At 42.9% G+C, this 121,896-nt stretch overlaps 1 protein-coding gene across 1 annotated transcript; it reads left to right on the top strand.

Moving 5' to 3' along the window:
• Positions 1-12,498: 12,498 nt before the first annotated feature.
• On the top strand, positions 12,499-77,219 carry LOC115129570 (BTB/POZ domain-containing protein KCTD8-like). The gene is made up of 2 exons (XM_029660089.2): positions 12,499-13,608; positions 74,456-77,219. The coding sequence occupies exons 1-2, from the start codon at positions 12,786-12,788 to the stop codon at positions 74,953-74,955; spliced, it is 1,323 nt and encodes a 440-aa protein (XP_029515949.1). The 5' UTR covers positions 12,499-12,785; the 3' UTR covers positions 74,956-77,219.
• The last annotated feature ends 44,677 nt before the right edge of the window (positions 77,220-121,896 follow it).

The following is a 121,896-nucleotide window of genomic DNA, read 5'->3' as shown; positions in this document are numbered from 1 at the left end:
ACCACGAAATAGTATTTATAGAGCTGTTATCTTCCGAATAAACTCTTAAAGACCTATCAATATTTTACATCAATAGCAGTCAATATTAATCGTCACCTTAATTCAGTCTCATCTGAAAGTTGTAAATTCTTGGTTATCTTCACAAACCCTGGCTAACAAGTTGAATCAGCAATACAAAATTGGGTTTAATTATTTATTTACTAAATACCTAACTAATCACAGAATTACATATACAAAGAATGAATCATACCTTGATTACAAATTACGTCATAAAGAAAACGTCCCTAGGGGAGGGAACAGATATTACAGCTGGTTACACAAAAGAAAAGGGGCTGGGTTTGAGTGAAATAGTGGGAAGACTGAGGGACAAAGGGAGAAGCTGTGCTATCGTAAATACAGTATCTTATGCATTCTAAATTACCGCCCATTTGGAAAAGGAAAACGCAATAAATATTTACTCTGAGCTGCGCTTCGGTAGGTTGGTGGTAGATGGAAGGCCGTGTTGCCAAATCGAGCTGCTGTTGCTAACTCAACGGCTAGGAGGTATCACTTCTGTAGTGAATAAGAGTTCAAAGTTCATACCATTCGCAACCAAAGCTCACGCTGAGGTTTGGCTTAGTTCTGTAGTTGACATGTTAGCCCTTTTAACGCAGAGGCTGCAGACCTCACTTACTTGGAACAGGAGGATATATTGTCGTCAAGGCTTTATATAGGAGGGCGTGTTTGAAAAGTTTTATAACCCATGTCCCTTCACAGGGGCGGGCCACTGATTGAGCAGAGCCCTAACCTTATGAAAACCCAAATCTCTCATTTGGAAGCTACAATTACATTTAATCTCTTCAACAGTAATTTTATATTCAAACATTTAAATTGAACAATTCGATGTGAATCCGATAACTACAATGTGCAGACTTTCCACTGTAGAGTTTATGTCATCTTATCATTGATGAGAATGTCTCAGATGACAACCGAACTGACATCATATTCATTAAGTACCACCGCATATGTTCAATTGGTCGGAAGACCAGAATATAGTTAATTTTCCCCCACCTTCTGATGTTCCCAGAATCTCTATGTTAAACGAAGGGGTTTTCAAATTTCACATCAGTAGGGTAGAGAGAGGAAAAAGGGGGTAAGAGGTATTTATGACTGTCATAAACTTATTCCCAGGCCAACGTCATGACACACTTCAAATTGACCACAACTAATCCTAAAAAGAGATTGTATTTGACAATAATAATAATTTCATACCTTGATTACATTGAGACATGACATCATATCTCTTTTTTTTATTTTTGGGAGTAATTGGGAAAATAGTTCCTAAATTAAACACATTTTTTAGCTGAATTTTACTGGTTTTACTGTCTTTACTTGAAAACACTATCTTAAAAGCACTGTGTGTGAGAGTATCCATTACCTTGCTAACAGACAAAGAGATATGCATGGATCAGTGGTTTACCAAACAGGGCCTTGATTGGCTCGGCAATAGTAAAAGAGGTGATCTATAATTATACAAATGTTTTTGCAAAGTTCCCATGAAACATGTCTAGAAACATGTCTGAGAACAATGCAACCATGTTCTGTGTATGTTTGCAGAATAGACAGGGTTTCTCCTTCCACTGATAACATTCAATTTAATAATACAAAAATACAATAGTATTAGTCGTATTTATTAGGATCCTCAATTAGCTGCTGCCCAGGCAGCAGGCTACTCTTCCAGGGGACCAAACAGAATGATATACATAATAGAGGTTGACCGATTAATCAGAATGGTCGATTTCAAGTTTTCATAACAATCGGTGATAGGAATATTTGGACACCGATTATGGCCGATTACATTGCACTCCATGAGGAGACTGCATGGCAGGCTGACTACCTGTTATGAGAGTGCAGCAAGGAGCCAAGGTAAGGTGCTAGCTAGCATTAAACTTATCTTGAATAAAACAATCAATCTTAGTATAATCATTAGTTAACTACACATGGTTGATGATATTACTAGTTTATCTAGCTTGTAAACGATGTGGTGCCTGTTAATTTATCATTGAATCACAGCCTACTTCACAAAACGGATGATTTAACAAGCCTATTCGCGAAAAAAGCACTGTCGTTGCACCAATGTGTACCTAACCATAAACACCTTTCTGAAAATCAATACACAATAATATATTTTTAAACCTGCATATTTAGTTAATATTGCCTGCTAACATGAATTTCTTTTAAATATAAAAAAAAAAATCCTACATTGTTGTATTCACGAGTAAGAAAAAAAAGTCACATCTACTAAATTCCTCTGAGATATAATTGATGAAAAGGTATCCTGGAAAGATCATATTCAATTTGACTGCAGCAAAGTGGTGAAATCTGTTGGTATCATCAGAAAGATTAGTGGTTTGGTTCCTCAGGCTTGATTCCTAACTCTATACTATAGCTTCATTTACCCATATCTCATTTACTGTAATATTGTCTGTGCAAGTATATATACCTCATACCTACAAGGCCACCTCCTCTAACTACCTGGCTCCATCTGCACCTTTGTTTAATTTGGGATCGGTGTCCCTTCCACGGGACGGTTGAGCTAACGTAGGCTAATGCGATTAGCATGAGGTTGTAAGTAACAATAACATTTCCCAGGACATAGACATACCTGATATTGGCAGAAAACGTAAATTCTTGTTAATCTAACTGCACTGTCCAATTTACAGTAGCTATTACAGTGAAAGAACAGCATGCTATTGTTTGAGGAGAGTGCACAGTTTTTAACATGAAAAGTTATTAATAAACAAATTAGGCGTATTTGGGAAGTCTTGACACAACATTTTGAACAGAAATGCAATGATTCATTGGATCAGTCTTAAACTTTGCACATACACTGCTGCCATATAGTGGCCAAAATCTAAATTGCAGCTGGACTGGAATAATACATGATGTCCTTTCTCTTGCATTACAAAGATGATGGTACAAAAAAATACAAAGAACGGAAGAATGTATTATCTTTTACCAGATATATTGTGTTATATTCTTGTACATTAATTTCACATTTCAACAAATGATGAATAGAAGGGGAGGGGTTATAAGACCACTACTTACACGTATAGGGTCCTGAATACAGATGAACAATATATATATATTCATTTTAAAGGTTTAATATTGTTCCACAGCCTTTTCTAATCTCTGCCTCTTATAAAGAAACTGTGTGACTGAGACAGAACCCTGCAGGGGAGTGTAAGAGATAAGAGACTAGTCAGACATTCCACTATAAATCAACTTGGGGAGTGGACATTTACTGCTATTTTAGATAACACTAAAACTCTTGTTTACATAGCTGTGTAGGCATTGTTTTGGTCTCAGGAGTAGGAGGTAATAACGGAGACAGTGACATCACTAAGATATATGACTGTAGGAATAATAAAACAACTCGGACCCTTTTCTATTTTGCAGAACTTACTCGGAAACATGCGTGCCATGTTCCCGTTGTGTCTGCCATGTTCCTGTTGTGTCTGCCATGTCCCTGTTGTGTCTGCCATGTTCCTGTTGTGAACTTCTGTCTGCAATTGCATGAATAAAGGTTTTTGAATGATTTAATGAAAGATATTGTCAGAATGCTAATTTCACCAATGAGCCAATGATTTACCAGGAACAAGGAATGAACCCCAACAATAAACCCTTCAATGGATTTTTCCAGGTTAATTCTGAAATCCATCTATATAGCACCAGACACTGTGATAACCTTCACCCTCCCCACTGCCGCACCTCACATAGTCAATTCTCTATCAGATACAGAGGTACCATACTCTGGAATTGTTATCTTCACATCGCCAAAACATCATCATCCCTCAATAACTTCAAGCAAAGACTGGGTGTCGGCCTGATGAACCAAACTGCTCAGTAATCTCCTCCATATAGCCTAACTCTCACACACACACTCACATGCACACACACGTTTATATACATAATACATCCAACTTAAACTAAATAATAATTACAGTATAAATAAACATGCAGAATGTAATCATCTCTGTCAAGTATGTACATTGAAAACACTATGTTGAAAGTACTGTGTGAGTATCCCTAAGACAAAAAGAGCTAAGACTGCATCAATGGAGTTTGGAATGTGACTGTTTGAGGTTGTGGACAGGTGTCTTTTATACTGATATCAAGTACAAACAGGTGCCATTAATATAGGTAACGAGTGGAGGACAGAGGAGCCTCTTAAAGAAGAAGTTACAGGTCTGTGAGAGCCAGAAATCTTGCTTGTTTGTAGGTGACCAAATACTTATTTTCCACCATAATTTGCAAATAAATTCATTAAAATCCTACAATGTGATTTTCTGGATTTTTTTTCTAATTTTGTCTGTCATAGTTGAAGTGCACCTATGATGAAAATTACAGGCCTCTCTCATCTTTTTAAGTGGGAGAACTTGCACAATTGGTGGCTGACTAAATACTTTTTTGCCCCACTGTATGTTTGGTGCAACATTGATGGAATAATCTCCAAACCTTCAGAAAATTGGACACGTGAATGTGCTTGCAACGTCCCTATCAAGACTCAGCAGAAGACCCAGATGCAGACAGTTTCGAAGTAACAAAGCTGTATTACAGAAAGAGGGGGGCAGGCGAACGACAGGTCAAGGGCAGGCAGAGGTCAGTAGTCCAGAACAGAGTCCGAAAGGTACAGAACGGCAGGCAGGCTCAGGGTCAGGCAGAGGTCAGTAGTCCAGAGCAGAGTCCGAAAAGTACAGAACGACAGGCAGGGTCAGGGCAGGCAGAGATCAGTAATCAAGGGTGGTGTGACAGTGTACAGAATGGCAGGCAGGCTCAGGGTCAGGGCATGCAGAATGGTCAAAAAATGGGAGAAATAGAAAACAGGAACTAGAGAAAGACAGGAGCATAGGAAAAGCGCTTTTAGGCTTGACGAAACAAAACAAACTGGCAACAGACAAACAGAGAACACAGGTATAAGTACACTGGGGATAATGGGGAAGATGGGTGACACCTAGAGGGGGTGGAGACAAGCACAAAGACAGGTGAAACAGATCAGGGTGTGACAGTCCCATGAAACGCGTTTAGAACATTAATGTTGTATATTCTGAGAACATTAAAACCATGTTCTAGATCAGTTCTGTTTGATATTAAGGGAACTTTATCCTATCTTTATCACAAAAACATGCTAAACAGGTTTTCAGAAAGGTTTTTGCTAACTTAGATATGGGAACATTCTAACTAACAGAAAACGTGACGCTCAAAAATTAGGGGAACATTGCGCGTAATATTACAAAAATGTTCTCTCACCCTAGAATTGTTAGCTGGGAACATAAGTATTTTGCTGCATCTGCTATAACATCTGCTAAACTGTGTATGTGACCAATAAACTGTGATTTGATTTGACATACAGTACCAGTCAAAAGTTTGGACACACCTACTCATTCATGGGTTTTTCTTTATTTTGACTATTTTCTACACTAATTTGCAAATAAATTCATAAAAATTCCTACAATGTGATTTTCTGGATTTTTCCCCCTCATTTTGTCTGTCATAGTTGAAGTGTCCCTATGATGAAAATTACAGGCCTCTCTCACCTTTTTAAGTGGGAGAACTTGCACAATTGGTGGCTGCCTAAATACTTTTTTGCCCCAATGTATAAGAAATCCCGCTATGCCTTCCGATGAACCATCAAACAGACAAAGCGTCAATACAGGACATGGATTGAATCGTACTACACCGACTCTGATGCTCATTGGATGTGGCAGGGCTTGCAAACTATTACGGACTACAAAGGGAAGCAGAGCCACGGGCTTCCCAGTGACACGAGTCTACCAGACGAGCTAAATGCCTTCTATGCTCGCGTTGAGGCAAGCAACACTGAAGCATGCATTAGAGCATCAGCTGTTCTGAATGACTGTGTGATCACACTCTCCGCAGGTCAACATTCATAAGGCAGCAGGGACAGACGGATTACCAGGAAGTGTACTCTCAGGATGCGCTGACTAACTGGCAAGTGTCTTCACCGACATTTTCAATCTGTGCCTGACCGAATCTGTAATACCAACATGTTTCAAGCAGACCACCATAGTCCCTGTGCCCAAGAATACCAAGGTAATCTGCCTACCTTGACTACCGACCCATAGCACTTACGTCTGTAGCCATGAAGTGCTTTGAAAGGCTGATCATGGCTCACAACACCATTATCCCAGAAACTCTAGACCCATTCCAATTTGCATTCCGCCCCAACAGATCATGCAATCCCTATTGCACTCCACATTGCCCTTTCCCACTTGGACAAAAGGAACACCTACGTGAGAATGTTATTCATTGACGACAGCTCCGCATTCAACACCATAGTGCCCTTAAAGCTCATCACTAAGCTAAGGACCCTGGGACTAAACACCTCCCTCTGCAACTGGATCCTGGACTTCCTGACAGGCCACCCACAGGTGGTAAGGGTAGGTAATGACATCTGCTACGCTGATCCTCAACACGGGGGCCCCTCATGGGTGCGTGCTTAGTCCCCTCCTGTACTCCCTGTTCACCCATGACTGCAGGCCAAGCACGATTCCAACACCATGAAGTTTTCCAACAACATCATGAAGTTTTCCAACACCATCATGAAGTTTGCCAACGTCACAACAGTGGTAGGCCTGATCACCAACAACAACTCCTATAGGGAGGAGGTCAGAAACCTGGCAGTGTGGTGCCAGGTTAACAAGTGTCTTCACTGACATTTACTATTATCATGACACAAGACGAGACCCACATGCAGACACAGAAGGCAGATGGTTGGTGTCTGACAATGCTTATTAATCCAAAAGGAGTAGGCAAGGGAATGGTCGTGGACAAGCAAAAGGTCAAAACTAGATCAGAGTCCAGGAGGTACAGGGTGGCAGACAGGCTCGTGGTCAAGGCAGGCAGAAAGGTCAGGCAGGCGGGTACAGAGTACAGAAACTGGCCAGGGTCAAAACCAGGAGGACGAGAAAAAGGAGAAAAGCAGGAGAACAGGAAAACCACTGGGTGACTTGGAAAAAAATACAAGACAAACTGGCACAGAGAGACAGGAAACACAAGGATAAATACACTGGGGAAAATAAGTGACATCTAGAAGGGGTGGAGACAATCACAGGGACAGGTGAAACAGATCAGGGCGTGACAACTATAGCAGTTTTGCACAGATCAATAGCTGTGTGTGCCTCAAGTTGATGAACTACACCTCCTCCCCAGTTACGCTTACACACAGGTGTGCGGCGCACGCCAGATATATAATTAACACAGGTGGCCACCTATGACTTCCGTAAACAAGCTCTGTAAAATGGAGATATGGCCGTGTGGGAACACTAACCCTAACCCTATCAAGGTGTGTAGTAATTTAACCTTTAGATTTGATTTGTCGTTGATATGAAAGATACGTACCTTATTTCCAGAACCGTACCGCAAGCAATGTGTTTTAACGTTCAGAACAAGCGTCGGGGCTCTTAACAAAACTACCCCAGCCAGAAGATCTGGGTAGCTACAGATGTAGGATCTCAATTTGAGCCAGTTTGCTACAGCAGGAAAAGAATCCTGCAGCAATAGCAAATGGGAATAATTATGTTTTATATACTGAACAAAAAATATAAATGCAACATGCAACATTTTCAAAGATTTCACTGAGTTACAGTTCAAATAAGGAAATAAGTCAATTGAAGTACATTAATTAGGCTCTAATCTGTGGATGTCACATGACTAGTATTACAGATATGCACCTGTTGGTCACAGATACCTTTTTAAAAAATTGGGGGAGTGGATCACAAAACCAGTCAGAATCTGGTGTGACCACCATTTGCCTCATGCAGCGAGATAGTATCTCCTTCACATAGAGTTGACCAGGCTATTGAATGGGACATTTTCAGCTTCCAGTATTTGTGTACAGATCCTTTCGGCATGGGGCCGTGCATTATCATGCTGAAACATGAGGTGATGGCGGCGGATGAATGGCATGACAATGGGCCTCAGGAGCTCGTCAGAGTATCTCTGGGCATTCAAATTGCCATTTTATGCAATTGTGTTCGTTGTCCGTAGCTTATGCCTGCGTATACCATAACCCCACCGCCACCATGGGGCACTCTGTTCACAATGTTGACAGTAGAAAACCGCTCGCCCACATGACGCCATACATGTGGTCTGCTGTTGTGAGGCTGGTTGGGAGGCCAAATTCTCTAACATTATGTTGGAGGTGGCTTGTGGTAGAGAAATGAACATTTAATTCTCTGGCAACAGCTATGGTGGACATTCCTGCAGTCAGTTTTCCAATTGCACACTCCCTCTAAACTTGAGACATCTGTGGCATTGTGTTGTGTGACAAAACTGCCCATTTTAAAGTGGCCTTTTATTGTCCTCAGCACAAGATTCGCCTGTGTAATGATCATGCTATTTGATCATCTTCTTGATATGCCGCCTAGATGGATTATCTTGGCAAATGAGAAATGCTCACTAAGAGGGATGTAAACAAATTTGTGCACAACATCAGAGAGAGATGCATTTTTTTTGCATATGGAAAATGTCTGGGAAATGTGACCAACACTTTACATGGTGCATTTATATTTTTGTTCAGTGTAATGAATGGGTTGTTTGATCAATAGGACTGTCCCAAAAGTAAGACTCCTGTTATATATTTGCAGAAAACCATTCAGGTTTATTTTGTGACTTTTGCTACTGCTTTCTAAAAACTGATCTAAACAAAGTTTCACTGTGCTGCTGCCTTTAACACAGTCCAGTGCAAGTAACATCAAAGTGTATGGCACATGGCCACACACAAAATTTCCTTTCGTAGGATAGCTGGAGACAAACTCATTTTTATTAGTTGGGTGATTGGTGTAGCCTTATTGGGGGCGTGACCTCCAAGCCCTCAACACAGAACCATGGTGGACAATTTCAGTAGTCACCACCAACTTCAATGACAGCCATCTTAGAATTAATAGACACATCTAATATTCCCGGATAACAATAACTTTGTTGCCGAGGAGGGATTGTTATCTAGCTACAGGGTTTGAGTCACCTCAGCCGTTTTCTTATAATAAAAAAAAGCTCAGCTAGCAATGATAGCTAGCTAATGTTATCTAGACTGCGACTAGACTCGGCAGCTCACGGGCCCATAAACATGTCACATAGGCTTCAGGAGCCAGCTGGTTAGATATGATTCCACCATGGGCAACAATAACAAGTTATGTTCAACCCATAGCTAGTTTATCCAGTGACCACAGCGTTTAGAATGATAGCTACTGACCATAGCCGCGGGAAGTAGGTTGCTGAAACACCACCTGAAAAATCAGAGTAAAAAATGTAATGATTTATAAAAACACGAATAATAATAGAAAATGCAAAAATTCACAAAAGTAGATCACTGGGCCTTTACTAGTTCTGTATTAGTGGACCGATATAGCCTTCTGTAGCACGGGTCATTTTTTGTATTCCTGGAGCTGCAGCTCTCGCTGTCCGACAGGTGATATTATTCCACACATTGCCTACTAGGCCCTGTAGCACATGTGATAAAGTAATAAAAATACACATGCATCAATTTAATTAGACAAAATGATGCCAATGAACTTATAGACCAATAAGCATGACTGATCCAATGTATTTTCGGCTGCTAACCAATTAACCGTTAGCATTAACATCCCTAATACAAACCTTTTAAAACCACAACAAATTAAAGACACATCACGTAGAAATCGCTCTGCCATTTTCTGGTAGCTAAAATTTGAATATTTCGCCTAATTTTAGTTTATGAGAGAAAACAAACAAACAAAAAGTATTTTGTAGAGAATCATTGTACCATCTAAACCACTGTGAAATATATTTTCCATAACAAAATATATTGTATTTTCAGGTGTTTAAAGATGGTGTACAAAACTGAAAAAAAAATATGCAAAAACCAAACGTATGAACTGGAAGCATAGAAATAGCTCACATAGAACATATCTACCACTTCTTAGACTTGCTTTCAATGAGAATGACATATCTATAACACACAGTTTTTGGGTTGGGTCGCCCAAAAAGTTACATATTGCAGCTTTAAGAGACATAAATACTGTATGTAGCATGTGGTGTCTCCCATAGACACCAATGCAATAGCAGCTGGGTCTGGTCTACTTAGCCCATTGTCTTTCATAACTGCATTTGGAGACCTATGTTGACCCCATGTTAAACAACCAAAGAGAGGGGATATAGCTCAGTGGTAGAGCATTTGACTGTAGCTCAAGATGTCATGTATTGTCATGTTATGTCTTGTTCCTGTTCTTTCTCTTCACTTCGTTTCCCCCTGCTGGTCGTATTAGGTTACCTTCTCTCCCTTTCCTTCCCCCAGCTGTTCCTCATCTCCTCTAACTACCTCGTTTACTCTCTCCCACCTGTTCCTTTTTTTCCCTCTGATTAGGTATCTATTTCTCTCTCTGTTTCTGCTTCTGTCTTTGTCAGATTCTCGTTTGCTTCACCCTTGTCCCGTCCTGTCGTAATCTGCCTCTTCATCAGATGCTACGTGTGATCAGGTACCTCTGTCCTCTACAACCCGCGCCTACCTGGAGAGACCAGCAGTCTGTTGCCGCTAACCCTGCTATTCTCCTCTGCTGCTAGAAGGGGACTCTCCTGTAAAGATCAGAGGACTTTATGATTTATTTGTCGCCCTCTCTGCGGGTTGTCTATTTTGTCAACCGATACATCTGAAGAGGATTTATGTCTTCCCTGTGTTTGGACATTAAAAGACTCTGTTTCTGTTAAACCGCTTTTGGGTCCTCACTCACCTGCATAACACAAGAGGTCTGACGTTTGAATCCTGGTGCCCCCTTTAAATCAATAGTTCTTAACTATAGTTTGAGATAGGGAGTGTCCTTAATGGGTGCTTTTTTTCTCAAACTAAAATGTTCTTTATTAGACCATATGTCTCTCCTTTCAATGTGTTACTAAGAGGGGGAATAGCTCAGTGGTAGAGTATTTGGCTCTGGATCTTGAGAGCTCATGTTCAAGTCCCTGTGCCCCCTTTAAAACAAACAGTTTAAACTCATCATTTCTGGAATGGGGTGAGATCTCATGTTTCTCTATATAATATCAGCTCTCTGATATTCTTGCCTTTGTGTATGGTTTAGAGAAACACTTAAATACGATTTTTGTCCACATATTTGAAATGTATGTAGAGTTTCTTATAAAAACAAATGACTAGTAGTGAGAGGTTAAAGTTCACAGAACTTGTCATAGGGAACGTTCCTTTGCCCAGGCGTTGCTAACTCATGCCAGATCTTTCAACACCTGGAAAGGTATTTTAAGTATCAGCTAACCACATCATATGTTATTGCAATCGATCAGTCGATGACACAGTCCATGACGTGGCACGCAATCATTGGTTGATGCATGCAACGTCTGAGCATTGGAAAGCAACTATAGTTTCTGCTGAGTCAGCATGTTGGCTGTGACCCAGAGCTGTGGGTGCAAAGCATCGTGGGTTATAAGAGGAGATTAATTAAGACATTTTCAAGTAGTAAGCATATTCGATGATGCTCTCTGTTCAATTAGATGGAGGAAAGTCTGACTTTGATTAATGGCCTTGTAACGTTTCATTGTGGTCAATGACCTGTGAGCCTCTGTGCTGTACTGTGGTATCGTTTTGTTACATTGGTGTCAGATGTAATCATATAGAAAAGGTATTGGAGAATTTTCGGTTGAGCTAATGAGTTGGGTCAGTATATGCTTGGGGAATAATTGGATCATCTTTGAACAGACATGTACATAACTACAGAATATCTTTACAGAGAGGCAGAAATATTTCCTAGTGATTTAGGTGTTTTACATAGGTTTGCATCTCATCATTTATTTTGGGCGTCGCTGTTGTCTAATAGTTCATATTGAGATCGTCTCCTCATCAATATAAATTATAATTGACCCATTTTGTTCAACATTTCAACATGTTATTTGTTAGGCAAAAAACAAGACCTCAACCATGTTTGAGTTTATTGGACATGTTAAGATCATGTTTAAATGTTTTGCAGCATTCCAACAGATGGCACTGTGGGCTTCTGATTTGAACCCAAATGTTGAACCATAGAAATGTGTTGGATATTTGCCACTGCTACAGTATTGTTGCATTTCCAATCAACCAAAAATACATATTGTGTGGGAAATATGGTTGTGTAATATATTATAGCATTTGTTAAAAAGACATGTGAAGCATATAAACAGACTGACATATGTCACATTTTTACTGTCGACATTACGGAAGCAACATAAAAAAATGCTGGGATTGGTTAATGTCTGAAAATATGTGTCTGTTTATAATGTTGTTTATGTCATTTTCATTACCAGGTCATCTTCAGACTTTAAAAGGAGATGAAGTTGGGTAATATTGTAGCAGTACTTCCTCTTTAAAAGGCTGTAACTGCAGCACCTCCCCTTTTATTCAGAGGATGATGTCATCCGGGAGTCACTCAGTGTTTTTTTTCTTCTCCTGCTCTATCGCTCTCTCTTCGCATTTGCACTCTCCATTAGTGAGGTGACAGGACACTTCTCTGTCTCTCCATATTTTCTCTCTTTCTCGCTCTCCCTCGCTCTCTTCCTCCTTAGCTTCCTTTAACAGTAGGGATGTAGTCCTCTGCCTCTTTCAAACTTCAGCACCTGCTATGCTGTGAACTCCTTGGTGACCTCTATTGATTCTATTGAGACTGCTCCTTACTGAGATATTTTGCTCCACTTGTTTGAGAGGATCTAAGAGGACCTTATTGGGTTTGGAAGTTGTTTGATTTCTCTCTATACCCTGGTAGAACTACAGGACCATGGCCATGAAGGAGACCATTCTGCCCATCAGTGAGGTGTCTGGCCCGGCCCCGTTGCCCTACCCGGAGGTAGTGGAGCTCAACGTGGGTGGCCAGGTGTATGTCACGAAGCGCTCTACCCTGGTCAGCGTGCCCGACACCACCCTGCACGCCATGTTCACCCGGTGCCCGCCACGGGAGCTGCCAAGGGACAGCCGCGGGCGCTTCTTTATCGACCGCGATGGCTTCCTGTTCCGCTACGTGCTGGACTTCCTGCGAGACCGCCAGCTGGTGCTGCCCGACCACTTCCCTGAGCGTGAGCGCCTGCAGAGGGAAGCCGAGCACTTCCAGCTGGGCGAACTGCTGCGCCTCCTGGGGCCCCGGGTGGGTTCCAAGCAGGGCTCCATGAATGATGAAGGCTGCCACAGCGATATTGAGGAGAGCTCACAAAGCAGTGAGTACCCCACAGGTCGTACCTTGACTTCCTCGGACAAGAGGTCAGGGTTCATCACCATCGGCTACAGGGGATCCTACACCACGGTGCGGGACAATCAAGCCGACGCCAAGTTCCGACGCGTGGCCAGGATCATGGTGTGTGGACGCATCGCCCTGGCCAAAGAGGTGTTTGGGGAAACACTGAATGAGAGCCGGGACCCAGACCGGCCACCGGAGAAGTACACGTCAAGGTTTTACCTCAAGTTCACCTACTTGGAGCAGGCATTTGACCGGCTTTCTGAGGCGGGCTTTACAATGGTGGCTTGTAATTCCACGGGAACAGCCGCTTTTGTCAACCAGTACAGGGACGACAAACTCTGGAGCAGCTACACAGAGTACATCTTCTTCAGTAAGTGCAAAATGACTTCTCACGCATTCACTAGCATACATTTTGGAAAAGTGGGTCCAACATGTTTTGTCAGGTTTTGGTATTGTGTCAAGTTTCGCTTCACAAGTGAAATGATTGAATGGATTATTTGCCTATCTATTTGAACTTGGATTGTACAGGCTTTTAAAGGTAAAGCATACATTTTCCTCTACGTGGTTCAAAGTAATCATTACCAGCTTCTTCACTTTCCTTTAGAACATCCTCCCTGTTCCTCTAATCTGTTTTTGACATGTGTTCCAAAATCACAGTAGATCTAGTAAATATGAGAATAGATTAGAGAGAAAGCTGTGTATGACAGTTACATATAGGGCTCTATTTTAACAAAGTCTTAGCGCTGGCGGTAGGCTATACGTTCGGGCGAGTGTCAGAAATATTTTTGCTATTTTGACAACCAGAATTATGGGTGCAATAGCTGACGGTGGCGTGAGAGGCCTGGGTTTTGATTAATAAACAAGTTGTAGGTGTTTAAGCCTTGACACCTCACTGGCCAATCAGAACATGCACCATGGCTAAAAATGTGGTTGCTTCAAGTTGTGTATTTACGGTCTTTTATGTATTGCATTGTCATAAACTCCAATACGAATGTTAGTCTGTTGAAGCCTAGTTCGTTGAATTGCCTGCCCCACATTTGCTAAATATGTTGAGCATATTTGCAGTCACATTATTGTCATTGCATTGCTCAATATGGAAATACATTAATAAACATAGGCAATAGCATTCACACTGATATAGAGGCTAGGCCAGAGGAGGCTGGTGGGAGGAGCTATAGGAGGACAGGCTCATTGTAAAGGCTGGAATGGAATAAATGAAACCGTACGAAACAAATCAAACATATGTAAGCCATGTTTACATTAAACATTAATTCCATTCCAGCCATTACAATCAGCCTGTCCTCCTAATGCTCCTTCCACCAGCCTCATCTGGGCTAGGTCCACTGTAAATTGCAGTTTGGACATGCTGAACATAATCAATAAGCAATATTAAATTCACTAGGGAGGAGGTGAGAGGAGTGTCCCTGGGAGTATGGTGCCAGGAAAATAACCTCAACTTCAACAAAACTAGGGAGCTGATCGTGGACTTAAGGAAACAGCAGAGGGAGCACCCCCCTATCCACATCAACGGGACAGCAGTGGAGAAGGTGGAAAGCTTCGAGCTCCTTGGCGTACACATCACTGACAAACTGAAATGGTCCAACCACACAGACAGTGTGGTGAAGAAGGCGCAACAGTGCCTCTTCAAACTCAGGAGGCTGAAGAAATTTAGTTTGGCACCTAAAACCCTCACATAGATCATCAAGGACAACAACCACCACTGCCTGTTCACCCCGCTATCATCCAGAAGGCGAGGTCAGTACAGGTGCATCAAAGCTGGGACAGAGAGACTAAAAAACAGCAATCACTAGCACATTAGAGGCTGCTGCCTATATACATACACTTGAAATCACTGGCAACTTTAATAATGAAACACTAGTTACTTTAATAATGTTTACTTATTTTGCATTACTCTTCTCATATGTATATACTGTATTCTATCCTATTCTACTGTATCTATGTCACTCTGACATTGCTCATCCAAATATTTTTTATTCTTAATTCCATTACTTTACTTTAGATTGTGTGTATTACTTGTTAGATATTACTACACTGTTGGAGCTAGAAACACATGCATTTTGCTACACCCGCAATATCAAATCAAATTTATTCATACAGCCCTTCGTACATCAGCTGATATCTCAAAGTGCTGTACAGAAATCCAGCCTAAAACCCCAAACAGCAAGCAGTGCAGGTGTAGAAGCACGGTGGTTAGGAAAAACTCCCTAGAAAGGCCAAAACCTAGGAAGAAACCTAGAGAGGAACCAGTCTATGAGGGGTGGCCAGTCCTCTTCTGGCTGTGCCGGGTGGAGATTATAACAGAACATGGCCAAGATGTTCAAATGTTCATAAATTACCAGCATGGTCAAATAATAATAATCACAGTAGTTGTCGAGGGGGCAGCAAGTCAGCACCTCAGGAGTAGATGTCAGTTGGCTTTTCATAGCCGATCATTAAAAGTATCTCTACTACTCCTGCTGTCTCTAGAGAGTTGAAAACAGCAGGTCTGGAACAGGTAGCACGTCCGGTGAACAGGTCAGGATTCCATAGCCGCAGGCAGAACGGTTGAAACTGGAGCAGCAGCACGGCCAGATGGACCAGGGACAGCAAGGAGTCATCATGCCAGGTAGTCCTGAGGCATGGTCCCTGGGCTCAGGTCCTCCGAGAGAGAGAGAAAGAAAGAGAGAAAGAGGGAATTAGAGAGAGCATACTTAAATTCACACAGGACACCGGATAAGACAGGAGAAGTACCCCAGATATAACAAACTGACCCTAGCCACCCGACACAAACTACTGCAGCATAAATACTGGAGGCTGAGACAGGAGGAGTCAGGAGACACTGTGGCCCCATCCGATGATACCCCCGGACAGGGCCAAACAGGAAGGATATAACCCAACCCACTTTGCCGAAGCACAGCCCCCACACCACTAGAGGGATATCTATAACATCTGCTGTGTATGTGACAAATAAAATTTGATTTGATTTTGAATGTCAAGGCCTAAAAAGACTGTGTATGTTTATAATCAAATTCAGAGAAAAAACTAAGCAACTTGTTTTAAATAGGTTGTTTGAATACTGTTACAGATATCTTAATTGCTCCCCGTGCTCCCCCGCACATAATACAGACAAGGAAACTTAGACTATGGAGGGTTTTACGCACATCCAAACATTTCACAGGAGCTGGACAAAGATGCAATATAAAGAGAAAGGGGGATTGTCCACTCACTGTTACAATGCTCACAAATGTAATGTTTTATAAACATCATGGAGCCATCCTATAGGTCATATTTGCACTTCTCCAGAAATAGCAGATTAAATTGCATTGCATTCAAGCCATGTATGTTCTCAACATAAACCCACTGACTGGCGAATCTTTCTAATATGTTTTAAGTCAAATTAAATGAAACACATTTTTTAAAACAATATCAGGTCAGAAGCATGATATCATAAATCGCATCTCTCGTTCCATGAGCGTAAGGCAATGTATGCACACGTAGGCCTAAGGGCTCATTGGCATGAATGTTTACCCTATACGTTGACGATCAAAGTGTATTAAATAGTATACAGTAACCATAGAATAGGCCTAGTCATAACAAACTTGTAGCCTATCTAGTGTTTTGCATTGGCTTCAACATGGAAACATTAGTCTACACACGTTGCATTCGTATTTCAAAAATGTACTGCGTGTTCAAGCCATGGACAATTGGACATTACCCAAATGTTATAAGAAGATTAGCCTTCCATTAGCCTGCCATCCCATTATTTGACAGGTCTAATAGGCTAGTGGAAGATGCAATTTTGTTTACCAAATGAAAAAGGAAAAGCAATAAGAAGTCTATTGTAATAACTTGATGACGGGCTCCTATCCAACTGTGCTATTTTGTTTTTTGTTTTATCACATTGTTTGTAACTCATGTTGTACATAATGTTGCTGCCACTGTCTCTTATGACCAAAAAGAGCTTTTGGACATCAGAACAGCGATTACTCACCTCGAACTGGACAAAGATTTTTTCTTTAATGAGTTTGATGCAAAGGACATACTGCTTTGTCAAGACAAGGCCCAAATCCCTGTCATCAGCGCGAAGAAAAGACAGAGAAAAGGGGGAGAAGTGCCTTGTAAGAATCTGCCAATGAGGAGGAAAACCACCACTACCCTCCATATTATTGGCCAACGTGCAATCATTGGAAAACAAACTGGATGATTAAGACTATACGACCAACGGGGCATTAAAGACGGTATTATCTTGTGTTTCACCGAGACGTGGCTGAACGACGACACGGATATAGAGCTGGGTGGCTTCTTCGTGCATCGGCAGGACAGAGCAGCCACGTCTGGTAAGGCGAGGGACGGGTGTGTGTGTGACTATTTGTAAAATACTGCTGGCGCCCAATATCTAATATTAAAGAAGTCTCGAGGTATTGCTCACCTGAGAATACATCATAATAAGCTGTAGACCACACTATCTACCAAGAGAGTTCTCATTTATATTATTTACCACCACAAACCGATGCTGGCACTAAGACTGCACTCAACGAGCTTGTTTGCCATAAGCAAACAAGAAAATGCTCATCCAGAAGAGGCGCTCCTAGTGGCCCGCGACTTTAATGCAGGCAAACTAAATCCATTATACCGAATTTCTACCAGCATGTCACATGTGCAACCAGAGGGAAAAAAACTCTAGACCACCTTCACTCCACACCCAGGGATGCACACAAAACTCTCCCTGAACCTCCATTTGGCAAATCTGACCATAATTATATCCTCCTGATTCCTGCTTACAAGCAAAAACTAAAGCAGGAAGTACCAGTGACCCACTCAATACGGAAGTGGTCAGATGATGCGGATGCTACGCTACAGGACTGTTTTGCTAGCACAGACTGGAAAATGTTCTGGGATTCATCCAATGGCATTGAGGAGTATACCACCTCAGTCACCGGCTTCATCGGCGACGTCGTCCCCGCAGTGACCATACGTACATTTCCTAACGAGAATCAATGGATTACATGGAACATCCGCATTGAGCTAAAGGCTAGAGCTGCCAATTTCAAGGAGCGGGACACTAATCTGGACACTAGTAGGAAATCCTGTTATGCCCTCAGACGAACCATCAAACAAGTAAAGCATCAATACAGGACTAAGATGGAATCCTCTGCTCTGATGTTCGTTGGATGTGGCAGGGCTTGAAAAATATTGCAGACTCCAAAGGGAGACCCAGCCACGGGCTGCCCAGTGAGGCGAGCCTACTAGACAAGCTAAATGCCTTTTATGCTCGCTTCGAGGCAAGCAACACTGAAGCATGCATGAGAGCACCAGCTGTTCCAGACGACTTTGTGATTTCGCTCTCCGTAGCAGATGTAAGCAAGACCTTCAAAAACAGGTCATGCGCAAACCTGCAGGGCCAGACAGATTACCAGGACGTTTTACGCAAAGCTTGTCTACTGTACACTGTCTATATTTTCAACCTCTGCCTGACCGAGTCTGTAATATCTACTGTACATGTTTCAAACAGACCACCATAATCCCTGTGCCAAGAAAGCGAAGGTAACCTGCCTAAATGATTATCACTCCGTAGCTAGCCATGAAGTGCTTTGACAGGATGGTCATGGCTCACATCAACACTGTCATTCGAGAATCCCTAGACCCACTCCAATTTGCATACCGCCCCAACAGATCCACAGATGACGCAATCGCACACCACACTGCCCTTTCCCACCTGGACAAAAGGAACACCTATGTGAGAATGCTGTTTATTGACTACAGCTCAGCATCCAACACCATAGTGCCTACAAGGCTCATCACTCATCAGGACCCTGGTACTAAACCTCTCTCTGCAACTGGATCCTGGACTTCCTGATGGGCCGCCCCAGGTGGTATGGGTAAGCAACAGCACATCTGCCTCAACACTGGGGCCCCTCAGGGGTGCGTGCTTAGTCCCCTCCTGTACTCCCTGTTCACCCATGCGTGGCCAAGCATGATTCCAACACCATTATTAAGTGACAACGACAACAATGAGACAGCCTATAGGGAGGAGGTCAGAGACCTGGCAGTGTGGTGCCAGGACAACAACCTCTCCCTCATTGTGAGCAAGACAACGGCGCTGATCGGGGACTATAGGAAAAGGAGGGCCCAGCAGGCCTCCATTAACATCAACGGGGCTGAAGTGGAGCGGTCGAGAGTTTCAAGATCCTTGGTGTCCACATCACCAACAAACTATCATGGTCCAAACACACCAAGGCAGTTGTGAAGAGGGCACGACAACACATTTCCCCCCTCAGGAGACTGAAAAGATAAACTGCACCATGGAGAGCATCCTGACCGGTTGCATCACCGCTTGGTATGGCAACTGCTCGGCATCATTTTCTAAACTCTATTTCTTGAACTGCGTTGTTGGTTAATTAAGGGCTTAAGCATTTCACGGTTCTATTCGGTGCACGTGACAAGTACAATTTGTGTCGATGTGACAAATGAGGCAAATTATCTTTTAAAATCAAAAATAGACTTTTAAAGTTATTTTTTTATTTCACCTTTATTTAACCAGGTGGGCCAGGTGGGCCAGTTGAGAACAAGTTCTCATTTACAACTGCGACTTGGCCAAGATAAAGCAAAGCAGTGAGACACAAAACAACACACATGGGATAAACAAAGTTACAGTCAATAACCCAATAGAACAGTCTATATACAGTGTGTGAAAATGTAGTAAGATCAGGGAGGTAAGGCAATAAATAAGCCATAGTTACTCCAGGTGTCCACTCCCATTTATGAGTGTTTACATTTGATTTCTCTTGGAATCGACTTTTGGAGATCGACTTTTGGGGAATCGACTCTTGGAATCGACTATTCTTTTTGATGGAGGAGATTAGTTGCCGTTCTTCTGAGAACAAAAACACTTGCATCCTTCATATAGAGCACGGCATGGAGAGAGAATGGGGCAGGTGGGCAGGTCGGCATCAGGCAGACAGTCAGAACAGTGCACTGCAGTGGTTCTTCCTTTAAAAGTTGTGGCACTCTGCAAGATTTCTATGGCACGTTATTTAAGAGTCAGCTATTGTTGCCAGAATGACGCAATTTACCACAATCTGACACCATCTACCGCAAACGGCCACGTCATAAACTCAAAACCTAGAAAGGAAGAATCACTGTAGGCCTATCAAAAGCTGTAACTCGCAATGGAATGCTGCATCTTGCCATTTCTTGGCTTGCAATGTCTCGCGAATTCAGTAAAGCAGGGCCTATCATCAATGAATTGGCTAGGATATTCTGCACGCAACAGACCAAAGGCTGAACACACACTAGCATCATTAGAAAAGCGGAGGCGAGCCAGATCGAGGGAGAGAGAGGAGGGGGCAGGCAGGCAGGCAGAAAACATTTCTTGGTAATCTGTATCTCGTAATTTCTTGACTTGCATGCCTCACAAATGCATGCCTCTCTGGTTTTATCACATTTTACAACATTTCCCAGGCCGTTAGCCTAATATCTAGTTGGGCTATAGGCTTAACACGGAAACTAATGTTTTGTGATAACTGCACTGTGATTTTAATTTTGTGGGGGAATAACAAAGAAAACAGTTTTCGGGTAGGGATTTTTCTTAGTGTTATGGATCCCAACTTCACACCCCTAATCAAATCCCCAATTCAAATCATTTCAAATGTTATTTGTCACATACACATGTTTAGCAGATGTTATTGCGGGTGTAGCGAAATTCTTGTGTTTCTAGCTGTGCTGTAAGATCTAATATAAGAAGTAATATCTAATAATTGCATAACATATACCTAACACACACACAAATGTAAGTAAACGAATGGAATTAACAATATATAAATATATGGACGAGCAATGTCAGAGCAGCATAGACTAGAATAGTATAGAATACAGTATAAACATATGAGATGAGAAATGCAAGATATGTAAACATTACTAAAGTGACTAGTGTTCCATTTATTAAAGTGGGCAGTGATTTCAAGACAATGTATATAGAAAGCAGCCTCTAATGTGCTAGTTATATAACAGTCTTATTTCCTTGAAATAGAAGCTATATTTCAGTCTCTCTGTCCTAGCTTTGATGCACCTGTACTGACCTCGCGTTCTGGATGATAGCGTGGTGAACAGGCAGTGGCTCGGGTGATTGTTGTCCTTGATGATCTTTTTGGCCTTCCTGTGACATTTCCAACAATGAATGGCGCCGATATCTGAATGCTTATTGTAGGCCACATCACGTTTATCAGTGCTCACATTCTAGGGCAATGGACAACATTCAATGTCCTTGAGGTAGCAGAGCTTGATTTTTCAATTTTGGTCTTATGTTTGATGATTTATAAAAAATCTATAATAATTATACACTTACTTTTTTCAAAAAGCAATGGCTGATAATCACACCTCACAACAACAAAAAAACGTTTCTTCTTTTTGACAAGCAAAAATATATAATCGTGCTCCTTCCCAGGCCCCTTGGACGTGTTCTTCAACCTGACAAAAGATAACTAGGCAGCCAGCTCCCACGGGGCAGCAACACATCACACTAAAGCCGGCCGACAGGCCCTGTCGACCTCGCTGCCCCCTGCCCCTGTGTGCCTGCTCTCCCCCCGTCAAGCCTCCCCAATCCGTCAAAGCCTTCACATCCAATGGGACCAAGCCAAGAGTTCTTCATTAGCAGCAGGGAAATGTGACTGGGGGAGGTGAGACAGGGGTCTGGCAACAAGTCAGGGAGCAAAATGTCTGGAACTGTAGACAGTCATAACATAGACTGGGCATTTTCTTCATGAACACCTTTCAGTCCCCTGAAGTCTTTGCAGGTATACAAACACACAATCAGACACACATACACATTGATACACAAGCACACATAGCCTACATCCACACAAGCACACCATGTACGCACAAACACGTACACACACTCCCCTCTTTCTCAGTATTTATTTCTATTGATTAGAATGCTCCAATCTGTTTAAATTGGAGCAGTCCCCCCCTCCACAAATCATTCCCTATTCCCCAGACACACCTCACCCCTAGATACACCCCACCAAAACCCCATCTATCTGCCCTCAGGCAGTTTTCGATCAATCATTCCTCTTCCAATGAAACTAGGGGCTCTATTTTCTGCTGCCGTTAAGGCGGCACTAATGTCAAATGCTCGCTCTTTGGCAAAGCCAGCTCTCTGCTATTTGGGTTGGATATCAGCTCGCTTGAACTAAGGTGGGAGTGGTGTAAATATTTGAGATGTGTCCTTAAAAATGCCAATTTGCTCACCAAAAGCTGGTCTTAGCAGTAATGTAATTAGTTATGGTCGATTTTGCCAGCAGAGACCCACAGTAGCCTATAAACAATGTTTTATTAAAATATCAGAAGCAGCAAAACAGTCAGACAGTCTTTACATTGGACATTATTATTGTCCATGAAGCTTCTGTGAAAATGTCACATTCTTCTAAATGAGCAGACCAAGGTGCAGCGTGAGTATAGTTCCACATCTTTTAATGAATAAGTGAAACTGAAAACAAAATAACAAAACTTACAAAGACCCGTGACTACGTAGTGCTCAAACACACTAAACATAAACAATATCCCATAACCCACAGGTGGAAAAAAATGCTACTTAAGTATGATCCCCAATTAGAGACAACGATAACCAGCAGCCTCTAATTGGAATCATACATATCATCAACATAGAAAATCAAACCTAGAACCCCACATAGAAAATACAAACTAGAACAAAAAACCCTAGTCACGCCCTGACCTACTCTACCATAGAAAATACAGGTTTTCTATGGTCAGGACGTGACAGAACTCTGGACACATTAGGTCTATGTGCAATGCCAGGGGACTGAAAGGGGGCAGCAGGTAGCCCAGTGGTTAGAGCGTTGGGTCGTAACCGGAAGGTTGCTGGATTGAATCCCTGAGCTGACAAGGTAAATATATGTCGTTCTGCCCCTGAAGAAGCCAGTTAACCCACTGTTCCCCGGGCACTGTAGATGTTGATTAAGGCAGCCCCCCATGGGTTAAATGCGGAAGATGCATTCAGTTGGACAACTGACTAGGTTCCCTCCTTTCCCCTAACGAATGAAAGGTGTCTGAAGTCTTTTTAGGACATCAAATCACATTTTATTTGTCACACGCTCCGAATTCAATGCTCTGAATACCGTGAAATTCTTACTTACAAGCCCTTAACCAACAATGCAGTTCAAGAAAATATTTACTAAATATTTAATAAATAAAATGTAAAAAAATTAACAAGACAAATACATAACAATAACAAGGCTATATATAGGGGGTACCGGTACTGAGTCAATGTGTAGGGGTACAGGTTAGTCGAGGTAATTTGTAAAATGACTATGCATAGATAATAAACAGCGAGTAGCAGCAGTGTAAAAACAAAGGGGGGGAGGGGGTCAATGTAAATAGTCCGGGTGGCCATTTAATTAATTGTAGAGCAGTCTTATAGCTTGGGGTTAGAAGCTGTTAAGGTGCCTTTTGGTCCTAAATTTGGCTCTCCGGTACCGCTTGCTGTGAGGTAGCTGAGTGAACAGCTATGACTTGAGTGACTGGAGTCTTTCACAATGTTTGGGGCGTTTCTCTGACACCGCCTACTATATAGGTCCTGGATGTCAGAAAGGCTTGGCTCAAGTGATATACTGGGCCGTAGGCAATACCATCTGTAGCGCCTTACGGTCGGATGCCAAGCAGTTGCCATACCAGGCAGTGATGCAACCGGTCAGGATGCTCTTGATGGTGCAGCTGTATAACTTTTTGAAGATCTGGGGACCCATGCCAAATCTTTTCAGTCTCCTGAGGGGGAATTGGTGTTGTCGTGTCCTCTTCACAACTGTCTTGGTGTGTTTGGACCATGATAGTTTGTTGGGGATGTGGACACCAAGGAACTTGAAACTCTCGACTGCTCCACTACAGCCCCGTCAATGTTAATGGGGGCCTGTTTGGCCCTCCTTTTCCTATAGTCCATGATCAGCTCCTTTGTCTTGATCACATTAAGGGAGAGGTTGTTGTCCTGGCACCACACTGCCAGATCTCTGACCTCCCTATAGGCTGTCTAATCGTTGTCGGTGATCAGGCCTACCACTGCTGTGTCGCCAGCAAACTTAATGATGGTGTTGGAGTCGTGCTTGGCCACGCAGTAGTGGGTCAACAGGGAGTACAGGAGGGGACTGTGCATGCAACCCTGAGGGGCCCCAGTGTTGAGGATCAGCGTGGCAGAAGTGTTGTTGCCTACACTTACGACCTGGGGTGGCGCGTCAGGAAGTCCAGGATCCAGTTGCAGAGGGAGGTGTTTAGTCCTAGAGCAGTCTTATCACTTATCACAAATTTATTTTCATCACTCTGTGATGAGCTTTGTGGGCAGTATGGTGTTAAACGCTGAGTTGTAGACAATGAACAGCATTCTCACAAAGGCGTTCCTTTTGTCCAGGTGGGAAAGTGTGGAGTGCGATTGCGTCATCTGTGGATCTGTTGGGGCAGTATCCAAATTGGAGTGGGTCTAGGGTTTCCAGGATGTTTGTGTTTATGTGAGCTATGACCAACCTTTCAAAGCACTTCATTGCTACCGACATGAGTGCTACGGGGCTGTAATTATTTAGGCAGGTTACCTAAGCTTTCTTGGTTACAGGGACTATGTTGGTCTGTTTGAAACATATACAGTTGAAGTCGGGAGTTTACATACACTTAGGTTGCAGTCATTAAAACTTGTTTTTCAACCACTCCACAAATGTCTTGTTAACAAACTAGTTTCAGCAAGTCATTTAGAACATCTACTTTGTGCATGACCAAGTCATTTTTCCAACAATTGTTTACACACAGATTATTTCACTTATAATTCACTGTATCACAATTCCCGTGGGTCAGAAGTTTACATACACTAAGTTGACTGTGCCTTTAAACAGCTTGGAAAATTCCAGAAAATTATGGCATGGCTTTAGAAGCTTCTGTTAGGCTAATTGAGATCATTTGAGTCAATTGGAGGTGTACATGTGGATGTATTTCAAGGCCTACCTTCAAACTCTGTGAAAATGGGAACATAAAAAGAAATCAGCCAAGACCTCAGAAAAAGATGGTGGACCACCACAAGCCTGGTTCATCCTTGGGAGCAATTTCCAAACACCTGAAGGTACCACGTTCATCTGTACAAACAATAGTGTGCAAGTATAAACACCATGGGACCACACAGCCGTCATACCGCTCAGGAAGGAGATGTGTTCTTTCTCTTTGAGATGAACGTACTTTAGTGCGAAAAGTGCCAAACAATCCCAGAACAACAACAAAGGACCTTGTGAAGATGCTGAAAGAAACAGGTACAAAAGTATCTATATCCACAGTAAAATGAGTCCTATATAGACATAACCTGAAAGGCAAGTAAGAATACACTGCTCCAAAACCTCCAAAGCCAGACTATGGTTTGCAACTGCACATGGGGACAAAAATCGTACTTTTTAGAGAAATGTCCTCTGGTTTGATGAAACAAAAATAGAACTGTTTGGCCATAATGACCATTGTTATGTTTGGAGGAAAAAGGGGGATGCTTGCAAGCCGAAGAACACCATCCCAACCGTGAAGCACGGAGGTGGCAGCATCATGTTGTGGGGGTGCTTTGCTGCAGGAGGGACTGGTGAACTTCACAAAATAGATGGCAGGAGGAAGGAAAATTACGTGGATATATTGAATCAACGTCTCAAGACATCAGTCAGGAAGTTGGTCGCAAATGGGTCTTCCAAATGGACAAATGACCCCAAGCATACTTCCAAAGTTATGGCAAATTGGCTTAAGACAACAAAATCAAAGTATTAGAGTGGCCATCACAAAGCCCTGACCTCAAGCCTATAAAAAATTTGTGGGCAGAACTGAAAAGGCGTGTGCGAGCAAGGAGGCCTACAAACCTGACTCAGTTCACCAGCTTGGTCAGGAGGAATGGGCAAAAATACACACAACTTATTGTGGGAAGCTTGTTGAAGGCTACCCGAAATGTTTGACCCAAGTTAAACAATTTAAAAAGGCAATGCAATCAAATAGTAATTGAGTGTATGCAAACATCTGACACACTGGGAATGTGATGAAAGAAATCAAAGCTGAAATAAATAATTCTCTACTGTTATTCTGACATTTCACATTCTTAAAATAAAGTGGTGATGCTAACTGACCTAAAACAGGGATTTTTTACTAGGATTAAATGTCAGGAATTGTGAAAAACTGAGATTAAATGTATTTTGCTAAAGCGTATGTAACCTTCCGACTTCAACTGTATGTATTACAGACTTGGTCAGGGAGAGTAATAGTTTTCAAACCTTGTCACATCCGATGAGCGTAGAGCCGGTGTAGTAGGATTCAATCTTAGTCCTGTATTGATGCTTTGCCTGTTTGATGGTTTGTCTGAGGGCATAGCGGGATTTCTTTTAAGCATCCAGTTTAGTGAGCCTCTCCTTGAAAGTGCCAGCCCTGGTCTTTAGCTCGTTGCGGATGTTGCCTGTAATCCATGGCATCTGGTTGGGATATGTATGTACGGTCACTATGGGGACGACATTGTCGATGCACTTATTGATGAAGCTGGTGAATGAGGAGGTATACTCCTCAAGGCCACTGGATGAATCGCATAACATATTCCCGTCTGTGCTTGCAAAACAGTCCTGTAGCGTAGCATCTGCGTCATCTGACCACTTCCGTATTGAGTGAGTCACTGGTGCTTCTTGCTTTAGTTCTTGCTTGTAAGCAGGAATAAGGAGGATAGAATTATGGTCAGATTTGCCAAATGGAGGACGAGGGAGAGTGGAGGACGAGGGTGGACTAGAGGTTTTTTTCCTCTGGTTGCACATGTGACATGCTGGTAGAAATTAGGTAAAACAGATTTCAGTTTGCCTGCATTAAAGTCCCCGGCCACTAGGAGCGCCTCTTCTGGATGAGCATTTTCTTGTTTGCTTATGGCTTTATACAGCTCGTTGAGTACCGTCTTAGTGCCAGCATCAGTTTGTGGTGGTAAATAGATGGCTACAAGTAATATAGATGAGAAACGTAAGATATTATCATTTTTAATGTCCTGTTGGTAGGATAGTCTTAATCGTATAGTTTGTTTTCCAATGATTGCACATTGGACAATAATACAGGGTAATGGTGTTATTTTTAATGATTATTTTACCAGGCAAGTCAGTTAGGAACACATTCCTATTTACAATGACAGCCTACAGGGGAACAGTGTTCAGGGGCAGAACAACATATTTTTACCTTATCAGCTCAGGCATTCCATCCAGCAACCTTTTGGTTACTGGCCCAACAGTCTAACCACGAGGCTACATGCTTACCTTCTTGTCAGCAAGTTCTTACAAGGCACCCCGCCCTCCTCCCCCTTTTCCTCCATCATTTCTTCATGCTGATGATGGGGATTTGGGCCTTGTATTGACAAAGCAGTATATAATTCTTGTCAGACTCATTGTGCTATCTTTCATGCCATCCAGTGTTGTGTGTATATATTGTGAAAGTGTTTATTTCTAAGGATTTGTTGTTTACTTTTCATTATCGCCCTGAAATGTAAATAATTTTTGCTCTAATTCAAATATATTTATATGTTATTGGTCAGTGTAATAATTAGATATAGTAATGATTATTTAATGGAAACAACACAAGCAGTTGCTGTTTTAAATATAGTGACAATCTCTTTTGAAATAATCAAACTTGAGTGTTGGTGTTTTTCTTTCATGCCTCTCAATGGAATTCAAATGAAACCGAATAGAATCATGGAATGCTTGTTTTCTCTCTTTTTACTTTTTGACTAAAGTAAAAGCTCATAACTTGGGGGTTCTGATAAAGATATCAGTTTGTAGTTTTCAGTACTATAAAAAGTTTTAAAAAATGATCCAGCATGTGAGTGATTTTTCTAGGCAGACACACAAATGGTTCAATGTTTGTCTTCTTTCTGTAGTTCTTGTCTAAAGGATGATCTATAGCCTCAGCTATTACCACTATAACATTCTCTATCACTGTACTGAACTGTTGTCTGTTCTTTGTGACAAGGATTGAATAAGCACTGTAAATCTTTCCATTATATCAATACACTACCAAGATATTGGTTGGTTTCCCTTTCATCAATATAGTACAAGATCAATGACATCCACAACATAAACCACAGTTAGATAATTTTTTAGATGGAGTAAAATACTTTCAATAGAACCTTGACCAATCAGTCTCGGCTACAAGTTAAAGACAGGGCTACATTCACAATCCTGTATCATGCCAAGGTGTGGCAGAGAGAGCTCTGAGGTGTCATTTAAAATGCTTCCATGGGAGGTGTATTTTGAAGGAAAAACAAGATGCCAACATAAGATGTATGTGAGAACACTCCGTGGGAGAGGGGGGGTCATCATATCTGACATCTATATACTGTATCTTACCCCCCCCCCCACCTGCCATTCAATGCACCATGATAGTATAACACTTTTGAAAGTGAATTGTGCTGGAGGGCATAAATATAAAGAAGGGGGGTAATGGATAGGGTGATGAAGCAAAAGTGTTGAGTGACACCTGAGGAGTTTGAGGCTACGGCTGCTGCTGACAAACGCTTGACTGGTTTAAGAAGTTGAGGAGGCTGTTGGGTTACCTGAACTTTTCTTCCTGTCGGTGGAAAAGTTGGCATTGCTGTACACACACCTCTTCTCTGAAGCTGAAACCGAAACTGATCCACCTGTGTGGTCCCGCTAGGGCCTTGCGTAATTCATTGACCACTCTGCAACAGGGCTTTGCATTGATATTTATGAGGGAATCAAGCCTTCATTCCGGAGCAATGATAGAGCATCACTGCGATAACAAAGTGGATTTGTCTCCTGTTGAATGCAGTAAAGCATAGAGCTGCTATTCTATTGTTCAAAATATGAGTTGATACACTTTTCTTATGTCATTACAAGGAAATGTCACAGGCACGTAGGCAACATAATGGTATATTACAGTATATTAAAATATAACAAATGTTTTACAAGTGCTGGCACATTGTTTGCATGTTATGAATATTCAAAAAAATACAAGAGACTATCATGTCTAAGACATCAACTGCAAATAAACTTAAACTTCTCAGCTCACTGGCCACGATAACAACACCCCACCCGTAGCACGCGCTCCAACAGATATATCTCACTGGTCATCCCCAAAGCCAACACCTACTTTGGCCGCCTTTCCTTCCAGTTCTCTGCTGCCAATAACTGGAACGAATTGCAAAAATCTCTGAAACTGGAGACGTATATATTTCTCTCACTAACTTTAAACATCAGCTATCCGAGCAGCTAACCCATCTGTAAATAGCCCATCCAATCTACCTACCTCATCCCCATATTGTTTTTATTTACTTTTCTGCTCTTATGCACACCAGTATTTCTACTGGCACATCATCATCTGCACATCTATCACTCCAGTTTTAATCTGCTAAATTGTAATTACTTCTCTACTATGGCCTATTTATTGCCTTACCTCCTCACACCATTTGCACACACTGTATACAGACTTTGTTTTTTTCTATTGTGTTATTGACTGTCGCACTGCTTTGCTTTATCTTGGCCAGGTCGCAGTTGTAAATGAGAACTTGTTCTCAACTGGCCTACCTTGTTAAATAAAGGTGAAATAAATGGAAAAAACGATAAAAAATAGGAAGCATTGACCATGTTGTCGAAGAGGTCGCATTCAACCATGTTAAAAGGATTGTGATGGTTCCACCTGTCACCAGTTGGCGGCAGAGACCATCCACACTCGGGTGTGTCCAATGTACTCATGATTATCCTGTTAAAACAGGTGTGTTTTCTGTTGTGCTTTGCAGAAGTTGGAATTGTGTGCCATGTGTGTTTGTCGCCTGAGTGAGTTTGAGACTTAGTGGTTTATTGTTTTCCCTGTGTTCCGTTCGTTACCATTTCTCAGTAAAGTATTATATATTTTTTTTACCCCCTTTTTGTCCCCAATTTCGTGGTATCCAATTGTTAGTAGTTACTATCTTGTCTCATCTCTACAACTCCCGTATGGGCTCGGGAGAGACTAAGGTTGAGAGTCATGCGTCCTCTGAAACACAACCCAACCAAGTCGCACTGCTTCTTAACACAGCGCGCATCCAACCCGGAAGCCAGCCGCACCAATGTGTTGGAGGAAACACCATACACCTAGCGACCTGGTCAGCGTGCACTGCGCCCGGCCCGCCACAGGATTCGCTAGTGCGTGATGAGACAAGGATATCCCTACCAGCCATTGTGCGTCGCCCCATGGACCTCCCGGTCGCGGCCGGCTGCGACAGAGCCTGGGCACGAACCCAGAGTCTCTGGTGGCACAGCCTTAGACCACTGCGCCACCCGGGAGGCAATAAATAAAGTTGTTTATCCTTATCCGTTGATTCCTCGTCTGGTCTCTTCTCTGCACCTGGGTCCAACCTCACCATGTTACAAGGATACTGGCTATTAAGCTGCTAGCTTACGCTACTGTACCTGTAGACTTCCAGTCATTGTGCTAACGCTAGTTGACATTGGCTTGTGACACTACCTCCAACTTCCCTCCGGTGGAGCTCGGTAGGAGGACGGGCCATTGCAAAGTCTGGAAAGGAATTAATCCGTCAAACATGTGGTTTCCATATGTTTCATACCTTTCCATTAGTTCCATTCCAACCATAAATGAGCCCATCCTCCTAATTCGCCTCCCACCAGCCTATTCTGCTTACTTTACACTGCATGCAGACACATAAAAATCCATGAGTTAATCTGACTCTGGGTAAGTAGAAAAACAGCCAGAATCTTAAACCATAAAGTTCTGCATTGGCCACATTTAAAAGCATTCAAGAAAGCTTTTTCCAAAATTGAGTTATCCATCCCTCATCTGCATTATACACTTTTAACCTTTATCCCTAAACCAAACTGCAGCACCTTACCATGCATTATACATGCTGTTATGGTTCAACAGGTTCACACTGTTTCTCAGACCAAATACATTGATTGCCAATGTCTTTGGTCTGAAGGTCAGTAGACAGAAAAGTTGGCAATAAGCTAGAATACATATGTGAAACTTTGCAAACAAGGAGTGTGCAATATATAAAAATGTTCCATATTCTAGCATAATGCAGACTTATTCTTGACATGTTGTACTCTTAGATAAAACCCAAAGGCTCTTGCTGGCTGAGTGTGTTTAACATTTTTTTCTCATACAGTAGATGGTATTCCACAGAGACCGAACACGCATGCTCGCTCGACACACACACACACACACACACACACACACACACACACACACACACACACACACACACACACACACACACACACACACTCAATTACTTCTATGGAGTTAATCCTCTTTGCCAGGGACACATAGGGAGTCAAAACCCCTAGTCGGTCCCTATTACAGCCCATTCTTATCTAAAGCCCCACATATACCGCACACTGCGAACAGTTCTCAAATCTGTACTGTGCATTAGGCCTTACCTTAAGCTATATTAACGTCTGACATTTGGTCATTGATATGTCTTCTACTGTTTGGGTGGTTAGAATTCTTGTTACTTCATTTTTTTGAAGCTATTCATAGTCCTGGAGCTACTGCTAACCAAAGTTCCAACAAGAAGAACAACACAATTCCCTGATGCATTGTCAGTCAAAGGGACATTACGCTCCAAAACCAGAGGTATTCAGACCTCAAATGTGGTCTTATGTTGAGGAGTCCACGTCCCAGGCCATCTGTCGTGTAGATTCAGCTATATGCCACATCCCCGGAACGGATGGAAAATATATGGAAATGATATTGTGCTTATCGTATTCAGCGCTTATCCCTTTCCAATCATTTTGGGCACATAGCTGCGTCTACACAACTGATGGCGTGGGATGTGGATTCCTCATGAGAACAGACTACTTTGTGGGTCTAAAAGTGTCTGACATGATTTTGATTTTGGACTTTAAGACCATGGTAAAAACAGAAATGTCAATATATGGCCTCATCGTCTTAAACATGCCCTGAGTTGGTTATAAATGACCAGAGAGCAACCGAGGACTGTCCTGGCATAATACGATTTGCATGCAGATTTCATTTAGAAAGTTCTCTTTTCTGTCAAGCGAAGTGCCAACAAAAACAAGAAACGAAAGGCATGACAGAGCAAAGTTGATTTATGCGGCGACATTCTTCAATGCTGAAATACTGCATATCCATCACTGGGACAAGTGACAAACGTGGTGGGACTCCCAGCACATCTGGCCAAATGATAGATTTCATCTGATGTCAAGCGGAGGCCGGTTTTTGACTTTCTTGCCGTTCGCTCACTCCGTAAACTTCACTCCATTGGGTTTGTCTATTTAAGAAGGCTTGCAATTATTTAATTTAGATAAGCATTTGGGGTAGGCTCAGAGATAGGTAGTTGACTCTACACTTGAAACAAATAATCCCCATTCGCAATTTGTCATTTGATTTGCCATTGTTGTCCTTTAGAAATGTCAAACACTCAAATTTCAGTGCGTAATAGATAGTGAGCACAATAGCAGGAGCATAATTAGTCTTCAGCAAAAAATTCACTGTCAAATTCCCTTAAATATTAGGATATGCTTTCATTCAACTGTGTCTCTATGCACTCTCACACACTCATGCACACTGACACGCCATCACACAAACACTCACTGCATAATTGGCTCACACAAACATATGCACATACATTTATACTGACTCTACACACATCCACTCACATATAATCATCATATACGCTGCTGCTACTCTGATTATCATGTACCCTGATGCCTATGGCAATTTAACCATTTACATACAGTTGAAGTCTGAGGTTTAGATACACCTTAGCCAAATACATTTAAACTCTGTTTTTCACAATTCCTCACATTTAATCCTAGTAAAAATGCCCTGTTTTAGGTCAGTTAGGATCTCGACTTTATTTTAAGAATGTGAAATGTCAGAATAATAGTAGTATTTCAGCTTTTATTTCTTTCATCACATTCCCAGTGGGTCAGAAGTTTACTTACACTCAATTAGTATTTGGTAGCATTTCCTTGAAATTGTTTAACTTGGGTCAAACGTTTCAGGTAGCCTTCCATAAGCTTCCCACAATAAATTGGGTGAATTTTAGCCCATTCCTCCTGACAGAGCTGGAGTCAGGTTTGTAGGCCTCCTTGCTCGCACATGCTTTTTCAGTTCTGCCCACACATTTTCTATAGGATTGAGGTCAGGGCTTTGTTATGGCCACTCCAATACCTTGACTTTGTTGTCCTTAAGCCATTTTCCCACAACTTTGGAAGTATGCTTGGGGTCATTGTCCATTTGGAAGACCCATTTGTGACCAAGCTTTAACTGATATCTTGGGATGTTGCTTCAATATATCCACATAATTTCCCTTCCTCCTGATGCCATTTATTTTCTGAAGTGCACCAGTTCCTCCTGCAGCAAAGCACCCACACAACATGATGCTGCCACCCTCGTGCTTCACGGTTGGGATGGTGTTCTTTGGCCTGCAAGCCTCCCCCGTTTTCCTCCAAACATTACGGTGGTCATTATGGCAAAATGGTTATATATTTGTTCCATCAGACAAGAAGACATTTCTCCAAAAAGTATCTTTTTTGATCTTTGTCCCCGTGTGCAGTTGCAAACCGTAGTCTGGCTTTATATGGCGGTTTTGGAGCAGTGGTTTCTTCCTTGCTGAGCGGCCTTTCAGGTTATGTCGATATAGGACTCGTTTTATTGTGGACATAGATACTTTTGTACCTGTTTCCTCCAGCATCACAAGGTCCTTTTCTGTCATGAGATTGATTTGCACTTTTCGCACCAAAGTACTTTCATCTCTAGGAGACAGAATGCATCTCCTTCCTGAGCGGTATGATGGCTGCGTGGTCTCCCGCGGTGTTTATACTTGCGTACTATTGTTTGTACAGATGAACGCGGTACCTTCAGGGATTTGGAAATTGCTTCCATGGATGAACCAGACTTGTGGAGTTCTACAATTTTTTTTCTGAGGTCTTGGCTGATTTCTTTTGATTTTCCCATGATGTCAAGCAAAGAGGCACTGAGTTTGAAGGTAGGCTTTGAAATACATCCACAGGTACACCTCCAATTGACTCAAATTATGTCAATTAGCCTATCAGAAGCTTCTAAAGCCATGACATCGTTTCTTGGAATTTTCCAAGCTGTTTTTAAAGGCACAGTCAAGTTAGTGTATGTAAACTTCTGACCCACTGGAATTGTGATACAGTGAATTATAAGTGAAATAATCTGTCAGTTAACAATTGTTGGAAAAAGTACGTGTGTCATGCACAAAGTAGATGTCCTAACCGACTTGCCAAAACTCTAGTTTGTGAACAAGACATTTGTGGAGTGGTTTTAAATCAAGTTTTAATGACTCCAACCTAAGCGTATGTAAACTTCCGACTTCAACTGTATCTACTTCTCACTCCAGTATCACTGCAGATTGTAAATATGGCAATGGAACATACCGGGATATGGTATTTGAAAGAAACAGGATTGTGTGTTTACTTTCTCTTATTTACTTGTATTTTTATTTATTGTGTGTTTTTGCTCTAGCTTGTGTTTTATTGTATTAAATTGTAATTGTTTAATTAATTGTTGGTTTTAGAGCTTGCGAGAAAGTCATTTCACTGTACTTTTGCACGTAATGTTGACTTAATTTGAAAGAGGGAGTGATAAAGTGTGGAAGGAAGTCTAGACAGAATTGTATATATGTTTATTTGCTGGGCTGCTACATACAGTGCATTCGGAAAGTATTCAGACCCCTTCACTTTTTCCACATCTTGTTACGTTACAGCCTTATTCTAAAATGGATTGAATAAAAAGGTTTCCTCAATAAATTTACACACAATACTCCATAATGACAAAGCAAAAAATGGTTTTTACATAATTATTCAGACCCTTTGCTATGAGACTCTAATTTTATTTATTTATTTTTTATTTTATTTTACCAGGCAAGTCAGTTAAGACGGCCTAGGAACAGAGGGTTAACTGCCTGTTCAGGGGCAGAATGACAGATTTGTACCTTGTCAGCTCGGGGATTCAAACTTGCAACCTTTCGGTTACTAGTCCAACGCTCTAACCACTAGGCTACCCTGCCGCCCCCCTAAATTGAGCTGAGGTTCATCATATTTCCGTTGGTCATCCTTGAGATGTTTCTGCAACTTGATTGGAGCCCACCTGTGATTGGACATGATTTGGAAAAGCACACACCCATCTATATCAGGTCTCACAGTTGACAGTGCATGTCAGAGCAAAAACCAAGCCATGAGGTTGAAGGAATTATCCGTAGAGCTACGAAACAGGATTGTATTGAAGCACACATTTGGGGAAGGGTACCAAAAAATGTCTGCAGCATTGAAGGTCCCCAAGAACACAGTCGCACCAAGACTTTTCCTAGAGCTGGCCGCCCGGCCAAACTGATTAATTGTGGGAGAAGGGCCTTGGTCAGGGAGGTGACCAAGAACCCAATGGTCACTTTGACAGAGTTCCAGAGTTGAGAAAGATGAACGGAGCAAAGTACAGAGAGATCCTTGAAGAAAACCTGCTCCAGAGCACTCAGGACCTCAGTCTGGCGCAAAGGTTCACCTTCCAACAGGACAACGACCCTAGGCACACAGCCAACACAATGCAGGAGTGGTTTCAGGATGTTCTTGAGTGGCCCAGCCAGAGCCCGGGCTTGAACCCCATCGAACATCTCTGGAGACACCTGAAAATAGCTGTGCAGCAAAGCTCCCCATCCAATCTGACATAGCTTGAGAGGATCTGCAGAGAAGAATGGGAGAAACTCCCCAAATACAGGTGTGCCAAACTTGTAGCATCATACCCAAGAAGACTCAAGACTGTAGTCGCTGCCAAAGGTGCTTCAACAAAGTACTGAGTAAAGGGTCTGAATACTAACGTAAACGTGATATATTTTTTTATAAAATGTTCCAAAATATCTAAACCTGTTTTTGCTTTGTCATTTTGTGGTATTGTGTGTAGTTTGATGGGGGGGGGGACTATTTAATACATTTTAGAATATGCCTGTAATGTAACAAATTTGGAAAAAGTCGTGTCTGAATACTTCCCGAATGCACTGTATTTTACAATAATGTGTTGATCTATGCATAAACGTATACATATTTTCCCAACATATTCAAACGTTCTACGGGTTACGGTTAGAATGATTTCCATCAGTACCGTTACTTTTCAAAACAATCTCTACTATAGCCATACAACAATCCCTTCCTGTTTACAACTTAAGGCCATAAATGGTGCAGTCTGGTAGGCTACATAGTAATCTACTCAATAGCCCAATCCCTCAGCTGCATAGCAAAACAAGTGTCAGGGCTGCCATTTTGCTGGAAAATATGTAACTTTTTATTAGGAAGTACAATTGCGCTGGGGATTCTTATCAAGCAAATGCCAGCTGACTATGGTGGTCTTTATCTGCCTAAGTCTAATTAATTAGGCAGAAAGCTGTCTGATAACATGCCTGAAAGATAGTGGCGGTAGCCACTTTGCCTGTCTATTAAAATCCAGATAGACACCCGGAATGTAAGTAGTCATGACCAAGCAGTCATTGTGGACTCTACCGGACCATGAAAATGGACACAGATGGGAATGTTCCATGCACCCGATTAGCAGATGAAAGCATGAGTGAACACAATATGTTTCCACCGTTTCCATGTGCATTATTTCTAGGACATCGTTTTGTCAGGCCATCTGCTCTCCCAGACTCCCACCACTACACAGGTTGTGAGCCTGAGTGCTTTCATTGTAATTGGATGTTCACTAGCAGGATGTTTTTAACTTGTTTCGATAGCCATTTCTACTAGAGTAAATGTGCACATTGATTTACAGATTACAGGTGGCAAGAGCCACAAACCTGTCTGAAAACACCCAGCGGAGAATGTACTGGAAGTTAAATTCAAATTCTCACATAGTAGGAGAACGAATGATAATCGCCCTCTTCCTCAATACAACAGTCTCCACTGATGTACAGTACATGTATTCAATAGAATGTCTATGGTGCTGAAGCATAGAAACAACCTGCATTTTTGTGGTTTACGGCTTGATCATGCTGCTGCTCTCCCTCTGTATATACTAAAGCCAATTCCCCATGGGCATCATCGGCACATATTTGTATTTTTTATTCCACTCACTCCTTTTCTTTCCCCAACTCAGCTGCTGCGAGATAGGGAGACTTGCATTTCAATTATAGATTGGTATCACATTCAACTATTTTCTCTAATCCCTTTTCCCTTGACAAAAGGTCAAAGCCCGCGCCATCTTTTTCAGTCTGACCATCTTTATAAATCGTACTTTATGAGGCCTCTGCTTTTCATTCTGATCCTTCACCTCTATTATATTCATTAGTAACCTGGACTGAATGTACACACATATGGCCATTCTGACAGTTTGTAACAGCATTACATCTCTATATTTGTGTTCTTTATTCCTGCTATGAGTCTTTCTATTTCTCGTCTTTTTTTTTCAACGATTGCCCTTATCAAATATTACCCTGATACCTTATCCGTCATATTGCTTTCAAACCATGCACTTCATCCCCAATGGATGTCGAATAGGGAATTGCATTACAGTTATCTGCTTTTCATTTTTGAGATCAGTGTGCTTGACATGTTTTTGTATTTTTATTAACATCTCAGGTCAGGTGTACATGTTTTGTTCCGCGAGCATTCGGCGGAGCTTTCCAACCTCATTAAGATTCACTGTGTCTTTTCAACATAATTGCACCTTTCATCCTTAGCGCACAGCTAGATGTACTGTAATTTGCCTTCATTTCTTGGATGTGCACCCAGTGAAGCGTTATCGGGAGCACTTATATAATATTTTTGTTCAACACTTGATTAGATAATAGATGTCTTCCTTAGCCGTTGGTGTGCTTTCTCGCATATCTCACTTTTTTTATGTGTTGTCCCTTCAATGTGGTCTCGGGCAATACATATTATTCTGTATGTAAATCTGTTAAAACCCCATTTAGTATGATGTGTTATGTTAGGTTACATTATGAATGGAATAGCGGTTTTACAATAGGATACGAATTAGAGGACGTATCATACCATATGTCTTACCTGGTCATACAATAGCATACAAATGGAATGATGTAATTATCATACATCCTGGAGGACTTATAGTGTTGCACATCTTTATCTGAGACCAGGTTGCTTGTTGCACATAACAACAAAGGAGAAATATGGGAAAAATATGGGAAAAATGTGCGTTCCTCGTAGAGGAACTAAAGATAAAGGTTAGGAGAAGTAAAATGACAAATGAAAGGTGTATTTATGTAGCAGGTTAGGTGAATTGGGTTAAGTTTAGAATAAGAGTTAGAGGAAGGGTTAGCTACTCGAAAATGCAACCTTTGATTGCTTGACTGTCACGGATTACTCCTCATCATCCCTACTTTAATTTCTGTACCAAGTAACTAGACCATTCGTAGGTATCATACTTCTTGGCAGTACTCAGGAATACGTAAAGTCTAATTCGTGTATGGGTCGTTCCATGTAATTTCATCAAGCCATGATACCCAAAACAGATAAGATAAGCATTCCGGAAAAACAATTTTGTTGAAATATCTGGTCCTCCCAAGTGGCGCAGTGGTCTTAGGCACTGCATCACAGTGCTAGCTGTGCCACTAGAGATTCTGGGTTCGAGTCCAGGCTCTGTTGCAGCCAGGAGACCCATGGGGCGGCGCACAATTGGCCCAGCGTCATCCAGGTTAGGGGAGGTTTTGGCCAGCAGGGATGTCCTTGTCCCATCGTGCACTAGCGCCTCCTGTGGCGGGCCGGGCGCAGTGCACGCTGACACGGTCGCCAGGTGCACAGTGTTTCCTCCGACACAATGGTGCGGCTGGCTTCCGGGTAAAGTGGGCATTGTGTCAAGAAGCAGTGCGGCTTGGTTGGGTTGTTTCGAAGGACGCAAGGCTCTCGACCGACGCCTCTCACGAGTCCGTACGTTGCAGCGATGAGACAAGACAGTAACTACCAAATGGATATCACCAAATTGGGGAGAAAAATGGGTAGAAGTACAAATATATATATATATATATATAAATGGTTCGCTCCTACAGACAGCGAGTCAGGTGGCTCTGGCATGCTATATAAAGCATGCAGACATGCAAAGAGGCATTCAGTTATTGTTCGACTGACTGTTAGAATGGGCAAAATACAGCTGAAGTCAGAAGTTTACATACGCCTTAGTCAAATACATTTAAACTCAGTTTTTCACAATTCCTGACATGTACTCCAAGTAAGAATTCCCTGTCTTAGGTCAGTTAGGATCACCACTTTATTTTAAGAATGTGAAATGTCAGAATAATAGTAGAGATAATGATTTATTTCAGCTTTTATCTCTTTCAAACACACTCCCAGAGGGTCAGAAGTTTACATAAACTGAATTAGTATTTGGTACTTTGTTGTCCTTAAGCCATTTTGCCACAACTTTGAAAGTATGCTTGGAGTCATTGTCTATTTGGAAGACCCATTTGCGACCAAGCTTTAACTTCCTGATTGAGGTCTTGAGATGTTGCTTAAATATATCCACATAATTTTCCTCCTGATGATGCCATTTGTTTTGTGAAGTGCACCAGTCCCTCCTGCAGCAAAGCACCCCCACAACACCCCCACAAGATGCTGCCATCTCCATGCTTCACGGTTGGGATGGTGTTCTTCCCCTTTTTTTCTTCAAACATAACGATGGTCATTATGGCAAAACAATTCAATTTTTCAGACCAGAAGACATTTCTCCAAAAAGTACGGGCTTTGTACTCATGTGCAGTTGCAAACTGTAGTCTGGCTTTTTTTAATGGTGGTTTTGGAGCAGTGGCTTCTTCCGTGCAGAGCGGCCTTTCAGGTTATGTTGATATAGGACTCGTTTTACTGTGGGTATAGATAGTTTTGTACCCGTTTCCTCCAGCATCTTCACAAGGTCCTTTGCTGTTGTTCTGGGGTTGATTTGCACTTTTCGCACCAAGGTATGTTCATCTCTAGGAGACAGAACACGTCTTCTTCCTGAGCGGTATGATGGCTTCGTGGTCCCATGGTGTTTAAACTTGTGTACTATTGTTTGTACAGATGAACGTGGTACCTTCAGGCGTTTTGAAATTGCTCCCAACGATGAACCAGACTTGTGGAGGTCTACAATTTTTGGGCTGATTTCTTTTGAATTTACCATGATGTCAAGCAAAGAGGTACTGAGTTTGAAGGTAGGCCTTGAAATACATCCATAGGTACACCTCCAATTGACTCAAATTATGTCAATTAGCCTATCAGAAGCTTCTAAAGCCATGATATCATTTTCTGGAATTTCCTGTTTAAAGGCTCTAGTTTTCCTGTTTAAAGGCTCTAATCTCCCTATTTAAAGGCTCTAGTTTAAAGGCTCTAACTTAGTGTATGTAAACATTTTACCCACTGGAATTGTGATACAGTGAATTTTAAGTGAAATAATCTGTCTAAACAATTGTTGGAAAAATTACTTGTGTCATGCACAAAGTTGATGTCCTAACTGACTTGCCAAAACTATAGTTTGTTAACAAGATTTTTGTGGAGTGGTTGAGTTTTAATGACTCCAACCTAAGTGTATGTAAACTTCCGACTTCAACTGTATAATTCGATTTGAGAAAGTAACCTATTTGATTGCACACAAATTGGCCATTTTAATTTATAGGATTCATCTAATATTAAATAATGATGGTACCTAAACATCCAATTTAAACCAAACTTTTTTCTGACAATGAGTAAGACATGAGGAATCCAAATAAGTGGTCAAAAGCCATCCACGGACCCCCCCCCACCACATCCCACGTCAATCCCATCTCAACAACAAGTATACAGCATCAGTTCTCTATATCTGACAAGTAGTATGGAGCTGTGGCTCGGAATATTGTTTCTTCATCCTATGTAATGTATTGTCAGTGAAATTTGTGATATTTTTTCCCCCTGTTCAGAGAAAAAAATATATGGGGGATTGGAAGTGATGCAGACAATTACATTGATGGAAGCTACAATCTGCAATATTAAAGCTGATCTACTCCCTCCACCCCGACGGTCAAAGATAAAAGTAAAAAAACAATATACTAATTAAAACACATGCATAAGAGATTCTCCAATTAAAATGTTCCAGGCATTTATAGATAAACTCCAGTTGTAATTTATCAAAGTTGTTTTCAAAATCAGTAGGCCTGATTTTCCCAGATGTTTCATAGTGTCCTATTGTTTCCAGTACTTGCATTATATTATCTTCAATGTAGCATCCATGTAAAAAAAAACTGTCTAATTAGAATGAATAATGTCCAACAATACCTTTTTTAATTAGATGCGCGATACATTTTGCATCACAACACTGAAGTGTTAGGGGCCTCGATTATTTTAAAAAAATGGACTGGACCTTTATATTTACCACTTGTATCCTGTTTCAGTAATAAAGAAATCAGACCTGGTTGTGTCTGATAATCTACCATTCCATCCAGTTTGTTACACTTGATCTTTCTTGAATAAGTTCATCCATGTCTTTTTGTTTTTCATCTAACTTATTCTGAGCCTTTTAGTCTGTCTATTTCCTTTGTTAGTATGGTCTTTTGACCTAAATTGCTTTTATTTTAGAGATGAGTACTGAATTGCATGGCCTCTAAAGGCACATTTAAGTGTCCCATACAATAAGGGGATTTGCTGTACCTAATGTTATGTCGCAAAAAATTCAGTTATAAATTCCTCTGTCCTAGTGAAAACAAGTTATCATCCAATAGGCTTTGATTACATTTCCAATATCCCCGCCCACGTGGAAATTCAGTAAGAGTAAAGTATATGCCAATTATCTGATGGTCCGACCGCATTCTATCCCTTATCAACACTTTTTTAAAACTTTTGGTGCCAACGAGAATGACATAAGAAAGAAGTCGACTAGATTGATTATTCCTGCACCATGTATATCTCACTAAGTCAGGATATTTAAACCTCCATATATCCACTAGTTCCAAAATATCCATGACATTAATGATTTCCTTAAGATCATGAGGATGATCGCTTGTAGTGTGACTTCCTTTACAGTCCATTGAGGTATTTAAATCCATATTATAATCTCCCACCATAATAATAGAGTATTATATTGCTTGCAGGGTTGATAATTTATTATATATATTTTCAAAGCGTGGATCATCATTATTTGGTCTGTAAATGTTAATGAGCCATATGTTTATGGTCCAATAACATATTTAAAATCATCCATCTACCTTGCAGATCTGTTTGGACAATTTCCACATTCGGATCAAAATTACTGTTAATTAATATCATCACCCCTTTTGAATTTCCTGTAAACAATAGATATTATATTCCATCTCTTTGAGCCAGGTAAGTATTGTTATTCTATTATCTGCTAAGCCATTACAATTAACTGGCTATACTTATTTCACAATTTACCATAATGAGACACAATTTTAAATCTATTTATCGTAATATACATACCTCATGAGAGCCAGTTTCATCATAGCGCTTGATGGTTTTTGCGACTGCACTTGAAAGTTCTTGAAATTTTCCGCATTGACTGACCTTCATGTCTTAAAGTAATGATGGACTGTCGTTTCACTTTGCTTATTTGAGCTGTTCTTGACGTAATATGGCGCACTGGCAAGGAAAGAAATTCCACAAGTGAACTTTTAACAAGGCACACCTGTTCATTGAAATGCATTGCAGGTGACTACCTCATGAAGCTGGTTGAGAGAATTTCAAGAGTGTGCAAAGCTACTTTGAAAAATCTCAAATCTCAAATATATTTTTATTTGTTTAACACTTTTTTGGTTACATGATTCCATATGTATTATTTCAGAGTGTTGAGGTCTTCACTATTATTCTACAATGTAGAAAATGGTAAAAATAAAGAAAACACCTTGAAAAAGTAGGTGTGTCCAAACGTTTGACTGGTACTGTATGTATGTATGTATGTATGTATGTATATATATATGGAAAATCATGTTTTTTACTGCACTGTGTTCCAGTCTCTTGCTGTTTGACAGACAGTTGGACTGAAATTTTCTCTATAGGTTTGAAACCCAGTCAAGCCCCTGCATTCACTACACTACATTTGTCATGCTACAATGCTAATGTACGAAGGTGCATGTGATGAATGTGAATATAATCTTTTTCCATTCTAGATAAAGTGCTCTGTACTTGGATGTGCAAGGTTGTGAGACACAGTGGGGAAATTAGGGACAGTTTGTACAGAATTGTGTATCAAAGAAACAGGTCAAAAAGATTAAGATTAGAAGAGAGTTGTTTACTTTAGAAGGTGCCCTAATCAGCTTTATGGGACACCGTATCATCTGATGTGTCTGAAGTATAATTCTGTATTGGCATGGGTTTATTAAGCCTAACTGCCCAAGATGAAGTAAACCCGATTTTATTTTTTCTTTCATCTGATGGAATATCCACTACCAAGTTAATTTTTTTACAGGTTTATCAATGATTTTGTATCTCTCCCTTTGAAAGGCTTCCCGAGACAGTTTCCTTAGGAGAGCAGTAGGACAAGACAGTAACTACTACCAATTGGATACCACGAAATTGGGGTGCTTTTTTTTTTAAAGCACCCGGATCCAGATATGAATGGACCTCCCAAATTAAGCGTTCACTACGGCCCTTCAACACTTTTACTGTGAGACTGGGGGCGTGCTCGGTCCTCCTTTTCCTGTAGTCTACAATTATCTCCTTTGTCCTGATCATGTTGAGGGAGAGGTTGTTATCCTTGCACCACACTGCCATGTCTCTGACCTCCTCCCTATAGGCTGTCTCATCGTTGTCGGTGATCAGGCCTACCACTGTTGTGTTGTCGGCAAACTTAATGATTTTTATTTTATTTCACCTTTATTTAACCAGATAAAGCAAAGCAGAGTTTGGATTGGTCTGCCATATAGCACTCTTCTGTCTAAGTATCCATTTCTGTTTCAGAGCACTCTCGTCTGTGTGCCAGAGTGCAGAATAACTCGTGAATTTATGACACTCAACACCAGTTGAATATGGCCGGTGTCAGTAAACGTTGGCAAAAAAAGCATCATTAAATTGTTGCCAGCAGCACAGTTAGTCACCAACACTCTGGATAACATGAAAACAGCCTAACCAGCTCTGCTAGGGTGAGTGAAATGGTCAGAGTTTGGGTGGGGGCTAAAGCTTAAGATGATTCTTATGGCATTGTACACGGTCAATTTGAACCAGAGTGACTTGACACAACAACAGGCCAAGCAACAGAAACGACACAGGAAGTCTAATTTAATGAAAGGAGTTGCAGTCTGCCGTGAAGCACTCATCCATGTATAAGGGTAAGAGTCTAGCTACAGTTTCAGATACTATATGTTTCTAATTTGGTCAGAAAGTTGTTTTCATTGCAAATGAAAGCATAGTGTTAGCTAGCTAGCTGACATTAGATGGCTGGCTCGCTAGCTAACATTACATTTATGATCTGTGTGTAGTAATGTTATCTCAGAGTGCCATTTCGCATGGCTAGTTATAGCCTAATGATACCTATTTGGTTAACTTTAGCTAGCTATGACAATCGGTTTGTATTACTAGTACTCTATGGATTGGGGATTATTGTTCATGGTTTAGGTAGCTAGCTAGATAGCTCCATGTATAAAGAAAATACCAAGTTAAAGCTAACTGTTAGCTAGCTAGCCGATGTTAGATGGCTGGCTCGGCTAACTAACATTACGTTTATGGTCAGTGTGTAGTAATGTTAACTCAGAATGCCATTTCACATTACTAGTTATAGCCTAATGATACCTATTTGGTTAACTTTAGCAAGCTATGACAATCGGTTTGTAATGCTAGTACTCTATTGATTATGGTTCATTGTTTAGCTAGCATGTCTAAATCAAAGACTCCACTTCGCCAGATGATTACATGACCTATCAAGTTAGGCATGTGTGTCTGACGGTGATTACGGCTCTCTATTGTATAATAATGGCAAATAATTGTACCTAGAATTTGTCTTTCAGCATCAATAATAATAACACGTCTGACATGTTGGGGCGGCAGGGTAGCCTAGTGGTTAGAGCATTAGACTAGTAACCGGAAGGTTGCAAGTTCAAATCCCCAAGCTGACAAGGTACAAATCTGTTGTTCTGCCCCTGAAAATAACAATTGGTTCTTAATTAACTGACTTGCCTAGTTAAATAAAGGTAAAAAATAAAATACAAATTAATGATGGCTGCTGTTTTATTGGCTCTTATTAACCACTTGGGCTATTTTCTTATTTTCTTGCATTGTTTGTCAATTATTTTGTACAAAATGTTGCTGCTACCGTGTCTTATGACTGAAAAGTGCTTCTGGACATCAGAACAGCGATTACTCACCTTGAATTGGACAAATAATTGTTCTTTAATGAGTCAGACGGGAAGGATATACTCCAAACACCCAGACAGGCCCTCATCCCCGTCATTCGCAGGAAAAAAGAAAGAGATTTTGCAGGAGTTTGGGGTGCCTTGCTGAGAATCAGGCGACGAGTGGCTAATCTGACATTGCCATGGTCCGTCTCTCCACACAACCGTGACAAAGGTGCAGTGTGATTAAAGGTTGTCCTTGGGCTTTCTGTGGGTGCGAACCCTGGCATCGTCGAGGTCCTCCCTTTTTTCCTTCCGTCTGTCGCCAAGGAAGGGTTTCGCATCCTCTCATGTCCTCCCAAGTCCAAAACCTCCTCACCTCATGTTCACGGTGCTTGGTCCTTTGTTGGTGGGATCTTCTGTCACGGTTGTGTGGAAGAGACGGACCAAGGCGCAGCGTGATTAAAGTTCCACATATTTATTGACACGAAACTTCCAAACAAAAAGATACAAACAACGATCCGTGACATCAAAGGTGCCACATGCACTAACTCAAAACAAGATCCCACAAAACACAGTGGGCAAATGGTTACCTAAATATGATCCCCAATCAGAGACAACGATTAACAGCTGCCTGTGATTAGGAACCATACCAGGCCAACATAGAAATAAAACAACCTAGATTACCCACCCTAGTCACACCCCGACCTCACCAAAATAGAGAATAAAAAGGTTCTCTATGGTCAGGGCGTGACAGCCCTCCGTACTGTTGGCCAACGTTCAATCGCTGGAAAATAAATGGGCCAAACTAAAAGCACGTATATCCTACCAACGTGACAATAAAAACTGTCATCTTATGTTTCACCGAATCGTGACTGAACGACGACATTAATAACATACAGCTGGCAGGTTATACACTCTCGGCCGGATAGAACAGCAGCCTCTGGTAAGACACGGGGTGGCGGCCTATGTATATTTGCAAACAGCTGGTCCACGATATCTAAGGAAATCTTGAGGTTGTGCTCGCCTGAGGTAGAGTATCTCATGATAAGCTGTAGATAAACTGTAGCTACCTAGAGAGTTTATCTGTATTTTTCGTAACTGTCTACATACCACCACAGACTGATGCTGGCACTAAGACTGCACTCAATGAGCTGTATACCGCCATAAGCAAACAGGAAAACGTTAATCCAGAGCCGCCAGAAGCAAACAGGAAAATGCTCATCCCCCGCTCCTAGTGGACAGGGACTTTAATGCAGCATGCGCTGACAAACTGGCAAGCGTCTTCACTGACATTTTCAACCTCTCCCTGTGCGAGTCTGTAATACCAACATGTTTCAAGCAGACCACAATAGTCCCTGTGCCCAAGAACACTAAGGTAACCTGCCTAAATGACTACCGACCCGTAGCACTCACATCTGTAGCCATGAAGTGCTTTGAAAGGCTGGTCATGACTCACATCAACACCATTATCCCAGAAGAACTAGACACACTTCAAGTTGCATACTGCCCCAACAGATCAACAAATGATTCACTCTATTGCACTCCACACTGCCCTTTCACACCTGGAGAAAAGGAACACCTATGTGAGAATACTATTCATTGACTACTCCTCAGCAGTCAACACCATAGTGACCTCAAAGCTCATCACTAAGCTAAGGACCCTGGGTCTAAACACGTCCCTCTGCAACTGGATCCTGGACTTCCTGGCGGGCCGCCCCCAGGTGGTAAGGGTGCGTGTTCAGTCCCCATCCTGTTCTCCCTGTTCACTCATGACTGCACGGCCAGGCATGACTTCAAGTTTCCGATGACACAAGAGTCGTAGGCCTGATCACCAACAACGATGAGACAGTGTATAGGGAGGTCAGAGATCTGACCATGTGGTGCAAGGACAACAACCTCTCCCTCAACGTGATCAAAGCAAAGGAGTGAATTGTGGACTACAGGAAAAGGTGGACTGAGCACGCCCCCATTATCATCGACTGGGCTGTAGTGGAGCAGGTTGAGAGCTTCAAGTTTCTTGGTGTCCACATCACCAACAAACTAACATGGTCCAAGCACATCAAGACAGTCATTAAGAGGGCATGACAAAACCTAATTCCCTTCAGGAAACTGAAAAGATTTTGCACGGGTCCTCAGATCCTGAAAAGTTTTTACAGCTGCACCATCGAGATTATCCTGACGGGTTGCATCACTACCTGGTATGTCAACTTCTCGGCCTCCGACCGCAAGGCACTACAGATGGTAGACTGTACGGCCCAGTACATCACCGGTGCCAAGCTTCCTGCCATCCAGGACTTCTATACCAGGCGGTGTCAGAGAAAGGCCCCAAAGATTGTCAAAGACTCCAGCCACATGGCAAGTGGTACCGGAGCGCCAATGCTAGGTCCAAGAGGCTTCTAAACAGACTCCTGAACATCTAATCAAATGGCTACCCAGACTATTTGCATTGCCCCCCTTCTATGCTGCTGCTGCTCTCTGTTATTATCTTTGCATAGTCACTTTAATAACTCTAGCTACATGTACATATTACCTCAATACCAGTGCCCCCTGTATAAAGCCTTGCTTCTGTTATTTTACTGCTGCTCTTTAATTACTTATTACTTTTATCTCTTTTTTTTTGTGGTATTTTCATAATATCTGCATTGTTGGTTAAGGGCTTGTAAGTAAGCATTTCACTGTAAGGTTTACTGTTGTATTTGATGCATGTGACAAATACAATTTGTTTTGACTCACCTCCACCAGTCATTCAAGGAGAATGGTCTAATGCCTCCCATCAAAAAGAAAGCTGGTCCAAGCAAGCACAGCTTACACCTGAAGCATGAGGACTTGCAGCGAGTGGTGAAACGTCATTAACAATTACACAGAGGATAATGCAATAGTGTTACCAGGACGGCACACAGGACACAAACACTTTGGTGCAAAGCTGCTGCCATCCCATGTAACAAAAGCAGCAGTGTGGCGTCTCTACAAGGAATGGAACACTTGGTATGTAAAGCATAAACAACACGTTGTCATTATTTAACTGACCAACATGACTGGCACTACTTTTATTGATCTCACATTACTTCTGTATTTTCCAGAGGTACGTGTAGTCAGGCTGTGTGTTATCATTTTAACTTCCAATTTCCAAGATTATGTTTCTGTATGCAGTGCTGCTGCTCTGCACATTTGTGGGTAAGTGAAACTTACCTGATAACGATGCATTACAAAATGATATCACGTTTTACATTACATTTTCTTTTCATTAACTTATCTTAATGTTCTTTTGTTGTTTGCAGGTGCACTATCCTTCTGACCCTATGCAGCCAGGTCCCATCTACTTTTTAACTCCTCGCAAGTGTGGTTTGTTTGGTGTCTGCTGTGAAGGAATACCACAACAAGTCAACTACTTGATTGATGTAGGCATGTCATCCAGCAAAGGCAGCAGCGCAGTCATCAACTACATGCACCATTTCTTCACCAACCACGGAGTTGTGGAAACATGTGTGGACCTGAATTGTGATAACTGCAGTAGCCAAAACAAGAACACGTTTGTGCTCTGGTATTGTGCCTGGCGGACCATACACAAGCTCCAACACAGTCTGGGAGGATGGTACAGTGCTGGTGGAAAGCAATGGCTGGAAACAACACCTGACTCCGTACTTTAGGCCACTGCCACAGTTCAAGCAGTACCAGCGCTTCAGGTGAATATCATTTTCATTGCATTGTATGAGGTTATTCTTCTTATCTGAACTTGGGGGATGAATTGATGTTGTAATGTCTTATTTAAAAAATATATATTTCCTGTTTTACAGCTTCCATGCTCTGGAGCCTGGTGTTGTTGTCGCCAAGGAGCATTCAAACTCAGTTGGGACCAGGTTTCAGCTGCTGCTCAACGCTGACATCCTTCCTCTCATAGATGGTCTGCCTGTACAAGCACCACCTGGACTGGACACAGCTAGGCAAACGTATCTTTTTGAGAAGATCAAGGAGTCTTGCGACGAAGAGGCTATGGACATCGCATGCCCTGCACCAAAGTCAAGGGCAGGATAGAAACAGGCTCTCCGAATATAGATTTCCTTGTTCATGCATGGGTCAGACGGACCAGTCATCAGCATTATCTGCAGTGCCTCTATTCAAATTACTCTCTCCTAACACACACGCCATACGTTGCTGCTACACATTTTTTTTATCCTGCTGCTTAGCCACTTTACCCCTGACTGTATGCATATAACTAGCTCATCTATCACTATCGTTATTGATATTGTTCGTGCACATACTGTATATTTTATTTATATTGACATGATCTATTTTTGATATTGCTACTATGCAAGTAACCATTTGGCTGTACCGTTTACACCTTCTGTAGAGACCCATCCACTTGCAAGACAAAAACTGATATATAAAATGAATACTGATATGTGTGGTCATAACAGGATTTTGTGACATACGACACAGACTCACGAAACAAAAATGCTTCGTTTGTAAGTTATGTCTGTGTTGGAGTGTGCCCCTGGTTTATCTGTCAATAAAAATAAATACAAATAATTGGGTCTAGTTAAGAAATTTGAAAAGATTTTTACTTACTTTTGATACTTACTTCAGTATTTATATTTTTGGCAACTTTTACTTCACTACATTCCGAAAGAAAATAATGTACTTTTAACTGCATACATTTTCCCTGACACCCAAAAGTAATCGTTACATTTTGACAGGAAAATTGTCCCATTCAGAAATTTATCAAGAGAACATCCCTGGTCATCCCTACTGCATTTGATCTCACTAAACACATGCTTCGTTTGTAAATGTCTGAGCGTTGGAGTGTCCCTGGCTATCCGTCAATGAACAAAAATGTAAAAAAAAAACTATTTGGTTCATCTGGATTACTATAAGGAATTTGAAATTATTTATGCTTTTACTTTTGATACTTAAAGTATTTGGTTTTAAAAATACTTTACTCAAGTAGTATTTTACTGGGTGACTTTTACTTCAGTCATTTTCTGTTGAGGTATCTTTTCATTTGGACACTTTCTGTTCACCTGCAATTTTTCCTTATTGTAGGCTACTACCACTTTTAGTCTTTAATCTTTACTACACTACTCACTGTTTAGCACATGGCCTCACATGTGAATCCTTAAAGAGATGGGCGGGGCTAAAGCTTAAGAGGGTGTGAACAATCCTGAATGGGTGTAGACAAAGGAGAGCTCTTCACCACATACCAAAATATTCCATTACATTTACATTACATTTAAGTCATTTAGCAGACGCTCTTATCCAGAGCGACTTACAAATTGGTGCGTTCACCTTAAGACATCCAGTGGAACAGCCACTTTACAATAGTGCATCTAAATCTTTTAAGGGGGGAGGGGGTGAGAAGGATTACTTTATCCTATCCTAGGTATTCCTGAAAGAGGTGGGGTTTCAGGTGTCTCCGGAAGGTGGTGATTGACTCCGCTGTCCTGGCGTCGTGAGGGAGTTTGTTCCACCATTGGGGGGCCAGAGCAGCGAACAGTTTTGACTGGGCTGCGTGGGAACTGTACTTCCTCAGTGGTAGGGAGGCGAGCAGGCCAGAGGTGGATGAACGCAGTGCCCTTGTTTGGGTGTAGGGCCTGATCAGAGCCTGGAGGTACTGAGGTGCCGTTCCCCTCACAACTCCGTAGGCAAGCACCATGGTCTTGTAGCGGATGCGAGCTTCAACTGGAAGCCAGTGGAGAGAGCGGAGGAGCGGGGTGACGTGAGAGAACTTGGGAAGGTTGAACACCAGACGGGCTGCGGCGTTCTGGATGAGTTGTAGGGGTTTAATGGCACAGGCAGGGAGCCCAGCCAAAAGCGAGTTGCAGTAATCCAGACGGGGAGATGACAAGTGCCTGGATTAGGACCTGCGCTGCTTCCTGTGTGAGGCAGGGTCGTACTCTGCGGATGTTGTAGAGCATGAACCTACAAGAACGGGCCACCGCCTTGATGTTAGTTGAGAACGACAGGGTGTTGTCCAGGATCACGCCAAGGTTCTTAGCGCTCTGGGAGGAGGACACAATGGAGTTGTCAACCGTGATGGCGAGATCATGGAACGGGCAGTCCTTCCCGGGAGGAAGAGCAGCTCCGTCTTGCCGAGGTTCAGCTTGAGGTGGTGATCCGTCATCCACACTGATATGTCTGCCAGACATGCAGAGATGCGATTCGCCACCTGGTCATCAGAAGGGGGAAAGGAGAAGATTAATTGTGTGTCGTCTGCATAGCAATGATAGGAGAGACCATGTGAGGTTATGACAGAGCCAAGTGACTTGGTGTATAGCGAGAATAGGAGAGGGCCTAGAACAGAGCCCTGGGGGACGCCAGTGGTGAGAGCGTGGTGAGGAGACAGATTCTCGCCACGCCACCTGGTAGGAGCGACCTGTCAGGTAGGACGCAATCCAAGCGTGGGCCGCGCCGGAGATGCCCAACTCGGAGAGGGTGGAGAGGAGGATCTGATGGTTCACAGTATCGGCAGCCGATAGGTCTAGAAGGATGAGAGCAGAGGAGAGAGAGTTAGCTTTAGCAGTGCGGAGGGCCTCCGTGATACAGAGAAGAGCAGTCTCAGTTGAATGACTAGTCTTGAAACCTGACTGATTTGGATCAAGAAGGTCATTCTGAGAGAGATAGCGGGAGAGCTGGCCAAGGACGGCACGTTCAAGAGTTTTGGAGAGAAAAGAAAGAAGGGATACTGGTCTGTAGTTGTTGACATCGGAGGGATCGAGTGTAGGTTTTTTCAGAAGGGGTGCAACTCTCGCTCTCTTGAAGACAGAAGGGACGTAGCCAGCGGTCAGGGATGAGTTGATGAGCGAGGTGAGGTAAGGGAGAAGGTCTCCGGAAATGGTCTGGAGAAGAGAGGAGGGAATAGGGTCAAGCGGGCAGGTTGTTGGGCGGCCGGCCGTCACAAGACGCGAGATTTCATCTGGAGAGAGAGAGGGAGAAAGAGGTCAGAGCACAGGGTAGGGCAGTGTGAGCAGAACCAGCGGTGTCATTTGACTTAGCAAACGAGGATCGGATGTCGTCGACCTTCTTTTCAAAATGGTTGACAAAGTCATCTGCAGAGAGGAGGAGGGGGGAGGGGGAGGAGGATTCAGGAGGGAGGAGAAGGTGGCAAAGAGCTTCCTAGGGTTAGAGGCAGATGCTTGGACTTTAGAGTGGTAGAAAGTGGCTTTAGCAGCAGAGACAGAAGAGGAAAATGTAGAGAGGAGGGAGTGAAAGGATGCCAGGTCCGCAGGGAGGCGAGTTTTCCTCCATTTCCGCTCAGCTGCCCGGAGCCCTGTTCTGTGAGCTCGCAATGAGTCGTCGAGCCACGGAGCAGGAGGGGAGGACCGAGCCGGCCTGGGATAGGGGACATAGAGAATCAAGGGATGCAGAAAGGGAGGAGAGGAGGGTTGAGGAGGCAGAATCAGGAGATAGGTTGGAGAAGGTTTGAGCAGAGGGAAGAGATGATAGGATGGAAGAGGAGAGAGTAGCGGGGGAGAGAGAGCGAAGATTGGGACGGCGCGATACCATCCGAGTAGGGGCAGTGTGGGAAGTGTTGGATGAGTGCAAGAGGGAAAAGGATACAAGGTAGTGGTCGGAGACTTGGAGGGGAGTTGCAGTGAGGTTAGTGGAAGAACAGCATCTAGTAAAGATGAGGTCGAGCGTATTGCCTGCCTTGTGAGTAGAGGGGGAAGGTGAGAGGGTGAGGTCAAAAGAGGAGAGGAGTGGAAAGAAGGAGGCAGAGAGGAATGAGTCAAAGGTATTCCAAGGCCCTTTTCTCAAAAGTGAGTTTACAAGTTTATCAACTTTCGAAGCAGAATTACTTTCCCATTGTTCCTCAACTGTAGTGTATGATAACCTTTTCTAGCTCCGAGTCATTTATCAAATGTTTAAAAAAAAACACCATTTAACATTTTGCTACATAAGACCAAATCCATGTAAAGACTGATATTTTTTATAATCTGCTAAACCATTACAATTACAACTGGCTATACTTATTTCACCCCTTACCGTAACTAGATACTATTCTCAGTCTAAATTGACCATAATTAGTGCTTGTAAATATACTGTCGTAAGAGGTGTTATGACGGTAAACATTTGAGATTTCAAATGTCTGATGTTTAGAATTCAAGAAACAGGTTCTAGTAATATTTGTTGTATTCCCTTGTCTGTTTGCCTGTGAGCCAGTGCCACAGATGTTAGAAAATGTTGTCAAGCTATTATGTGTGTAGTAAATCTGAGTAGGTTGATGTGTATGATATTGGATGTGACTTAGTGAGTGGGTGTGATGTCTGGATAAGAGTAAGTCTATAACATGTAATGTCTAAATAAATAATAACCCAGGCAATTTGCATGGTTGAGTGTCTATGTGTGTCACATGAAGCCTTAATATTCAGGATGATAATTGTAATCCACATTGTATCACCATGATATTTGCATTATAGTTTTAATTGAAAAACACATCCCAGCATTTCCATTTCAATTGAAATTTCACATGATTATGACATTTCTATAGAGACTGCTTCACTACAGTACAACTGTATCCTTTACAATAAGTTATTATCCTGCATCATCCCTGTTCTGATATTTTCCCATTGCTTGTTGTAAACATAGACAAACATGTAGACAAATATAGACAAACAAGACATTAAATGAGAGAAAAGTTCTCAACAATAGAGGAGAGAGAGGGAGATGAGTGAAGAGAAAGAGAGAGTGATCAAGTGTGTGTGTGTGTATTCGTCCATATGTGTAAGCGAGCGTGTAATTGAGTGCGTGTGTACGCATATCAACTTCATAGTGTTCAGATATTTATTTTCGAGGACATTAAAGAACCCCCCCCACACACACACAAATTGTTAAAGGGACAGTTTATAAAATTGAATTGATTTTTTCTAACCCTGTAAACTCTATATGGACCAGCTATGACAGCAGCCCATGCTTTGGTTTTGTTTATCTGGCCATTATTTCAAATTCAAACTTTCTTGCATTTTTTGTCATTTTTGAGGAGGAACGACCCATATGGCTCTGAGGTCAGTCTGGTCCATTTGTTGAGGCTGGTCTGAAAGGTGTTTTAAAGTGTCAAGTGATTCTTAACCAAGGAATCAGGCCTTAATGATATCCTGTTATTCATTGAGATGTATTACTCTTTCACGTAAACATTTTCAATATGAGAAAGTGCTGGATGTACTTCTCCAACCCCACTTTGCAATGTTATGTTCTTCAATGGAAGCTTCTTTAACATCAGATATGTACAGGGCAGTGTCCCTCGGGGCAGTTGCCTTGGGCCGTTACGCTTCTCTATTTTTACAAATGATGACAGGAACAAAATCCATTTTTGTCCTACTAATGTTTGTATGGTCTCCACTCTAGCTTCCTACAGTTAGACTGGGTGTATGGTCAAGGAAAATGGTTTTGCTAGCGATAGCTTGAGCTGACAATGACTTGGTGATAAACACCTAAAGCCAGCATTCCATAGACAAGATGTGGTGTGTGTGACCCGAGATGAGATAGAGATAGCCTGGAAGAGTTTAGAACAATCCCTTATTGTTCTAATCATCCTGGCATCTGGGAAACTAAGCTAGAATGACTGTGTATGTGGATGATTCCACACTATACATCAGCACCCAAAGCCAGTGAGCTCACTGAATTTCTAAATCAAGAGTTGCAGTCAGTATCAGAATGGGTGATTAATAATAAATTGGTCTTAAAGGGATACTTCAGGATTTTGGAAATGAGGCCCTTTATCTATGTACTTCCCTAGAGTCAGATGAACTTGTGGATGCCATTTTTTATATCTCTGCGTTCAGTTTGAAGGAAGTCGCTAACTAGCATTAGCTCAATGACTGTGCTAATGCTAGTTAGCATTGGCTCACGAAATTACTTCCAACTTTCTTTATACTGGACACAGACATAAAAATGGTTTTCACAAGTTCATATAACTCTGGGGAAGTAAATTGCCAAAATCCTGAAGTATCCCTTTAAATATAGCTAAAACTAAAAGACTTCTATTGGGTTCAAAACATTCGGTATGACCATTGAGCACGTTGATGTAACGGCGTTCCTCGTTTGTAGAAAGAGAGTCGGACCGAAATGCAGCGTGTAGGTTACTCATGACTTTAATGAAAGAATGCGTACATGAAATAACTCAATAACATACTAAGCAAGACAACAAACGGACCGTGAAACTAATACAGCCTATCTGGTGACTATAACACAGAGACAGGACAATCACCCACGAAATACAACGCGAACTCAAGCTACCTAAATACGGTTCCCAATCAGAGACAAAGAGAAGCACCTGACTCTCATTGAGAACCGCCTCAGGCAGCCAAACCTATACCACACCCCTAATCAGCCGCAATCCCAAATAATACAAACCCCAATACGAAACACAACATATATACCCATGTCACACCCTGGCCTACCCAAACTATTAACAAAACACAAAATACAATGACCAAGGCGTGACAGTTGAGGAAGCTAAACTCCTAGGTATAACATTAGATGGTAAATTATCATGGTCAAATCATTTACAGACAAAGTTGTTGTGAAGATGGGAAGTGGTCTGTCTGTTTTTGACACAAATCAACTGTACTAGTTGTTCAGGCTCTGGTCTTTTTCCATCTTGATTACTGTCTGGTAATATGGTCACGTTTTGCAAAGAAAGAGCTAGCGAAGCTGCAGCTGGCTCAAAACAGAGCAGCATGCCTTAGGGGTTGATGAGAGATTATCCACTTCTCTTCTGGTTTTTATGAGAAATGTTTGACGAAAATTCTAGATTGTCTGCATAATCAAATAACATTCAACTCAGACAACCATACCCCATAAGTCATCCCACCAGGGGTATCTTCACAGTCCCCAAGTCCAAAATGAATTCACGGCAAAGCAATTTTTTTTATACTGAGCCATGATCGCATGGAACTCCCTTCAATCTCCAATTACTGAAGGCAAACAGCAAAATTACCTTTAAAAACAAATTCAACTCATGTAATGGCGTGAGCTGTGAGGGGACACACGCATGCACATACACACTAACACATTATGCTTTAGTTGTATTGTTTATATTTTTTGTTGTATTGTTTGTATATTGTTGTATTTTACATTTGTGTGACTTTGGTTAATTGTCATGTTTTTTTTGTGGACCCCAGGAAAAATAGCTGCTGCTTCTGCAAAAGCTAATGGGTGTTAAGGCTTTCTTCCGATGAAGGAGAGGCGGACCAAAATGCAGCGTGGTTATTTCGATACATGTTTAATAAAAGATAAACACTAACAATACCCATGAAAACCTAAACAGCTTTATCTGGTGAAAACAAACACAAAGACAGGAACAATCACCCACGAAACACTCAAAGAATATGGCTGCCTAAATATGGTTCCCAATCAGAGACAACGATAAACACCTGCCTCTGATTGAGAACCACTCCAGGCAACCATAGACTTTTCTAGACAACCCCACTAACCACAATCCCATTACCTATAAAAAAAACTAGACAAAACACACCACATAAACAAACCATGTCACACCCTGGCCTGACCAAAATAATAAAGAACACACAAAATACTAAGACCAGGGCATGACAATGGGGATCCAAATAACAAATAATTTAAAAATAAAAGATTTCTCTGAGAACATTGTTTCTTTCCATCATCAAAAACAGGCAAAATATAGGTAACCTAAACTGTTGTTCTGTGGTTGGAGAGAGAGAGAGGCAGAGAGCGAGGGAAAGAGAGAGACTACACACTACTATGATGACATAGTGCACATAAATAACTTTTGCGATTAAATTCCCATGTACCGAATAAAGAACACAAGTTAAATGAGTTTCCATTGCATTTTCAACTCCACTGATGGTTGTGTAAAAAAACAAATATTGCGTTACAGTATATTGCAAATGTGTCCACTCTGGTCTTGGCACAGGCTCTCTAGCCAACAGCTCACAGATACAGTGCGGGTAGGATAGCCTTGATGATTAGATTATGGACAAAAGATCACGATTCTTTTTATTTGTCAAAAGGCAGCCAAACATCGATCATAATGTCTCCAGAATAAGACCCGCGATATTTACTGGAAAGGAGTATCAATTACCTTGTAAAGTTCGTCATCACATGTTTAATCTGTAGCCTAATAAACTGCCTTTCCCAACAAGTCATAGTGAGAGGACCACACAACATGTCATTGTTTGACTCCAAGTTGACTTCGATATGATGGTTATTATATTCATATTTTTGCATAAGAGCATTTCCATCGCCATTTCTCACAATTAATTTTACAGACGGACAAAGATCCCACCTTGTCTAGCATGTTTAGTCAACATTTGGAAAATTTGCTGTTTCATCGGGCCTGTCGGGAATTTTTTCTTATCCGACATGTACAGTTGAAGTCGGAAGTTTACATACACCTTCAAAATTCCAGATATCTATTCCTAGTAAAATGCCCCGTCTTAGGTGAGTTAGCATCACCACTTAATTTTAAGAATATGAAATGTCAGAATAATAGTAGAGAGAATGATTTATTTCAGCTTTTTATTTCTTTGATCACATTCCCAGTGGGTCAAAAGTTTACATACACTCAATTAGTAATTGCTGGCATTGTCTTTAAATTGTTTAACTTGGGTCAAATGTTTTGGTTAGCCTTCCACAAGCTTCCCACAATAAGTTGGGTGAATTTTGGCCCATTCCTCCTGACAGAGCTGGTGTAAATGAGTCAGGATTGTCGGCCTCCTTGCTCACACATGCTTTTTCAGTTCTGCCCACAGATTTTCTGTAGGATTGAGGTCAGGGCTTTGTGATGGCCACTCCAATACCTTGACTTTGTTGTCCTTAAGCCATTTTGCAAGTATGCTTGGGGTCATTGTTCATTTGGAAGACCCATTTGCGACCAAGCTTTAACTTCCTGACTGATGTCTTGAGATGTTGCTTCAATATATCCACAATTTTCATCATCATGATGCCATCTATTTTATGAAGTGCACCAGTTCCTCGTGCAGCAAAGCACCCCTACAACATGATGCCGCCACACCCGTGCTTCACAGTTGGTATGGTGTTCATCGGCTTGCAAGCCTCCCCTTTTTTCCTCCAAAACATAACTATGGTCCTTATGGCCAAACAGTTCTATTTTTGTTTCATCGGACCAGAGGACATTTCTCCAAAAAGTATGATCTTTGTCCCCATGTGCAAACCGTAGTCTGGCTATTTTATGGAGGTTTTTGAGCAGTGGCTTCTTCCTTGTTGAGCGGCCTTTCAGGTTATGTCGATATAGGACTCATTTTTACTGTGGATATAGATACTTTTGTGCCTGTTTTCTCCAGCATCTTCACAATGTCCTTTGCTGTTGTTCTGAGATTGATTTGCACTTTTTGCACCAAAGTACGTTCACCTCTAGGAGACAGAACACTTCTCCTTCCTGAGCGGTATGACGGCTGCGTGGTCCCATGGTGTTTATACTTGCGTAATATTGTATGTACAGATGAATGTGGTAACTTCAGGGATCTGGAAATTGCTCCCAAGGATGAACCAGACTTGTGGAGGTCTGCAATTGTTTTTCTGAAGTCTTGGCTGATTTATTTTGATTTTCCCATGATGTCAAGCAAAGCGTAACTGAGTTTGAAGGTAGGACTTGAAATACATCCTCAAGTACACCTCCAATTGACTCAAATTATGTAAATTATCCTATCAGAAGCTTCTAAAGCCATGACATAATTCTCTGGAATTTTCCAAGCTGTTTTAAGGCACAGTCAACTTAGTGTATGTAAACTTCTGACCCACTGGATTTGTGATACAGTGAATGATAAGTGGAATAATCTGTCTGAAAACAATTGTTGGAAAAATTATTTGTGTCATGCACAAAGTAGATGTCCTAACCGACTTGCCAAAACTATAGTTTGTTAACAAGAAATTTGTGGAGTGGTTGAAAAACTAGTTTTAATGACACCAATCTAAGTGTATGTAAACTTCCCACTTCAGGTGCACTTTACTCGCATAAAAAGTTTGGATAGAAACCTGATTATAGTCCCAATGTCACCGGAGAAGGGCGGTGGCATCAGTGGTCCTAATTCAGCACTAACCGACCCCACCTGAGTAGCCTTTCCCTACTGTCCCTAGGGCTCAGTGATGATCTTGCAGCCCTGAGAAAGACTCTCCCAGAGAATCGATCTGAAACATGAAGACTCAGCAGGGAATTATATGGGAGAGTGGTTATAGGGAACTAGATCCTTTATAGGGAGGGTTGAGATTTGACTCAGTTCAATAGTAGATCACCAGCTTGTCCTTGGATGTGAACAATTTATGTTCAAATATGTAATTCGGTAACACTTTACATTAAGTTGCCACTATTACTATGTAACTACACAATAACTGTAGTAACAACATAGTAGTTATATGTGTTAGTATGTAACTACTTGGTAATAAGGTTTAAGCCCTATAAGTTATTACACAATTGGAAGAAGGAATGTGTAATTACACATCCACTTGCTGAAGGTTATTCCACATGTGTAATTACTGATGTTATTACACATTTCTTTTTCCACTATATAACTGTTTTGTAATCGCACATTTTAGACACATGTGAATTACCATGTTAACAACTCAAACCAAAATCTGACATGTAACTACAATGTAACTACAAGGTGCCACTATCATCAAATCCACATGTAATACCAGTGTTGATAAATAGGCTAGGACCTGGTAACAACAATTTTAACAAGACACACCATGTCATTAACTTTCACCGGCAATGATAAGACGGCCTAGAGGGAGGAGGTCAGAGATCTGGCAGTGTGGTGCCAGGACAACAACCTCTCCCTGAACGTGAGCAAGACAAAGGAGATGATTGTGGACTACAGGAAAATGAGGACCGAACAGGCCCACATTAACATTGACGGCCTGTAATGGAGTGGCTCGAGAGTTTCAAGTTCCTTGGTGTCCACATCACCAACAAACTATTATGGTCCAAACGCACCAAGACAGTCGTGAAGAGGGCACAACAACACCCTTTCCCCCTCAGGAGACTAAAAAGATTTAGCATGGATCCCCAGATCCTCAAAACGATCTAGAGGTGCATCATCGAGAACATCCTGACAGTTGTCTGGTATGGCAACTGCTTGACTGTAAGGCGTGTGATATAAAAAAATAAATACCCAAAGTGTGGCGTAGGGCAGGCGGGGTCCTGATCCCTAAGGAGAAGGATGCAGTGAACATCAGCCAATTCCGCCCAATCTCCTTACTGAATGTTGAGGGTAAAATCTTCTTTAGGGTCATTGCCCAGAGGATGGCCCGAGTACCTGCAAAGGAATGCGTACGTCAATACATCTGTACAGAAGGCAGGAATATCAGGGTTCTCTGGCTGCTTGGAACATTCCAGCATGATCTGGCACCAGATCCAAATGGCCAAGGTGGAGAAAAGGGACCTCCATGTAGTCTTCCTCGACCTCGCCAATGCATTTGGCTCTGTGCCCCATGAACTCCTGTGGTCTGCCTTCAGATTTTTCCACATACCGGACACCATCACAAACCTGGTGAAGTCGTACTTCCAGGATCTGCAGTTCTGCTTCACCACCTCAGAGTTCACCACCTCAGGCAGTGCCTGAATGTAGGTATAATGGCGGGATGTACCATTTCTCCTTTGGCATTCACAATGGCAATGGAGGTTATCATCAGATCCTAAAAATGGGTTGCTGGTGGACAGCGAGTCGACTCTGGATTCTGCCTCCCTCCACTCAGAGCCTACATGGACGACATTACAACATTGACCACCACTGTCCCATGCACCAGGAGACTGCTCAGAAAACTCAAGGAGAACATCAGCTGGGCCCGTATGAAGATTAAACCATTCAAGTCACGCAGCATCTCGATTGTGAAGGGAGTACTCTCTGACCTGAAATTCTTCATCGGAGATGACCAAATCCCAACAGTGTCTGAGCAGCCGGTAAAAAGCCTTGGAAGGTGGTATGATGCAAGCCTGAAGGACAAAGACCAGGTGCAACAGCTGCGCAAAGACATCAGTAGTAGCCTACAGTCCATCGACAACACCCAGCTACCTCGAAAGTTAAAGGCCTGGTGTTGTGGCCCTTAGCACTGTATGAGGTTCCAATCTCAGCAGTTTGGTCTCCTACCCCGGGTGTTGTGGCCCTTAGCACTGTATGAGGTTCCAATCTCAACAGTGGAGAAGATGGAAAGAGGAGTCACAGGCTACTTAAAGAAGTGGCTCGGAGTTCCACGATGCCTCTATGGAGATGGTGTCCTCAAGCTGCCCCTCACCAGTCTAACAGAGGAATTCAAGTGTGCAAAAACCAGGCTCCAGATGATACTGAATGAATCTCGAGACCCAGTGGTGAGCAACAACGCGCCGACCTTGGCAACTGGGCGCAAATGGAGGCCAGGAAAAGCAGTCCAGGAGGCAACAGCAGCCCTCAGACATGCTGATGTTGTGGGTCATGTTCAGCAAGGGAGAGGAGGCCTTGGACTAACTAGCCGTGCTGCTTGGAGTAAGGCCACTGCACCAGAGCGGCGGAAGATGGTAGTGCAGGAAGTACGCCATCAGGAGGAGGCTGCAAGGTGGGCCAAGGCAGTCTCTCTTGCCAAACAGGGACAGTGGATTTGATGGGACAGTGTGGAGAAGAGGAAGATCAGCTGGAAGGATCTGTGGGCTATGTAAGCGAGGCGGTTGAGCTTTTCCATCAGAGCAACATATGACATCCTTCCAACACCAGTTCATCTTCACCAATGGTATGGTGAAGATCCAGACTGTGCCCTCTGTTCCATGCCAGCCAACCTCAGGCACATTCTCACAGGGTGTAAAACAAGCCTCACCCGAGGACGCTGCACTTGGCGTCACAACCAAGTCCTTAAAAACCTTGCGTCCGCCCTGTAGGACAAGCGAGCTGCCACCAACTCCCTACCACCCACAGCAGCATCACACTCCTTACGGACAAACTTTGTCCGCGAAGGGGCTAAACCACCGAAGAGCGGCTCTACACCGTTAGAGCGAGACCAGTTGCGCTTGGCCCGCAACTGGAAAATGCTAGCTGACATTGGACGGCAACTTGTGTTTCCTCCGGAGATCGCAACCACCACCCTAAGACCTGACATGGTGCTCTGGTCCCGTTCGCTCAATAAAGTCTTCATAATTGAGCTCACAGTACCCTGGGAGGACTCAGTAGATGAGGCTTATGAGCGAAAACATCTGCGCTATGCTGATCTAGCTGCCAAAGCACAGCATCATGGCTGGAACACAGAAGTCCGACCAGTGGAGGTGGGCTGCAGAGGTTTTGTGGCAACATCTACAACCAGACTGCTTAGAGACCTGGGAATTAAGGGCCAGAGTCAGCGTTCGGCAATCAAAGCGGTATCGGAGGCGGCAGAAGGCAGCAGTCAGTGGCTCTGGATGTAGAGGAAAGACCCCAGCTGGGCCCCGAAGTGAGAGGGCCAGGAGGTATGCGGTCAACAATGCTTGACTCAGGGAGGAGGACGCCTCTGCCATGCATAGTCCCATGGGATGTTGGCTATCAACAACAAGGCAACTCCTATGACAAACTCCTATCCGCAAACTGTTGCCACAAAGTTGGAAGCACGGAATAATCTAGAATGTTCTATTCTGTAGCGTTAAGATTTCCCTTCATTGGAACTAAGGGGCCTAGCCCGAACCAGGATAAACAGCCCCAGACCATTATCGATGGCACAATCCATTCGGGCAGGTAGCGTTCTCCTGGCATCCGCCAAACCCAGATTCGTTCTTCGGAATGTCAGATGGCTTACCGCCCCAATAGGTCCACAGACGACACAATCGCAATCACACTGCTCACTGCCCTAACCCATCTGGACAAGAGGAATACCTATGTAAGAATGCTGTTCATCGACTACAGCTCCACATTTAACACCATAGTACCCTCCAAACTCATCATTAAGCTCGAGACTCTGGGTCTCGACCCCGCCCTGTGCACATGGGTCCTGGACTTTGACGGGATGCCCCCAGGTGGTGAGGGTAGGAAATAACATTCCACCCCGCTGATCCTCAACACTGGGGCCCCACAAGGGTGAGTTCTCAGACCTCACCCATGACTGCTAGGCCATGCACGCCTCAAACTCAAACATCAAGTTTGCAGACGACACTACAGTGGTAGGCTTGGTTACCAACAACGACGAGACGGCCTACAGGGAGGAGGTGAGGGCCCTTGGAGTGTGGTGTCAGGAAAATAACCTCACACTCAACGTCAACAAAACAAAGGAGATGACCGTGGTCTTCAGGAAACAGCAGAGGGAGCACCCCCCTATCCACATTGACGGGACAGTAGTGGAGAAGGTGGAAAGTTTAAGTTCCTCGGCATACACATCACAGACAAACAGCGCCTCCTCAGCCATCAGGAGGCTGAAGAAATATGGCTTGTCACCAAAAACACTCAAACTTTTTCAGATGCACAATCGAGAGCATCCTGTCGGGCTGTATCACCGCCTGGTACGGCAACTGCTCCGCCCACAACCGTAAGGCTCTCCAGAGGGTAGTGAGGTTTGCACAACGCATCACCAGGGGCAAACTACCTGCCCTCCAGACATGTATCACTAGTCACTTTAAACAATGCCACTTTATATCATGTTTACATACCCTACATTACTCATCTCATATGTATATACTGTACTCTATACAATCTACTGCATCTTGCCTATGCCGTTCGGCCATCGCTCATCCATATATGTATATGTGCATATTCTTATTCATTCCTTTACACTTGTGTGTAAAAGGTAGTTGTTGTGAAATTGTTAGATTACTTGTTAGATATTACTTTATGGTCGGAACTAGAAGCACAAGCATTCCGCTACACTCGCATTAACATCTGCTAATCATGTGTATGTGACCAATAAAATTTGATTTGAAGCGTGATTCATCACTCCAGAGAACGCATTTCCACTGCTCCAGAGTCCAATGGCGGCAAACTTTACACCTCTCCAGCCAATGCTTGACATTGCGCATGGTGACCTTTGGCTTGTTGCGGCTGCTAGGCCATGGAAACCTATTTCGTGAAACTCTCGAAGAACAGTTCTTATGCTGATGCAGTTTGAAACTCTGTAGTGAGTTTTGCAATCGAGGACAGGCGATTTGTGAGCTTGTGTGGCCTACCACTAAGAGCACTTACAGTTGACCGAGGCAGCTCTAACATGGCAGAAATTTGACAAACTGACTTGTTGGAAAGGTGGCATCCTATGACGGTGCTACGTTGAAAGTCACTGAGCTCTTCAGTAAGGCCATTCTACTGCTAATGTTTGTCTATGGAGATTGCATGTCTGTGTGCTTGATTTTATACACCTGTTTTAAAACGGTTTTGGCTGAAATAGCCAAATCAACTCATTTGAAGGAGTGTCCACATACTTTTGTGTATGCGAATCACCACCTGGATTCGGTCTTATGTAGCAAAATGTGAAATGGTGTTTTTTACGTTGGATAAAAGTAGAGACTCAGCACTACAAAATGGTATATCATACACTGCATTTGAGGAACAATGGGAAAGTAATTCTGCTATGAAGGTTGATCAACTTGTAAACTCACTTTTGATAAAAATGCCTTTGAATGTTTTGGTATCTAGTGAAGAGCTCTTCTTTGTCTACACCCATTCAAGCATCGTTCACACCCTCTTAAGCTTTAGCCCCGCCCATCTCGTTTCGCTCTTGTGTTTACTGTTGTTTACTGACACCGGCAATATTCAACAGGTGGTGTACACACTTCACGTAACGTTAGCTAACGAGCCAGCCAGCTAAAGTTAGCTAGTTAAACAACAATGAACAAAGTACCAACAATGAACAAAGTGCCAACAATGCCAAACAAATAATAACTTCAGCTAGGGAGCCAGCCAGCTAACATTAGCTAGCTTGCTAACAGTTTGCAGATGTTAGGTGTTTTCTCCATCTCTTTAGCTATCATACTCTAATTCCACTGATTTCAAAACTCGGTCCTCCAGAAAGTGGAGAACAACACTTATGCAGCTCCACTACACAATATATTTTTTTTAAAGCCGCATTCGACAGGATTACCAACACAGACTTACCAGCTCAAATAGACAGCAGCCTTCAATATGACAGACCAATCCGAACTCCTTTCTCGGCATGTCCAGCCCACTCATTATCTCAGCCAATCATGGTTAGGGGGAAGGTTGCCAACTTTTTCTGTGGCTTAAGCAAAATGGCTTGAAATTTAACAATTTTATTCAAATTTACAGATGACATACAAGTTTGTTGTTAAGGCACATGAAAGTTGTTTGAGAAGGCATTTCGCCCTCCAAAAACGCATTTTGATTTAAAAAAAATATTTTTTACATTCGAATGACTCCCCTGTGAAGTCGTGACTTGCGGCATATGCCTAGCTTCGCAAATCGGGTCACATATATAGTGTATATTTTACTCTGTTTGAGTGGACTGCCACATCCCTAAAATTGCCGTGTGACATTTGGTCACTGCTCCTCCAAAATGTTATTGTGGGGAAAACAAAGTGACCGCTGCTTTCTCTTGGCCAGAGTTCAGATTATGACACTGGTAAAGCTGCTATCCCTCGGGTTTACGAGTTGGTCCCAGAGGCGTACGGACAACAGTTCCGTAAATTACAAAAGATAGAATCAAAAAGCCGTGCTGAGATTGCAAGGGAACAAGCGTGTCTTTCTGATCGGTGGTGTGGTTCTCAAAAGGTCAACGACGTTGAGGATTTAAAAGACACTCGTAATTCTCGAGAAGTTAAAAAATTGCCTTCACGAAAGGGTTTCTACCTAAATTTATGAGCACAAGGATCTCACTCTTGAAAAAGCAGCAGCTCTGGCAGATGAGTGTGTGTTGGCACATAAAACTACCTTCACAAACAATGCACACAGTAGTTATCCCTACGCATAAAAGAAATTCAGAGAAGTCACCTCCAAAAGGTTTCGGTCCTTTTCTACAGTGCCCAAAGAAAGATCGACAGAACAGTTTTTTGTATATGCCAGTTTGTTATTATTACTGTGGGAAAGGACACATTGTCTCTGTGTCCTAAGTTGAAACAGAAAAATGAGAGCGAAAAAAATCATTTTCTTCTTGTGGGAGCCTAAACAAGATTTTGGATCAGATGTGTATTACCCCTTTGTTTCAGACAGGTTCGTGACTATGCAGAGTGGCGATGCTCTTAAAGATACTGCGAGACACTGGGGCAGCCTTTCATTTTGGAGAGTGTTTTGCTTTGTCTGAGACACTTCAGCAACTGGTTACAGTGTGTTAGTACAAGGCGTGGAGATGGGTTGCATGGAAGTTCCTTTTTATAATGTGGAACTCAAGTCCGATCTTGTTTCTGGTTCTGTTGTCGTTGGAGTGAATCCTAGCCTACCAATGAAGGGGCTCATTTATTTTGGAAAATGATTTGGCTGGAGGGAAGGTCGTGCCAAATCCTGTAGTTTGTAAGGAACCCTGAGTAGAGGAACTTGATGGGTTATCAGAAAAGTACTCTAGAGTGTTCCCAATGTGTGCCGTTACATGTGCCAAGAAAGTTGCCGGGAGAAAGTCTAGTGTTGAGGAACATGTCAGCGATCCCACAATGGTCGATCTGTCTGAGACGTTTATGGGTGATCCTGATGTCAGTAAATCTCCTGAATTGACTTTTCCTTTGAAAACCCCAAAGGTGAGTGAGTTTGTAGGACCACTGAAGGAAGTGAGTTCCTACAGTTGACACTTCGATTTCTAGAAAGCAGCTGATTTCTGAACAGAGTAAAGATGTTTTCATCTCCCCTTTTTGCTGAGATACGTCCGGAGGAAGAGTTTGATGAAGTTTGTGGGGTATACTTAGACAGAGATGGTGTTCTAATGAGGGAATTGCATTCTCGTGCCACTTTTGGGCAAGGCAATTGGGCCAGTGTATCTCAAATTGATGATCCAGTTACGCTTCGACGAGTTACTGAGGATGGCTCACAATTTATTTTGACGGCACATTTTGCCATTTTGGAAATGAGTTTTGTTTTGGTTGGGTTCGTTCCAAGGATAAGAGTTGTAAAAATGTACGTGATTTTACCTATTTTCAGAACTTCAGTTTTAGGCAGCTATAGAAAGACTAACAAATAGAAACAAAAGAAGAAAAATATTGTCAAGAAAAAATGGTGTGTATATATATTTACAAAAAATAAGGTGGCTGTTCTGTCTGGCATTTAAGTGTTGACAGCCAGTAGACACAATGTTTATAAATCGTAGGAGGCAACGTATTTAAATAGCGACGCATTTAAGTTGATCATGTTGTGAGATGGATGTTATTTTCTGTTGGTTGTGAGCAAACTTGTCCAACAAAAATATAGGATATATTTGTTGTCTTAAGGTGGAAGATGTTACAGACTTAGATTTTTCCAGATATATTTTGAGGTTGGACGTTAGGTATCACCTCGTTTGTCAATTGGCGTCATCTCGTTAATTGGAAGGTGTTTCACCTGTGCTGGCCCAGTGCTGCAGTTGTCTTGAGAGATGTGGAGGGTCAACACCTATAGTTGGGACTCCCTATTTGAGTTCTAGACAAAATCCTTTATCTGATCATCACTCTTTTTTTGTTGTTATTCTTCACTTTTTGTATTTCTTCCTGTTTTTGGTGTGTTTTTTTCTTTTATTTGACTCTTCTTGGGCAAATTTATTTGGTGCTCATGGTGGGGGTGTTTTAGGTCCCAGTTGTTGTTGCTAGTCAACTTTCATTGGACACCCTTATGAGTGGGATCAGTTTGTGGAACCATTCAACTAATCTTCAAACCATCGTATTCTACTACTCTCATCGCCCCACTGAGAGCTATCGATACAGCTGGCTAGCCTATTTTCAAATAATCATCTTCCAGAGCGAGTGGAAGCAGAGTGTCTTCTGTAGTTCTTTTCAGGACTACACAACGGATTGCCGGTTGCCAGGCGAAGGCAGTTGAGATCAACAGTAGAAGAGATGGGTGGGGACCCCTTTTGGACAGTCAGAGTATTACAAGTGTGCCGCGGAAAGGGCCAACCAAACCCCTTTCCAAGAAGGCTTGGATCCGACAGAGATACCCAAGGCATTTACACATACAGTGCCTTGCAAAAGTCTTCATCCCCTTTGGCATTTTTACTATTTTGTTGCATTACAACCTGTAACTTAAATTGATTTTTATTTCGATTTTATGTAATGGTCATACACACAATAGTCCAAATTGGTGAAGTGAAATGTAAAAAAATTACTTGCTTCATGAAATTCTAAAATAATTTAAAACGGAAAAGTGGTGCGTGCATATGTATTCACCCCCTTTGCCATGAAGCCCCTAAATAAGATCTGGTTTAACCAATTATCTTCAGAAATCACATAATTAGTTAAATAAAGTCCAGCTGTGTTTCACATGATCTGTCATAATCTCAGTATATGTACTGTTCTGAAAGGCCCAAGAGTCTGCAACCCCACTAAGCGAGGGGCACCACCAAGCAAGCGGCACTATGAAGACAGGGAGCTCTCCAAACTGGTCAGGGACTAAGTTGTGGAGAAGTACAGATCAGGGTTGGGTTATAAAAAATATCTGAAACTTGGAACATCCCAAGGAGCACCATTAAATCCATTATTATAAAATGGAAAGAATATGGCACAACAACAACAACAAAGCTGCCAAGAGAGGGCCGCCCGCACAAACTCACGGACCAGGCAAGGAGGGCATTAATCAGAGAGGAAAAAAGAGACCAAAGCTAACCCTGAAGGAGCTGCAGAGCACCACAGTGGAAATTGGAGTGTCTGTCCATAGGACCACTATAAGCCGTACTCTCCACAGAGCTGGGCTTTATGGAAAAGTGGCGAGAAAAAAAGCCATTCCGTAAAGAAAATAATCAAACATGTTTGGTGTTTGCCAAAAGGCATGTGGGAGACTCCCCAAACATTTGGAAGAAGGTACTCTGGTCAGATGAGACAAAAATGTGCTTTTTGGCCATCAAGACACCGCTATGTCTGGCGCAAACCCAATGCCTATCATTACCATGAGAACACCATCCCCACAGTGAAGCATGGTGGTGGTAGTAGCATCATGCTGTGGGGATGTTTTTCTTCGGTAGGGACTGGGAAACTGGTCAGAGTTGAAGGAATGACGGGTGGCATTAAATACAGTGAAATTCTTGAGGGAATCCTATTTCAGTCTTCGAGATATTTGAGACTGGGACGGATGTTCACCTTCCAGCAGGACAATGATCCTAAGCATACTGTTAAATCAACACTCTAGGGGTTTAAGGGGAAGCATTTAAATGTCTTGGAATGGCCTAGTCACTGCTCAGACCTCAATCCAATTGAGAATCTGTGGTATGCCTTAAAGATTGCTGTACACCAACGGATCCCATACAACTTGGAGCTGGAGCAGTTCTGCCTTGAAGAATGGGCAAAAATCCTAGTGGCTTGATGTGCCAAGCTTATAGAGACATACCCCAAGAGACTTGCAGCTGTAATTGCTGCAGAAGGTGGCTCTACAAAGTATTGACTTTGGGGGTGAATAGTTATGCAGGCTCAAGTTCAGTGTTTTGTCCTATTTCTTGTTTGTCTCACAATAAAAAATATTTTGCATCTTCAAAGTGGTAGGCATGTTGTGTAAATCAAATGATACAAAATATCTACACTGCTCAAAAAAATAAAGGGAACACTTAAACAACACAATGTAACTCCAAGTCAATCACACTTCTGTGAAATCAAACTGTCCACTTAGGAAGCAACACTGATTGACAATAAATTTCACATGCTGTTGTGCAAATGGAATAGACAGGTGGAAATTATAGGCAATTAGCAAGACAACCCCGATAGAGGAGTGGTTCTGCAGGTGGTGACCACAGACCACTTCTCAGTTCCTATGCTTCCTGGCTGATGTTTTGGTCACTTTTGAATGCTGGCGGTGCTTTCACTCTAGTGGTAGCATGAGACGGAGTCTACAACCCACACATGTGGCTCAGGTAGTGCAGCACATCCAGGATGGAACATCAATGCGAACTGTGGCAAGAAGGTTTGCTGTGTCTGTCAGCGTAGTGTCCAGAGCATGGAGGCGCTACCAGGAGACAGGCCAGTACATCAGGAGACATGGAGGGGGTCGTAGGAGGGCAACAACCCAGCAGCAGGACCGCTACCTCCGCCTTTGTGCAAGGAGGAGCAGGAGGAGCACTGCCAGAGCCCTGCAAAATGACCTCCAGCAGGCCACAAATGTGCATGTGTCTGCTCAAACGGTCAGAAACAGACTCCATGAGGGTGGTATGAGGGCCCGACGTCCACAGGTGGGGGTTGTGCTTACAGCCCAACACAGTGCAGGACGTTTGGCATTTGCCAGAAAACACCAAGATTGGCAAATTCGCCACTGGCGCCCTGTGCTCTTCAGGTTCACACTGAGCACGTGACAGACGTGACAGAGTATGGAGGCGCCGTGGAGAACGTTCTGCTGCCTGCAACATCCTCCAGCATGACCAGTTTGGCGGTGGGTCAGTCATGGTGTGGGGTGGCATTTCTTTGGGGGGCCGCACAGCCCTCCATGTGCACGCCAGAGGTAACCTGACTGCCATTAGGTACCGAGATGAGATCCTCAGACCTCTTGTGAGACCATATGCTGGTACGGTTGGCCCTGGGTTCCTCCTAATGCAAGACAATGCTAGACCTCATGTGGCTGGAGTGTGTCAGCAGTTCCTGCAAGAGGAAGGCATTGATGCTATGGACTGGCCCGCCCGTTCCCCAGACCTGAATCCAATTGAGCACATCTGGGACATTATGTCTCGCTCCATCCACCAACAGACTGTCCAGGAGTTGGCGGATGCTTTAGTCCAGGTCTGAGAGGAGATCCCTCAGGAGACCATCCGCCACCTCATCAGGAGCATGCCCAGGCATTGTAGGGAGTTCATACAGGCGCGTGGAGGCCACACACACTACTGAGCCTCATTTTGACTTGTTTTAAGGACATTACATCAAAGTTGGATCAGCCTGTGGTGTGGTTTTCCACTTTAATTTTGAGTGTCACTCCAAATCCAGACCTCCATGGGTTGATAAATGTAATTTCCATTGATAATTTTTATGTGATTTCGTTGTCAGCACATTCAACTATGTAAAGAAAAAAGTATTTAATAAGAATATTTCATTCATTCAGTGTTCCATTTATTTTTTTTGAGCAGTGTATTTTAAATTCCAGGTTGTAAGGCAACAAAATAGGAAAAATGCCAAAGGGGTAAATTCTTTCGAAAGCCACTGTAATTACATTCATGATTTCTTACTCCAAATGGGCGGCAGTTTGTGTGCAAAGTATATGATTACTGTGAGAGTAGTTTCTAAAGGTACCATAGTATTATGTCTCTGCCCCTCTCTCCATCTCTCGCTCTTCATCTCCTTTGTAATAAGCCACCATATTGTTAGTCCGCTAGGGCCTGTTTTTATGTATTACCTGTGTTACCATTTACTGTAGTTATTTAGTAAATAAATAATTACACCAATTTGTGTAGTACTGAATCAAGTAAGGCTGGGGTTTTTGCAGATGCAGGAGGTTATGACTTTTCAAAATGATATGATACGAAGTTATAATTAATACGTTGACTGTTTTATGGATGTGATAGGTAAAGACCTTTAGTCTTTAATTCAGGAGATGGTAACTCTTTAAACAACGGCTCTCGTGCTGCCCCCCAATCCTAATGAGTTAATTGTTACATGATTCATTTAATCAGGTAACAATTAAACATAGCGTTGGAGTAGTAACCAGAAGTAACCAGAAGGTTGCAAGTTCAAACCCCCGAGCTGACAAGGTAAAAATCTGTTGTTCTACCCCTGAACAGGCAGTTAACCCACTGTTCCTAGGCCGTCATTGAAAATAAGAATTTGTTATTAACTGACTTAAATGAAGGTAAAATAAATAAAAAAATGAATGAAAGTAAAGTCACGACAGTAGCCAGTATGTAAAACAATCACATATAAAAAAAAATACATAAGTGAACCCTTTCAAAATAGCCACTATCCACTAACACTACTGCCCATGCACACATTCTTATTCTGAAAACTGGAAAGAATCTACCTGTGTAGTCTACCTGCTATTAATTATAGTCACCCAAACCATTCTGTAATTTCATTTGACTGCTGATAAAGCTATGTTGACACTATTCTTTTAATACTGCAATGTGGTTTCGATTGAGTCGCGTCCGTAAGACTTTTTGAGATAGGGTGCCAAGAACCATCCCACACAAAAGCACATTGTGTCACATTCGTCATAAGGATCGGACCAAGGCACAGCGTGTTATGAGTACATTCTCTTTTTAATGAATGAACAAAAACAACAAACAACCAAACGAAACGTGAAGCTATACAAACTAGTGCTGACAGGCAACCAAACATAGACAAGATCTCACAACTAACAATGGGGAAAATGGCTACCTAAACATGATCCCCAATCAGAGACAACGATAAAGAGCTGTCTATGATTGGGAATCATACCAGGCCATCATAGACATTCAAAACTCCTAGATGACAGAAACCCTAGACATACCCACCCTAGTCACACCCTGAATATAATAGAAAAACAGAGAATCTAAGGTCAGGGCATGACACATTGTTGAATGCCAACTGTCTCGGTGAGTTAGTAATCCTTGGATGGCACACTTTCCCTACGGACCCTAGTCAAAGGTAGTGCACTACTGTATACAGAGAATAGGGAGCCGCATATGACGTGCCTTTGTCAAACAAGATGAAAAAAAGGAGAAGAACTCAATGATAGGGCCTTAATCCTTGTATGATATGCTATTTATCTAATGGAGTCACATTTTCTCCTCTGATGTACTGGCTCCCTAAGTCCCTCTATTAGCTTGACTTTAGTTGTCTAAGTATTGAGAGTAGCAAGTTATTCATGCTCTATTTTCAAATCAAATGGGAGACAGTCGGACAGAACATTCTCAGTTTTAAAGGCCCAGATTTCTACTGACCCTCTGCAGTCTATTGGATTATTTTTTTTCCATGAGTGTAGAGAAAGACGGAAAAATGGAACCTGGCACTGATTCGATTCAACTTTAAAAAATTGCTGTGTGTGTGGGGGAGGGAGGGAGGGGGGGGGGTTGCAATAGAGATACAGCATGTGTGTCAGAGATAACGAGATCTGTCTCTATCACTACTGTAAATCCCAGAGGTAGAAACATCTCTGTCCACACAAAGGAACTGCATTGTGGGATGAGTAATCTAGGATCTACATATGTAATTGGTTTCCGTGGTGGAGGCAGTCATTGTGAATGATGTTTGGCGTCCTTGGGGTCTTGGCTACTGTTGCTATTAGAGAGATAGTGAACCAAAGTGGAAGCCTTGAAGTAAATGCCTTTGAGGTGCATCACTGATTTACAGCCTGCATGTGTTTGCTAATACGGGTTTACAGCGGCCCACCAAAAACCCAGGGCTGGCTGACATTTGAACACAAGCCATATCAGCTATTGTGACTGTAGATCATTTATGTGTTTTTGTTTATTCTGCAGTGGGTAGGGGGGTGTAGAAGCATTTCAATTAAATGTTATGGGCAAATTGTAGAATCGACATAATAGAAATGATGCCTCTAGTTCTGATGCTATAAAACCAGGGATTCAGCCAAACTCATTCTACAAAAACCCTGAGCTGTGGAATATCACAAAATACTAATGCTGCAAAAAGGCACCATTTCACTTGAATCAAAATGAGTTATTTGTAAACATCTGAATATTCTTTTTATGCAGATTTCAGAATATTTACACAAAAATCTGTAGCCAATTGGATGGAAACCTAGCCACTAACAAGGATTTTAAGCTGGGTGTTGAGATGCGTTCTTACTGTAACCAGAGAGAGAGAGAGAGTGAGAGCGCGAGCGAGTACCTAGCACAACTGATTCAACTGCTCAACTAATCACCAAGATGAATTAGGTGTACTTGTACTGTAACAGAACATAAGTGGAACGGCTGTGGCACTGAAGGAGAAATTCGGGGGAAATGGCAACATGACATACACAGGTGCTCTTTACTCCAGTTGTCTCAACATGTGACTGACCTTGTCTCTCTGCTGTGTGTTTGGCAGGGCCGGCATCGAAGATCGTCTCCCCCAAGCAGGACTGTGAGGAACGCCAGAAGGACAAACTGGGCACCGACAAGGGCAGCGAGAGCGGCACCTCCCTCAACGAACTCTCCACCTCCAGCTCTGAGACCCACTCTGAGGCCACCTCGCCCCAGGACGGCCCCAACTTGGGTGGGGGAGGCGGTGGGGGATCCATGGCCCCCTGCGGAGCCCTCCAGTCTGTCTCTCGGCAGCCCAGCACCCTCACCCTTGGGCGGCCCTCCAAGAAGGGCTCGTCAGTGCAGTGGATGCAGCTGCCAGATAAGCGACGCAACAGCGAGCTCTTCCAGTCGCTGATGGGGCGTGAGGGCGGCCTGAGCAGGAAGAAGAACACGGAGAGACCCAGCGCAGAGGAAGAGATGAAGCAGTGCATACAGGACTTTAACAACATCAAAATCCCACAGGCTTTCCCCGAGCGCAAGCGGCAGTGGCAGTCCGAACTACTCCAAAAGTACGGTCTATAGGGACCCTTTTCTATCACCATGCCACAAGCAGTAGTCATTTAATTTGGATTCCCTCCATTTGGCTGGTTTTAAGTGCAATGATTCATTATAAAATGTCTTCCAGTTCAAATGAAGTTAAAAGGATGATCAACAAACTGTTTTTGTGAGGGGAGGCACAAGGTTAGTAAGCACATGCATTTCTGGGGCACATGTTAAAAGAAGCACAGCAGAACTCTCCAGAACTGTCTCCTCAGTTCTAGATTGCATTGGAGATTACGTTTGAAACAATATGCCTATGTGAACAGTATTTGACTACTGTACATTTGTCCAGTTTATTAGGTACACCACCCCGTTCACAAAAATGGTTCGCTCCTACAGACAGCGAGTCAGGTGGCTGTGGCATGCTATATAAAGCATGCAGACATGCAAAGAGGCATTCAGTTATTGTTCGACTGAAAGTTAGAATGGGCAAAATACAGCTGAAGTCAGAAGTTTACATACGCCTTAGTCAAATACATTTAAACTCAGTTTTTCACAATTCCTGACATGTACTCCAAGTAAGAATTCCATGTCTTAGGTCAGTTAGGATCACCATTTTATTTTAAGAATGTGAAATGTCAGAATAATAGTAGAGTGAATGATTCATTTCAGCTTTTATTTCTTTCATCACATTCCCAGTGGGTCAGAAGTTTACATACACTGAATTAGTATTTGGTAGCATTGCCTTTCAATTGTTTAACTTGGGTCAAACGTTTTGGGTAGCCTTCCACAAGCTTCCCACAATAAGTGGGTGAATTTTGGCCCATTCCTCCTGACAGAGCTGGTGTAACTGAATGCCATCTATTTTGTGAAGTGCACCAGGCCCTCCTGCAGCAAAGCACCCCCACAACATGATTGCTGCCACCCCCGTGCTTCACGGTTGGGATGTGGTTCTTCGGCTTTCAAGCCTCTACCTTTTACCTCCTAACATAATGATGGTCATTATGGCCAAACAGTTCTATTTTCGTTTCATCAGACAAGAGGACATTTCTCCGAAAAGCATGATCTCTGTCCCCATTTTTTTTTTACCTAGGCAAGTCAGTTAACAACAAATTCTTATTTTCAATGATGGCCTAGGAACAGTGGATTAACTGCCTGTTCAGGGGCAGAACGACAGATTTGTACCTTGTCAGCTCGGGGATTTGAACTTGCAACCTTTCGGTTACTAGTCCGACACTCTAACCACTAAGCTACCCTGCCACCATATGTGCAGTTGCAAACCGTAGTCTGACTTTTTTTTAACCCGGTACGATGGGTGTACCTAATAAACTGGCAACTGAGTGGATATTTCCATTATTTGACACATTCAGTGTGAATGCAGATGACAGTTAACAAATAAGAAAACATAGATAAACTGTATACCACTAAATACTGAAAGTACATTATTCTCTCTGTAGATAATTAAGTGTTCAACATGTGAATTGTTTAAGAAGTTTGTAAATCCACATAGTGGAAAGAGTGGAAGATGTCCATTCAGTATCTACCATGGACGTCCTTTGTGTTTACTGTTGTTGTCCATGGTCAATATGTGCGTAATGACATTTATTCCTACTTTTCTATTCTACAATAAAATATATCATGTTATGACACTTTTTAGTCCAGGACCAGGCTTAATCAGTGTCTGGGGAACCAGCTTTTTATGTATAAATCTCTCGGTGCTGGGCTAAGAAAAGGGGAAGACAATTGTCTTACAATGACTAGATAGAGGCTGGTTTAGTCATATTTTACATCAGGATTTGAACCTTGGGGAAAGTCATCCAATCAAAAACAATAGTTGGGGCAGCACAGTTTTTGGAAGTGTTGGTAGAGAGCCACAGTAAATATGGTGTGCTGAGGACAGAGACTTTGCTGCAGTGTTAACCCCAAGCCGTCTTTCTGTTGCTCACCCAATAACTGTTATGAAAATCACTGAAAAATCGGATTATTCAGCAATGGAAGACTGTTTTTGTAAGTCTCTATTTGTTGCCGCTTAACGAGGAAAAAGCTGCTGGCCATTTTCATGAGTTTCCTACTTCCCCCAAAGACCTGAATTGGAGATCAGGAGTTTTTCAATTATAACGGAGGTTAACATGCCTTGATGCTCTGTTTTGAGGCAATGCACATTGTCAAGGCTATCTATTTTTGCTCTGCAGAGGTACATTAAGATCTGTGTATTATATCAGGTGGCCAGTATACGCCAGTTTTTTTGGTAGTGTACAGCACATTTTCAAAGTGAGATGTTTTGTTTTAAAGACATTTAATGCATTCAATAAAATATGTTATAAACTAGAGGAACTACAAGATTTCCTTCAACACATTTTTCAGACATATTGTGTACAACCCAATTACGAATCCCTTACCATGAGCACATAGCAAAAACAAAGCCAAGCTTAGTAAATTGAAGAAAACGCAACTCGCCAAATTGCTTAGACAGATGGAAAATGTGGTGGCAAATTACATGAACACTTTGACTGCTTTGCGTTTGCTCTTTGAATGAGAAGAAAATGAGCGTCAGAGACTCTTAAAACATGCTTCACTGAGTTTAACCCTGCTTGTCTAAATTGTCTCGATCCATGGTGCTGAAATGATCATGCAGTTAGTCTCAAATGAAATTGCTGTGTATCACAACATTTAGCAGGTGAAGTTCTCTTCTCTGCCAGGGACAAAAACATGTCAGAAAATGGAAATGTGACCAATGTTTTTAGATAATTGATTATTGATTATTTCACTGATAGCTGAAGCAAAACTGAAACTGTCTGATACGCTCAGAAACCAGTAATGTGGTAAGATTTCCAATAAATACAGCCTTGGTCCATCTCTTGCAATCAGGGCTCATCTACAAGAGGTCGGTAAGATGCCCCAGTTGAATATATTTGAACGGAAAATAAAAGATGAATATTTGCTGGCATTGTTAGCATTGTTTCCATGGTAATGCAGGAAAGTGGATGGACTCTCCAAACATAATGACAGCCACCCACTCTGGGGCAGATAGTGCTGGTTGATGTATGCATAGGAAAGAATTTTACATTCTGAAGTCCATGTAAACTAACACAACAGTTATTATTTAACCACGGAGAGAAAATTGCAGAGACATTATGAGTCTCTCTTGAATCCATTATCGCTGTGTGGGACTGCCAAGGCCATGCGCAAGTCCCAGTGAAATGTATTATTCTGCTTTTTGAAAATCTAGTTCTCACTGGGAATTTATTTAAGGAATTAGATCTGTCAATAGAGGATTGACCATATGACAAGACCGAGAAGCCATCTGAAATTTCTGACCGGTGCTGTTGGAAAAATTTCCCACGTGTCCTCTATGGTTTTGGGGGGGGGACTCGTTTTTTGGGGGGAGCTCAATGTGCCGTTTTTCTAGAGAGAAATCAAATCATGCAGGAGAAAAACTTAGTCAAGAACTATGTGGGACACTGGACTGATTGGAAGTTGTAGTTTTCATTGTTCAAATATTCAACCTAGATCAGAACAGAAACGTGGTAATTAACTACAATAATATGGGTTTGCGCTCAGGCTAGAATGGAAGGTGGCTGGTGTGTAGGAGAAAAAATATATATGTGGAGTTCAGAAGGTACTCACACTCAAAACCATGAAAAGGAATACCCCAAGGAAGCCAAGATGCAAAAATAATGTAGTTAATTGTCACGATCTTTAGTATAGACAGACCAAGGCGCAGCGTAGGTAGAGTTCCACATTATTTATTAGAGAGTGAAACTTTGAAAAAATAAATAAAACGAACCATGACGACAATGCAGTGCTAACAGGCAACTAAACATAAATATTCCATAACCCACAGGTGAAAAAAAAAAAACTTAATTATGATCCCCAATTAGAGACAACGATTACCAGCTGCCTATAAATGGGAATCATACACAAACACCAACATAGAAAATTAAACCTAGAACCCCACATAGAAATAATAAACTAGACTGATGTAACGATTTTCTAGGTGTGAAGGAGGGTCGGACCAAAATGCAGCGTGTAGATTGCGATCCATGTTTAATCAACAAACGTAAACACAAATCAATACAAACACTACAAAATAATAAACGTAACGAAAACCGAAACAGCCTATAACTTGTGTCAACTAACACAACGACAGGAACAAAGACACTAAGGACAATCACCCACAAAACAACCAAAGAATATGGCTGCCTAAATATGGTTCCCAATCAGAGACAACGATAAACACCTGCCTCTGATTGAGAACCACTCCAGGCAGCCATAGACTCTGCTAGATCACCCCACTAGCTACAATCCTAATGTATACCAAAACCCCAAGACAAAACACACCACAATACAAAAACCCCATGCCACACCCTGGCCTGACCCAAACATGAAGATAAACACAAAATACTCCGACCAGGGCGTGACAACTGACTGACTCTACCATAGAAAATACAGGCTTTCTATGGTCAGGACGTGACATTAATTCAATCCATGCTAAAAAAAATACAGAAAGTGCAAGGTGCTATAAAACAAAAATGGAGCACACGTTTCGGGATCATCAGGGCTGTGAAGGGACTGCTGGTGCCTGTAGACAACATTACAAGAAACATGCAACAATGTCCAATTCCTTATTAAGCCCTCCAATTCCTCATTAAAAACTCTACACCCCGAAGGGCTTAATGAGGAATTGGACCTTACATGTTTTTTGGAATGTTGTCTACATGCACCAGCAGTCTCTCCCCCAGCACTCTGAACTTTTACATTAATAAGTCCTTTTTTATTAATAATATGCAGTTGAGTTTCTCTTAATTCAACTACATTATGTAAACACTTTCATAAACACCGTTTTCCTTATTAAATCTTAGCCTGAGGGCAGAAATATCTTTCCATATTTTGAGGATGGAATTGTTTAAGTAAAGTACCAATGCAGCCGTTCTTCATTTCTGGGTAAAAATGAAGTAGCTTTGTGATAAGGTGCATCTCGGTGAGAGGTGTAGGAGTCAGGCGCAGGAAAGCAGGGATTTCTGAGAAGCGTGTTTAATATAGATATATGTATACATATATATATATATACACACATAGTCACCAATACAAAATTGGCACAGATGAAAATCCAAAACTACGCTCTCGAAGGAACAGAAATTCGTGCCAATACACGGAGGAACAACCACGGTTCCGACACTACATACACCTACGTAATAGCGAAAACAATAAACAGCATAGATAATCGAACGCAAATATCCACAATCCTGCACGAATTAAGGCAGGCAACAGGTGCCCTATATACACACAGAAATAAAAGCAATTGAAACCAGGTGTGAAAAGGAACACAGACAAAACAACCAGAAAAGGAAAAAGGGATTGGTAGTGGCTAGTAAACCGGCGACACCGAGCGCCCTGCCCGAACAGGGAGGACGACCCAGAGGACGAGGCGCAGGGCAATCCGGATGGAGGCGGTGAAACTCCCTTAGCATAGGTGGATCCAGTACGTCCTCCACCGGCACCCAAAATCTCTCCTCCTGACTGTACCCCTCCCAGTCCACGAGGTACTGAAGACCCCCTACCCGACGCCTCGAGTCCAGTATGGACCGAACTGCATACGCCGGCGGAGGGACCTCCCACACCGCATCTTCTTGAAGCGGACCAGCCACCACCGGCCTGAGGAGAGACATGAAACGAGCTGTAACCTATAACCTATAACACACCTAACACGCGCTGAGGTCTGTTCAACGCTGGTCCGACCAATCTGATTCCACACTCCAAGACTGCTTCCATCACGTGGACTGGGATATGTTTCGTATTGCATCAAACAACAACATTGACAAATACGCTGATTCGGTGAGCGAGTTCATTAGAACGTGCGTTGAAGATGTCGTTCACATAGCAACGATTAAAACATTCCCAAACCAGAAACCGTGGATTGATGGCAGCATTCGGGTGGAACTGAAAGCGCAAACCACTGCATTTATTCAGGGCAAGGTGACCGGAAATTTGACCGAATACAAACAGTGTAGCTATTCCCTCCGCAAGGCAATCAAACAAGCTAAGCGTCAGTATAGAGACAAAGTAGAATCTCAATTCAACGGCTCAGACACAAGAGGTATGTGGCAGGGTCTACAGTCAATCACGGATTACAAAAAGAAAACCAGCCCCGTCACGGACCAGGATGTCTTGCTCCCAGGCAGACTAAATAACTTTTTTGCCCGCTTTGAGGACAATACAATGCCACTGACACGGCCTGCAACCAAAACATGCGGCCTCTCCTTCACTGCAGCTGAGGTGAGTAAAACATTTAAACGTGTTAACCCTCGCAAGGCTGCAGGCCCAGACGGCATCCCCAGCCGCGCCCTCAGAGCATGCGCAGACCAGCTGGCTGGTGTGTTTACGGACATATTCATATCCATATCCCAGTCTGTTGTTCCCACATGCTTCAAGAGGGCCACCATTGTTCCTGTTCCCAAGAAAGCTAAGGTAACTGAGCTAAACGACTACCGCTCCGTAGCACTCACTTCCGTCATCATGAAGTGCTTTGAGAGACTAGTCAAGGACCATATCACCTCCACCCTACCTGACACCCTAGACCCACTCCAATTTGCTTACCGCCCAAACAGGTCCACGGACGATGCAATCTCAACCACACTGCACACTGCCCTAACCCATCTGGACAAGAGGATTACCTATGTGAGAATGCTGTTCATCGACTACAGCTCGGCATTTAACACCAGTGCCCTCCAAGCTCGTCATCAAGCTTGAGACCCTGGGTCTCGACCCCGCCCTGTGCAACTGGGTACTGGACTTCCTGACGGGCCGCCCCCCAGGTGGTGAGGGTAGGCAACAACATCTCCACCCCGCTGATCCTCAACACTGGGGCCCCACAAGGGTGCGTTCTGAGCCCTCTCCTGTACTCCTTGTTCACCCACAACTGTGTGGCCACGCACGCCTCCTACTCAATCATCAAGTTTGCGGACGACACAACAGTGGTAGGCTTGATTACCAACAACGAGACGGCCTATAGGGAGGAGGTGAGGGCCCTCGGAGTGTGGTGTCAGGAAAATAACCTCACACTCAACGTCAACAAAACTAAGGAGATGATTGTGGACTTCAGGAAACAGCAGAGGGAACACCACCCTATCCACATCGATGGAACAGTAGTGGAGAGGGTAGTACGTTAAGTTCCTCGGCGTACACATCACAGACAAACTGAATTGGTCCACCCACACAGACAGCATCGTGGAGAAGGCGCAGCAGCGCCTCTTCAACCTCAGGAGGCTGAAGAAATTCGGCTTGTCACCAAAAGCACTCACAAACTTCTAAAGATGCACAATCGAGAGCATCCTGTCGGGCTGTATCACCGCCTGGTACGGCAACTGCTCTGCCCACAACCGTAAGGCTCTCCAGAGGGTAGTGAGGTCTGCACAACGCATCACCGGGGGCAAACTACCTGCCCTCCAGGACACCTACACCACCCGATGTCACAAGAAGGCCATAAAGATCATCAAGGACAACAACCACCCGAACCACTGCCTGTTCACCCCGCTATCATCCAGAAGGCGAGGTCAGTACAGGTGCATCAAAGCTGGGACCGAGAGACTGAAAAACAGCTTCTATCTCAAGGCCATCAGACTGTTAAACAGCCACCACTAACATTGAGTGGCTGCTGCCAACACACTGACTCAACTCCAGCCACTTTAATAATGGGAATTGATGGGAAATGTAAAATATATCACTAGCCACTTTAAACAATGCTACCTAATATAATGTTTACATACCCTACATTATTCATCTCATATGTATACGTATATAGGGTACTCTATATCATCTACTGCATCTTTATGTAATACATGTATCACTAGCCACTTTAACTATGCCACTTTGTTTACATACTCATCTCATATGTATATACTGTACTCAATACCATCTACTGTATCTTGCCTATGCTGCTCTGTACCATCACTCATTCATATATCTTTATGTACATATTCTTTATCCCCTTTACACTTGTGTCTATAAGGTAGTAGTTTTGGAATTGCTAGCTAGATTACTTGTTGGTTATTATTGCATTGTCGGAACTAGAAGCACAAGCATTTCGCTACACTCGCATTAACATCTGCTAACCATGTGTATGTGACAAATACAATTAGATTTGATTTGATTTGATCCCTGGGTGACCAGAGGAGGGGGACGTGTGAGCCCACCAAATTAGCCTGTCTCTAACCTCCAGCGGAACATACACCTGTCCCGCTGGACACTGTGGTGGAGTAGGCTCAACAAGAAGCCGGGAGGATGGGCGCAGGATCAATGGCCCGCTCCTCCGTATCATATAGTCGGCACAGTGCGTCTGCCTTAGTGTTCTGGGAGCCTGGTCTATAGGAGTTGGTAAACCTAAATCCGGTGAAAAACATGGCCCACCTTGCCTGACGAGGGTTCAGTCTCCTCGCTGCCCGAATGTACTCTTGATTACGGTGGTCAGTCCAGATGAGAAAAGGGTGTTGGGCCCCCTCAAGCCAATGTCTCCACACCTTCAGGGCTCTGACAACAGCCAGCAGCTCCCTATCCCCCACGTCATAGTTTCGCTCCGCCGGGCTGAGCTTCCGAGAAAAGAAAGCAAAGGGGCTGAGCTTCGGTGGTGTACCCGAGCGCTGGGAGAGCACGGCTCCAACCCCAGCCTCGGATGCGTCCACCTCCACTATGAATGCCAAAGAGGGGTCCGGATGCGCCAGCACGGGAGCCGAGGTAAAAAGAGCCTTCAGGCGACCAAAAGCACTCCTCCGACCACCCCTGTAGAGCCCTCTGTTGCCATGAAATCCTGGGGTTGTGACGGGCCAACCAGGGGATCCCCAACACCACCGGAAACACAGGAGAATCAATGACCTCATGACTTTCCTGCTTGACCATACCCAGTGGAGCCGTGGCCTCCCTGACTCGCCCTGACCCTAATGGTCGGCTATCTAAGGTGTGCACTGGGAAGGGTTTGTCAAGCTGAACAAGGGGAATCCCTAACCTGTTCGCTAAACCGCGGTCAATAAAATTCCCCGCCGCGCCTGAATCTACTAGCGCCTTATGCCGGGAAAGAGGGGGAAATTCAGGAAAACCAATCCATACATACATGTGACCAATAGGGGGCTCTGGGTGAGCCTGCTGCCGACTCACCTGAGGTGTCCGGGCAGTGCTCGGCCTGGCGTCTCGACTCCCTGGACGACCCCCCCAGCACCGGTCAGCAGTGTGCCCTCTGCGACCACAGCTGGCACAGGAAAGGCCCCCTCCTCCGGTCGCCCTCGCTGCAGCACCTCCTAGCTCCATGGGTGTTGGAGTGGTGGAGCTGGGGGATGGAACTGACAGAGTCCGATCTGGACGTCCGCGGGTCGCCAGCAAGTTGTCCAACCGAATGGACATGTCGATCAACTGGTCCAAGGACAGGGTGGTGTCTCTACAGGCCAGCTCCCTACGGACGTCCTCACTCAAACTACACCTATAGTGATCGATCAAGAGTATCAGACCACTGCAAATCTACCAAGACCTGGCCGTCCCTCTAAACTTTCAGCTCATACAAGGAGAAGACTGATCAGAGATGCAGCCAAGAGGCCCATGATCACTCTGGATGAACTGCAGAGATCTACAGCTGAGGTGGGAGACTCTGTCCATAGGACAACAATCAGTCGTATATTGCACAAATCTGGCCTTTATGGAAGAGTGGCAAGAAGAAAGCCATTTCTTAAAGATATCCATAAAAAGTGTTGTTTAAAGTTTGCCACAAGCCACCTGGGAGACACACCAAACATGTGGAAGAAGGTGCTCTGGTCAGAATTGAACTTTTTGGCAACAATGAAAAACGTTATGTTTGGCGTAAAAGCAACACAGCTCATCACCCTGAATACACCATCCCCACTGTCAAACATGGTGGTGTCAGCATCATGGTTTGGGCCTGCTTTTCTTCAGCAGGGACAGGGAAGATGGAAAACCTGATGGAGTCTGCAAAAGACCTGGGACTGGGATGGAGATTTGTCTTCCAACAAGACAATGATCCAAAACATAAAGCAAAATCTACAATGGAATGGTTCAAAAATAAACATATCCAGGTGTTAGAATGGCCAAGTCAAAGTCCAGACCTGAATCCAATCGAGAATCTTTGGAAAGAACTGAAAACTGCTGTTCACAAATGCTCTCCATCCAACCTCACTGAGCTCGAGCTGTTTTGCAAGGAGGAATGGGAAACAATTTCAGTCTCTCGATGTGCAAAACTGATAGAGACATACCCCAAGCGACTTACAGCTGTAATCGCAGCAAAAGGTGGCGCTACAAAGTATTAACTTAAGGGGCAACAGGTGCCCTATATACACACAGAAATAAAAGCAATTGAAACCAGGTGTGAAAAGGAACAGACAAAACAACCAGAAAAGGAAAAAGGGATTGGTAGTGGCTAGTAAACCGGCGACGCCGAGTGCCGAGCGCCGGCCAGAACAGGGAGAGGAGTTACCTTCGGTAGAAGTCTTTTCAAACATCTTTTACACTATAAGGGCATTTTCATAATTTTCACCATTGCACATTATTATTCCAACCTCAATGTGGAAATATTTACAAAACACAGGAAAATCACATTTTTGACTGCACTGGACCAGACATGCCATATCGGGTGTCATTGAAAATGAATTGTGCAGCTCCCTCCTTCACAAGCTGATGTTGGACTTTTCACATGGATCAGTCACAAAAAATCTGTTGGACGATCGGAAGTCTGCCTTGGGGCAAAATGTCATTAATACTGTATGGACATGATGGTGACAACAAACCATAATGTAAAACCCTAACCCAAACCGATAGATCTTTCCTCATTTAGTTTGGAGTGATTCTTTTGTACCATTAACTCAGCCAACCACTCTACTGAAAAAAAAGATCAAAAAGATTTGGAACAACATTGGAACTACAAGGAAATTAAAATGTTCATATCTCGTTTGACTTGGCCTCTGAGTGTGGACATCAAAGAGGGTTCGTGCACCTGCCAAATGAGACTGCAGTACATTAAAACGGATCGATTTTGATGTTACACATATGCATATTTAAAAAAGCACAGGAAAATGAGCTGATCTTCAGAAACCTGAAGGTTTTACCTCAGTCGCCGCTTGAAATACATTTTGGGCGTTCCTCTGACACTGCCTAGTATATAAATCAAATCAAATGTTATTTGTCACATACACATGGTTAGCATATGTTAATGCGAGTGTAGAGAAATGCTTGTGCTTCTAGTTCCGACAATGCAGTAATATCCAACGAGTAATCTAACCTGACAATTTCACAACAATTACCTTAAAAACACACAAGTGTAAAGGAATGAATAAGAATATATACATAAAAATATATATGAATGAGTGATGGTATAGAACGGCATAGGCAAGATGCAGTAGATGGTATAGAGTACAGTATATACATATGAGATGAGTAATGTAGGGTATGTAAACATATAAAAGTGGCATTGGTTAAAGTGGCCAGTGATACATTACATCAAGATGCAGTAGATGGTATAGAGTATAATAGTACATATGAGATGAGTAATGTAGGGTATGTAAACATTATATGAAGTGGCATTGTTTAAAGTGGCTAGTGATACATTTATTACATCAATTTATCCCGTGACTGGAGTTGAGTCAGTATGTTGGCAGCAGCCACTCAATGTTAGTGATGGCTATTTAACAGTCTGATGGCCTTGAGATAGAAGCTGTTTTTCAGTCTCTCGGTCCCTGCTTTGATGCACCTGTACTCAAATCAAAATCAAATCAAATTTATTTATATAGCCCTTCGTACATCAGCTGATATCTCAAAGTGCTGTAAGAAAAGCCTAAAACCCCAAACAGCAAACAATGCAGGTGTAAAATAACGGTGGCTAGGAAAAACTCCCTAGAAAGGCCAAAACCTAGGAAGAAACCTAGAGAGGAACCAGGCTATGTGGGGTGGCCAGTCCTCTTCTGGCTGTGCCGGGTAGAGATTATAACAGAACATGACCAAGATGTTCAAATGTTCATAAATGACCAGCATGGTCGAATAATAATAAAGGCAGAACAGTTGAAACTGGAGCAGCAGCACAGTCAGGTGGACTGGGGACAGCAAGGAGTCATCATGTCAGGTAGTCCTGGGGCAGTCCTAGGGCTCAGGTCCTCCGAGAGAGAAAGAAAGAGTATGTAAAGCATATGTGGGGTGGCCAGTCCTCTTCTGGCTGTGGCTAGTGGAGATTATAACAGAATCCCGTGGCCAAGATGTTCAAATGTTCATAAATGACCAGCATGGTTGAATAATAGTAAGGCAGAACAGTTGAAACTGGAGCAGCAGCATGGCCAGGTGGACTGGGGACAGCAAGGAGTCATCATCACTGACCTCACCTTCTGTATGACAGGCAGTGGCTTGGATGGTTGTTGTCCTTGATGATCTTTTTGGCCTTCCTGTGACACCAGGTGGTGTAGGTGTCCTGGAGGGCAGGTAGTTTGCCCCCGGTGATGCGTTGTGCAGACCTCACTACCCTCTGGAGAGCCTTACGGTTGTGGGCGGAGCAGTTGCCGTACCAGGCGGTGATACAGCCCGACAGGATGCTCTCGATTGTGCATCTGTAAAAGTTTGTGAGTGTTTTTGGTGACAAGCCAAATTCCTTCAGCCTCCTGAGGTTGAAGAGGCGCTGCTGCGCCTTCTTCACCACGCTGTCTGTGTGGTTGGACCATTTCAGTTTGTCCGTGATATGTACGCCGAGGAACATAAAACTTTCTACCCTCTCCACTACTGTCTCGTCGATGTGGATAGGGTGGTGCTCCCTCTGCTGTTTAGGTCCTGGATGGCAGGAAGCTTGGCCCCAGTGTTGTGCTAGGCCATACACACTACCCTCTGTAGCACCTTATGGTCAGATGCTGAGCAGTACCAAGGTGCAGCTGTAGAACAGTTTGAGGAACTTGGAACCCATGACAAATATTTTCAGTCTCCTGAGGGGTACAATGATACAGTAGCTATGTTTCCATGAACTTGTCCTGTGATTCGTTTTGTAAAAGTGTAGAAAGTTTGCATAGAAGATAGATGTGACGATTGCCAATTACGTTATTAAATCGGCGACAGTCTATATGCCCTCCCACCATCTGTTTCATGTCTCAGGTAGTCCGCGAAGGCCAGCATGGATAGAATGTAATAACTGACTGTTTGCCATACACTGTATACTAATAATTCTCATGTGCCAACGTATCTCCACGGTCCGTGCCATGGTGAAACTTGCACTATTCCACTCCTAATTGGATGGTGAAACTTGCACTATTCCACTCCTAATTGGATGGTGAAACTTGCACTATTCCACTCCTAATTGGATGGTGAAACTTGCCAGCCAACCAGAAAGGAATAGCAATTCAGGCATCCTTGAAAGTCAGGGCGATCCTTGTCCTGCAATGAAAGATAATTTTTATAGTTGAAAAACATTATTTTGCAAGCAGTAGGCATTTTGAATGAAATGTGGAGTGGAGCTTTATAGTTCCATGATGAGATCGCGTGCCCTGTGTACCTTCAGAATTATAAGGTCATCATCATTTGAGAAGGGTGCCAAAGGAACCGTTCCTGCATGTGGGCATTAATGCATTTGCAGGAACCCTTCTTTATACTTCTATTGGTCGAAGGACACAGTGTGCCAGCCAGCTAGTCCAAGGAGTACTCCGGTACACAGCAGGCAGGGGCGAAACCTTGTGTTAACTAATAAGCTAGCTAACAGGCGGTGACGCTAACTATCAAGCTAGTTAGTACAGGGTACGACCGGTAGACAGTGTACTTCGCCCCGCCTGTCGGCCACAGTTTTCTCTGGTGCACAACAGGTTATTTTGGGAGGGGTGTTGCCCCAGCCTTCCGCCTGCTGTGCTAGTGTGAGGCGGGGGAGAGCGTTAGAGTGTCGTTCACCCCCGCCTGGATGGTTCCGACATTGAATATGTGGACATCTATAAGTACCTAGGTGTCTGGCTAGACTGCAAACTCTCCTTCCACTCACATCAAACATCTCCAATCGAAAATCAAATCAAGAGTCGGCTTTCTATTCCGCAACAAAGCCTCCTTCACTCACGCTGCCAAGCTTACCCTAGTAAAACTGACTATCCTACCGATCCTCGACTTCGGCGATGTCATCTACAAAATGGCTTCCAACACTCTACTCAGCAAACTGGATGTAGTCTATCACAGTGCCATCCGTTTTGTCACCAAAGCACCTTATACCACCCACCACTGCGACTTGTATGCTCTAGTCGGGTGGCCCTCGCTACATATTCGTCGCCAGACCCACTGGCTCCAGGTCATCTACAGGTCCATGCTAGGTAAAGCTCCGCCTTATCTCAGTTCACTGGTCACGATGGCAACACCCATCCGTAGCACGCGCTCCAGCAGGTGTATCTCACTGATCATCCCTAAAGCCAACACCTCATTTGGCCGCCTTTCGTTCCAGTACTCTGCTGCCTGTGACTGGAACGAACTGCAAAAATCGCTGAAGTTGGAGACTTTTATCTCCCTCACCAACTTCAAACATCAGCTATCCGAGCAGCTAACCGATCGCTGCAGCTGTACATAGTCTATTGGTAAATAGCCCACCCATTTTCACCTACCTCATTCCCATACTGTTTTTATACTGTTTTTTTATTTATTTACTTTTCTGCTCTTTTGCACACCAATATCTCTACCTGTACATGACCATCTGATCATTTATCACTCCAGTGTTAATCTGCAAAATTGTATTATTCGCCTACCTCCTCATGCCTTTTGCACACATTGTATATAGACTGCCCATTTTTTTCTACTGTGTTATTGACTTGTTAATTGTTTACTCCATGTGTAACTCTGTGTTGTCTGTTCACACTGCTATGCTTTATCTTGGCCAGGTCGCAGTTGCAAATGAGAACTTGTTCTCAACTAGCCTACCTGGTTAAATAAAGGTGAAATAAAAAAAATTAAAAAAAATGTTTTCCCACAGTTCTGTTAATGATGTTGAGGGCATGCGGGAGTGAAGGACACTGTCTAAACTCCAGTAAAAAATCTATTTCCCTTTTGACCCACATTCGAAAGTGTCACACCAACATGAAGATGCAGGAACCAAGGGGGTTCCCGAGGGGGGATGTTCATGGTTGAGCGATTGAAGGGAAAAGTGCCGCAGTTACGCAGATGCATATGATTAAAGGGGAATTTCACCCGGGCTCTGCCATGGCATATAGTCACGTTTTTGTCATAAACGTCAACATTATCCAAACCACAAGCTACAACGAGCGCATTTTCATTTCACTGGTAAAATATAGAAATGTTGACTTCCTGTGTTTTTCGTCTGCTCATAGTGAAGCACAACGTCCAGCATTCATAGCGAATTTTGAACAACCAGCACACAGTAATCTCAGAATTTCTCTAGGCGTTTTGTCCGTGTAGTGTTCTGTCTGGCTGTGCTAATTATTATTATGGTTAAAATAATGTTTTTGTGTATATGTTTGGCCTACAATGGTAGGATGACAAAACAAAGAACCCTGCAGTTAACATTGTGAAATCATATAAATGATGTGATGGTTTCCCCACAAAGCAACGAGTTGTGGTCACAGCCTGAGTCTCACACCATTAGATCTGACAAATTGAAAAACCCTTGTCATTGGAGATTCCATTATCTGCAATATCAGACTTAAAAATAATTATCCAGCAATCATACATTGTTTACCAGTGGGCAGGGCAACCGACATAAAGGTTAATCTGAAGATGGTTCTGGCTGAAGCTAAAACTGTATAGATAGTATGGGGATATTGTTACCCACGTCGGCACCAACGATGTTAAAAGTGAAACAGTCAGAGGTCACCAAGTGCAACATAACTTCAGCTTGTAACTTAGCAAGAAATATGTGCTGGCATTGAATAATTGTCTCTTAAAAATTGTCCAGTTAGGGAGAGTGATGAAACTTTACAGCAGACTCGTACAACTCAATCGCTGGTTGAAAACAGTTTTCTGCCGCTCCCAAAAGATAGAATTTGTAGATAACTGCCCCCTTTCTGACTCCCCTACAAACAGGAACAAGCCTCTCCTGCTGAGGCGTGACAGACTCCATCCAAGCTGGAGAGGTGCTCTCATCTGATCTATCAACATAGACAGGGCTCTAACTCATCTAGCTCCACAATGAGGGTGCAGGCAAGGCAGTAGGCTGTTACCAGCCTGCCATCTTAGTGGAGTCTACCACTAGCACAGTCAGTGTAGTTAGCTCAGCTATCCCCATTGAGGCAGTGTCTGTGCCTCAATCTAGGTTGGGCAAAACTAAACATGGCGGTGTTTGCCTTAGCAATCTTACTGGAATAAAGACCTCCTCCATTCCTGTCATTATTGAAAGTCATTGTGATACTATTGCACATCTCAAATATGACTACTTAACGTTAAACCCCTCACTTCCAAGGCAGTCATAGTCAATTAAGTAATCACTGATCAGAACTTTGACGTGATTGGCCTGACTGAAACATGGCTAAAGCCTTATGAGTTTACAGTGTTAATTAAATGAGGCCTCTCCTCCTGGTTACATTAGTGACCATTTCCCCCCACACATCCCGCAAAGGTTTTGCTAACATTTACGACAGCAAATGTAATTAGATTTTGTAAAAAATGACTGCGTTTTTGTCTTTTGAGCTTGTAGTCATGAATTCTTTGCATCCTACTCAATCACTATTTTATAGATACTGTTTACAGGCCTCCTGGGCCGTATACAGCATTCCTCACTGCGTTCTCTGAATTCCTCGGACTTCGTAGTCATGGCTGATAATATTCACATTTCTGGTGACAGTCCCACTACAAAAGGCTTTCAGAGCTATCAACTCAGTGGGTTTTGTCCAGCATGTCTCTGGACCTACACATTGTGTCCAGTGTATTAAATATTGTGGATCTAAATGTTTTTCCTCATAATCCAGGACTATTGGACCACCATTGAATTAAATGTGCAATTGCAACAAATAATCTGATCAGACCCCAATCAAGGATTATTAAAAAATTGCACTATAAATTCTCGGACAACACAAAGATTCCCAGATGCCCTTTCAAGACTTCCTCCACCTATCCAAGGATGTCAGAGTACAAAAATCTGTTAACCACCTAACCGAGGACCTAAACCTAACCTTGCGTAATACCTCGGACACAGTCACATCTCTAAAAAATAAAAAACATTTGTCACAAGAAATGAGCTCCCTGGTATACAGAAAATACCTGAGCCCTGAAGCAAGCTTCCAGAAAATTGTAATGGAAATGCTGCTCTTCTGAAAAAGCCCTCACTGCTGCTTGATCAGACTACTTTTCCAACCTGATTGAGGAGAATAAAAATAGTCTAAAAAATAAATGTTGGATTGTCGCAAAGCTAACTAAAAATCAGCATTCTCCAAGTGAGGACGGCCTTCACTTCAGCTGTCATGAAATCATGAACTTCTTCGACGAAAAGATCATGATCATTAGAAAGCAAATTATGGACTCCACTATGAATATGCATATTTCTCTAAAGCTCAGTTGTCCTGAGTCTGCACAAATCTGCCAGGACCTAGGATCAATGGAGACACTTAAGTTTTTAAATCCTGTATCTCTCAACACATTCACGGAAATAGTCATGGCCTCTGAAACTTCCAGCTGCCTACTTAGACCCTATTCCAACTCAACTACTGAAAAAGCTACTTCCTGTGCTTGGCCCTCCTATGTTGAACATAATAAAATTATCCCTATCCTCCAGATGTGAACCAAACGCACTAAAAGTGGCAGTAAAAAAGCATCTCCTGAAAAATCCAAAACTTGACTTCCTGAAATTTTTTAAAAATTATAATTCAATGGACTTGCCATTCCTCCAATTTGGTCAAAAAAACAAGTTCACTACGGTCACAAGATCCCTCCCCGTTCCTGAAGACAAAGGGCTTTCTCCTATGAGCTATAATTGTCTGCCTATCCACACAAGTGCACACTCAGTTTTGACCTTTAAGTCTTTACTAAGACTCATCTGATTTTTTATTTAACCTTTATTTAACTAGGCAAGTCAGTTAATAAGAAAATTTTTATTTACAACTGCCTTGTTCAGGGGCAGAACAACTGATTTTTACATCAGAACCAGACTGGGCATCTGGCTCCTGCCGCCTGCTCCTTAGACCTTAGTGATTGAGTTTGGCCCAGGGATGTGAAGGTGACCAGTGACGATCACCCATTTTTTGTCTGCACTGGGAAACTCTGCCTCTGACCGTACGGGCCTGAGTCACTGTCCCTAGGAGGGTTGTGTCATGTCATGCCAGGCTTTTTGCTATACTCGAGTTCTTTAAGTCATTTAGGTTTATCCAGATCAAATTGTCCTTAAGACATCCAGTGGAACAGCCACTTTACAATAGTGCATCTAAATATTTTAAGGGGAAGGGGGTGAGAAGGATTACTTTATCCTATCCTAGGTATTCCTGAAAGAGGTCAGTTTCAGGTGGTCCCCGCTGTCCTGGCGTCGTGAGGGAGTTTGTTCCACCATTGGGGAGCCAGAGCAGCGAACAGTTTTGACTGGGCTGCGCGGAACTTACTTCCTCAGTGGTAGGGAGGCGAGCAGGCCAGAGGTGGATGAACGCAGTGCCCTTGTTTGGGTGTAGGGCCTGGATGGAGGTACTGAGTTTCCCCTTCCGTAGGCAAGCACCATGGTCTTGTAACGGATGCAAAACCAGTGGATAGCGGAGGAGCGGGTCCCAAGAAACAACTTGGGATTGAACACCAGACTGTTTGATCTGGATGAGTTGTAGGGGTTTAATGGCACAGGCAGGGAGCCCAGCCAACAGGTTGCAGTAATCCAGACGGGAGATGACAAGTGCCTGGATTAGGACCTGCGCTGCTTCCTGTGTGAGGCAGGGTAAAACTGCGGATGTTGTAGAGCATGAACCTACAAGAACGGGCCACCGCCTTGATGTTAGTTGAGAACGACAGGGTGTTGTCCAGGATCACGCCAAGGTTCTTAGCGCTCTGGGAGAGGACACAATGGAGTTGTCAACCGTGATGGCGAGATCATGGAACGGTTATATCCTGCCTGGTTTGCCTTGTCTGGAGGTATCGTTGGATGGGGCCACAGTGTCCCTTGACCCTCCCTGTACCAGCCTCCAATATTTATGCTGCAATGTTCTATGTGCCGGGGGCTAGTGTCAGTCTGTCCTATCTGGTGTAAAACATCTGGTGTCCTTTGTGTATGTTGCTCCTCTAACTCTCCCATCTCTCTCTCTCTCTTTCCTCTCTCGGACCTGAGACCATATCTCAGGACTACCTGGCCTGATGACTCCTGGCTGTCCCCATCCCCAGTCCACCTGGTCAATCCAAATTTTGCCTGTGGCTATGGAACCCTGACTTGTTCACCGGACGTGCTACCTTGTCCCAGACCTGCTGTTTTTGACTCTCTTCTCCCTACAGCACCTGCTGTCTCAACCTCTGAATGCTCGGCTATGAAAAGCCAACTGACATGAACTCCCGAGGTGCTGACCTGTTGCACTCTCTACAACCACTATTATTATTTGACCTGCATGTCAAATAATCATAATCTGAATGTTTGAAGATCTTTGATCTGGCCTCAATGGCCATGTACTAATATAATCTCCACCCGTGCCCGAAGAGGACTGGCCACCCTCAGAGCCTGGTTCCTCTCTGGGTTTCTTCCTAGGTTCCTTTTCTAGGGAGTTTTTCCAAGCCACTGTGCTTCTACATCTGCATTGCTTGCTGTTTGGGGTTTTAGGCTTTTCTGTACTGCACTTTGTGACATCTGCTGATGTAAAAAGAGCTTTATAAATACATTTACATTACATTTACATTTACATTTAAGTCATTTAGCAGAACGCTCTTATCCAGAGCGACTTACAAATTGGTGCATTCACCTTATGACCTCCAGTGGAACCCCTGCATCTAAATCTTTTCAGGGAGGGGGTGAGAGGGATTACTTTATCCTATCCTAGGTATTCCTTAAAGAGGTGGGGTTTCAGGTGTCTCCGGAAGGTGGTGATTGACTCCGCTGTCCTGGCGTCGTGAGGGAGTTTGTTCCACCATTGGGGGCCAGAGCAGCGAACAGTTTTGACTGGGCTGACGGGAACTGTACTTCCTCAGTGGTAGGGAGGCGAGCAGGCCAGAGGTGGATGAACGCAGTGCCCTTGTTTGGGTGTAGGGCCTGATCAGAGCCTGGAGGTACATTTCCCCTCACAGCTCCGAGGCAAGCACCATGGTCTTGTAGCGGATGCGACCTTCAACTGGAAGCCAGTGGAGGGAGCGGAGGAGCGGGGTCAGAGAACTTGGGAAGGTTGAACACCAGACGGGCTGCGGCTTGAGTTGTAGGGGTTTAATGGCACAGGCAAGCCCAGCCAACAGCGAGTTGCAGTAATCCAGACGGGAGATGACAAGTGCCTGGATTTGCGCCGCTATCCTTGTGAGGCAGGGTCGTACTCGGATGTTGTAGAGCATGAACCTACAGGAACGGGCCACTCATGTTAGTTGAGAACGACAGGGTGTTGTCCAGGATCACGCCATTCTTAGCGCTCTGGGAGGAGGACACAATTTGTCAACCGTGATGGCTAGATCAAACGGGCAGTCCTTCCCCGGGAGAAGACAGTTCCGTCTTGCCGACAGCTTGTTCAGGTGGTGAACCACACGGATATGTCTGCCAGACATGCAGAGATTCGATTCGCCACCTGGTCATCAGAAGGGGGAAAGGAGAAGATTAATTGTGTGTCCTGCATAGCAATGATAGGAGAGACCATGTGAGGTTATGACAGAGCCAAGTGACTTGGTGTAAGCGAGAATAGGAGAGGGCCTAGAACAGAGCCCTGGGGACACCAGTGGTGAGAGCACGTGGTGTGGAGACGGATTCTCGCCACGCCACCTGGTAGGAGCGACCTGTCAGGTAGGACGCAATCTGCGTGGGCACCGGAGATGCCCAACTCGGAGAGGGTGGAGAGGAGGATCTGATGGTTCACAGTATCGAAGGAGCCGATAGGTCTAGAAGGATGAGAGCAGAGGAGAGTCTTTAGCAGTGCCCCTCCGTGATACAGGAAGAGCAGTCTCAGTTGAATGACTAGTCTTGAAACCTGACTGATTTGGATCAAGAAGGTCATTCTGGGAGAGATAGCGTGAGAGCTGGCCAAGGACCCCGTTCAAGAGTTTTGGAGAGAAAAGAAAGAAGGGATACTGGTCTGTTGTTGACATCAGGAATCGAGTGGGTTTTTTCAGAAGGGGTGCAACTCTGCTCTCTTGAAGACGGAAGGGACGTAGCCAGCGGTCAGGGATGAGTTGATGAGCGAGGTGAGGTAAGGGAGGAGGTCTCCGGGTTGGTCTGGAGAAGAGAGGAGGGGATAGGGTCAAGCGGGCAGGTTGTAGGGCGGCCGTTAGATCACAAGACGCAGATTTCATCTGGAGAGAGAGGGGAGAAAGAGGTCAGAGCACAGGGTAGGGCAGTGTGAGCAGAACTGTCGTTTGACTTAGCAAACGAGGATCGGATGCTGGTTGACGAAGTCATCTGCAGAGAGGGAGGAGGGGGGGAGGGGAGGAGGATTCAGGAGGGAGGAGAAGGTTGCAAAGAGCTTCCTAGGGTTAGAGGCAGATGCTGCCTGGCTTTGCAGCAGAGAGAGAAGAGGAAAATGTAGAGAGGAGGGAGTGAAAGGATGTCAGGTCCGTTAGGGGGCGACAGTTTCCTCCATTTCCGCTCGGCTGCCCGGAGCCCTGTTCTGTGAGCTCGCAATGATCGTCGAGCCACGGAGCGGGAGGGGAGGACCAGCCGGCCTGGAGGATAGGGACATAGAGAGTCAAAGGATGCAGAAAGGGAGGAGAGGAGGGTTGAGGAGGCAGAATCAGGAGATAGGTTGGAGAAGGTTTGAGCAGAGGGAAGAGATGATAGGATGGAAGTCAGAGAGAGCTGTTGGGACCTACCATCCGAGTAGGGGCAGTGTGGGAAGTGTTGGATGAGAGCTCCTGTTGGAGGGGAGTTGCAACGAGGTCAGCATCTGTAAAGATGTCCTTTGTGAGTAGGGGGAAGGTGAGAGGGTGAGGTCAAAAGAGGAGAGGAGTGGAAAGAAGGAGGCAGAGAGGAATGAGTCAAAGGTAGGCTCCCCAGAACTGTGAGAGGTGAGCTCCCAGGAAAGGAGCTTATCAAGGCATCAAGCTCATTGATGAACTCTCCGAGGAACCTGGAGGGCGATAAATGATAAGGATGTTAAGCTTGAAAGGGCTGGTAACTGTGACCATGGAATCTCAAAGGACTACCTGGGTGGGGAGAAAGAGAGAATGACTCCTGGGAGAGATGTCCCACCACCCCAGTCCACCTGGTCGTGGGCAGACGAAGAGAGAGCAGTGATCCAGTTTCAGCTGATCCATTTTCCTGTGGCTCGAGGGACTGGAACCCGGAGATGACTCTGCCTTGTTCAGTTCCAGAGGCTACCGGAGACCTGGAACCTTGTCCCAGACCTGCTGTTTTGATGGTCTGTGCAGAGAGGAGAGAACAGGGATCAGACACATAGTTGACCTCTCCAAGAGCACCTGCAAAGGATGTTCAATGACAAGTGACTATGCTCACGGTGTTCAGAGAAAAGCCAACTTATTGACAAAATGATTAAAATGATACAGTACTGCTGAAGTAGGCTGCTGACCTGTTGACTAAGTAGGCTAGTTGGCATTGGCTCTACAACACAATCAAGTCGTTCCGTGAGTGTATTTTCTATTATTTGACCTGCATGTCAAATAATCTGGCTAATCTGGAATGTTTGACTATTATCTTTGATACAATGATCTGGCCTCAATGGCCATGTACTAATATAATCTACCTGTGGACCGAGCACAGCGACCGATTGTTGAGTGCAGAAGTTCTGTTCGGTAGACGTTGGCTAGCTGTTGGCTAGCTCAGAGTCCCTGTTAAGTTCCACTCTAAACTTTATCTTCCAGCAAAGACAACTTCCTGCCACTACACTAATCAAGTTTCAGTTGGGAGTTTTCCAATAGTTGTGCCACTGTGCTTCTACATCTGCATTGCTTGCTGTTTGGGGTTTTAGGCTGAAACAAAGACGGCTTTCTGTACTAGCACTTGATAAGATTAGACAAATCAAACCGCTGATGTAAAAATGAGCTGTAATATAAATGCATTTGATTGATTGATAAATCTTTCCAAATATAATGGTAAATGCTTGATGTTTCTCAGCACTTTACACTTGTCTGAATAGTCAGCAACAGAGCAAGCAAAGTTTATATAATTGCACTTAAATAATTAAATTGGACATGTTATCCTTTATCACATGCCAGTATTCGTTTTGTATCCAATGCATTTAGTTTACATTAGGATGAAGTCGCCTCAGCCTTCTAATCTAGTTAGATTGCATCATTTCACCTTTCAATATGAGTTATCAACTAATATAAAACCATGTTATCTTGAACATCAGTGTCACCACAGGTGCGATAGTTGTATGAATTAATCCGAATGAAAGCCCACGCATTAGAAGAAAACAGCAGCTCTAATGCAATATTAGCTTCAGAGTGAAACACCACTATTCTGGCTATTAATCATTTGTAAACAGTGAGTAAAATAGCTTATTTAGCCATCTCAAAAAATTGTAGCCTGTACGATATCATGCATGCAATCTTACCTGTCCTGTCCACAACATGGAGCAGCAGACCGAGCAATATGCGAGAGGAGGACCATATACCGTAGGATAATTAATTACAGGTACTTCATTAATTACAGGTACTGAGGAAAATGTTACTTGTTATTCATGTCAGATATGTCCATGTTAGGATAGTTGTCCACTAAATTGCTAGCGCTTGCTGCTCACGCTGCTACATTGGCTACAATGTGGCTACAAACATATTGCGCTTGGTGCAATATCAATGTGTTATCAAGGGATGCTTTCTTTGAAATCATCCAAAATGTCAGTAACAAGGTTGGTGCTTTGGAGACAGGTAGGCAGCATCCTTTGGATTGGTTAAATAATAACAATAGGCTACACCAACATTAGTTTCCCATCATACAAAGTGATTGCCCAGCACAAAGTCGTTATGGTCGGAGCCGAAGCGTGCTGGTCAGACCTCTGGGTTACAGCAGTTCAGAATGCACGAGCAAGCTGTGAGTATACTTGATCATACTTCATTGGAATGAGGAAGAGGCCCTATTCCGGGGGGCCGGAACTAATTGAATCGGCCCAGAATCGGGTGTCGGACTCAGCCCGGAATCAAAATGAATGACTGCCGAGAATTGGCCCATGTACATCGGGCCGTCTCCATCTACCAGAACTGAGCTGACTTTGTCGGTGTAACAGTATAGCTTCCGTCCCTCTCCTCGCCCATTTCACATCGGTTACACCGACATCTTAAAAGAATCCCCCCAGAAGCAGGCCGATGCAAATTTAAATAAATGTATACAAAATTATCAGATTATGTCATTTTAAATATTACCATTATACATTTTATACATATAAATTATACCCATCCACAAACAAACATTTAGTCTCGGAGGAAATACCATAAACCTGGTGACCGTGTTGGTGTGCATGCGCCTAGCCCGCCACAGGAGTCGCTACAGCACGGGAGACTGCTGGGGGAATAAGGATAAGGACATCCCAGCCGGCCAAACCCTCCGCCGAACTCGGACGACTCTGGACCAATTGTGCATCGCCTCATGGGTCTCCCGGTCACGGCTACTCTTGCGATAAATGCCAGGGGATTTATTTATTAGACCATAGAAAGTCATAGCCCTGATTAAATAATATCACATCGAGAACTTAAAGTGAGTTGTCCCTATAGCTACTACTACCCCAAGGTAATGTGGGCTTCATAGACCCATGGGATGAGTGCCCAACTTTGGTCAAAACACCACCTGTCCTTCCCCCAGCAGTCTCCCTTCTCCCTTCCAAGTACTGAGCAGCAGACCCAACCTTTAGTGCTACCTTTAGTGGTATAACACTTTGGAAGGCCACTACTTATTTTTTAACATAGATTAATAATCTAGAATAGATCAACACGATATAGTATTTTTCATATCCCATAGAGAGACAAAACTGTATAGCATAATTCCATTTTCATACATGTATGAACTCAGTTGACATTCATTGGACAGCACTAGTGCTGAATCAACTTGGACAGAAACGGACATCAGAGTAGGGTAACATTTAGAGTTTTTTTAAACAATAAAATGTATTACAGGTGTATACATGGTTTTCGGATGAATTTGGAGCAAAATGGCCTTTCAAAATCTGCAACCAGCATAATAGATGCAACATTTTTACTTTTCAGGATAATTTACTCTTGGTTTGAATATAATGTGTTGAAGATGATTCCTTCAAATTACTTCTAATACGGTCTCACTTTAGACACAGCAGGTGCAAACAATTAGCTGAAGCATCTACAATAAAAAAATGTTGAAGATGCAAATCGCAAAATGAAAGTATTTTGTTTTTCATCTCGAGTTTGAAAATCAAATTACACTTGGCATGTTTTACAGCTTGCAATAAAAGACATGTCTTGTGCATTACAGATTTGATTAAGGCTTGTCAGAGAATGTTATCCTTCTCACTGCAGTTTCTTGAAAGGACTTTCCCTCATGACAAAACTTTAATCCGCATCGTATTTTATGGGCCGCACATCATTATTCAAGATTGTGAACAGCCCTTTTCTGCATTGAGTTGTTTTTGCAGATTAGTTTGTTAACAAATGTTAAAGGTATAAGCTGATCCTTTGCATGTTTGAGTGGATTTCAAGTCAAATTATATTAGTCACATGCGCCGAATACAACAGGTGTAGTAGACCTTACAGTGAAATGATTACTTATGAGCCCCTAACCAATAAGATAAGAATAAGAAATAAAAGTAACAAGTAATTAAAGAGCAGCGGTAAAACATTTAATAATATATACAGGTGGGTGCCAGTACAGAGTCAATGTGCGGGGGCACCGGTTAGTTGAGGTAGTATGTACATGTTGGTAGAGTTAATTAATGTGACTAGGCATAGATGACAACAGAGAGTAGAAGTGATGTGGAGAGGGGAGGGGTAGGGGGGCAATGTGAATAGTCTACGTAGCCATTTGACTAGATGTTCAGGAGACTTATGGCTTGGGGGTATAAGCCGTTTAGAAGCCTCTTGGACCTAGACTTGGCACTCTGGTACCACTTGCTGTGTGGTAGCAGAGAGAACAGTCTATGACTAGGGTGACTGGAGTCTTTGACAATTTCCAGGGCCTTCCTCTGACACCGCCTGGTACAGAGGTCCTGTATGGCAGGAAGCTTGGCCCAAGTGATGTACTGGGCAGTTCGCACTACCCTCTGTAGTGCCACCTTGCGTTCGGAGGCGAGCAGTTGCCATACCAGACAATGATGCAACCAATCAGGATGCTCTCGATGGTGCAGCTGTAAAATCTTTTGAGGATCTGAGGACCATTGCCAAATCTTTTCAGTCTCCTGAGGGGGAATTAGGTTTTGCCGTGCCTGCTTCACGACTGTCATGGTGTGCTTGGACCATGTTAGTTTGTTGGTGATGTGGACACCACAAGAAACTTGAATCTCTCAACCTGCTCCACTACAGCCCGGTCGATCAGAATGGGGGCCTCCTACCTTGAGGCTGTCTCAGTGTTGTTAGTGATCAGTCCTACCACTGTTGTGTCATAGTCAAATTGAATGGTGGTGTTGGGAGTCGTGCCTGGCCGTGCAGTCATGAGTGAACAGAGAATAAAGGGAGGGGGAGGCTGAGCACGCACCCCTGAGGCGCCCCTGTGTTGAGGATCAGCGTGGCGGATGTGTTGTTACCTACCCTTACCACCTGGGGGCGTCCCGTTAGGAAGTCCAGGATCCAGTTGCAGAGGGAAGTGTTTAGTCCCAGGGTCCTTAGCTTATTGATGAGCTTTGAGGTCACTATGGTGTTGAACGCTGAGCTGTAGTCAATGAATAACATTCTCACATAGGTGTTCCTTTTGTCCAGGTGGGAAAGGGCAATGTGGAGTGCAATAGAGACTGCATCATCTGTGGATCTTTTGGGGCGGTATGCAAATTGGAGTGGGTCTAGGGTTTCTGGGATGATGGTGTTGATGTGAGCCATGACCAGCCGTTCAAAGCACTTCAATGGCTACAGACGTGAGTGCTACAGATCGGTAGTCATTTAGGCAGGTTACCTTAGTGTTCTTGGGCACAGGCATTATGGTGGTCTGCTTATTAAAACATGTTGCTATTACAGACTCGGACAGGGAGAGATTGAAAATGTCAGTGAAGACACTTGCTAGTTGGTCAGCACATGCTCGCAGAACACGTCCTGGTAATCCGTCTGGCCCTGCGGCCTTGTGATCACTCTGTCTTCCGGTACAGCTAGTGCTCTCATGCATGTTTCAGCGTTATTTGCCTCGAAGCAAGCATATAAGTAGTTTAGCTCATGCGGTAGGCCCCTGTCACTGGGCAGCTCTTGACTGTGCTTCCCTTTGTAGTCTGTAATGGTTTGCAGACCCTGCCACATCCAACGAGTTTCAGAGCCGGTGTAGTACGACTCAATCTTAGTCCTGTATTGATGCTTTGCCTGTTTGATGGTTCGTCGGAGGGCATAGCGGGATTTCTTATAAGCTTCTGGTTTAGAGTCACGCTCCTTGAAAGTGGCAGCTCTAGCCTTTAGCTCAGTGCGGGTGCTGCCTGTAATCCATGGTTTCTGGTTGGGGTATGTACGGTCACTGTGGGGACGACGTCATCGATGCACTTATTGATGAAGCCAATGACAGATGTGGTGTACTCAATACCATTGGAGGAATCCCAGAACATATTCCAGTCTGTGCTAGCAAAACAGTCCTGTAGCTTAGAATCTATTTAATCTGATCACATTTTTTATTGATCTAGTCACTGGTGCTTCCTGCTCTAATTTTTGCTTGTAAGCAGGAATCAGGATATAATTATAGTTCGATTTGCCAAATGGAGAGGTTTGTATGCATCTCTGTGTGTGGAGTATAGGTAGTCCAGAGTTATTTTTCCTCGGGTTGCCGCTGTTCTATCCTGCCGGTACATCGTATAACCTGTTCAGATTTATATATAATTTTACATTTTGTTGAGAATTGCTTGACATTTGGCATTACAAAAGTTTTAGGAAGAAACTGATTAGAGCTCGTTTTCCACATCACGAAAGTTTGTTTACAGCATAATAATAATAGCATTCCTGAAACCTCAAACCTGACCATTTAGCATTGCAGTGTTGTTATGTTGTGTCAATGTGATGAAAGATACAGTTGGGGTCTTGGAGCTTTACTTGGGGGTAAAATATGCAGCCTATGCCCTTGAACCGTCACCACAAGAGGAGTACCATTAGCGGAGACACAGCACCCTGTTCTTCTGTGCGCCTCTAGGCCTAATTGAGCACCATGCAGCCAAGCACACTCTCCACTTGATTAGCACAGTGGGTGAGGGGAAGCCAGAGTAATAGAGATGTTCCTGCAAATCACCATCGCTCCAAACTGACTCACTACTATCTAGACACCGGACGAAAGAGACACTCCCAATCACTTGGTATAAACCAACCGTCTGAGAGCTATGATTTGGCTCGCGAGGTGGCCTCAAGACATCCATTCTAGGGGTTTATTTTCACTTCCCTTTGATATAGCTTTTGGTATTTTTAGAGAAGCCATCTGGATTGCACTAGATGACGACAAACTGTGCGAAAAAGTCTCCACAGACACTACATCTCTGCAGATGCTACATGGTCACAACTAATTCCTCAGTGTGGTTCTGTTTGGCCTGCGGGACTTCCCTTAGTGTTTCCATTGTCTGAGCTTGTTACGCACGCCTCTTGGAGGAGGGAACGCAACACCCTGCTACACTCAACTCCCCGTGGAGTGAAAGAGGTATGGGACTGCAGGTGAAAGAGATATGGGACTGCAGGTGAAAGAGGTATGGGACTGCAGGTGAAAGATGTATGGACTGCAGATGAAAGAGATATGGGACTGCAGGTGAAAGAGGTATGGGACTGCAGGTGAAAGAGGTATGGGACTGCAGGTGAAAGAGGTATGGGACTGCAGGTGAAAGAGGTATGGGACTGCAGGTGAAAGAGGTATGGGACTGCAGGTGAAAGAGGTATGGGACTGCAGGTGAAAGAGGTATGGGACTGCAGGTGAAATAGGTATGGGACTGCAGGTGAAAGAGATATGGGACTGCAGGTGAAAGAGGTATGGGACTGCAGGTGAAAGAGGTATGGAACTGCAGGTGAAAGAGATATGGGACTGCAGGTGAAAGAGATATGGGACTGCAGGTGAAAGAGGTATGGGACTGCAGGTGAAAGAGGTATGGGACTGCAGGTGAAAGAGATATGGGACTGCAGGTGAAAGATATATGGGACTGCAGGTGAAAGAGGTATGGGACTGCAGGTGAAAGAGGTATGGGACTGCAGGAGAAAGAGGTATGGGACTGCAGGTGAAAGAGATATGGGACTGCAGGTGAAAGAGGTATGGGACTGCAGGTGAAAGAGATATGGGACTGCAGGTGAAAGAGATATGGGACTGCAGGTGAAAGAGGTATGGGACTGCAGGTGAAAGAGATATGGGACTGCAGGTGAAAGAGATATGGGACTGCAGGTGAAAGAGGTATGGGACTGCAGGTGTGGGTAAGGATGACAGAGGCAGAGAATATTACCATTAACAGGGAATGTATACCTTCACACGGTAATTTGGGGAAAAGGGGCTGGACGGAACCAAAGAAAAGAAAGTTAAAGTTAAAGAGCCCCTCTCCTACCTTACCTACCTACCCACAACCTACCTAGCACCACCTGGTGCACTAACCAAAATACAGGGGGTGGTCCGCCCAGGTCTTACCTAGTGTTTATAGACAGTGAATACTAATAATAATACTAACGTAACGTGAACAATTTGAATAATCAAAACACAGTTCTTGTGACAAAAACATACCTCCGCAGGACCGGCTACAAAATACTTCACAAAACCCACAGCAACACAGGAACTGGGGAACGTAACAGAACTCCCTGTGAATTTTGTATTGTATTTTCATATAAAGTAAGTCATTGTGCACCTAGGCACATCCCCATATTTCGGGCCTACATGCTAAGGTGCTATACTAATGCACATCCACTGTGAATATGCATAACAGCGGCTGTCTGTGCCATTTATGATAAGGGAGCACGATAAAAAAAAATATGAGCATGGCCTTTTTTCTATTACAGCATATTGGATGACTGTCATTCATATTCCACTCAACCAGCCCAATGTAACATCGATCGGTTTGTGCTTCTACATAATACTCACATTTTCCCTGTACCCATCATGAGGTTGCTACAACCTAGCCTTTGAATGAAAGTTTACAACGTGCACAGGTGGAGATCATTTTTTGTAATCAAGGTGACAGACATTGACACATTCAATACTGCCTTTGCAAACTCTTGCCTGCATTTAGCTGATCGAGGGTGTGATCATTAGTCCAACAGTTGCAAATGTGAGTTTATATCGGATAACTCAGGTGCATTTATCCCCGTTTCATTCTGTTTGCTTCCGTTTAAGAAAGGTTTTAAAACATACATTGGCAGAATGAACACACCCCTGATCACACACAAACACAGTTCACTTGCATACCAGACACATACAAACGGCTCGTTATATATATCATTCCTTCTCGCATCTATGTACATGCTGTCCTCTTCTCACTTTTTCCCTTAGCTTATGGACATCAGTACACAACACATCAGCTGTCTGTGACCAGGCAAAAAAAAACGTTCCAAGCCAAACCTTCATATCAAGACCAGTCATAGTCAATAATGCTACTAGAACTAACACCGTTACAATCATGCAGTACAGTGTAGCAACAATCAGTTTAGCAGTTATACCAGCGGGCCCCGATGGCAATAAATGTATAATACCAAAAGCTTACATTGACTTGGAAGAGTTCCCGTGTTGGACAGCCATAGCCAGTTTGCTAACAGAGCAGCCCTTTGTCTTGAGCTGGTTGTTTTAGTAGGCTTAACTGGCTAGCTGCATTTGACACTAGCTAAGTGAGTGAAAGTGAAAAATATACACTAGTGGTCAAAGTTTGGACACACCTACTCATTCCAAGGTTTTTCTTCATTTTTACTATATTATAGAATAACAGTTAAGACATCAAAACAATGAAATAACCAAAAAAGTGTTAAACAAATCCAAATATATATTAAAATGTGAGATTCTTCAAAGTAGCCACCCTTTGCCTCGATGACAGCTTTGCACACTTTTGGCATTCACTCAACAAGATTCATGGAGGTAGTCACCTGGAATGCATTTCAATTAACAGGTGTGCCTTGTCAAAGGTTTAATTGTGGAATTCTTTCCTTTTTAATGCATTTGAGCCAGTCAGTTGTGTTGTGACAAAGTAGGGGTGGTATTCAGAATATATCCCTATTTGGAAATAAGACCAAGTCCATATTATGGCAAGAACAACTCAAATAACCAAAGGGGAAGACATGAAGGCCAGTTAAAATCCGGAAAATTTCAAGAACTTTGAAAGTTTCTTCAATTGCAGTCGCAAAAAACATCAAGCGCTATGATGAAACTGGCTCTCACGAGGACCGCCACAGGAAAGGATGACCCAGAGTTACCTCTGCTGCAGAGGATAAGTTCATTAGAGTTAACTGCACCTCAGATTGCAGACCAAATAAATGATTCACAGAGTTCAAGTAACAGACACATCAAGATACATTTTTCAGAGGAGAGTGCGTGAATCAGGACTGCTGCAAAGAAACCACTACTAAAAGGACACCAATAAGAAGAAGAGACTTGCTTGGGCCAAGAAACACGAGCAATGGACATTCCACCGGTGGAATTCTGTCCTTTGGTCTGATGAGTCCAAATGTGAGATTTGTGGTTCCAACCGCCATGTCTTGGTGAGACGCAGAGTAGATGAGCGGATGATCTCCGCATGTGTTGTTTCCACAGTGAAGCATGGAGGAGGTGTGGGGTTTCTTTGCTGGTGACACTGTCAGTGATCTATTTAGAGGCACACTTAACCAGCATGGCTACCACAGCATTCTGCAGCGATAATACAAATAAAGAAAAACCCTTGAATGAGTAGGTGTGTCCAAACTTTTGACGGGAACTGTATATACTACAAAATATAGCTTGCTCTCAATCTCTCTCTCTCGCTTCTCCTTCATTTTGGAAGAACTGTTCAGCTGTCTTTCTCTCTCATTGAGTCAGTGTAGCTTATCCTTTCAGTAATACTATAAACGAAAATCTAAAACACAACATGTAAAGTGTTGGTCCCATTTTCGTGAGCAGAAAAAAATGATCCCAGAAATGTTCCATACAACAAAAATATTATTTAGCTCAAATGTTGTGCACAAATGTGTTTACATCCCTGTTTAGTGAGCTTTTCTTTTTGCCAAGATAATCCATCCACCTGAAAGGTGAGGCATATCAAGATGCTGATTAAACAGCATGCTCATTACACAGGTGCACCTTGTCCTGGGGAAAATAAAAGGTCACTCTAAAATCTGCAGTTTTGTCACATAAAACACAATGCCACAGATGTCTCAAGTTTTGAGGGAGCATGCAATTGGCATGCTGACTGCAGGAATATGCACCAGAGCTGTTGCCAGAGAATTTAATGTTCATTTCTCTACCATAATTCACCTCCAATGTCATTTTAGAGAATCTGGCAGTACGTCCAAACGGCCTCACAACCGCAGACCACCTGTAACCATGTCAGCCCAGGACCTCCACATCCGGCTTCTTCACCTGCAAGATCGAGACCAGCCACCTTGACAACTGATGAATCTGTGGGTTTGCACAGCCAAAGAATTTCTGCACAAACTCTCAGAAACAGTCTCAGGGAAGCTCATCTGCATGCTCGTCATCCTCACCAGGGTCTTGTCTTGACTGCAGTTCGGCGTCGTAAGCGACTTCGGTGGGAAAATGCTCATCTTCGATGGCCACATGCACTCTGGTGAAGTGTGCCTTTCACTGATTAATCGCAGTTTCAACTGTACCAGGCAGATTGCAGAAGCATGTATGGCATCGTGTGGGCGAGCATTTTGCTGATGTCAACGTTGTGAACAGTGTCATGTCTATGGCATCATTCAACTGAAGACTGTTAGTTTATCAAATCAATTCTCTGTAATTATTATGTGATTATTCTAATCATGTAAATGTAATTAACTAGGAAGTCGGTGCACCAAGGAAAATATTCAGATTACAAAGTTATAATTTTCCTTATACAACTTTTCAGATATTTTAATATCTGATGAATTAGTCTTCTAATTAATTAATTATTCTTTACCTCGGGTTAGTCTCATTCCAAACGTCGTAAATTGTTGGTTATCTGCACGAACCCAGTCTTCACTATGAATCATCCATACAGCAATTGTCTCAATCATTTATTTATTAGCTAACTAAATAATCACAGAAATGCACACACAAAGTAGGTATGGTTACAAGGAAATGATAGGGGATGTGCCCTAGTGGGCTAAACCGGAATAGCGGCTTGGTAGACAAAAAGGGAAGTGGGTGTAGACTGAGAAAGGCGGGAATTATGCAAATGAATCACTACACACTTGATACTTCTAATGCTAATCATTTGCACAATGAACGCTCACTCATTCGGGAATAATTGCAATCAATATATATATTTACGCTCAGTGTGTTGTCGTGATCTCTGTTGGAAAGGTTGTTTCTGTTGGAGACTTTGTCCACCCTCTCCCTCTCTGCCATGGTTAGAATGAATAGTTCAGGGTAACATTCAGCAATGTTGTTATAGAATAGATGTTTCATCGGTTGTCGGTCCACGCATTCACGGTACATAATTTCTAGCTGCAGACTAGTAATTAGTATCGAAGAGTAGCTCTTATTCTGTTGGATTGATAGTCTAAGAGTTTAACCACGTGGTATGGTTAAAAGATCTACTCAAACCGTAACTCCCTCTGTGATGAGGTACTGGTCTGCAGGGAATTCCTCCGGGTGGGGGTTATATTCGTAACAAAGTAGAAAGGGGCTGTCCCATGACGCCAGATCAATGTCTGTGCTCATGGGGCGGGCAAATGACAAAGGGAATTGGAGTTTCCTTCATTAAACAGTTTAAAATCACATTACATAATTTCACAAATAGTTTCATCTTCACCATAATTTGCAAATAAATTAATTAAAAATCCTACAATGTGATTTTCTGGATTTTTTTTCTCACTTTGTCTGTCATAGTTGAAGTGTACCTATGATGAAAATTACAGGCCTTTCTCATCTTTTTAAGTGGGAGAACTTGCACAATTGGTGGCTGACTAAATACTTTTTTGCCCCACTGTATCTGTATTTACAGTAATGTGAATCCATAGACTAGGGCCTAATGCAGTTTTTTTAATTAACTGATTTCCTTATATGAGCTGTAACTCAGTCAAATCTTTGAAATTGTTGCATGTTGCTTTTATATTTGGTTCAGTGTAGATTCATTCTCTGATCCTTTGATTGGGTGGACAACTGCCATGTCCACCCAATCAAAGGATCAGATAATTAATCTAGTACTGAAAGCATAAGCTACAGCTAGCTAGCACTGCAGTGCACAACATGTAGTGAGTAGTTGACTTAAAGAAAGACAATAGTTGAACAAATTCATTTCTTAGAAAATTAAGGAGAAGCGAGAGAGATATAGATAGATATATTTGGTTGTATTTTTATCTCACACATTCATCTACTTAGCTAGCTCAAACAGAGAGGGATGTAATGTGAGCTAGATGGCTATGGCTATTCAACACTGGAACTCTTCCAAGTAAAGGTAAGCTTTAATTGATTTATTGCCACCAGGGCCCGCCGTTGTAACTGCTAAACTACCTACTGTACACTGTACTGCATGATAGTAGCCTGTTTACTTACGTGTTAGTTCTAGTAGCTATGTTGACTAAGACGTTAGCTGATATGGTGACAATGATGTAGGCTGTGTGTAGCAGTTATTACATAAAGGTTTGGCTTTGAAAGTTAGATTTATTTTTTCTTTACTATTTCTTCTTTTGTATTTTTTTTTACCCCTTTTTCTCCCCAATTTCATGATATCCAATTGGTAGTTCCAGTCTTGTCCCATCGCTGCAACTCCCGTACGAACTGTCAAACTGTCAAACTGCACTGCTTCTTGACACACTGCTCACTTAACCCGGAAGCCAGCCACACCAATGTGTTGGAGGCAACACCGTCTAACTGGCGACCGTGTCAGCGTGCATGCGCCCAGCCCGCCACAGGAGTCACTAGAGCGCGATGGGAGAAGGACATCCTGGCCGACCAAACCCTCCGCTAACCTGGACGACGCTGGGGTAATTATGCGCCGTCTCATGGGTCTCCCGGTCGGTTGTGACACAGCCCGGGATCGAACCCGGATCTGTAGTGACGTCTCGCCTTAGACCGCTGCACCACTCAGGAGGCTGGAAAGCTTTTTTTGCCTGTCCACAGACAGCTGTTGTGTTGTGCACTGAAGTCCACAATTGAAGGGAAGGAGAAGGAATTATAAAACTAGCAGAGTGATCATGCTGTTTGTATGTGGCTGCTATGAAAGTGAACTGTGTTAGGGGGTGATCAGGGGTTTATTCCGCAGATTCTGTAAACTGAAGGAAATGGAACGAACGAAATGGGGATAAAGGTATTTGTCAAATATAAACTAGTTTGCAAATGTTGAACTAATGATTACACCCTAGATCAGCTAGATGCAGGCAAGTGTATGCAAGGCGGTATTGAATGTGTCACTGACTGTCACCTTGATTACTGTCACCTTAAATTTGTATCTTGACCTGTGCACTTACGTTGTAAACTTTCATTCAAAGGCTAGGTTGTAGCAACCTCATGATGGGTATAGGGAACATTACAGTATCATGTAGTAGCCTAAACATATTGATCTTACATTGAGCTGGGTGAATGGAATATGAATTACATTCACCCAATATGCTGTAATAGAAATAAGGTAATAGAAATAAGGTAATTCTCATAAAAATACCAAAATCGTCTAACCCATAATGATTCAAATCCTATCAGAAAAGGTCACAGGGAACTTCTTCCCTCAGTCTGAGACACGTGTTCTCACAACCTGGGGTTATGTCATTTATTTGTTGTTGTCTTGCAATACTATATGCTCATTTAGATCATATAACAAGGTTATCGGTAATAGGTATTGTTGTTTCAGCATTACAATGGCAGAATCACATGTAATTACTGTGGAATGATCACCCTTAGCACGACAAGATGTGTCAAGAGCAGGGAATCAGCTGGATGTACGTATTTTATATGATCAAAGCAATCTATTTCTTCTCATATCAGAATCGGGAGCTGATTGATCCATCTATTTTTGTTAGGAATTAATGTTATGTAAAATGTTTACCACAGATTACCATTTGATTGCTTATGACGTTTATGACAAATGGTCTCTACAATGGTCTACAATGAACTCTACAAAAGAGACCGTATTAGATCTCAATTCTATCCACCAAAGCTTCCATAAAAGTCTGTCTGTTGTGCCAATGCAAATCCCCACTGCAAATAATTCCAGGAAGCAGCTTCCCCCAGAAGACTAGGAGGAATTAAAGCAATGTCGAGTGAGGGCTGCTGTCACTCTGATTGCCAAGCCTACTCATGAAATCCAGAGCGCCTTGTGTTATCACATACATATTTAACCCGTTACATACACTTCAGTTACAGACAGCTCTTACATATGTCTGCTCACCAAAAGATAACATACTGTAAATACTGTAGTATTACAATGGGTTCCATTTTGGGAAAACAAAAAAACATTTTCCTTTAATTGAAGAACTAGCAAAGTGTACAAGACAGTTAGAACAAAGGAAGATGACATTAGAACATTCGGGACATGTAAAGAATGTGTGATAATGTCGTAATCTTTAACGTCTTAAAATCGTTGCGGTTTTGTTGTCTTCACTACACAAACCACTCGTCATAGCAGCAAGGCATCCGAGCAGTATGGCGAGTTGTGAGCATTCGGCGACCCAACGTGTTGACAATCCAACTCCATTGCCTGTTTGGTATTCACATCCTGCCGATTTACATTGGCAGACCTTTGTTTTGACTATGAATTTGTTGGATATGTGAATCAATTTGTCACATTGACAGCTCTTTCTGAAACACTCTCTTGATTATTTTTGAGTGGTATGCAAGAAAAGGTCTACCTTAAATACAATTGTTTAGTATTGCCTAGTCACATATTATGTTGTTTAAATGTCAAACTCCAGGAATCATTTAAGAGCTCCTTGACTCCCTGATACTGTCACTCACTCCTCCTCGCTTGATCCTCCTGCCCTCCAGTCAGTGTGGGACCAAAATGCCAACAAACAAGTATCAATCTGCGTGACAGGCAGAAGAGATCAGTGGGGAGAAGTAGAGGAAGTTGAACTTCAGTACAAGGGTGCATCCATCTGATGACAAGGCCTTGGCCCAAATTACTCAGCGGTGTTCCCGAGGTGCGCTGTTGACAAATCTGCCTGATAATCTGCAAACAAGAGTGGCCCATTCGACCATAAAAACAGTGTTGCAGATTACAGGATATTCACTTCCATTGGGTTAGCTATTTATTTCCCCCTTAAGTGACAGTGCAGTGGTCAAAGTACCATATAAGAGCGCAATGTAATTGACTCCAACCTACACTGCAGTCTTTACAAAGTAGCATGCTGTTACTGTTGCTACCTAAGCAGATGTTTACATTTTAGTCATTTACAGTAGCAGATACTCTTATCCAGAACAACTAGGGTAAAGTGCCTTTCTCCAGGGCACAAGGATTCAAACCAGCAACTTCTCAGTTACTGGCCCAACGCTCTTAACCGCTAGGCTACCTGCCACCCAGTCTTATAACCCAGCACACTATGAACTGCTGTACCAAAACACCCCACAAATTTGATGCTCCCTCTGTACATGTTGTGTTTTTTTTTTGTATTTTCCCTCCACTTTCTGTTAACACACTTACTTCTAAACACATTGCTATGGTGGGTTTGACATAATCTGTCCCTGAGAATGTTTCTCCCCAACTCTCCTCAACCTCAATATCCTCCTAGGATCATTAAGAGGAAGGAAACTAGAGGGAAACCGAAAACAGGAGGGCTGTGTTTATCTGAGCGTATCAATGCGATGATGATGAAGAATGACGGCTTGATGGCCATAATTCACTGGGGAGACGTTGGTGTGGAAATTTGGTCATTTCTTTTGGCAGGTTGCATCTGTCATCGTGTAACGACTGATTTAAGGACCCGTCAGTCATTGATTATGTCTCTGATGGGAGTCAATGGCGATAACGCAGGTTTGGAAATTGAATTCATCTTCTGAGGAGATACAGTAAGGGATGTGTGGGAGAAGGTCTAATGGAAGAAATCAATCTGTGTTTCTTTTTTCATCAGTCTTTTTTACGCTTCGGGTGTTTATATTGTCTTAAAGGTTAAGTGTATAACATTGTTTGCTGTGAAAGCAAATGTTAAAACTTAAGCTGCTACTTTTACTATTTTACTTAGATTGTGTACGCTCTTACTGTACATTTCCGATTATTGTCTTATTTCTTATCCAAGAAATTAGAGCCTTCGGAGTGCCGTAAAACTTCGGCTTAGTGTATACCAGTAGTTAGTAGTAGGAAAATAAGAGTTTCACCAGTACCTCGCCTTTATAGCCCGACAGACTTCAAAAGGGACACACTTTAATTTCTAAGAAAATTGTGTGTGATGTGCAGTATTATTCCTTTCTCCAACAAAGAATAAAGAGAACGGCAATTATTCTGCCACTTATCACACTCCTCCTCATGCGCGGACCGGCCTGCTTCTGCTGAATGAGGGGATTCTGAACATCTCTGACATTTACTGACAAGCAAAAAAAACTGCATGATCATGCTATGCGAGGCAGAACGGCAGAGCCACAATTCACTTTATGTACACAAGTGGTTTGCTACCCATTGTTTGTGAATGCACAGTACTATTACCAAGCTATAATATATTGAATTACCAGTTCAAAATGCCAAGACTTGGCAGCTAGTACCCACTGGGCACCAACTGGTTGAATCAATGTTGTTTCATTGTCATTTATCTTCGTATTATGCTGTCGAATCCACGTGGAAAATATATTGGATTCGAAAAAAGTGATCAACGTCGTAAACTGTTGTTTTGTGGGTGAATTTCCATAGACAAACCTTCTATTAAAATATGCTGGATTTGTACCTTTTGAAAGAATGTCAGATTTTTATCGTTATAGCCACTATCAAAAAAAACAATAGGCTAGGCAGCACTTCCTACTGGAGACCTGACCCATCAACAGCTATCCATTTAGTCTCCCATCCAGGGTTTTAACCAAGCCCTGCTTAGCTTTGATAGTTGTCACTGACTACTGCCAATGTGCTATCATGAGAATATGTATTGAGACATCTCGTAATACTAAATATACTGAACAAAAATATAAAACGCAACATGCAACAATTTCAAAGATGTTACTGAGTTACGGTTCATATAAGGAAATCAGTCAATTTAAATGCATTCAATAGTCCCTAATCTATGGGTTTCACATGACTGGGAATACATACGTGAGGGAAAAAAGTATTTGATCCCCTGCTGATTTTGTACGTTTGCATACTGACAAAGAAATGATCAGTCTATAATTTTAATGGTAGGTTTATTTGAACAGTGAGAGACAGAATAACAACAAAAAAATGTTATAAAATGAAATTGAAATGATTTGCATTTTAATGAGGGAAATAAGTATTTGACCCCCTCTCAATCAGAAAGATTTCTGGCTCCCAGGTGTCTTTTATACAGGTAACGAGCTGAGATTAGGAGCACACTCTTAAAGGGAGTGCTCCTAATCTCTACTTGTTACCTGTATAAAAGACAGCTGTCCACAGAAGCAATCAATCAATCAGATTCCAAACTCTCCACCATGGACAAGACCAAAGAGCTCTCCAAGGATGTCAGGGACACGTTTGTAGACCTACACAAGGCTGGAATGGGCTACAACACCATCGCCAAGCAGCTTGGTGAGAAGGTGACAACAGTTGCTGCGACTATTCGCAAATGGAAGAAACACAAAATAACTGTCAATCTCCCTCAGCCTGGGGCGCCATGCAAGATCTCACCTCGTGGAGTTGCAATGATCATGAGAACGGTGAGGAATCAGCCCAGAACTACACGGGAGGGATCTTGTCAATGATCTCAAGGCAGCTGGGACCATAGTCACCTTGAAAACAATTGGTAACACACTACGCCGTGAAGGACTGAAATCCTGCAGTGCCCGCAAGGTCCCCCTGCTCAAGAAAGCACATATACATGCCCGTCTGCAGTTTGCCAATGAACATCTGAATGATTCAGAGGACAACGGGGTGAAAGTGTTGTGGTCAGATGAGACCAAAATGGAGCTCTTTGACATCAACTCAACTCGGCGTGTTTCGAGGAGGAGGAATGCTGCTTATGACCCCAAGAACACCAATCCCACCGTCAAACATGGAGGTGGAAACATTATGCTTGGGGATGTTTTTCTGCTAAGGGGACAGGACAACTTCACCGCATCAAAATGGGCAATGGACAGGGCCATGTACCATCAAATCTTGGGTGAGAACCTCCTTCCCTCAGCCAGGGCATTGAATATGGGTCGTGGATGGGTATTCCAGCACGACAATGACCCAAAACACACGGCCAAGGCAACAAAGGAGTGGTTGAAGAAGAAGCACATTAAGGTCCAGGAGTGGCATAGCCAGTATCCAGACCTTAATCTCATAGAAAATCTGTGGAGGGAGCTGAAGGTTCGAGTTGCCAAACATCAGCCTCGAAACCTTAATGACTTGGAGAAGATCTGCAAAGAGGAGTGGGACAAAATCCCTCCTGAGATGTGTGCAAACCTGGTGGCCAACTACAAGAAATGTCTGACCTCTGTGATGTGAAGTCATGTTTTACAGAGGGGTCAAATACTTATTTCCCTCATTAAGATGCAAATCAATTAATAACATTTTTGACATGCTTTTTTCTGGATTGTTATGTTGTTATTCTGTCTCTCACTGTTCAAATAAACCTACCATTAAAATTAGACGGATCATTTCTTCGTCAGTGGGCAAACGTACAAAATCAGCAGGGGATCAAATACTTTTTTCCTTGACTGTGTGTACATTGGTTGGTCACAGATACCTGACAAAAAAAGGTAGGGGCATGAATCAGAAAACCAGTCAGTATCTATCTGGTGTGAGAACCATTTGCCTCATGCAGCGCTACACATCTCCTTCCAATAGAGTTGATAAGGCTGTTTATTGCGGCCTGTGGAATGTTGTCCCACTCCTCTTCAATGGCTGTGTGAAGTTGCTGGATATTGGTGGGAACTGGAACATGCTGTCGTACACATCAATCCAAAGCCTCCCAAAAATGCTCAATGGGTGACATGTCTGGTGAGTATGCAGGCCATGGAAGAACTGGAACATTTTCAGCTTCCAGGAATTGTGTTCAGATCCTTGTGACATGGGGCCGTGCATTATCATGCAGAAACATGAGGTGATGGCGGTGGATGAATGGCATGACAATGGGCCTCAGGATCTCGTCACAGTATCTCAGTGCATTCAAATTGCTATAGATAAAATGCAACTGTGTTCATTGTCCATAGCTTATGCCTGCCCATACCATAACCCCACCACCACGGGGCACTCTGTTCACAACGTTGACATCAGCAAACCGCTCGCCCACACAACACCATACACATGGTCTGCGGTTGTGAGGCCAAATTCTCTAAAACAATGTTGGAGGTGGCTTACAGTAGAGAAATTACCATTCAATTATCTTTCAACAGTTCTGGTGGACATTCCTGCGGTCAGCATGCCAATTGAATGCTCCCTCAAAACTTGAGACATGTGTGGCATTGTGTTACAGTATATAACAAAACTGTGCAGTTTAGAGCAGCCTTTAATTGTCCCCAGCACAAGGTGCACGTGTGTAATGATCATGCTGTTTAATCAGCTTCTTGATATGCCATACGTGTCAGGTGGATGGATTATCTTGGCAAAGGAGAAATGCTCATTAACAGGAATGTTGTCACGTGTGCTCCCCCTCCGTCCTCTAGGTCACCAGGTTGCTCGTTACGGCGCACACCTGTCACCAGCGTTATGCGCATCTGCGCATAATGACACTTACCTGGACTAAATCACCTCCTTTATATGTCACTCCCTTTGGTTTCTTACCCAGGCGTTATTGTTTGTGTCACGTTGGTGTGCTGTTCGTGTTTCTTGTTGTGTTTGTTTATTTATTAAACTGTATTCACTCCCTGAATGTAATCACATTTTATAAATCATATAGCATCAATGATACTATTTAGGCCTATACAGCATTTGCGAACACGACAGCTATTGTTTTAATTCAACCCAGGGTTCAACTAAAAATAAACTATACATATAGGCATAGGGTTTCAAGCTCTGGTTGATTTCAAATGAAACCTTCAAGTTCGTTTATATGTTGGATTCACGTCTCCATCTCAACCAAAAAATGTAAGTTGAAGAATAGGACTAGGTCAAATCAAACCTTATTGAAAGTGCATATAAAAGTTTGATTTGATTTAGCCCTATACTTTAACTTAGATTTTTGGTTGATGGAGACGAGCATCCGACATATCAGTTATTATTTTGTAGACTAATTGGATTTTGAATTGTGTTTGGTTGTCAACCTAATATCAAACATTTGAAGGAAATGTATCTTCTGCTTGGATAGCTCCCTCTGTGCCGCTGAGTTAGGCTGGCTTTAATTCCAGTTTGTCTACAAATGAATAATTAACATGCTGGATTCACATCTCCATCTCAACCAAAAGTTAAAGACTAGGATCAAATCGAACTTTAAATGAAGTTTAAATACATTTTGATTGAATTATGTCCTATTATTTTTGGTTGGTTTCACGTCTCCAATTCAAACAAAAAATACAAATTAAAGAATAGGATTAAGCCAGTGGCTCAGATTAAATTATCCAAGCATTACATACATCTTCTTTAAATGTTGATATTTGGTTGGGTTGTCAACCAAACACATTTCAATGTTCTTCTCTAAAACAGTAAATAGCCTTAACTTTAGGCTATCTTATAAACTAATGTAAAAATTTTTTAATTAAAATTAAAACACATTTTGAGGTTACTAACTACAAATGTCTTCTTATGTTATCATAGAACATGTGCATGTTCAAGATAGCATGCAAATGTTGTAGGTCTGTGGAGATCTTCACAATGCTACAATAATCGGCACAGAATCTCGAGCATCATTGGTCACTTGCACTATGTGCTTTCAATATAATCTCAACTGCAATCCAGGTCATTTGGTTGAGCTATTAAGTTAAGCACAGTGATAACACATTTAGTTGTTGCAGAAATACACAATATCTGATATCTGTATTCCTATTTGAACTTTGTTTTGCTTTTAAAATGGTTGAAAGCTTAGTGATAATACATTTGAATTCAACAAACTTCTGGCTGCATTTTTTGAGGGGGTGAATAAAGTTTGAAATCTCATTGATCAACATCTCAACCAAATGTGACCCACATTTCCAAGTTGAAATGATGTGGTGTGCCCAGTGGGTAGAATGTTTTAAGAATGCTACTCAGGTGTTGAACAAACACTATATTGGCTAACTCATGGTTTAATGAACTGCTCACTTGTTAGCATCAACTGTGAATACCAGATTCATGTTGAATTCACAGGAAAGAAAGAAAATAACCCAGTTCCATTGTGATAGAACCTAGTTCCACAATAACAGGGATGACAGATGTTAAAAGCATGGAGGAGAGGCCATTTAGGCCTATACATTGCACTACACCATGAAGGAGAATATATCTAACACTGTGTCCATGCATTGCATGTGTCATGGCAAAGACAAGCAGGCAACCTAAAAGCAGTCTTTCCAAAATTCCCTGGACAACTTCTGTTCAGTGAAAACTGAACGTTTTCTTTGTGACTTTCCTGTGCTGTGCGAGACATCAGAGTGAATAAATAAAAGCTTCCTCTGTGTGGCATGTTGGATCAGGGGATGGGATTAAGAGCGTTTTCACGGCTAAGGGAGATGTCTAATCTTCTGACAGCAGACTAAGAAAATCTGTCTCAGACTGACAAGGAAGCTCATGTCTCTCCTTCCAGCAAAGGAAGATAGCCGAGTAGCCGTCCACAAGAGTTCACGTTTGGATCATTTCTGAGTGGATACATAAGTGCATCTGACTAAATATGCAGGTGCATTTGTCAATATCTAGGTACATTTGTCCTCCCCCCACAAATAGAACTGTAAGTCAGAAAATGTACTGAATTCCTGTCGTTAAAAATGTACTTCAAAATTCAATTCACTAGTTATATTTTTGATTAAGACATTTGCGACAGCAGCTACAATATGTCACACCTCTTTAGCGGTCGATGTCATTGAGGATTCTGATTAAGTGTCTGATAGAGCTACTATGCTAACACATGTGTTGCCATTATCACAGTCGGGGAGGCAAATTGCTTTCAAAATCAGAACATCTCAATGTCATGGGTATGAAATAGTAAGAAAGCCCCTGCAGCCTACTGATAACATGGATTTATCTAAACACAAAACTAAAAATAAAATCTTAAGGGAAAGGATACCTACATTGAAGAGCACTGATATTCCAACCTACTTTCTCAATGTTTTGCCTCTCCAAAAGTCTTGACCCACTGAAAATGGAAATACATAGATATTCTGGGATTGATTTCACAGCTTTGTGGACTGAGCATTGCAAGTTTTGTGGCTCGGATTCAGAAGTGGAAGTGTCATTGGCAGACATTCCTGTGCCCAAACCGTGGACTTGGAATTTGCAGAACATTCCGTAGTATTATTTTCCAGTCCACAAATGTCTTTCTCTGCAAAAAAATAAATACATCTCAATGACATTCCTTTAAGGGACATGTGAATAACTTTAGCAAAGTAAGTTTGACAAAATATCCATAAAATTTTTACTTTTAACAGATGTTTTGACATGTGGATTAAATCACATTTAATTTGTCACATCGTAAACAAAAGTTGTAGACCTACAGTGAAATGCACACTTTGGGCCCTTCCAACAATAGAGAAATAATAGATAAGTAAAACACATAATAATAAAAGTCATAATAAATCCACAATGAATATGTCACAACCTGATCTGTTTCACCTGTCTTTGTGCTTGTCTCCACCCCCCTCCAGGTGTCGCACATCTACCCCATTATCCCCTGGGTATTTATCCCTGTGTTTTCTGTCTGTTGCCAGTTCATCTGGTTTGTTTAAGCCTACCAGTGTTTTGTGTCTCAGTGCCTGCTTTTTCCAGTTTCTCGTTCCTCATCCTCCCAGTTTTGGACCCTTGCCTGTCCTGACTCTGTACCTGACCACCTTGCCTGTCCACCCTGCCTGTCCCTGAGCCTGCCTACCGTCCTGTGCCTCTACTCGACCCCTGCCTGCCTTGACCTGTCGTTTACCTGCCTGATATTACAATAAACATTGTTACGTCACAGAGTCTACACTTGGCCTTGTTACCTGATAAAGTAACGATAGCCAAGTTATGTACACGGGGTACCAGTACTGAGTCGACGTACAGTGGTATGAGGTAATTGAGGTAGATATGTACGTACATATAATATAGCAGCAGTGTATGTGATGAGTAGAAAAGTTAGTGCAAAAAGGTCAATGCAGATAGCTATTAGGTGAACTATTTAATTGGTAGAGAGAACAGTCTATGACTTGGGTGGCTGTAGTCTTTGAAAAACTATAGGGCCTTCCTCTGACATCACCTGGTATAGAAGTCCTGGATGGCAGGGAGCTCAGCCCCAGTGATGCACTGGGCTGTACGCACAACCCTCTGTAGCGCCTTGCGGTTGGGTGCCAAGCAGTTGTCATACCAAGCGGTTTTGCAGCCAGTCAAGATGCTCTCAATGGTGCAGCTGTAGAAGTATTTGAGTATCTGAGGGCCCGTGCCAAATCTTTTCAGCCCCCTGAGGGGGAAGAGGTGTTTTCGTGCCCTCTTCACGACTATGTTGGTGTGTGTGGACCATGATAGATCCTATGTGATAGAACCTGCTCTACCCATGCTCGGCCCTCATTTTCCTGTAGTCAACGATCAGCTCCTTTGTCTTGTTGATGTTGAGGGAGAGGTTGTTGGTCTGGCTCCACACTGCCAGGTCTCTGACCTCCTTATAGGCTGTCTCATCGTCGTTGGTGATCAGAACTATCTCATCTTTGTCGGCAAACTTAATGATGATGTTGGAGTCATTCACAGCCACGCAGTCGTGGGTGAACAGGGAATACAGGAGGGGACCATGTGTTGACGTTCAGCATGGTGAATGTGTTGTTGGCTACCCGTCAGGAAGTCCATGATCCAGTTGCAGAGAGAGATGTTCAATCCCAGGGTCTTTAGTTAGTGATGAGCTTGGACGCTGAGCTGTAGTCTATGAACAGCATTCTCACCACAGGCTGTTGGTGGCACCTTAATGTGGGAGGATGGGCTCGTGGTAAAGGCTGGAATGGTATCAAATACATCAAACACATTCCATCCGCTTCGTTCCTGGCCATTATTATGAGCTGCCCTCCCCTCAGCAGCCTCCTGTGATTCTCACGTAGGTGTTCTTCTTGTCCAGATAGGTAAGGGAAGTGTGGAGTGCAATAGAGATTGTGTTATCTGCGAATCTGTTGGGGCAGTATGTGAACTGGGTCCAGGGTAGAGGTCTTAACGGATCCAAAAAGTTGGACCAGTTCTGAAATGGACCTGGGGCTTTCCCACCTGGACCCAATATGCATGAATAAATAATATAGAGACCCGTTCCAATTGCACCTGAGGACAACAATACCCGTACTGTATAGACCTGTTCGGATTTAGACCCAATCCGAGTGAGGGAAGCAGCAGAAAAGTCCTTTTTTAAAGCTACTTTATTAACCGGAGCTGATAAAGCGCGAGAGGAGGGAGAGAGAGGTGCCCCTCTAGCAGGTGGGTGGAGGGGTCGTACTTTGAGCGAGTGACACGGGAGGAGGGAGGGTGGGAGGGAGAGTAGAGAGACCAATTAAGCAACCAACCAAGTAGACCAATAGATGCCATAGCTAGGTTATTTATCATCAAATATGATTACGTA

The sequence above is a fragment of the Oncorhynchus nerka genome, linkage group LG5 (assembly GCF_034236695.1).
Source record: "Oncorhynchus nerka isolate Pitt River linkage group LG5, Oner_Uvic_2.0, whole genome shotgun sequence".
In the NCBI taxonomy this organism is placed as follows: domain Eukaryota; kingdom Metazoa; phylum Chordata; class Actinopteri; order Salmoniformes; family Salmonidae; genus Oncorhynchus; species Oncorhynchus nerka.
This window is presented reverse-complemented; position numbering and strand designations above follow the sequence as displayed.

Coding starts and splice junctions, on each gene's coding strand:
- LOC115129570 (XM_029660089.2), top strand. CDS start 12,786: ATGGCCATGAAGGAGACCATTCTGCCCATCAGTGAGGTGTCTGGCCCG. Junction 13,609..74,455: donor CACAGAGTACATCTTCTTCA/GTAAGTGCAAAA, acceptor TGTGTTTGGCAG/GGCCGGCATCGAAGATCGTC.